At 36.0% G+C, this 144,179-nt stretch overlaps 1 protein-coding gene and 1 non-coding gene across 5 annotated transcripts; both read left to right on the top strand.

Moving 5' to 3' along the window:
- Positions 1-38,878: 38,878 nt before the first annotated feature.
- Positions 38,879-102,961, top strand: LOC105031965 (actin-related protein 9). 4 transcript variants are annotated; one of them, XM_010906269.4, is made up of 21 exons: positions 38,879-38,989; positions 39,133-39,205; positions 39,617-39,735; positions 39,903-39,962; positions 40,055-40,120; positions 45,196-45,298; positions 52,876-53,096; positions 61,406-61,526; positions 67,191-67,255; positions 69,609-69,698; positions 69,904-69,954; positions 74,406-74,537; positions 76,207-76,296; positions 82,437-82,507; positions 82,609-82,802; positions 82,899-82,942; positions 83,027-83,076; positions 84,766-84,811; positions 88,661-88,711; positions 92,093-92,239; positions 102,781-102,961. In XM_010906269.4, the coding sequence occupies exons 1-20, from the start codon at positions 38,987-38,989 to the stop codon at positions 92,234-92,236; spliced, it is 1,794 nt and encodes a 597-aa protein (XP_010904571.1). In that variant the 5' UTR covers positions 38,879-38,986; the 3' UTR covers positions 92,237-92,239; positions 102,781-102,961. The 4 variants fall into 4 exon arrangements, with proteins under 4 accessions (XP_010904571.1, XP_010904572.1, XP_073101498.1 ...); XM_010906270.4 differs by having other exon boundaries at positions 102,784-102,961; XM_073245397.1 differs by lacking the exon at positions 102,781-102,961 and adding an exon at positions 100,630-100,789.
- Positions 58,343-58,448, top strand: LOC140852775 (small nucleolar RNA R71). The gene has a single exon (XR_012135673.1). It is a non-coding gene; the product is annotated as a small nucleolar RNA R71 (small nucleolar RNA).
- Positions 102,962-144,179: the final 41,218 nt, after the last annotated feature.

Here is a 144,179-nt window from a genome sequence, read left to right on the forward strand (position 1 = left end):
TAATGGTCCAGTAGTAGTATTTCTTGTATTGTATGTGGATGACATTCTCTTAATCGGGAATGATGTCCCTGCATTACAGAGAATAAAGATTTGGCTATCGTCACAGTTCTCCATGAAGGATCTGGGAGAAGCTTCCTACATCCTAGGGATGAGGATCTACAGGGATAGATCCAAAAAGTTGCTTGGCTTATCCCAGTCCACGTACATTGATACTATGCTGAAAAGGTTCAGCATGAAAAATTTCAAGAAAGGCTATCTACCGATAGGCCATGAAATTTCTCTCTCGAAGAGAGATTGTTCGACAACACCTCAAGAGAGAGAGCGTATGGGTAGGATTCCATATGCTTCAGCAGTGGGATCTATCATATACGCCATGACATGTACACGACCAGATGTGGCATACTCACTAGGGGTAGTGAGTAGATACCAATCTGATCCAAGAGAGAATCACTGGAAGATTGTTAAAACCATCCTGAAGTATTTAAGAAATACTAAGGACCAGTGGCTTATATATGGTGAATCGGACTTGAGACTTATAGGGTTTACAGACTCTAGTTTCCAGTCTGATCGCGATGATAGCAAGAGTGTGTCAGGATTTATTTTTATCCTTAATGGTGGAGCTGTCTGCTGGAAGAGTTCCAAGCAGCACACTGTGGCTGATTCAGTATGCGAGGCGGAGTATATTGCTGCATCAGATGCTGCCAAAGAAGCGGTGTGGCTGAGAAAATTCATCACCGAGCTCGGAGTAGCACCCTCCCTTGTTGGTCCAGTTCTGCTCTACTGCGACAGCTCTGGAGCCATTGCTCAGGCGAAGGAACCAAAGGCACACCAGCAGACGAAGCATATTCTGCGCCGCTACCATCTCATCCGGGAGATCGTGGATCGAGGTGACATCGACCTTCAGAAGATCGACGGGAAGGAGAATCTGGCCGACCCATTCACTAAAGCCATTGCGGTGAAGGAGTTCAACGACTACAAGTCGAAGATGGATATTAGATACTGCACCGATAGGCTTTAGGCCAAGTGGAAGATTGTTGGGAATAGTGTCCCAAAGCCAATCGTCAGCCTGTTGACGGTTGTGCTCCTTTTGTATTAGTACATGAATTATAAATAAATAAAAATTATTTTGGTATTTTTTTTCATCACAAATATTTCATCTTCTAATGAACTCCTGTGTTATGGTGAAGTCCTTAGGACTATTTAGACTCGACAAAGGAGGATTTGTCGCTTAGTCCTTAAACATGTTCGTGACCAAATGATACGTTGTTACCAAGGACGATAACGTTTATCGAGCATAGGTCATTGTGTGTCATATGGGTTGGTTGTCCTCATAACCAAAGAGTGTGGAGACACTGGTATGGCATACAGGTGAGATGTAATGGTACATCTGCACTGAACGTGACCAACTTCGGAGCTATTTCTGCTGTCAAGATTTGCTCCGATGGGATATGGGTATAAATGTCCCTCCGACCTGAGACCGCCACGGTGACTTGCAAGCAACTCACTGCACTTAGACACCGGACTATCTGAATTTCTAATTCAATGACGGAAGGCTGCTGGGTGTAGTCAAGTACTTGACTTGTCGGTGCGTGTGTCAAGATGGGATTGACCACTCCAGTTTAGAAGCTGTGTACAGTCGTGTTTCAATTTAGCAAAACCTTGGCCAGGATAGTCCTAGTAAGGAGTCACAGGACTAATTGAGTTGAGCATGATTCGGATGATATCATCAGGGTTGACAGTTTAACCCTGAGTCGTCCTAAACACAGGGGTCAAAAGGGATGAATTATACGGTAACCATATTCACGTAGGTTCTGAATGTTGCGATTGCGATTATTCGATCTATCCGATCGTCGGGTACCATTGCTAGATGGTCACTTCGATTAGTACAGGAATTGGTTCCTGTGCTACCGGCTTAGGTTCGAACCTGCGGGGTCACACACATTAGTGGTTCCTTTCTGATCAGATGGCTGATTATGAGTCTTATGTGTCTGGAACTCTATGATTGAGAATTAGGATTCTCTGATCATGAGTTTCACATATTTTGGGTACCGGGGTCAAAATTTTGAATTTTAAATTTTGAATTTGAAATTTGAACTCTTTGATCAGGGTTTCATATCGATGGTCTCTGATGCCTGATTGCCCATCAAATTTGGACTCAATATTTATGAGAGGTTTAATTAGTGATTTGATCACTAATTAACTCAATTTGATTGAGTAATTATTTTTGGATCAAGTCCAATTGAATTGGATTCAGTTTGGATTGACCCGATTAGGTTAAATGTTGACCTAATCGCTAAGGTGGTTTAGTCTCTGATTTGATCAGGGGTTAGGTTTAGTTAATTCTTGATTTGATTAGGATTTTATTGAACCTAATTAAGCCTAATTAAGTTGGATTTAATTTATTCTAATTGTGCTTAACCTATTTAGATTAGGTTGGCTCAATTAGGTTCAAACCACCTTGACTTTTCTCCCTGCGCCACCTCACTTCTTCTATGCATATTTAAATTCACGAGAAGCAACTTCTCATGAATTTTCTCCACACAGAAGCCATCCCACGTCCACCCTTGTGTACCAAATATCTGGATAAAAATAAGTTGGTTGGCCATTCAAATTAAAAAGAAAGTTTGAATTTGAATGAGCAACCAACTAATCCATGCGTCATGATCTTATCTTGTGCGCCCCATATTTTACACAAGAAAATATTTCTCGTGTAAACTCTCCACGCACAAATCAACTCACGCCCCTTCTCTTCTCATGCACAAGTGGATAGGGATGAGTTGGTTTTGCATTTGAATTCAAATTTGATTTGAATTCAAATGTGCAACCACTTATCTTTATCCTCTCACACGGATAAGACACGTTCGACGTTGTTTTAAAAAGAGGAGAAAGGTGGGACATGCATAGAAATTTTAGGAGAAAAACTTTAGGGCATGAGGAAAGTTTGTGCACAAGGTGAAGGTCTAAAACCTTCCGAGAGAAAAAGAAAGAAAAGAAAGAAAATTGAGCGCAGGGTTTCTAGTGTGTACCCTAGGGTTTCTACCTAGGGTTTGGGAAGTGAGATTGGTGTGCCACGAGTATCGTGAGTCCACCAAATTTTAGAAAGAGATCCATCAGCCTCTCAAGCAATCGTGCAAATGATCTGGAGCATCCGAGGAGTCGGCACACATTGATCGAAGGAGTTCGATCAACATCTACCATCAAAAGGGTGAAATCACGAACTAGCATTCGTGAGGAGCTGATCAGATGGGAGCTTCGTGTGGACGATCCACAGAGGCCAGATATTTGTGTGACTGCGATGTGATAATCAGAGCCCTCCGACGGTGATCAGATTGTGGTGATCGACTACCCGCAAAAGGTGATGTGTTCTGAACACAGTACTGTAAAAGGTTTACTGATTCAAATTTGAATTTCAAATTTAAATGCATGCAGTTGTATCATATTTAGATCCTAGTGTAAGGTTAATTAGTACTAATTAATGAGATTAATTAATAATTCTACTGTAAAATAGTAATTTTAAAAATATTTTAAAATTATCATTTTGCCCCTGCACTAAATTTTTACTACAATAAGAGCATCCCATCGAATGAAAAGAGAGGGCTTTTAAACCCTTCTTGCTCCTATGACTGAATGGCTTGATGATTAATCCAATCTAAGTACTTGCTAATCGGATTATCTAATCTACTCACATATTATATATGTAAAAATTTAGATCTAATCTAAATCATATCAAATCTGATCACAATATTAGATCACATCTAAATCAAATTAAAAACATCACATACATCAAATAAAATTAGATTTTATCAAAAATCAGTACAAACTAGAATAACTTTTTACTGTAAGGGGTAAGCCTTAAGGCAGGAGATTAAAACAATTTTAATCTCAGTTTGTGTGATTAATCAATAAATCAATTTAGATCTAAGATATCTAATATCAGATCTAAATTAATTTAAATTTCTGATCTAATATGCACACATAATTATGTCATAACGAATCTGGCTCTGATACCACTAAAGAAAATCGTAGGCAATTTCATGCATGTATTTTAAAATTTTTTTAAAATAATTTATAGTGAAAAGAAACTAAATTAATCATATTAATTAAATATGCATATGATCTGATCATTAAATCAACATACTCTATGATCTATGATATGATATGTGACATATTAAAATCTAAAAATAAAATCTGCATGCATGGATGTAAGCAGTAGAATAAACTATATCTATCTAAATTCAGAACTCGATATCTGAGTGTGGATCGATGATCGCCGCTACTGATAAATATGGTAAAGAAGATCCTCACTAGTTGCTCGTAGCCACACAATATTTTCGACCTCTACGACAAGTCTACTTGAAGCCACGATCTGATCGGCCTTCTCAAGAGGCTAGCTCACGTGAAGACGATCTTGCTGACTGATCTTGCTGAAGACGATCTTGCTGACTGATCTGGATCCTTCCTTCAAATCTATTGAACTCTTCCAGAGATTGAAAAAGAATGCTCATGGAGGAATAAGAGGTTCTAAAAGAGGAGGTTTTAAGGAGAAGAGAAGGGAGAACTTTTTCTCTCTATTTTCTTCTCTCACAAAAATCTAGCACCATGGTAGAAACCCACCACCCCAAGAGGAGACCCCTCTCCTCAATTTTCTCTCTTTCTCATCTCTCTCATGTATTGGGCATCCAACTATTGGACCCCTGATTTATGAAAAAAGGGTTAGGATTTAGGAGATGGTGCCACAAGCAAAAATCCATGCCAACTAGAAGTCCACCCACAAGAGGAGACCATCTCCCCTTATTACACACCCATAGAAGGATGCGACACCCTTCTCTTTATTTCACGCCCTACCAAATTATTTCTCATGGTAAATTAGATCCTCATCTGATTTTTCATGTCCACATTCCTCCTTTTGTTGCACAAAAGAAGTCTCCAAGAAAGGTGGGCATCCAAGGTAGCTAGGTCCTATCTATCTTAGATGAAATCCAATCCTTATCAAATAAGGATTCAAACTTAAAAGGAAACCACCTAACCATTATCCAAATATGGCATTGAGAAAGAAGGGGCGACAAGGGGTCTCCGTGAAAGGTTTTCAGCATGAAAGATTTCACGCTAAAATAAAGAGGGTGCAGCTTCATATTGGCATGCGCACAAAGAGAGAAGAGATAGAGTCCATGACCACTGGGACTCTCATTTATTACTTTAATTGGATCCCAATCAAATCAGATTTGATTGCATCCAATAAGAGGAGAAGACCTAATTAAATTAGGAACTCAATCTCCTCAATAAAATTCTAATCCAATTAGAAATTAATTGAACTCAAGTCCTAATCAAATTAGAAACTAATCTTCCTTAACGATTAGATCATCTAATGACTTAATGGGTTCAAACCTAATTGAATCTAATTCAATTAGACTTGATTCAAATCTTATTGCTCAATCAAATTGAGCTAATCAATAATTTAATTACTAATTAATCCTTCAATAATTCACTAATCCTTAGCGAATTAATTCTTTGTAACTTTTACATAAGGTTAACCATCAATTGAATTGATGATTACACCCTTGAATGATTTTCAATTGTCGACCAGCCACATGATCAGTCAGAAACTTCTTTTAAGTGTGACCCCATAGGTTCAAACCTAAGTCAGTAACACAAGAATAAATTTTTGAACTAATCGATGTAACCATCTAGCAATAAAACCTGATGTTCAGATAGATCGAATGATTATAAAGCAATATTAAAGAATCTACTGACGTATGGTTACTGTATAATTTATCCCTTTGATCCTAATGCTCAAGGTGATCTAGGGTTTAACTGTCAATCCTGAAAAAACCATCTATATTATATTTCAATCTTTCAAATCCATCACATGGATTATCCGGGTCTAGATTTTACTAAATTAAAATACACTGATGCATTAACTCCTGAAATCGAAGGGATCAATTCCATCTTGACTCACACACTGATTACTACGAGTACTTGAGTGTGTCCAAAAATCTTTCATCACTGAAATAAAAATTCAAATAGCTCGATATCAAAGCACAGTGAATTGCTTGCAAGTCACCGTGGTGATTTTTGATCGGAGAGATACTTATACTCATACCCTTCGCGAGCTATTCTTAATAACAAAGTACTCTACAGTTGGTCACGTTCAATGAGTCATACTCTTACATCTCACTTATATGTCATATCAGTATCTCCACACCACTGATTTATGAGGATAACCAACACATATAACATACAACGACTTACACTTGATTATCGCTATCATCTTAGTAATAGCGTATCATTTGGTCATGAATAAATTTAAGGACCACATGATAAATCCTCCTTTATCGATCAAAAATGATCCTAAAGACTTCATCACAACACAGGAGTTCTAAAGAAAATATAGCCTTATGATGAATAAGCCAAATAATTTTCATTAATGATCAATTCATATACATTTATAATTAGCACAATCATCAAATGATTAACTTTAGGACATAATTCCCAACAAATTGATCGTGCAGCTGCAGATCTCGGAGAAGCTTCATGATTATATCACGGATGGCATCAAGAAAGCTCTGAGGTCACTGGCTCAGATGCCTCTACACGACCTCCTCCATGTGCGCATTGCTCCATGTCTGGGTCGTCGAGGCCTATGAAGATGCCAAAGGATATCGAGCCAGTGGAGGGTTGAAGCTGTGGTCGAATCCTAAGATCCAGCTCTTACTCACCCCCTCGATGGTGCTGAGCCATCCCTCAAGGTCAAGGGGGCTGAGAAGATGGGTCATCGTCGTACCTCTCAACAATGTACACTGCGTAATGCATCTGCATAGTTTAGAAATATGTTAGTTCTAATATAAAAATCAGATCCTGTAATAACTTAATTAGTAAATAAAATTTGAAGTTCTTATCGCGATCTATCATGATGTAAAATCTAAATAGTCACCAGTCCTCCTAAACTGGTGTGTGGCCCACCACAACTACAGCTGATCTGGTGGACAACCCAACTACCATGTCTACAATAAGTAAATAATAAAATTAAATTAATTAAAACATGCAAATAAGAGTTTTTATAATTTTAGTGAAGAGTTTTGGTATAGATTTCTTACCAATCTATCAGCCACAACATGTGTGCTGATCGAGCTGTCTGTTTGCCTGATCGAATCCTATTGGACGGTCCGATTCGATCGGGCCCTCTGCCACCTATTGAAGTACTCCTCACTGCTCTACTAGGTACAGAGGGCCTGTCATATGTCCATCCGTATCTAGTGATCCATGAAGGACCTCCAGTTCGATGGTGACTGAGAATCGATGTGTTGGATGGCAGACTACCTGAGGCTATATAGGCCATCTCGGAGCCTCCATGTAGCCACCTTCTCGAAGGTCCGATGGCCAGCCTCCTCATCATGGGGAGTCTTGGATCGATAGTACTCCTACAAGATAGAAGCAAGCATGTATTAATATGTAATTAAAATATCAATATATCAGAAATTTAAAAATTAAACTAGTTTTGACTTACCAAAAATATCTCTCAGGCTACATCACGAGCTCCTGACGGTCAACTCGAGAACTCGTTCATCAGTTTCTACATCAATCAGTATATGATCCTAATAATGACACAAGATGTAGAAGGCTCTCTGAATGTGCTGCAAAATTAATTTCAAAGGATAAATATTAACTCTAAAATTACTAAATTTTAAACATATTAATTGAGCATGTAGTACTTACGAGCGGCTCTAGATATGGATGATCTCTCTATCCCATGATCAAGTCAGAGGTGCTACGAGTCGGACAGGTCCTCAACCACAGTACTATGTTTAAGAGCTGGCGGTCGCTGCTGCATGCGACTGTGGGGTCACTAGTGACCCCCTATCCTCCGAACCTAAGCGCAAAATATCTAATACAAAGAATGTTATATTAGTTAACAAATGATAAAATAACATAAATGATAATATATAAAGTGTTAGAGCTTACCATCCAATGTGAGAGGTACAGAATCATGCGAGCTGGCTGCATGACCGCTCTCTCCTCGAGAGCTCTATCCTTGGCTGATGTGGCTCCAGCCCCAGAAAGACATGATGTATGCTTCCTGAAAATAAAAATAAATAGATTCACCAAATTAATTATACAATTATGAATGGCAATGCAAGATTTAAAATGATGCAAGATAAGTAATTAAAATGATCTAAAAATTATATACTTAGCACTACTCATCAATCTCTTCAGATGTTTGGTATCCTTTGGAATCTTCTTCCGATTCTTCCTCTTCTTCCACCTCTTTCTCTTCTTCTTCCTCTTCTTCTCCTTTTTGGGGATGATTGTCCTTTAAAACAATCTCAATTGGATCCACCTCCTCATGTTGGCCAACTTCACATAGGAGAATTCCTGGAGCATCCAATTCCACATCATCCAAAGATTGATGAACTCCTACTATCTCATCCTCTTAAAAGCATTTTGGTAATTGGATCTCTTCATCTTCTTCGAACACATAATGAATGGCTTGAGACTTAATTTTGCATACAGTCCACCAATCTTTTCTTCTTCTTTTCTTTGATGGAAAAGAAGTATAATATACTTGAGTAGCTTGTGTAGCTAGTACAAATGGACCATTGACATAAGCTTTTGATCCCTGTGTAGCTACTAGACAGCACTAGCTATCGCTAATGCCATCGCTAATACTCAAAATAGTAGGTGCACTGGTGTGGGGACGAGGCCGTGGGACAAAGACCGCAAGGTTGGGGCTACGGGCTGGGGGCAGCGAAGCAGGGGCCGCACAGTTAGGCTGATAGGGATGGGGCCATGGGGAGATTGGTGGGGCAGGGGCTGCAGGGTCCGACCAGTGGGGTCGGGGCGGCCGTGGGCGAGGCAAAGTCGGGGTGGCTGGGTCAATGCCATGGCATAAGAGGCACCGATGGGGTCGGGGTGGCCAAGGGCGAGGGAGGGCTGGGGTGGCGGGCTTGGGGCCGCAGCGTAGGAGGTGCGAGCGAGGCAGGGCCGGGGCTGCGGGTCGAGGTCGTGGTGTAGGAGGCACCGACGAGGTTGAGGTGACAGCAGGCGAGGTGGAGTCAGGATGGTGAGCTCGGGGTCGCAGCGTAGGAGGCACCAGTAGGGTCGGAACGTCAGGAAGGAGGATGCATGGGGAGTAGAGAATGTCAGGAAGGACGTGCCAAGGAGAGGGGTCGCCATGGATCAGGAGGAGGCACCGACGAGGTGGGAAAAAGCCTAAAATGAGGAGAATGAGAGGGGATTCAAGGGAAGAAGGAGAACGAGCATGAAATTTTTTTTTCTCCGATGGGCTAGGAGTATTTTTTGTCGGACAATTACCAACAGCAATGCAGCCGTCAGTAATACAGTTGATAAAATTTTGTTTTATATGCTAGGATATTAATGATAATAATTTTCATCACTAATACCCATCCACTATCGCTAATACTATTAATTTTTTAAATATTAAATTTTAATATTAATTTTTTAAAAAAATTAAAATAATATTTTTTTTAAAAATTATTAGTGATGGTAAATTATTCCATCACAAATGCAATCTCTAATACTCTTAAATTTTTTTAATATTAATTTAATATTAATTTTTTTCTTTTTTTGAGTGTTTAAAAATTATTATTGGGTTTTATTAAATTTTTTAGCTTAATTAATTTATGAATCAAGTCTTAATTGATTTAAATTAGATTTAATTTAATTAGATTTGACTTAATTTGAGGCTAATTGGATTTTGATATTTCAAGTAAAATTTGGATTCAAAATCTAATTAAATTAAGTTTGACAGGATTTCGAATTAAATTCGAATCGAATGCAAATTGAATCATGGATAAAGTTCTAATTGATTTAAAATAGATGTCACTTAATTAGACTTGACTTAATTTGAGACTAATTAGGTTTTACAATCAAAATAAAATTTAGATTCAAAATCTAATTAAATTAGGTTTGATAAGATTTTGAATTGAATTCGAATCAGGTTTGAATTAGATTTGAATTGAATTATAGATCAAGTCCTAATTGATTTAAATCAGATTTAATTTAATTTAATTTAACTTAATTTGAGGTTAATTGAATTTTATAATCCAAGTAGAATTTAGATTCAAAACATAATTGAATTAGGTTTGACAAGATTTTGAATTGGATTCGAATTGCATTCAAATTGGATTCAAATTGAAGATGGATTAAGTTCTAATTGACTTAAATCAGATTTAATTTAATTAAATTTAATTTAACTTAAGACTAATTAGATTTTATAATCCAAATAGGATTTAGATTTAAAATCTAATTGAATTAGGTTTGACAGAATTTCGAATTGGATTCAAATCAGATTGGAATTGGATTCGAATTGAATCATAGATTAAGTCTTAATTGATTTAAATTAGATTTAATTTAAGTATATTTAACTTAATTTAAAATTAATTAGGTTTTATAATTCAAGTAGGATTTGAATTCAAAGTCTAATTAAATTAAGTTTAACAGGATTTTGAATTGGATTCGAATCGGATTCAAATTAGATATGAATTGAATCCAAATTGAATATCCTTTTCTCCTAATTAATTTAAATCAGATTAAATTTAATCAGGTATGACTTAATTTAATGGTAATTAGATTTTATAATTCAATTAGGATTTAGATTCAAAGTCTAATTGAATTAGGTTTGACAGAATTTTGAATTAGATTCGAATCAGATTCAAATTGAACTCAAATTGAAAATTATTTTCTCCTAATTGATTTAAATTAAATTAAATTAAATTATATTTAACTTAATTTAAAAGTAATTAGATTTTATAATTTAAGTAAGACTTGAATTCAAATTCTAATTAAATTAGATTTAACAGAATTTTGAATTGGATTCGAATCGGATTCGAATTGGATTCGAATCGGATTCGAATTGGATTCGAATCGGATTCGAATTGAATCCAAATTATTTTCTAGATTATTAGCAGTAGAAAAGTATCACCATCACTAATTTCATCACTAATAATATTTTCAAAAAAAATATTTTTTCAAATCATTATTTGGATTTTTTAAAAAAATTATGAGCGACGATAAAATTTTCATCGCTAAAACTTCAATTCACCATCGCTAATAATTATTTTATGTTTATATATTATAAAAAAAATTAAAAAATTTAAACACTGTTAGCGATGATTTTTACAATCGCTAATAATTATCGTTGCTAATAATATTAGCGACGACAAAATTTTTGATCGATTTTTTTGATGGCTAAGAGGTGTTATTAGTGCTGGAATCTTTTTCCATCACTAATACCATAACTAATATGCAATATTCTTGTAGTGTTCTTCTTCTACTTCTTCATCTTCTTTCTTATCTTCTCCTTCTTGGATAGGATTGTTTTTTCAAACAAACTCAAAGTGATCTACCTCCTCATATTGGCCATCACATAAGAGAAAACCCAGAGCATCCAACTCTGCATCTATAAAAGACTGATGAACTCCAGATGTTTCATCCTTATAAAAGTATTCTGATAAATTGAACTCTTCTTCTTCTTCGAGTATGTATGAACGGTTCAAGATTTAATTTTGCATAGTCCACCATTATTTTCTTCCTCTCTTTCTTGATGGGAAAGGAGTATAATAAACTTGAACAGCTTGTTGAGCTAGCACAAATGGCTCATTGACATATACTTTTGATCCATATTTGATTTTAACAAGCCCGTGTCATGGATCAACCTCTATACCATGCTTGTTATTAAACCATTGGCACTTAAATAGAATGACACTATTACCTTTAAAATAGGTCAACTTGATCACTTCTTCAAGAATTCCATAATAGTCACACTTTGCCTCTTCCCACCAGCTATCCTTTATACATACACCGCTATTCATTGCACTCTTATGATATCCATATCATTGGATGTAAAATTTAAAACCATTTACATTATCGTTATTATAATATATAACATATTTTGTTGGCCCATAACCCAATGGTCTTAGCTTCTTAGATATGAATTCGCCTCCTTGCATGACCTGCATATTATAAAAAGAATAAATTAAAAAAAATTAAAACATATAAAATGACAATAGATGCTTACCAATTTGTAGAACTAATCTATAAATTTCTGTGAATGTTGTGCGAAAATTTTTTCCTCAATAAATACTATTAATTTAATATTAAATCTAATAAATATTAATTTAAATTTAATTTAACTAAATCTAATTAAATATTATTATTTTATTTTAAATATTAAATCTAATTTAATGAAATCTAAAAATATTAATTTAAATATTAAAAAATTAAAAATAATGGTATTTGGCGACGGCTATGGCGCCATCACCACTATCGTTGCTAATACTCACTAGACCAAACTATAGGCGGTAAAGGGATTGCGGGCTGGGGAAGAGCGGGGAGGCAAGGAAGAAGAGGGGGAGGAAGAAGGAGGGAGGAAGAAGGGGGGAAGCAGGAGATGCCAAATCTAGTGCGGGGTCAGCCGATCCGGCACTAGGATGGTGGTGAGGGAAGAAAGGGGGAGGCAGGGAAGAAGGGGGAGTCCTGGGCGAGGGAAAAATGGGGGAGGCAGGGATGGTAGGGGAAGGCAGGGGCATCGGGATGGGGTCTGGTGGTGCACTGGGGTAAGAAAGGGGGATGTTGGGGCTCAGGGAAGCCAAATCCGGTGCAGGGATGCCAGATCAAAGGTCAGATGCTCGAGGAAGCCAGTGGCATGGGGAGGCCAGGGGCTCGGGGATATCGGACGATGGGATGCCGGAGGCTCAGGGAAGTAGAACAGCAGGAAGCCGAGGGCTTAAGGAAGCTAGACGGTGGAAGGCCGAGGGCTCACGGAGGCCGGACGGTGGGAGGATGGGGGAAGAGGGGGACCGAAGGTGGGGAAAAAGGGGGGTGGCGGTGGAAATCTGAGATCCCAAACAGTATTTAAGGCATCGTATTAGCGACAGTGAAACCCCATCACTAATACTTATAGAAACGGCAAAGTCGTCACTAATGATAAAAAAAAGTCACCGCTAATAATTTTTATCTTTTGTCACATAAAAAAGATTGTTAGCGATGGCTATATTGTTGTTGCTAAAGCCATCGCTAATACTCTTTTATAGCGACAGCTACGCTGTCGTTAATTAAAAAATACCGTTGCAAATAATTTTTACCTTTTAATGATCAGTTTCTTTTTCATCGTCAAAAGCTATTGGTAAAAAGTATTATTAGTGATGGCAAATTAGCCATCGCTAATTATCATCGCTAATAGCCTATTTTCTTGTAGTGCTCTCATGTCTCTTCTTCTCCATTTCCATCCAAGTATCAATTCTTTCTTATTCTTTTGCTAATTTTTTTGGATCATTTTCTTCACTTTAGGGTTTCATTTGAAGCTTGGTTAATGTTTGATTTGTTTTTCTTTTTTTTTGATTTTTCACTAATATATTCAATTTATTTATTTTTTTTTGGGGTTTTGCTTTGGGGGAATAGTAGATATCAGCATTAAATTTTTTATGGCAAATTTATACTGATCTGGACTACTTGATTTTTGAGTTACTTTTCACTTTCTAATCTTTGTCGAAATAAAATTATATTTCTGTGGATTTGGATAATTAGGGTAAGGAAGGATTGGTCCATTTGCAATAGCTGGATCGAAATCAGAACACAGTTGAAGAAGCATCTGTTTTCATTTCATGTAATTTATATTTTTACATGTTCAGACTCTGCTTACTTCATGTTAAAAGGGCTTCATAGTGGTACTCTTTATGCTGTGACTTTTCTCTATCAGATCCTGGCTTGTTGGAATGATGCCAATCTTTCTCCACGAATCTTTGCTGCTGCTCATCACTTTTCTGGATTTCATGTGACCCTCGTTTATTGGTTGCTATTCATATGTGTTGTCTTATGCTTTTGGTTTCAGTGCACCTTTTAATTATGCATTCCTGATGCATCTTACTCTTTTTTTCCCTTTGTATTCAGGTGAAGCAATCTTCTGAAAGAGGCGTGGATGTTGCCCAATATTGTGTATTGCCCAATGATAGAATCTTTTGTTCTATCATTTACTCTTGTGTGTTACCCAATGTTGAATTATGTGTAATTGTCATGTGAAGACCTACATGCAGTTAATAATGCAATTGTCATATTATTGTCATGCAACTTTTGGATTGATTAGTAGAATATTATAACATTTTTAGCTGCAATACTGCAAGTCATAAGATTCAATATTATTATATTGGTTTTTCTTTGTTACTTTATTTTCTACTATATGCTTGACCTGAACTGCCACTAGAATCAGTCCATGCCACGGCTTTGTAGATCTTTTCAAATATTTCGATTTTTATTTTTTTTTACTATTTGATGTGTTAAATAGGTCAAGTTTGGCTGGGTCAGAGTTGGGCTAATAGATTCTATTTTAAACAGGTTAAACAAATTGGGTCGAATTGGATTGGATAGGGCAAATAGATTTTATTTTAAATAAATTAAATAGGTTGGATCAGATTGTGTTGGGTTGGGCTAATAGATTATATTTTAAATAGATTAAGTCGGATTGTGTTAACAGATTACCCATTTAATAAACAGGTTAAAAGAGTCTGGTCGAATTATCTGTTTATTAAACATGTCAAGTTTAAATTCTAATTTTTGATCTATTTAATAAATAGGTCAGGTTTAGTTTTAGGATTTTTTGATCCGATCTGCATCTGACCCAAGCTATTTATGACCGACCTGATCCGATTGCCACCCTTACATTTGAGGAGAGAAAAATTCCCATGCCCCACTTTCTTTCCATGAAAGCCACGATTCTGCATTGAAAAAAAGTTCTAAAAAAATTATCTTCTTCCCTAATACATCTTCAACCAAGAAGAGACTTCTTTTCCATCTTCTTTGAGTTCCAATTTCAATAAGGAGGCACAAGTGTCCACCATAATTCTTGAGAATTTGTAGATTTCAACTAGAAAACCAATTGCTTGATAGGTAAAAATCAATTAATAATTCCTTATAAACTTTAATCTTTTTTTCTTGATAAAAATTTTCTTTTTGATGTTTTAAATCTCATAAAATTTTTTCTTTGTAGGAGCACGAGGTTGCAACGCTATTGGTCTAGCTCTGCAAAATTTTCTATTATTTATGGGAGCAGGAGGTAAGCCTTCTTGTACATAAGAATTTAGTTGTATCTCTTATATAGATGTCCGCTTATTGGCTAACCATTGTAGCTTGTAACAATTGAATACTTCATTAACATAAATAATGATCAGGTAATCAGGAGAACTAGAAAAAAAATTACAAGATGAAAAACAAGGAAAATGGTTGGTTTGAGAAATTATATGCACAAGCATGAGACCAAGGACTCTAAATTGGTTCTGAAATTTTAGTCATTTCTACAAATCAAATAGTAAGGTAGGAAGCAGTAAGTCTAATCTCATCTTCAAACAAATTATAGGGAGTGTCTAATCTCATCTTCAAATCCCTCAAAACCAGCACCATTAGTTATAGGTCCGTCTTTTACCCCTCAAAACCAGCACCATTAGATGTTTCTTATAAGCTTATATTATTCCATTCTTAGTTTCATTAGTTGTTCAATTAGAATTTGTATCTTATTAAAGAACATGCAAATATATACTAATCTATCTAAGAATATTTTATATTTTTATCATATATTTGGTAACAATTTCAGATGGTAAGCACTAGAGGTTTAAAGGTACATAAGATCCAACGCCAGCAAGAACAGTCTTATGGGCAGTCTCAGCCAGACTCTCATACCCCAGATCATACAACCATGGAGTCCCAATGCCCCTTCCAACCTTAGGACTCATCACAACCTTCAGTACAATCATTCTCCTAGACTCAAAAGGATGTTGATATGACTATTACAGGTAATTCTTTTTCTAAAAATTTAGGATAATCTCTTTAAGTAATAATGTTTGAGATGAATATATGTAAGATTTTAATTTGATTTCAGATGATCAAATATTGTAGTTACATGTTCCATTTAATTCATTATTTCTTCATATGCTTTCTTTACATAAAAATTTGAATGAAAATCCAAACTTTTGTATGGATGCATAGTAGATGCCGGAGGCACTAGGAAAAGAAAGCGAGGTTGAACATGCATGTCTGAAGTATGGGACTTACCAGAAGGAGATAACATCATTGTTAGTTGGAACAAACTTAGTTAACCTATTGGTCATGAAGGAGCAGTGCTCACTCATTTTTTAGGTACTATAGCAAGGAAGCACAATTTGGCTCCACTAAATTATAAAAGTTGGCACATGGTGCCTCAATCAAATGAAGATCAAATGTGGGATTGTGCACACGTGATGGAAACCTTAACATAAACATATTTACTTTTTCTTGAACATATCATTTGCTGTAAAATTTCATGATATTTTCTATCTAAATTCAGAAATTTTTATTCATTAATCTTTTGGTTGCAGACTCGTTTTGAACATGAAGTTTCATTAGGCCTGGAATCTCATGTTCAAAATAGGCTTCTCGAAGGTATTAAACCATGGATTATGTCCTCAATTGGAGACAAATGGAGGAATTTCAAGAGTGAAATCAAATCAAAATTTTATGATGAGCATATGTCTATGGCATAAAATTTAGAGAATGTACCAGAGCAACTCACACCAGATCATGAATGGTCAGGCCTGGTTTATATGTGGAGCACAGAGGATGCAAAAGTATGAATAAACTCAACCATCTAACAATTTTAATTATTTACTATGATATATTTGTAAGCAATTATAGTTTCTTAATTTTAGAGAATTAGCAAGATAAACAAATAAAATCATTCCAGGATGAATTCTGCACATACTGCGGGAGCGAGCAATTATGCAATGGTAGCAGACAAGCTGGTATGTTCTTCTTTCCTATCACTATTAAAATTTATATCGATAGATACAACTTATATTGATCTAAAATTTTACTTAAGTAAATGCTCTATGTATCTAATGTTATTGTAGAAAAAAAAGAGGAGGTCCGATCACTTGAGGAGATGTCTACATAAAATCCAACAAGACAAGAATGGAAAATCTCTAAACGATGATGCTGCAAGAAAATTATATATTTATTAAATTAAAAATTTCTATGCTTATAATTCAAATATGAGTAGATAGAGCTACTTATTCAATGAGTAAGAAAACAATGTGTTTAATTTCTTATTTCAGGAAGAATTGATGAACCTTAGCAAAGAGCAACCTGAGAGCTTCAAGAACCTGCGAGTAAGCTTTTTGCAAATTGGAGAGGAGACCATGCATTACTTTAGAGTTATTATACCTAATGTTGACCCAAGGGATGATTTTGATAATTACATAACATTGAAGTATAAAATAGGACTAATAATTTTCAAGGTTGGTTAAGAATGTTTTTGTAGGAAGCTAATCCTAGTGATAAGCTTTGAAGTCTTTTAGATACACTTGAGAAGTTTTTGAATAAAAAAAAATCAAGTTTAGATGAAATCAAGTGAAAAAGACTGATTGAAGGAGTTTGAGTTGACTCCAGTAAATTTCGAGTTGACTCTGATATGTTTTAGATTTGGCACACAACACTGATATGCAGGTAAGTCGACTCCATTTCAATCCAAGCCGACTCTCTTAGAAAAAATAGAAAGATTATTTTCTAAATATAGGACTTGAGTTGACTTCATTTTTGTTTGAGTCGACTCCATTTCAATCCAAGTCGACTTCATTGGTTCTAACAGTAATAACAGTTTTTGCAGAATTTATTATAGAAATATCCAAAAGTAGTTTCAAACATCCAGATTCTATCCCCAACTTCTCAAAATGGCTAGTTTTCAAATGCAAATTACTTTAAATGATTTGAGAAGCATTTCAAATAAAAGGAGAACCTAATTGACTATCAAAAATAGCATATTCAAGAAAAAGAAGTCTATTTTCAACCAAGGGTACTTTCAAGAGAGTTTTTCACTTCTACATCAGAAAAAATCTTGATTTTTGAGAGGCTAATTATTAAGAGAAGAGTTCTTAATCTCATGTCAATCATCCAAGTAAACTTCAAGCAATATTCAAAGTATTTTATTTGCTCTTCAATGGGTTATTTGTGTTGTAAAAATTTTATATTGTTGAAACTTGCTGTAACAAGTTTCAAGAGATTGAAACTAGAGAAAAAGCTTAATCCAAGCTCGAAAATTGGATGGTGAGCCAGGGAGAGGCTTATAAAGATTGTAGTTAGTGATTTCGAAAAATCAACTGGGTTAGATCTTGAGTTCGGCTAAAATAATTGCATTGCAATCACAGATTATAGTGAAAATTTTCAAGTGAACCTTGAGAAGTAGATGTAGGTGCTTGGAGTGCACCGAACCACTATAAATCTCTTGTATTTGTATGGTGTGCTTGTGTTTACTTACTTTACATACTTGTTTAGTTTGTTATTGATTTATTTTCTGCTATTTACTATATTTACTATATATTCACTATATTTCACTTAGTTGTTTTGAAAAATAGCACATACTTACTCTAAGATTTTGAAAACCGAATTCATCCCCCCTACCCCTCTTAGGTTGTCTACCTGGGCAACACCTAAAGAAAAAAATGATTATGTGCATGGTTTGGGTAGAGGTCCTACACCATCAAAGTATTATAATAGCACATCTACTACTCAGGTTGTGACTACAAGCTCGGATGAAGATGGTCAAAGATCCAATGAAGAGTGGTAACAGATAAAGGAGCATATTGAAGCTCAAAAGAATTGCATATCAGGACTGCAAAATCAATTATCATCATTGTTGATGATCTTTTAGCACTTTTTTCTAGAGCAAAATATTGATGATATTCTACACGCAGCAAAACCAGTAGATGGTCAGCTTAGAGAGATAATATACCTTCCTTTGGATCATTTTTTGGGATAAATTTGATTATTAGTAACTACATTTATAGTCTTTTATATTTTTTATTAGAAATAATTATATTAGGATGAACTTTATTAAGGTATACTCATGTAATATAGTTTGTTGGATTTGTAAAAATAGGCACTAGATACCTCTAGCACCCCTAATGTTTCTCTACCTTTGGTTGGACTCTTCATCATCTAGCCATGACCCTCAACTTGGTAAGTATAAAATAATTTTATTATTTATAATAATATTTTTTAAATATTATTATTATATTAAGATAAGTTTCTTATAATCTTGATAATTCTTATCCTTTTTTGTAGGTAACCACACTACATGAGCCATATCATGATGAATTTTATCTTTCTTTTTATTGCTTAGAAATAAGAACACTTGTTTAGATTCTTTATATATATTTTAGCTTGACTGTTGGATATTAACTATGTGTCCAATTTGTATAAAAATTTTTAAATAGATTTTATCATGTTATTTGTATCTATTAGCTCTGTGCTTTTGTGGAATTTATGGATGCAATAACTTTCATACAGGAGCATGCCATCATACAAATATTTTATCAGCATAGGAGTAGGAAATTATGAGTACATCAATTCTTGATTATCAATATATTATATGGATTACTCTGTATGTATGAAAAAAATCAAAGTACAAGTAAAACATATATTTATATATATTTGCCAATCAATCATATTTGTTGATGGTTAAAACCATTGCGACAAGCCTAATTTATACCAATAATTCTAACCATCAGTGAATAAAAATAATACCAATGATTTCTATTCATCACTATAGGGTATAATTTTGTTTAGCTATAATTAATTAAAAATTGTAGCAACAATTAAAAATGTTTCTATAACCAATGCTTATAACGTTAGTTTGTAAATGTCATAATATAACAAAAATAGTAGGAATTTGTAACCATCACTATAGAATATAAATTTTGTTTAATTGATAATTTACAACTCATATATAGTGATGCTTAAAACTATTGCAACAAATCAAACTTATAGCGATGATTATAAATATCATGATATAAAAGCAATACTAGCGGTCATTTGAGCATTATTAAAAAAATTATCCATTATCATCACACTTTAATATGTATAAGCGACAATTGCAACCATTGCTACAAGTTATAGTGATGGTTACGAACCATCACTAGAAGATGATTTCCAACCATCGCTATAGGGTTGCTTAGCAAAATTGCGACAATAGCTTTTAGTGACACCACTTATTGCCATGATTGACCAATCATTGGTATAACTTTTATCTATGATTTTCTGTATTTATCATAATGGTTATGATCATTATTATAGACTATGTTTGTTATAGTCTCTCTAGATTTCTTTGCTCTCTTCATGGATTTCTTTCTCTACAAATCTTACGGACCAATGGAGGGTCCAAGTATCTAGATAATTTAAATCAATTGATTGACCCTAGGAGGGATCCTGGACTTATAATGTTTAGATATTCTTTCATAATTTTTTTATTCTTAATCACACATAATTTTTATATTTGATCATGATTATGTAGAGATGCAATTGTTTGTATAAGAAAGTATTAAGCGAAATATCTTAATTTTGAATTTATAGATTGAGAAGTTTATCGATTTTTATATTTGGATCAATCACCGATAGATCAATCACCGAAAGAGGTAAGAACTTCTGTACATAATCACCATTATATATACTATTTTCATTGTTGGATTTATATCGTTGGTTTTACATCGTTAAATTCATATTAATGAATTTGTTATGTTTGAGACACTATTAGTTCTGATATGATTTTTTAACATAAATATGTTATATGTTAGCTATATATGTGTATCAGTGATTGATGGTATGATTATATAGTATGATATGCTTATCTTGGTATATTGTAAACAAAAATTGATATGATAAAATCAACATATAATAATTGGATGAAAAAAATATGGTTTAGATTAGTCTCATCATATGGATAGTCTGTCAGAAGCTTATGCTTAGGACAGTCTGCTAGAAACTTATGCTTAAGACAGCCTCTAAAAGTTTATGTCTAAATAGTTCATTAGGAGCTTATGCCTGGGACAGTCCATCAGGAGCTTATGTCTGAGATAGCCTCTAAGAACTTATATCTGGGATAGTCCATCAGAAGCTTAGATCTGGGATAGTCTATCAGGAACTTATGCCTGGGACACCCTCCTCGGACTTATGCAGGGGATTTGGATCAGATAAAGATTGAGATATGATCTTAGTTAGTCCAGAGTCGGAAAAAAAAAAGGTTAAGAAATTTAGAATTGTGATAAGAGAAATGGATGACAAAACATAAAACTGATGATGAATAAAAGGCTTTCACTTGTTGACATATGATAAGACATCTCTTTTGACAAGATAGATATTTGACGCATATTTATAGATGTTTATGTTATTCTGAATATTGAATATGAGATTTCATGCTTTATTGCATATCATTGTTTTAAGATTATATTATTATATTGGTATGATATGCAGAGAATCTTACTAGGCTATAAAGCTCATCCTCTGATTTCTCTTTTCCTTTTAGAGTTACATGATACATGTAATTGGCTATGGTTTGGATTTACAAGTGAGCAGATAAATAAATAGAGCGTCATTAATATCTGATCAGATGATTGAAGAAATTGAATTGTAATTATGTAAGTTTCATTAATTATTATAAAAATTAAATCATTATAGATGATGAGATTGTAAGGAATTTTATAGACTTTGCATGTTCTTTAGGATTTGCCCTAGCGAGTGCGTGGCCATCATATATCTAACCCAGATGCTGGATTCGAGTATGATAGAGTGGCATCAGAGCTTAGGTTATGATCATCTAGAACTGTGACATAGGTGACTAGGATATGTGCAAGTGATATCGAAACTTATGATTAATAGGGATTGTGACGGAATGGTATCAGAGCCTAAGATTATAATCTCTAAAGATTGTGAGTTAAGGGATATTTGAGCATAAGATTATGATCATTAAGGATGTGATAGAATAATATAAGCTTAAGGCTATGATCTCTAAGGACCGTGAGTTAAGAGATATTTGAACATAAGGTTATGATCACTAAGAATGTCATAGAATAATATCAGAGCTTAGATTATGATTACTAGGGATTATGACTTAAGTAGTATTTGAAAATAAAGTTAGGATCACTAGGAACTATGACATAAGTGATATCGAAACTTAGGGTTATAATTAGTAAGGATGAGATGAAAGGTATCAATCTTAAGGTTATGATCACTAAGGATATGATAGAAGTAGTAGAAAAGATTTAAAGATTGAATTTTAAATCACTAAGTATAGTGATAAAATTTATGCATAAGTGACATACGATATATATAAAAGTAATGGATGGGTTATGTTTCAGATTTCAATAAATAGGATTTGACCTAAGTGTGAGAGGTGTTGATTTATGAACATAGGATGTTATACTAATCAATTGTAATTTAGATGATTTTGGAAGTTTAAACTTGATATGGGTAAAGATCTTGATGACTTTTTTAATTTTGATGTTAATTATTTGATCATTATAATTTTGAATTTATTAGAAGGGAATTAATTAGGATGTGGCCTAAGAAAGAACCACACTGTACAAGAGAGGAATATTTTTCGAGTGTTGAACCGATAAGAAGATTATGTCTAAAGCTCACATGTAAATTGATATATATATATATATATATATATATATATATATTTGATTATATTAATGGATTGTATTGTGAGAGTATGACATATATATCTTAGTGGAATCTTTAATAATCTATATCACTATCTTTGGATTGGATTATTTGATGTTTCTTATGTTTGTTAAAGATGGGAAGGTGTATTGATTATTTTAAGTAAAAGATTCAGTTGCGGAACTAATCTAAGGTATCTTGTGATTGTTAAATTTTTGAAAGACTTATATGAATTTTAACAAATGAGGGACAAGATTTTGTTGTGGTTTATTTGTGTGCTAAAGATTATGGTGAAGAAAGCTTTACGAGAAATAATCAAATTGATTATACTTATAGAAATGTTGACTTGAGGTCATCTAGTTTGTTGGAGGTTTGAGTTAATCATTTTATAAAGAAGTTGGTTTCGAATCGTCCTACTGATTGTTAGATAAATCTAGGGCTAACTCACTTCAAATTAATTCTAGATATGTTAAACTATAGATGAGTGATGAAGTTTATGCAATGATTTCAAGCATAAAAAATAGATCAATATTTAATTTTGATATAGTATGTTCGAGGCATAGTAAGGATAAAGAAACTTAAAGTTTTACTCAAATTCTATTTAAAAATTTGAAAGGTTGATTTTTTTTTAGATTCTGACGTCAAGTGATATTTTTATCAACATTCTTTTGATAAACCAATACAGAATTTGATAAATATAGATCAGAGTACGCAGCGAAAGCATGGTGGCTTGAATGAATTGAAAATATTATTTCTTTGATTCAAAAATATGATGATGGAAGACATTAGGTTCCAAGTAAGGAAGGGTTTCGTTGATAATGAAAGGGCAATGCCATTGATTATTGACCAAATCTAGACATAGCCATGCAATTTTTGCTAGTAAGTTATTCTATTGCAAATAATGCCAAGAAGAACCCCGGAGATATCAAGATTATTGTTAATGGATTGACGGTTCTTTGGTTAGGTTCGAACCAAGAATGCTTGGGCATAAATCTCATTTTTCTGATTTAACATTTGTACTCCATATGGTTGTAAGGGCTTGAGATTTTTTTAAAATAAAAACCTAATTGTTAGACATAGAAGGCTACCGATACTCAATTTTCTATTAAGGGTAGATTAGGCCAATAGTATTTTTCGAGTGAAATAAATCAAGACAATGAATTTAAGGGCAAGCAATTATGATATTTGAATCCAAGGTTGGGAGGCTAATGTTCTTTTGAAAGAGACTAAGAGAATTTAATAGATATGATAAAACAAAAAAAGTCAAGTTTTGGGATATCACAATTTTCTTTATATCGAGATCTTGTGAAGTAAGTATGATAAACGACTTGGAGGGTCAAGAATAATATGAGGATCATGCATTTTTAACATTCGAAACTTAGGTATGCTAATTTCGAGGATGAAATTATTTTAAGGGGGCATCTTCCTCTTCTCCAATTATGGCTGGGAAAAAGGGTCTTAGGAGCTTTAAAACATAGATTAAATCCTAGAAATTCCATCTATAAAGATGCTCCTCTTCTCCTCTAAGGATTTTATCACCAAACTCTTAAGAAATAGCTTCCAATTTTCAAGTGTTCTTTGAGTTCTTTCCTTGGGTTTCATCAGAATAGGTTTTTGAAACACCTTCTTGGCTTCGTCGGATTTAGACAAAGGACCTAAGCCCTTGATCCTCTCCCTTTCCTACTCTTATGCCTGTCGTCTCATCTCTTTTAGCATCGACAAGTCGCCGGATTTTCTTGAAATCAAGCCTCCCATATTTTTTTCTTTTTCTTTCCTCTCGTCAAATCGATAGCCATCGTCGGATTGTGGCCATGTTTTACTCAACGAGGGCCGGAGCTACCCCCTGTCAAAATCATCGAGGCACCGTCGAAGAAGGCCAAGGCCTCATAGAAGGTGGGTCAGTTAAGACCCCTCCCCTATTTTCCACAATAAAAAGGAAGAGGGAAAAAAGAAAAAAAAAGAGAAAATGAAAATGAAAATAAAAATAAAAATGAAAAGAAAGAAAAAAAAAGAGAGATTTTTTCTTCTCTTCCTCTCTCCTCTCTCAATTTTTTTTCTCTAAAATTTTCTCTCTCTAGATTTTTTTGCTCTCTTCATGGATTTCTCTCTCTAAGAATCTTATGAACCAGTGTAGGATCCAAGTACCTAGATAATTTAGATTAATTGATTGATCCTAGAAGCTCTCCTAGACTTATAATGTTTAGATATTTTTTTGTAATTTTTTCATCCTTAATCACACATAATTTTTATGTTTGATTATAGTTATGTAGAGATATAATTGTTTGAATAAGAAAGTAACGAGCAAAATACCTTAACTTCTAGTTCATAGATTAAGGAGTTCATCAATTTTTGTGTTTGATTTAATCATCGATAGAAGTAAGAATTTCTATACATAATCACCATTATATATACTATTTTTATCGTTAGATTTTTGTCATTGGTTTTATATCGTTGAATTCATATTGATAGATTTGTTATGTTTGAGACACAATTAGTTTTGATATAATTTTTTGGCATGAATATGTTATATGTTAACTACTTATGTATATCAATGATTGATGGTATGATTATATGGATATGATATGCTTATCTTAATTTATTATAAACTAGAATTGATATGATGAAATCAACATATAATAATTGGAAGATAAAGATAAGGTTTGGACTAGTCTCGTCATGTGGATAGTGATTAAGAGCTTATACTTCAGACAATCTACAAGAAACTTATGTCTAAGATAGCTTCTAGGAACTTATGTCTAAAATAGTCCACTACGAGCTTATATCCGGGATAGTCTATCAGGAGCTTATGCCTAAAACAGTCTCTAGGAGCTTATGCCTATGATAGCCCGCTAGAAGCTTATGCTTAAGACTGTTCGTCAGGAGCTTATACTTGGGACCGCCTCCACGGGCTTATGCATAGGATTTTGATCAGACAAAGATTAAGACATGATCTTATATATATATATATATATATATATATATATATATATATATATATATATGTATATGTATATGTATGTATGTATGTATGTGTGTGTGTGTGTGTGTGTGTGTGTATATATATATGTGTGTGTGTGTGTGTGTATACACACACACACACACACATATATATATATATATATATATATGTACGTGTATATGTATATATATATGTATGTGTGTGTGTGTGTGTGTGTGTGTATATATATATATATATGTGTGTGTGTGTGTGTGTGTACGTGTATATGTATATATATATGTATGTGTGTATATATATATATATATATATATATATATATATATATATATATATATATATGTATGTATGTATGTATGTATGTATGTACGTATGTGTGTGTGTGTGTATATACATACGTACATATAGATATAGATATAGATATACATATACATACATACATATATATATATATATATATGTATATGTTGGGAATAGTGTCCCAAAGCCAATCGTCAACCTGTTGACGGTTGTGCTCCTTTTGCATTAGTACATGAATTATAAATAAATAAAAGTTATTTTGATATTTTTTCATCACAAATGTTTCATCTTCTAATGAACTCCTGTGTTGTGGTGAAGTCCTTAGGACTATTTAGACTCGACAAAGGAGGATTTGTCGCTTAGTCCTTAAACATGTTCGCGACCAAATGATACGTTGTTACCAAGGACGACAACGTTTATCGAGCATAGGTCGTTGTGTGCTATATGGGTTGGTTGTCTTCATAACCAAAGAGTGTGGAGACACTCCTATGGCATACAGGTGAGATGTAATGGTACATCTGCACTGAACGTGACCAACTCCGGAGCTATTTCTGCTGTCAAGATTTGCTCCGATGGGATATGGATATAAATGTCCCTCCGACCTGAGACCGCCACGGTGACTTGCAAGCAACTCACTGCACTTAGGCACTGGACTACCTGAATTTCTAATTCAATGACAGAAGGCTGCTGGGTGTAGTCAAGTACTTGACTTGTCGGTGCGTGTGTCAAGATGGGATTGACCACTCCAGTTTACGAGCTGTGTACAATCATGTTTCAATTTAGCAAAACCTTGGCCAGGGTAGTCCTAGTGAGGAGTCACAGGACTAATTAAGTTGAGCACGATTCGGATGATATCATCAGGGTTGACAGTTTAACCCTGAGTCATCCTAAACACAGGGGTCAAAAGGGATGAATTATACGGTAACCATATTCACGTAGGTTCTGAATATTGCGATTGCGATTATTCGACCTATCCGGTCATCGGATATCATTGCTAGATGGTCACTTCGATTAGTACAGGAATTGATTCCTGTGCTACCGACTTAGGTTCGAACCTGTGGGGTCACACACATTAGTAGTTCCTTTCTGATCAGATGGCTGATTATGAGTCTTATGTGTCTGGGACTCTATGATTGAGAATTAGGATTCTCTGATCATGAGTTCCACACATTTTGGGTACCGGGATCAAAATTTTGAATTTTAAATTTTGAATTTGAAATTTGAACTCTTTGATCAGGGTTTCATATCGATGGTCTCTGATGCCTGATTGCCCATCGGATTTGGACTCAATATTTATGAGAGATTTAATTAGTGATTTGATCGCTAATTAACTCAATTTGATTGAGTAATTATTTTTGGATCAAGTCCAATTAAATTGGATTCAGTTTGGATTGACCCGATTAGGTTAAATGTTGACCTAATCGCTAAGGTGGTTTAGTCTCTGATTTGATCAGGGGTTAGGTTTAGTTAATTCCTGATTTGATTAAGATTTTATTGAGCCTAATTAAGCCTAATTAAGTTAGATTTAATTTATTCTAATTGTGCTTAGATTAGGTTGGCTCAATTAGGTTCAAACCACCTTGACTTTTCTCCCTGCGCCACCTCACTTCTTCTGTGCATATTTAAATTCACGAGAAGCAACTTCTCGTGAATTTTCTCCATGCAGAAGCCATCCCACGCCTACCCTTGTGTGCCAAATATCTGGATAAAAATAAGTTGGTTGGCCATTCAAATTCAAAAGAAAGTTTGAATTTGAATGAGCAACCAACTAATCCATGCGCCATGGTCTTATCTTGTGCGCCCCATATTTTACATGAGAAAATGTTTCTCGTGTAAACTCTCCATGCAAAAATCAACTCACGCCCCTTCTCTTCTCATGCACAAGTGGATAGGGATGAGTTGGATTTGCATTTGAATTCAAATTTGATTTGAATTCAAATGTGCAACCACTTATCTTTATCCTCTCACGCGGATGAGACACGTTCGACATTGTTTTAAAAAGAGGAGAAAGGTGGGACGTGCGTAAAAATTTTAGGAGAAAAACTTTGGGGCATGAAGAAAGTTTGTGCGCAAGGTGAAGGTCCAAAACCTTCCGAGAGAAAAAAAAGAAAGAAAGAAAATTGAGCGCAGGGTTTCTAGTGTGTACCCTAGGGTTTCTACCTAGGGTTTGGGAAGTGAGATTGGTGTGCCATGAGTGTCGTGAGTCCACCAAATTTTAGGGAGAGATCCATCAGCCTCTCAAGCAACCGTACAAATGATCCGGAGCATCCGAGGAGTCAGCACACAATGATCGAAGGAGTTCGATCAATATCTGCCATCAAAAGGGTGAAATTATGAACTAGCATTCGTGAGGAGCTGATCAGACGGGAGCTTCGTGTGGACGATCCGTAGAGGCCAGATATTTGTGTGGCTATGATGTAATGATCAGAACCCCCCGACGGTGATCAGATTGCGGTGATCGACTACCCGCAAAAGGTGATGTGTTCTGAACACAGTACTGTAAAAGGTTTACTGATTCAAATTTGAATTTCAAATTTAAATGCATGCTGTTGTATCATATTTAGATCCTAGTGTAGGGTTAATTAGTATTAATTAATGAGATTAATTAATAATTCAGCTGTAAAATAGTAATTTTGAAAAAATTTTAAAATTACCATTTTGCCCCTGCACAAAATTTTCGCTACAAATGGTATCAGAGCATGGTTCTAGAATATGATATACATATGCATGCATAGATTAAGGTGTAATCTATAAGTTTAAATTTAAAATTCAAAATTCAAAATTTGAAATTCAAAAAATTTGAAATTTGAAATTTGAAATTTGTTAGAAGTTTCAAATTTGAAATTTGAAATTTGTTTGAAATCTCAAATTTGAAATTTGAAATTTAAAATTTGAAATTTAAAATTCAAAATTTAAAATTCAAAGATTGGAAATTCGAAATTTGAAATTTGGTTGAAATCTCAAATTTGAAATTTAAAATTTGAAATTTGAAATTTAAAATTTAAAATTTAAAATTCAAAATTTAAATTTTGAAATTGATATATTTAGATATACTTGATCCAAGTAGCAAGTAATCTAATTGGGTTGGTTGCCATGGCCGTCCGGTCATAGGAGAAAAGTAGGGTTTAAAGGCCCTCTCTTTCCATTCGATGGGGTCTCCTATGGCGGTAGGGGTGCCGATGTAATTATATCCCATGCTGATGAAGCAGCAAAAGAACTTAATTATAAAATTTATCATGAATGTGTTAGATTAGATCTAAAAAAAAATTTATGATTTATTTTGAGTTATTTTCTGTTATGAAATGAGCAATAGGATTGCTGTTTATGAATGGTGCTGATCCGTTTGTGAAATGAGTCAACACATTTGGTGAACAAAAATAAAATCTTTCAAAATTTAAAAATTATTTTCGAAATACCAAACCCTGACCCATCAGCCCAAGTACTTAATTAAAAGAATTAAGTATTGTCTAGTAGGTCTAGAATTGTAAATTAAGACCTAAGACAATTGCATAAACTTGTGGGTCAATGGGTTAGATGAATTAGGTCCATAATTGGGTTAGACCTAAGGTTAGCTTAAAAAATGGATTAAATGGAGTAATTGGTCAAATCTAATCAAAACTTGAATTAGATTAGGTCAAGGATACTCTAGACTCAACTTCAATAGTTGTAGTTGAATGGGTCCATGTCTTTAACTAGACCAAGATGGACTTAATTCATGGCTACGCGGTGGAGCCCTATTTACTAAGTTGATCAAAATTAAAACTAATGAACCGGTTGATGTCTAAGGTAAGTTCAGCAGTTTTGACCAGTGGTTCTTAAGCGGGAGCTACTCGCATTGATTCGATCATTGACGAGTTAATGGCAAATCCCCACCACTGATCTCACTTACCTGGCCAATCTGGTAAGTTAGATTTTGATTAGATCACTTGGTGATTAGAGCTCACCCATGTCATTAGATAAATCAGTGTGATCGATTTAGGTGCTCCTAATGCCAGCTTTAATTAAATCTTTTTTTAATCTGACTTGGTGAAGTCAGTGGGAGGATTGAAATTGGCTGGATGATTTCTTCTCTACTATTCTTTAATAAAATCCTCAAAATTATTAGGTCTCTAAAATGATTAAGTTATAATGATAACTAAGTCATAGCCTCCCATTAAGTGAGTGATAATGAGTCCATTAGTTCAATGATCATTGGAGGCCCAAAGGCCTGGTGCTCATTGGCTAATGAAATTATTATTCATAATATGATAATTTGATTGAGTCTTTCTGATGGTGGTTAGGTTGGCCGGCCAAAGTCGGGCCTGATCATTTATTGGCCCGATTCACTAAATTAAGTCATGTTAATGGTTGGACCTAACCAGATCTTTTCAGTGGAGGCCAAAGCCTACTGATTAGGTTCTGGAGCAAAATCAATTACTAGAAGTTGTTTAGAGAAACAACTGGTTAAGAACCTACCCATAGATGCACATGGGTTGACCAACCAAAGTTGGGCTCGTGTGTAGTCTGTGTGGATTCTAGTATCCATTAAGGAATTAAAGTAATTCTTCGAATTGGAGGATGAGGCTACCAGTTCGTAAAAATATTAGAAAAAATTTTAGACTAAAGTCCAAGTCTTTAGTATTAATTTATGTACTAATAGAGGTCTCATTTTTCTTTATGCAGCTATGGCCACTACCCTGTCGCTCCGGTCATTATTAGATAATGACAAGCTCATGGGACCCAATTTCGATAGCTGGTATCGAAAATTAAAAATCGTCCTTGAGCATGAGCGGATCCTTTATGTAGTAACGGATCCAGCACCTGAGGAGCCAGCTCCGAACGCTAGTAAGGCGATCCGAGACACTTATTTGAAGTGGCTCAATGACCGCACCACCGTTCGATGTATTATGCTGGCAGTAATGAATGACGAGTTCAGTCGAAGGTTTGAGAACGCCCAGCCACAGGAGATGCTTCAAATGTTGAATGACTCCTTTGGCACGCCTGACGACGTTGAAAGGCACAAAACTAGTTATGCCATTTTCAATGCTCGGATGAGGGATGGGGCCTCAGTCACTGATCATATACTGTACATGATCGAGATGATTGAGCGCCTAAGCAAATTGGGCTTTCCTCTGCACGAGCAGCTCGGTAAGGATGCGATCCTTAATTCCTTGCCCAAGTCCTTCCTCCCATTCCTTACTCATTTTTGAATGACAAAGCCTGCAGTAAACTACCACAGATTGTTGGGGTTGCTGCAGAACTTTGAGAAGGATCACCAACTCCATAAGGAGTCGGTGAATGTAGTGGGAGGGTCTTCTTCTCGTCGTCAACCCTTTGGAAAGGGGAAGAAGAACAAGAAGAAGAAAAATAAGAAGGTGCAATCTCATGCTGAGACAGCAGCACAGGGTCAGACCAAGAAGCGCAAGCACGACCAGAGCCAAGCGGAGTGCTTCTTTTGCAAGAAGCACGGGCATTGGAAGAGGAACTGTCCTCAATACATTGCCTCCCTGGACCCGAACAGGCCAAAGAAGAAGCAAGGTAATTATATGATAACTCCTTGCAACTTTTCGATTTGTGATACTACTGCCTGGGTATTGGATACCGGAAGCCCTTATCATATTTGTAATTCGATGCAGGGTCTGCAGGTCAGTAGGAGATTTGATGAAGGCGAGAGGTTCCTGAACGTTGGAGATGGAAGCAAAGTTCCAGTTCTAGCTTTAGGAATCATGTGTCTTGTAATCAATTCTCGTAATGTAATTTTGAGTGAATGTCACTATTGTCCAAGTTTTTTATTAAATATTATTTCTGTAGGCCTTTTGGCCATGTACGGTTATGATTTTTTAATAAAAAAAATATTTGCAATATCATTTTGAATGGTATTACAATATTTGTTGGATAATTAAATAATAGAATTTACTTACTATCACAGCCTGTTAATGTGGTTCAAAACTTCGGTAAACGCTCTAGAATAGATAATATGTCAGAAGTCTACCTTTGGCACTGTAGGCTAGGTCATATCAATAAGAACAGGATAAACAGGTTGGCTCAAGAAGGAATTCTTGAAGTTAGTGATTGTGAATCACTTCCAACCTGTGAGTCTTGTCTTCTTGGGAAGATGACCAAGTCACCTTTTACTGGAAAAGGTGAGCGAGCCAGTGAACTCTTAGGTCTGGTACATTCTGATGTATGTGGACCCATGAGCTCAAGTGCAAGAGGTAGATTTTTCTACTTCATAACCTTCACAGACGACCTATCTAGGTATGGGTATGTCTATTTAATGAAGCATAAGTCGGAATCATTTAAAATGTTCAAACTATTCCGAAATGAGGTAGAAAAACAAACTGAAAAGTGTATTAAAACTCTTCGATCTGATCGAGGAGGTGAATACCTTTCCAATGAGTTTCTGACGTATCTAGGGGAGAATGGGATTCTCTCTCAATGAACTCCTCCTGGAACACCACAGCATAATGGTGTGTCTGAAAGGAAGAATCGGACCCTGTTAGACATGGTTCGATCCATGATGGAGTTTGCTGGTCTGCCGATCTCCCTTTGGGGATATGCGCTCGAATCGGCTTGTTACCTTCTAAATAGAGTTTCGAGTAAGTCTGTAGCCAAAATGCCATATGAGATATGGATAGGACGTAAGCCAGTACTCTCGCACCTTAGGGTTTGGGGGTGTCCGGCTTATGTTAAATGTTTAATTACAGACAAGCTTGGACCTAGGTCTGACAAGTGTAATTTTATAGGGTACCCAAAAGAGACCAAAGGGTATTTTTTCTACCTTGCTGATGAGCAAAAGGTGTTTGTCAGCCTTAAGGCAATCTTTTTAGAAAATGAGTTCCTTAGTGAAGGAACTGTTGCCTCTAAAGTCGAACTTGACGAAGTTCGACAAGTGGAAAAACCGACACATGTTACTGAACCTGAACCGGATTTGATTAGATCAGATCCGGAGCCCATTGATTATGCACCCTTAAGGCGGTCTGGTAGAGTACCACATCAACCGGACAGATACTATGGTTTCTTGGTCCGGGATGGTGATCCTGTCGAACTTGATGAAAACGATGAGGATCCGATCACCTACATGGATGCAATGCAGAGACCTGACTCTGAGAAATGGCTAGAGGCCATGAAATCCGAAATAGAGTCCATGAAGGTCAACGATGTGTGGACATTGGTTGACCCACCCGAAGGAGTAAAATCCATAGGGTGTAAATGGATCTTCAAAAGGAAGAGGGGCACAGACGGAAAGGTGGAGACCTATAAAGCCCATCTGGTTGCCAAGGGATATCGTCAACGTTATGGTATAGACTATGACGAGACGTTTTCTCCTATGGCAATGCTCAAATCCATTCGAATTATGCTTGCGATAGCTGCCCATCTGGACTATGAAATCTGGCAGATGGATGTGAAGACAGCTTTCCTAAACGGAGAGCTGGACGAAGAGGTGTATATGATACAACCTGAAGGGTTCACATCCACAGATGAGTCTAAGGTGTGCAAGCTACAGAGGTCCATTTATGGACTTAAGCAGGCATCTCGGAGTTGGAACATACGTTTTGATAGGACGATCAAAACGTATGGCTTCGTTAAGAATGGAGAAGAGCCCTGCATTTATAAGTGGGCTAATGGTCTAGTAGTAGTATTCCTTGTATTGTATGTGGATGACATTCTCTTAATCGGAAATGATGTCCTTGCATTATAGGGAATAAAGATTTGGCTATCGTCACAGTTCTTCATAAAGGATCTGGGAGAAGCTTCCTACATCTTAGGGATGAGGATCTATAGGGATAGATCCAAAAAGTTGCTTGGCTTATCCCAGTCCACGTACATTGATACTATGCTGAAAAGGTTCAGCATGAAAAATTTCAAGAAAGGCTATCTACCGATAGGCCATGGAATTTCTCTCTCGAAGAGGGATTGTCCGACAACACCTCAAGAGAGAGAGCGTATGGGTAGGATTCCATATACTTCGACAGTGGAATCTATCATGTACGCCATGACATGTACACGACCAGATGCGGCATACTCACTAGGGGTAGTGAGTAGATACCAATCTGATCCAGGAGAGAATCACTGGAAGGTTGTTAAAACCATCCTGAAGTATTTAAGAAATACTAAGGACCAGAGGCTTATATATGGTGAATCGGACTTGAGACTTATAGGGTTTACAGACTCTAGTTTCCAGTCTGATCGCGATGATAGTAAGAGTGTGTCAGGATTTATTTTTACCCTTAATGGTGGGGCTGTCTGCTGGAAGAGTTCCAAGCAGCACACTGAGGCTGATTCAGTATGCGAGGCGGAGTATATTGCTGCATCAGATGCTACCAAAGAAGCGGTGTGGCTGAGAAAATTCATCACCGAGCTCGGAGTAGCACCCTCCCTTGTTGGTCCAGTTCTGCTCTACTGCGACAGCTCTGGAGCCATTGCTCAGGCGAAGGAACCAAAGACACACCAGCGGACGAAGCATATTCTGCACCGCTACCATCTCATCCGGAAGATCGTGGATCGAGGTGACGTCGACCTTCAGAAGATCGACGGGAAGGAGAACCTGGCTGACCCATTCACTAAAGCCATTGCAGTGAAGGAGTTCAACGACTACAAGTCGAAGATGGGTATTAGATACTGCACCGATAGGCTTTAGGCCAAGTGGGAGATTGTTGGGAATAGTGTCCCAAAGCCAATCATCAGCCTGTTGACGGTTGTGCTCCTTTTGTATTAGTACATGAATTATAAATAAATAAAAATTATTTTGATATTTTTTCATCACAAATGTTTCATCTTCTAATGAACTCCTGTGTTGTGGTGAAGTCCTTAAGACTATTTAGACACGACAAAGGAGGATTTGTCGCTTAGTCCTTAAACATGTTCGCGACCAAATGATACGTTGTTACCAAGGACGACAACGTTTATCGAGCATAGGTCGTTGTGTGCCATATGGGTTGGTTGTCCTCATAACCAAAGAGTGTGGAGACACTCCTATGGCATACAGGTGAGATGTAATGGTACATCTGCACTGAACGTGACCAACTCCGGAGCTATTTCTACTGTTAAGATTTGCTCCGATGGGATATGGGTATAAATATTCCTTTGACCTGAGACTGCCACGGTGACTTGCAAGCAACTCACTGCACTTAGGCACTGGACTACCTGAATTTCTAATTCAATGACGGAAGGCTACTAGGTGTAGTCAAGTACTTGACTTGTCGGTGCGTGTGTCAAGATGGGATTGACCACTCCAGTTTACGAGCTGTGTACAATCGTGTTTCAATTTAGCAAAACCTTGGCCAGGGTAGTCCTAGTGAGGAGTCACAGGACTAATTGAGTTGAGCACGATTCGGATGATATCATCAGGGTTGACAGTTTAACCCTGAGTCATTCTAAACACAGGGGTCAAAAGGGATGAATTATACGGTAACCATATTCACGTAGGTTTTAAATATTGCGATTGCGATTATTCGACCTATCCGATCGTCGGGTACCATTGCTAGATGGTCACTTCGATTAGTACAGGAATTGGTTCCTGTGCTACCGGCTTAGGTTCGAACCTGCGGGGTCACACACATTAGTGGTTCCTTTCTGATCAGATGGCTGATTATGAGTCTTATGTGTCTGGGACTCTATGATTGAGAATTAGGATTCTTTGATCATGAGTTCCACACATTTTGGGTATCGGGGTCAAAATTTTGAATTTTAAATTTTGAATTTGAAATTTGAACTCTTTGATCAGGGTTTCATATCGATGGTCTCTGATGCCTGATTGCCCATCAGATTTGGACTCAATATTTATGAGAGGTTTAATTAGTGATTTGATCGCTAATTAACTCAATTTGATTGAGTAATTATTTTTGGATCAAGTCCAATTGAATTGGATTCAGTTTGGATTGACCCGATTAGGTTAAATGTTGACCTAATCGCTAAGGTGGTTTAGTCCCTGATTTGATCAGGGGTTAGGTTTAGTTAATTCCTGATTTGATTAGAATTTTATTGAGTCTAATTAATCCTAATTAAGTTGGATTTAATTTATTCTAATTGTGCTTAGATTAGGTTGGCTCAATTAGGTTCAAACCACCTTGACTTTTCTCCTGCGCCACCTCACTTCTTCTGTGCATATTTAAATTCACGAGAAGCAACTTCTCGTGAATTTTCTCCACGCAGAAGCCATCCCATGCTTACCCTTGTGCGCCAAATATCTGGATAAAAATAAATTGGTTGGCCATTCAAATTCAAAAGAAAGTTTGAATTTGAATGAGCAACCAACTAATTCATGCGCCATGGTCTTATCTTGTGCGCCCCATATTTTACACGAGAAAATGTTTCTCGTGTAAACTCTCCATGCACAAATCAACTCACGCCCCTTCTCTTCTCACGCACAAGTGGATAGGGATGAGTTGGTTTTGCATTTGAATTCAAATTTGATTTGAATTCAAATGTGCAACCACTTATCTTTATCCTCTCATGCGGATGAGACACGTTCGACATTGTTTTAAAAAGAGGAGAAAGGTGGGTCGTGCGTAAAATTTTAGGAGAGAAACTTTGGGGCGTGAGGAAAGTTTGTACGTAAGGTGAAGGTCCAAAACCTTCCGAGAGAAAAAAAAAGAAAGAAAATTAAGCGCAGGATTTCTAGTGTGTACCCTAGGGTTTCTACCTAGGGTTTGGGAAGTGAGATTGGTGTGCCACGAGTGTCATGAGTCCACCAAATTTCAAGAAGAGATTCATCAGCCTCTCAAGCAACCGTGCAAATGATCCGAAGCATCTGAAGAGTCGGCACACATTGATCGAAGGAGTTTGATCAACATCTGCCATCAAAAGGGTGAAATCACGAACTAGCATTCGTGAGGAGCTGATCAGACGGGAGCTTCGTGTGGATGATCTGCAGAGGTCAGACATTTGTGTGGCTGCGACGTGACGATTAGAGCCCTCCGACGGTGATCAGATTGCGGTGATCGACTACCCGCAAAAGGTAATGTGTTCTGAACACAGTACAGTAAAAGGTTTACTGATTCAAATTTGAATTTCAAATTTAAATGCATGCTGTTGTATCATATTTAGATCCTAGTGTAGGGTTAATTAGTATTAATTAATGAGATTAATTAATAATTCTACTGTAAAATAGTAATTTTGAAAAAAATTTTAAAATTACCATTTTGCCCCTGCACAAAATTTTCGCTACAATATATATATATATATGTATGTATGTATGTATGTATGTATGTATGTACGTATGTATGTATGTATATATATATATGTATATGTATATGTATATATATATGTACGTATGTATGTATGTATACACACACACACACACACATACATACATACATATATATATGTATACATACATATGTATATATGTATATTCATATACATATACATACATACATATACATACACACACACAGAGATATATATATATATATATATATATATATATATATATATATATATATATATATATATATATATATGTGTGTGTGTGTGTGTGTGTGTGTGTGTGTGTGTGTGTGTGTAGACACACACACATATGTATGTATATATATGTATATATATATATGTATGTATGTATATAAAGTATTTAGGTTCGATATAGCTGACATCATTATTTTATTTGTAGTTTAATTGATGATATAATGTAAAAGTCTCGACGTATTGAGGAAGATGAAAGGAATTGTACCTTGTTGTTTGACCTTAAGTTTTATCCTATTAGAAAATTGATTTATAATTTTAATAATTATCCCCTTGGATGAAAGTTAAATGCAATGATAAAATGTGATATATTTCATTTATAACATGCAAGATCTTATAAATCATTTTAGCAAGAATAATCTAATGTATATGTTAATGTAAAATGCGATATTACCTTAGAAAGGAAGGAATAAGTAAATATAGAACACTTCTTATATTACTATATCTACTTAACATTTATTTATTCTTCCTATTAAATTAATCTGATTATGATTAGGTTTTGTTCCTTAATTCTATAGTCCTATTAGATTTAATTTAAAGACATGTTTGCTTATTCTCCTTCCTAAGAAATTTATGGAATTCTAACTTTTCAACATGTTGATTGATTATCTATCAAGATAGGAAGTGGAATGATTAGATCAACAGATCTAACTATAGTTATATAAAATAATTATAAAGAAAGATCTTTTTTTTTTTTCATTTTTATGTTTTTATAGCCACAGAAGTCTAAGTGAATCGAATATTAAATCATTTGATCAAAATGATTTTTGGAATGTTTATTAAATATATTATGTTTAGATACATGCACATAAATCTTATTGTTTTATTAATAGCTATACTTAAACTGAACCAAATTCCAGTCAAGGATCTATTTTTTATAGGTTCATATGTTTCTCATCATAAAGAAGTTAGATGGAGATTCTTCATTATTTTCTTTGACGTATATTTTTTTAATCTTGCATTTAGACTAGAATAGTTGTCTAACATGAGAAGGTAATGATTATCTAAAGAAAAAATTACAAATAGAAATCACAAGCAACATATGTATTATATATTCATTTAATTTTTTGCCTTTTTTTTTTTGCTTTGACAATACTATCTTTTTTCGTTAGTACGGGCATTTATGGATATGTTAGACCTCTATTTCATATTATGCTAACATTGCTAAGTTTAGACATTGACTTACTTATATTTTAAATATATGTCTGAATATTTGTTTTCCTTATACATATTATTTGCATAAAGAAAAAATCTATGAAAAAATCATCTTTACAAAAGGTTATGAAAGGTTTTTGATGGTCACCATGTAAAGCATAATTTTATATATCTTAGTTTACAAGAAATGCTATATATCAACTAAAAACATGTAATTAGAGATTGGTGATTATGATCGGAAACCATGCTCATCTACTAATAATCAATACATGCTTTATTTGTACCATTTTATTTTATTTTATTTTTTGAGTAGGCTCTTTTTGCTAGATGAAATTTTTGAGTGAAGCTATTTATATAAAACTAATTTAGTTAAAAAACATAATAGTTCAAAATATGTTCGGGGATTTTACTTCTTTCACGTTAGTGCTTTAAAATAAGAAATCAAGTCTATCTATTGGGATGGAATGATTGGAATCACAGCCATCTCTCAGGTGGGCCTCCTGTTTCAATAAGACAGCGAAGTTGTTATGCAGTGCCCGCATAGTACTTTTCTGCTCGTGTCGGTTGGGAAAGAAGGAATCGCGACACGGAGGCTATAAAACCCTCCAAATTGCGCGCTTGCTCGCTCTGCAACACTCTCGTTCAGCCATCGCTGCCATGGTGAAGCCTTGCATCTCTATCAAATCCTCCTCCTCTCCTTCTCCGTCTCAACATCCCTATTCTCTCCCTTCTCTTCTTCTCTAAACATAAACCCTAGCTCTCTGATCTCTTTAACTCGCCTTTTCTCTCTGTTCTTTTTTCAGGATTACCTCAAGACCGTCGTTCCTTCGCAGCTCATCGCCGAGCGGGGCTCCAATCTAGTCGTCATCAATCCAGGTGCAAAACCGTAACCCAAATTTTCTTGTCCGATGATCTTGCTGCTTAAAAAGAATGACGAAACGACGGAACCTTTCCGTTGCTTTGATGGCATTTTGAGTGGGTTCGCCCCCTCCTTTCTCACAAAAACAAAAGATACGGAATCTTTTGTGTATATTTTTGATTTATCCTAAATTTCTCGTTGATATTATGTTTTCTTGGCGAAAATCTGCCCACATGTTCTCTTTCTTGGTCTGCCTATTAATTTTTTCCTCATTGTGATTCGATATTTTGAACCCCCCGCCCTCCCCCTTTACAAGTCAGAATTAATAACTTCTTGTGTTATCTACCCTTTTCTTGACTGCTGATTTTTGGTTATACGATGTTGTTTATTTACTAATTGATTGAACAATCTTTGTGTTTTATATGAAGGCTCGTCAAATGTTAGAATAGGCTTTGCTCATCAACAAGTACCCTTTAACATTCCTCACTGCATTGCTCGGCATGTGAAGGAACAGAATGAGGGGCCAAAGAAAACTGTGCAGGATCAGGTAATGGAGATAAGAAGTTAAAATTGTTGTGCAAGTGGATCTGGTTAGTAAGAGTGCTTTCTATGATATGATGACATCTAATTTCTTGCTTCCACTCTCTCTCTCTCTCTCTCTCTCTCTCTCTCTCTCTCTACTTTTCCTTCTTTTTTTTTTTTTTTCGGTTTCAGCTGCTTAACTCTGAAGCAATACCAGCACAACAATTGGAGCGTGAGAAGGCTTATGACATCGTATGGAAGAATAAACTATCTTGCATTTTGTGTTGCTCTTTTAAACAATTACACCTTGTCTGCACATAGTAAGGGTTGCCTTCCAATTTCAGATTGCATCTTTACTAAAGATTCCATTTCTTGATGAAGAAGCTGCACATAATTCATATCCGCTTAAGGTATGTCCACATCTTGATCTAAGCAAGATTGTTTTATTGTAAATATGCAATTGATGGTTGCAAACCCCACCTAGGAATCTTGAAGTTGATATCAACATTAAGGGAATTCATTGACTGTGTCCAGGGTAGGGCTGAGCAAATAACCAAAATCCGAAGAAACCCACCCAATCCGACCCAATAAACATCGGCTTTGGTCGGTTGAAAGACATAAATAGGGTGGAATCGGGTTGGGATTTGTAAAAAATCAGTTATTTACGATCGGATTCGATTTTTACACTTTTAAACCATATGAAACCGAACTAAACCGATGTAGTATTTCACAAACTCATTTTTATTTTGGGACGGCATCGTTTAGACTTCAATACTTCATTCTAAAAAACATCGCTTCATCTATTTGGACTCACGAGAATATTAATGTTGAATTGTTGATGGAAGTACATCAATTTGAGATAATTTTAAAATGAAAGTTTTCCGATGTAGTTGCTTTCAGATGAGTAAATCTTTCATTTTTCTATTTTATTTTATAGAGGTTCAAAAATAAGCTCAAAATTTATAACTTATAAGGTTTAGATCATTTTTGCATTAAATTAACAAAAAAAAAAACAAATAAGCTTAAGTGGGCCAACATTGGATTTAAAATCAATATTGGGTCAATATTGAAGTCCAAATCGACACAACCCACCCGAATCCGCTACAAACCGTTCACTTCGGTTTCAAACGATTTATACATGATAAGCGATTGGCAGCGGGTTGAATTTTGTTCAATCTGATTGGGTTCGATCGGATGAAATTTTTCTCTCAACCTGACCGAACTCGCCCCATGCTCAACCCTAGTCCAAGGCAGAACCAAAATCATGCAATTGGGTGGTGGGTGAAAGAAACTTAGCCGCGCCTATCTATTCTCTTGAAGACGCCCTTTCATAATTTCAGACACTTTTAAATTCATGATTTCGTACATTCTTTTATGCTTAATGATCCTACCAACATTTTTTTTACTTCTTTTTTTTTTTGGTCCTTTGGGTTCTGGAGGGAAACCCCACAAGAGAAGAGGAAGTACCTGGGCTAGACATGAACCCAGGAATTGGACCAGGAAAATATCTAGAGTGAGGTAGTCGGTGTTGGAATCTAGGATAACACTACTCAAGACTTGAACCCTTGATCCCTTGCTTGTTAGCATGGGGGAGGGGGGGTTGTGAAAGCATAATGACCACTGAGTTGATCAAAGATTGTGACGATCAAGCTTTAGGTCAAATCAGTTATTTGATTACTAGTGTCCTATTGACTGCTAAGATCAAACACTAGTTTGGATGAGTTATTGGATTGTGTTCTACTCAAAGATGGAATCCAGAAACTTAGGCAACACTTTTGGTGGATCATTGTCATCCCAATCCATTTGAGATTTTAGATATGCATTACATGATTAGTATCTGTGAATCTAAGTAGTAGTACATATATATGATTCCTCTGAAAAAAGGAGCCTCAATAAATAAGCTAAGTTGGGGCTATAAATCTGAAAAGAAAATCCTACAATCCTTTTTTCCCCACTTAAAGAGTTTCACAATGCAGATAACCAATCTCATAAGTAACTTATTTACATAAAATAATCTTGTATTGTGTCATGGGAATTCAATGAAATTAAATGTTGGTTGGTGATCATTCAGCATGAGCATTCGTAGTATACATGCATGTTTTGTATACAAAGATGACTCGTGCTAGTAAAAGAGATGGTAGAGGCTTTATATAACAAAACAAGAAATAATAAGGTCTTGAAAAGATGGCTAGAAAAGGTATTGGGAGGATAGTAGAGAAGAAATAATGTTTAGATGAAATAGATCGCCGCTTACTATTGGAGAAGAGATGAGACAATCATGTAAATCACTGGGGAGGCACATAGAGGGAGGTAGGCATGAGGGCAAAGAAAGTGATGGGTAAGAGCAAAGTTCTCAATTTCTGCTGAGATCAATTAGATCAAGCTGAGATCAATCCAAAATTGACCAAGCTTTTTGGTTTTGTGAGTTTTTTGCTTGCCTTTGGCTAGTTTTGTTGATTTTGATGATTTCAGCTGGTTTAGCAGTTTTGGTTACTTCCTGCTTGGTTTAGCTATTTCGATGGAAACTGCATTTTTCTTGTTTAAAAAGTAAACATTTACATTTTTTTGATTCTCTCTCTCTCTCTCTACTTTGTTTGTTGATTAGAAAGCATTATGTATTGGCACAGATTTTTTTTTCCTTAATTAGAAGTTTTTTTCTCTTCATAAAGAATTAAATGGAACAGTAAATGAAATAATTAAATAAAATGGATTTTATTTCGATTGGTTTTTTCTTACTTAGGTATGGTACTAAAATCAAATAGAATGAAAAAAAATACTTAGATTGTCTTTTCTTGCATAGGTGTGGAATTATATGAAATATGCTGAAATATGCTTAAAAGGGTTTTCCTTGCTTAGATGGTTACTAGTGTTATATTCTTGGGGTACTAAATAGATATATTTAATTAATTCTTACCATTGTGTACTTGTAATTTTGTGCTCGGTTGAATGATGTTTGATCTTTATACTTAATAATTTAGTACAATCTTTTTATGTTTTTAATGCATGAAACTTCAATATAGACATATATTCCTGGTGCAGCCTAAAACTACCCAAACTGCTGAATATGGTCTTACACTCTTACATAACTCAAAAAAACAAAAAATGATGTGAATAAATTTCTCTTGGTCTCTTTCATTTTTTCTTGATTTTCTTTTCTTTTCTTTTTTTTTTTTTTTTTTTTTTTGATGTTCCGAGTGAAGCTTTGAATCAGAGCAATACTCTTGAAATCGCTAAAACCAAACCTCTACCAAGGGAGTGAAATTGAAACTCAGTTTCAAAACCTTGGTTAAGGGGATGTCCTTCTTTGGTTGAAGTACAAATCACATGGGTTTCCATGGTTGGTAATAAAGACATTTATTATAATTTAAATTAGCTAATTTAGGTATTCCATATTTTGGTAGGATTCCATTTAAAGTCCAAAATTGTTTGGAGAGATCAAAGTTTGTTTATTAAGAAAGTAGATTGAGTTCCATGGAAAGGGGAGAAGGGCATAACCAGATTGCATGTAAGCCGCAAAGGGAATTTATGAAATCTATTGGGAACTATAGAAGCTGATAGTATCATATTTAGTTTAGGCTAGGCACTTTAATGTAATAAATCACATCTATTGTACATATGCATTATTAAAGGTGAGGACTCAACACAATGCTAAAATTGATTTATATTCAAAAGGATCACTAGTGAATGCTGAAGGAATTTTTAGAATTCTAGATATTTTGTTGATGTAAATTAATGGCAATGTTCAGTGTGAGAGCATTGCATATTTCTTGTGATAAGCTGTTGCAAACCAATCAATCAATAACTCATATTTTTGATTGTTAGATGTATGGATTATATATAATATACCTCAACTGGGTATATATGTCTTAGACTTTTGTGTAGGATTGTCATATGTGATGGGTCATAGGGTAGCCTAGGGGTTGTATTGATTATTGCCTCACATTTTCGGACCCATAAAATTGTAGCATCATGCCAGCATTTTCGCATTAAATTACATGGTACTGAGGTTTTTTGGATTGCCATGCCTCTTCAACAACTTTGGAATCATGCGATGGACACTCAAACTTTTTATTCCATAGCCTTTGCTGGATTGGTAAGTTGAGTGCACTCTTTGGGATTCTTTGCTAAGATGCCCATAAAATCTATTTTTTGAAAATTATGTAAATGCTTCCTAGCCATGGGAACTATTTTGATTCTACTGGAAACATGACATTTTGACCCATTTCAATGACAAGGTCACACATAACATTATGATAATTGAAGCCATTTGAGAACTTGGGTTACAGGTATAATAGACTATAGCTTCTTCTTCTTGATCCATGCTGACACCACTTATTTGGTTATCCTTGGTGAGTTCTGGTGGCTAACGGTAAGATTAATTTCAGCTGGCAAATCTAGGCTTATCTCACCTGCTATAACACTTAATATTGATACTTAAGCAACACCCTTCTGCTTTCTATCAAGTTGACAGAGAAATTTGTCATTTTCTTTCAAACAGCCAAAAAGAACTGATATTGCTTTTTTCATCATTTTTAGTGCTCCTTGTCTCACCCCCTTGCTTTATCTATTACTAGAGCACGTCACTTTTTTTTTTAGAAAAAAAAATTAAATAAGAAAGAGAAAGGATGAGATCCCACCAAATAAACAATAAGGGCTGGGCTAGAAACTTCAACCTTATAGTTCGCATGTACATGTTTAACCAATTGGGTGATCCTATGCGTGTGGTCTTGAAAAATATGGAGACGCAGGGCAGGAAAATGTGCACGAACTACTCTAGCATGCATGGTTTGGTAGATGCTGCGGGGAGAGGAAGCACAGATGGGCAGCATGCCCGCACAAACAGGAACTGGAAGAGTTGGTCTTAAGTATTAGAATAGATTTTCATCCTCTATTCTCGGTATTCTTCTTGGAATTAGCTTGATATCTAGCTGTTCATTTGTGGGCAGTGTAGGAGAGAAGGTCAAATTTCCCTCTTCATAAAATTAGAAATGTCAGTTTATGAATAAATTTGCAGGTGGCAAGATTCTTTTTTCTCCTACAAAACTTTTCTACAAGATTTATACATCTGAAGAAAGAATATAGATTTACTTAAACTGTGAGATTTATGAGTTCTTACCAAATGGCTCAAAATGCAAAAATGAAATCTTCATCTTGTATTACTCCAGACCAGTTGATATGGGCATACTTGTAATAAACTTTATAATATTATAAAATATGGGTTCAATACATGTTCCTTTGGTTGTGTCTCGTTGTTACACCACTTTCTGCTATAGTATTAATGGGCAATTCTGATGCATGTTGACATATGCCAAAATTTGAATGCATGTTTGAACCTTTTATGACTCTTCCATTGTTCATGGAATATTGTCTGTATTCTGTTTGAACCTTTTTCTTTAAGAACTCAGTTAAGTATTCATGCAAATACAAATGTTTGACAGATTAGTTATACTCTTATGCATATGAGATTGTGTACATTGCCTTGCAGATGGGTAGGGTTGATGCTTATCCTCCACATCAAGGTAAAAGCGATACTACTTTCACTTGGACAGATGTTAGGGAGAAAACACCCAGCTCAACTTTGGCTGCAGGTAGTTTTAAAATCTACATTTTCTGGTTATACATGTTTAATTTTATAATTCATTTTTGATTTCATCTTTGATTTATGAAATTCGTAAACTTTCCACTATAAAGTTGTTTGACATTTGAATTTTTTTGATTATCTTGAATTTTTTTTAATGTCTGTCTTCATTAATTAGCTTTCCTTCTAAAGGATCTCCATTTTCTCTCTCTTTGCCCCCACTCTCCCCCCCCCCCCCCCCCCCGGGTCAACCCCCAAATTATTTGCCTTTCCCCTCCCCCCCCCCGGGTCAACCCCCAAATTATTTGCCTTTCATACTTCCATGATGAAAATTTTGTTTGATATTACCTCTGTGCATGAGGAGCTCCTAAAATTTAGGGACTTAAGAAACTTATGCTATTGCTAGTAGTATTGGTAAGATCTAGATTAATTAAATATTGTAGCTATTTCTTAGTAACATTTTCTGGCCAATCTAGTAAAATATCATTAAATCAAAATCAAGAATATTGGATATTTCTTCCATGTCTTTGATATATAGATTTGTATATGGTTTCAAATCCCAGTGGGATGTTAGGATGCCAGGTTAGGTACAATCCCAAGTGTCGTGGTGGGACTGTCTCGCCATCATCCCAACATCTTGATTGGCGTGTCTTGGGACATTTTCTGTCCCAAGTATCGGGATGGGGCTGGATGGTGGTATATCTCATTCCACGGAAAAATCAGGATGGTCTTGTTCCATGAGATTTAGAACTTTGCATATGTATATATATACATATATATGCATATGTGCGTATATACATACATACATATATATGCACATGTATACACAGATACACACATATATGTATATATACATATACATACATATGTAATGCACATATACATATACATTCATATATAATACACATATACATATATATACATATATAATGCACATCTATACATACATATAATGTCTTTTTCTGATGTGAATGTATATATAATTCTGTATATTCAGCATTTGAAATATACAATTACATATCCATGTGAATGTATTTTCTTCATCATCAATGTCATGAAATAGAAAAAGGGATAGTCCGGTGCATGATGCTCCCACCATTGCGCGGTTTGGGAAGGATCAGATATATGTACCCTTGCCTCCGCATCAAGAGAGGTTGTTTTCGTGTTTCGAACTTATGACCTCTAGGTCACAATGGAGCAACCATATTACTGCTCCAAGGTTCAACGGTAAGATTGCTCTACTGTGACCTAAGTGTCATGGATTCGAATTATGGAAACAACCTCTCCGCATGTAGAGGTAAAGCTGCTTATAGTGGACCCTTCCCAAACCCTGCAATGATAAGAGCCTTGTGCATTCGAATGCCCTTTTTGTAATTGTTGTCATGAAATATCAAGTTTGTCAAAGAGCAATTCTTAATTATGGCTTTGCCCGTTGCATAGAGATTGAGATTATCTTGCCAAAGCGGAAGAATGTCATTATTGCAAAATATTGAATGGATTTTTTAGCACTTTTGTCACTGCATGAAGTTTGATCCTTGCATTAGAAATAGGTTCTAGTCCAACCAATCTCCTTGATTTGTAAGCATTGTGATTCTAGTCATCTTTTGTGAGTGAAAACCTACCATTTGGCCTTGGCTTTTTTCCAACAGTTTGCATGACAAGCACCCCATCACATCACCCTTCTTTTAGATGAACTTATTGTCACATCCTTTTTCCTATTTTTTCTCTCTTCCTATCATCATCCGATAATTTTGTTGAGGCTATTATGAGAAGTCTGCTCCTACCTTTTCTTTTATTATGGCCACTGACTTGCAATCTTGTTGGTGAAGAATGGAGCCTATGGAGTTGCTTCATGCAATCTTGTGATCTTCTCCTAAGTATTGGGATTTGGTTTAGGGTTAGCATTTGGATTGACATTTTCATTAACCAAGATTTTAAATCCTGTGGGTTGGCTGTCCCAATTTTTTCCAGAGAACATGATGCACTGCTATCTTGCCCTATGCCAACACCTGGGACAAAGGTTGTCTCAAGATGTGCCAATCTGGATGTTGGGACAATAACCTAACCTTTATTTTATATCAGTACATTAGAGATTTCTGTTTAAAACATTACTTGAGCATTGCTCTTCATCATTATTTTTTGGCTTGTGAATAATTCTTATTGGGGATGATACCTTAAAAACAAGCTTAAGATGGCATAGCTACTATATCGTATAGTGATATGCAAATCCTAAACCAAAATCCTAATATTTAAGGTTCATAATCTCGGTATTGGTACCATGTTGGTATAGAGTTGGCACACCTAGTATGGGGGTTTGCTTGGTGTATCGAGACTGGATATGCCTCTTGTACCAAGTCTTTGTTTGGTGCCGCTATGATATGGTACACTTGGTGGTGAGTGGTACACTTTGGTATGGTGTACCCTCTTTTGAGTTTTGCACTAAGTTGATCCAAAACTAGGGTGGAATTTAGAATTTCAGCAAAACTAACTCACAGGGATGTTTTTGTTATAATTGAGCAATGTTTGCCCATTTTTGGTCATTTCTTTAGTTCTTTTAATCACAGCATCATTTTTTTATCTAGATTAGATTGATTATGGGGCTGTAAGAAGATTTAAAACATTGTAGCATTATGTTCTATTAGTATTCGAAACAGGATTTGCCATACCGGGCCGAATTACCTGGTATGGGGCATGCCGAACCGTCCCGGCAGGGAACCGAGATGGTTTCGGCATGCAAAATGGTACATGCCGTTGCCGGAAGAAAAAGAGAGGAAGAGAGAGAAATAGAGAGAGAGGAGGAAGGAAGAAAAAGAAGGAAGGGGATCCGCCGGAGGGGCCGTCGGAGGCCCCTCCGGCGGGCAGCCGTGGCCGTCGGGCGGCGGAACGGCCTCCCGTGGCTCCGCGAGGGGAACAGGGGCGGATCGCCCCTGTTTCTCGAATTTTTTTTTTTTAAAAGCTTTTCAAAACAAAGTCGGCAAGTGGTTTGCTGACTTCACTTAATTAAGTCGGCAAACCACTTGCCGACTTCATTTTGAAAAAGTTTTTTAAAAAAAAATCGAGAAACAGGGGCGGATCGCTCCTGTTCCCCGTGCGGAGCCGCTGGAGGCCGTTCTGCCGCCCGACGGCCATGGCTGTCCGCCGGAGGGCCTCCGGCGGCCCCTCCGGCGGATCCCCTTAGTTCTTTTTCTTCCTTCCTCCCTCTCTCTCTCTATTTCTCTCTCTTTCTCTCTTTTTTTTTTCCGATTTCCTTCGTCGGTTCGCCTCGGTTTGGAACGGAACAGAGGCGTGCCGTATTGTACCGCTGGCCGGCCGATCCGGCCATCGGTACCGGTACAGAAAACCTTGATTCGAAATAAAGTTTTTGACATGGGTTTGTCTATCTAATCTCATAGAATATAGATTGTCTTATATTGGACTAATTACAAATAATAAAGTAATATATTGTGATCTACATAATTTTTTTAAACATCATGTGCACTAGAAAATAATGTAGTTCAAACCCAACAAAATAGTATGTCTAAATATTTGGAACAATTTAACATTATTTAAAGTGATACCTAGTTTATTTCTTCCTACTTTATTTTCTTTGTTTAAATTTAATTGATTTTTCTTTTTATATTGTTAACCAAAACCGTTTAGAACTAGCCGAAATCATCCAAACTATGGAAACTGCCTAAATCAAAACTTATCTATACGGGCTGATTTTATAACTAAAACCAACCTTTTAAAGCTTGATTAAAACTACGAACCAAGGTTTGTAATCTCTTATAGTACCGGACAATATGGGAGTGCCTTATTGTATTGGTAGGGTATAGAGACTTGGTACATCCTCCATATCAAGTGTTGGTACCAAGTTATGTACTATTTCAACATTTGGTGAACCAAGATATGCCATACTGTACCGAACTGGGTGATACAGGACATATACCATATCGTACCAATTCGGTATCAGTATGTGGTTTGGGGGGGCATATGGACACTTGGTATGCCTAATCGGATATGTATCAAGTGTACCGACATAGTAATAGGATGGGTTGCGGTAATGAGACGGCATATCTTGTTTTGTACTAGTTAGGTACTAGTACAAAGCCACTACCAATATTGCAAACCTTGCTACAACCCCATATTATTGACATACATGTCTTTTTCTTCCTCTAGCTTTAATCTTTTCAATTTATTTTGACAATGAATCTTTTTATCGAAGGATCAGAAAAAAATCGGTCCGGATCTATTGCGGGAATGATTTGGAAATTGGAAGTAAGAATATGATTGAGAGTCTAAAATTTTTGGTTTTGACTTGATTGTCTATTGCACTCTAGAGATGACTTATGTCACTTAGTGTATGAGGTCAAGTAATGAGCAAAATTAAATGGAGAGCTCCAAGGAGATGGGAGAAGGGGGAGAAAAAGGAAAGAGGAAAAGCAAGGGATGGGGAAATATTTCACTTTAGTACTCAAACTTTATTCTATATTTGTCTTTCAATTTTCAAGTGTCCACAAAGTCATACTGAAGAATCCTGAACTTCATTAATTAACTTCAAAGACTAATTCTGACACAAAAGGTACCACAATAAGACTTAAAACATGACTAGACTCAAATCTGACATCAGTGGCAAAACTGTGATTTCAGAAGTTTCAACAACCCATCAATGAAAAAGCAAAATTCCTCCATCTGAGCAAAACATGACTAGACTCAAATCCGGCATCAGTGGCAAAACTGTGATTTTAGAAATTTCAACAACCCATCAGTGAAAAGGCATAATTCCTCCTGAGCTCCATTGTCCATGATTTTTGAGCTATGAAAGGCTTATCTAGTGCCGGATCCTTTAGTTTCTGCCTGAGCTTCAAAGCCTTCATGGCTTGACATTGTTAAGACCCATTCTCACTTGCAGCAGATTTAGAATAACAACTTCGCAGTTTATAGGACTTGGTTTTCTAAGTGTGATCAGATTACGGTTTAGGTTTCTTCTAAGGATATTTTTGGGTTGCATTGTGTTTAGAATCTTTGTTTGCATCACTAATCTTGTTCTTCTTTCATCATTTGCATTTCATGTTTGTGACTATCATGATTCACCCGCCATGTTCGTAGCTTTTCTTGGTTTTACGTATTTTTTGTTCCCCACTTGTTTCACATGTTCACTATCTGTTGCATTGTTGTCCCATTCTCTGTTAGTGCTTTAGTCTGGTACTTCGTTGTTTTCTAGATTGTCCTAGTTCTGTGGCAGGCAATGTCGCTTAGACCTTATGTTTTCATGGTACCTTATGGCCATGGAGTGCACTTGCTGCTGCTTTGTACGTGTTGTATTTCAAGTTCATGTTAGTACAGTGCATTTTCCAGACATCCTTTGTAGTCTGTCTCTGGTCTTGTGTCATGGCTGTAGATTGAGCCTAACTTGCAATTCTGTGTCTAAGATTGCTCCATCTCAGTTTCCAACTTGCATCATTTTCTTTAGGTGCCCCTAGTAAGACAACTTCTTGATTACCAGGCATTTGTTGATGGCTCAGTTTTTTTTTGCTGTGTTTGGTGAAAAATTTTCTTCTCATTACTGAACCACATGTGAAATTCTACTGTTCTAGGCTTCTAGCATCTTTTGCTTGTGATGTTGCATTATTTTACCATGCCAGTTTATGCCAGTGTAAGTTGACTTTGCCAACCAACCAACCATGTTCAAATTCATCAACCAACAGACCTGCTACTAGGATCTACCTTTTCTCTGCACTTATTATCATGGGGATTTCAATCTAGGCAGATTTATTGGCCAATAAAACTGTAATTTTAGATCTTGTGCTTTGGTTCGCTAGCTATTGCACTTATGGACATAGTATTGTTCTGCCTTTAGCAATTGGCATCTTGGCACTTGTCTGTGTACTTTACCACTAAATTCTATTACTATCACATTGACCATCAGTTATATTCTGTGCACTTATTGAAATAATCTATGCTGTTAATGCTTTTTTCTTTTTTTAATGTATTCATTGTATAAGGATGTACACAAGTTTAGACATATACGTCCCCAGTCCTTTTGCGGTCACGTATTCACCATGTGGTGTGCATGTGCATGTGTAGGTGCTTGTGTGCGCTCGTGGGGTGGTGCATGAGCATGGTGGCCTAAATTGGCTTGCATGTGCTGACATGTGTGTTTATCTTTGTGTATATATGGTAGCTCATGTGCTTGCTTTGATGCTTATGCCTAGCTTAAGGATTTTATCATCGTTTTTTCATCCCTAGACCCGTATTCATTACTTTTCCACAAATTAGCATATTATATTTATATTTTTTCACATATTACCATATTACAGTTGCAATCTTTCCATGATTTTTTCCTTCCTTTAATTCTGTTTATGGTGCTTTTGTATTTATTGCACAATCATGATATTTCATGGCTTTTCATGTTTTTGAAAGTACTAATCAAGATTTTGTTAAGTGGGCTGTTTGGTTATGAAATAGAAAGGGTCCTAAAATCTTGAGATAAAAAATGTCTACTTTGACTAGTTTTTTCCAAATTCACATTTTTCTCTCTTTGTTACCTTTAGTTTTCTCCATTTTTGAACTTTCACCTTTTAACAACTCAACACTTCCTAAAGATTCTTAACTTTTGAAATTCAAAAAATTCAAATTCATTAAAGGGATAAAATCATGATTTTGAAATTTAAGAAACAAAAAAAAAAACTCCAGCCTTAGATACAACTTATATTGCAAATATAGTATAAGGTGCAAATTAACCATGATTCATTTTGGTAGGTCTTGGTTTTGCAGGAATTTTAAGTGATACTGTCATAGCGTCATTTACTCTATTCCTCTACCTTTCTTAGGTTTTGCAGGCTCTTTAAATGGTGCTGTCACTTACTCTTTTCCTCTCCCTTTACCAAGCAGTGGTGGTAACTGTTCAGAATGTTTCTTTCCTAATACCTTGTATGCGAAGTTTCTGAAACTCCTTTCCTCTTGTCTATCACATCTGAGCAAATTTTCTCCTATTTCTTTCTTATTTACCAGGCAATCACATCCAGGCAATTGCATCATTGACTAACTTATCTTTTAGCAATAACGCCTTACTAATTTGACTTCAATGTTTATCTTCTCAAGATGTTTTGTTCTTATAATGGATGCTTAAAAATAATTATGGATTCTTAAAATGATTCTAAATAAAATTTCATAAATGCTACTTTTAGCATCTAATTTATGTCCAGCATTGTGCTTGTGTCCTGATTCAACTACTTTTTTCACTGTTCCTAAAAGTTGTTTGTATGTTCCTTTATGATGCTAAAGATAATCATTGCTTTCATCTATAGGGGACAATGTACCAGTGTTCCTGAAACTATGAGTTTGTAAATTAGTAATCAGCATCTGAAATCCAATATGATTTGTGTGTTTCTTATTTCCAGCTTATTAGTGGAAAATTGGAAAATTTTTTTTCAATTGTCAGAATTTTAGTATATTATCTTGTAGTCCTGAACTGATGACTGCGTCATTTTTTTTTTCATGAATATCACTGTTGAGCAGCTGCTCGCATAAAAAACTTTAGTTATGGTTTTTGAATCATAATTTATTGGGTTGAATTTGTTTTTGTGTGGCTGTGATGCAAACTAGTTGGTGATTCTGCTGAAAAGTTGGAGAACAAGGGTGCTGAAGAGGAATCCTTGGTCTGTAAAACTGATAATGTTAGGGAGGCCAGTTCTGAGGAGTACACATTCAAGGAATTTGTATGTGGAGAGGAAGCGCTGAGGATTTCCTCTTCTGAGCCATACTGTTTAAGCCGTCCTATTAGGCGAGGCCACTTTAATGTTTCTGAACATTATCCTCTACAGCAGGTACTATTCACACCACAGGATGCTTTATACAGACAATGTAGCTGGTGTATAAATGTTTTGTCTATGGAAATGACACTCACTCCATGCCTTCACTACCTATCTGATTAAGCTGCAAAATAAACTTTATTTTTGAGAACTTGCATGGAATGCAAGAGGCCAAACATCAAATAACTTGGTACACTTTATGAGAACCAAGGTGTGAAATATCACAAGGTTTGGTGTGTACCTCTTAGTACATATTGTACTGGGGCCCTATACCACCTTCTTGGTATAGGGAAGCTCAATGTGATAGCGAGACTCGATTTGGAAAAAACCATCGAACACAGTCCCAAACCGCTCGAACTGAGGTCAAACGAGTGGTTTGAGGGTGGATCCAGTTTTTTTTTTCCTTGAACTGCTCCCAACCGAGCATTATGCTTGGGTACTGCTGAAGAAGTGGGTTAAAGCATGATTCTCTCTTCTTTTGACTATTTGAATTACTGCAACAAAAGAATATTGTAAATCCAACACCATAAAAAAACTTGAAAACTTAAAAACTGATAAAAAACATTGGTATGTAAGCTAGTGTTTAGTGCATGATCATTGATGATGTTAGTGATCACTTGAATGATTTTTGGATTGCAAGCACTATGATAGTTAAATTATGCTTTTCTTTATTATTTGCATTTCAGTTGCTAATTTAACTCACTGTTAAATGTATCTCAGGTTGCAATTTGTATGATGTGTGATATTTATGCATGTTAATGACTTAAGCATACATGGAAAACCTTGACTAGGTTATTTAACTTGATACTCCCACCTTGTTTTTGGCCAAAAAAAAAAAAAAAAGACAAGCAAACACCCAAATCAAGGTTTGAATGCCAACAAAGACCATAATGAGGGTGTCTGAGGCTTATTTATGCATATCCATCGATATCCTTTGTTTGCATGATCCTTGAAATGGTGCATGTCCTCTGGCTGAGTAAGGCAATATTGCTTCTTGGTATGTTGAATGATGTGTAGTCGTTGATAGCACAAAAAATAACTCTACTCACTACATAGGTAGGATGAGTCGAGATCGTATCCTCAGGGACCTTGGGCTAAGTTGAGATTGCAAAATAAAAAAAAAGAAGCGTTGTTTTGATTTAGAAAATAAATTATCTTAAAATTGATGTAATTAGAAAATAAAGAGCTCGGGAGTTTTGAATTAATCTTGCACTAGCAGAGTTGTATCTCTTTTCTTTTAATTAAATAGATGCGATTAATCTTAGGAAAAATACCTATCTTTCCTTGGCACGCCCCGTATCCGTAGATCACGGCGCGTCTCCGAAAAGTACTAGGTAAACAACTCTTCTTTCCTCGGCACGTCCCGTATCCGTAGATCACGGTGCGTCTCCGGAAAGTAAAAGTTGTTCCTAATATTAATCTAACAAGAAAGCATAAATAAAAGCATATGAAACAGAGCAAATAAAGAACTCATGATGATTTAAATAAAAAGCATAATCTTTATTGCATATAAAGAAATACAAGAAAGTTTAGAATAATAAACCATCTCTGTGTTGTTACAAAATTTCTTCTCCACTCCCGAGACTGCTAGCCTAGCTGCTCATGAAGTAGTCCCTTTCTATCCCTCTATGCAAAGCTCTAGAAGAATTTCTGGGCTCCTCCAATGGGAGTACAAAAGTCTTTTTATAGGTGTTAGGAGGGAGGAGTTTTACATGATTTTTCGATGTGGGACTAAAAAAAATGCTAAAGACTAAAAGATGGATAGATGAGATGGAAAGATCACAAATAAATAAAGAAAATATCAATCTTTCCTCTCAAAGTATTTTTAAATATTAATTTTTTTCCTTTAATAAGCATCTGTTCGTCCGCCAGCAAAAACTCCCTGCGAACCCGCCTGCCGCGCGCCCACTCGCCGCGCCCCCACGATGCCGCGTCCGCTGCCGCTGCTTCCGCGTGAACCCACCGCGTGAACGCTCTTTTTTTTTTTTATTTCAAAAGAAACTTTTGTTTTTTCACAATGACGTCTATATCTTTTTGGATTCCTTGCATAGTATCTTCATTTTCTATAATATCGTATGCATTCTTCTTTTATTTTAATTTTATTTTAAGTCCAATTTTCTTCAAACTTGAGTCTTTTTGATCTATGAATCGGATTCTTTGTATCGGCGATCATCTTTCCTGTAAAACATAAAAAGAAGCATCAAATTCTTAATAAATAAAATAAATTAAATATGATTTTTTACTTTAAATGACTTAAATTAAGTGTTTATCACACCTCCCAACTTGAATTTTGCTCGTCCTCGAGTAAAATAGATATATCAGTATTGTGTACCGACTCGATCTTGAATAAAAAGTTAGGTTAGGCATCCCAAAAGGTAGATGATACCTGGTCAGACCATTAAAGAGATACTTCATTGGATTATCAATTTGACCCAATTAGTGGCTGAGTATTAACTAAAAAAATTTCAAGTGCTTTTCTTTCACCAACTTCCCATTTTACTCTTTAAATCCTCTAACTTAATGTGAGAGGGGTTTATTATCTTCTTGCAATTTAGTCCCCTTATTATCCACTTTTTTTTTTTTTTAACATTGTCCACCTTTTTACGCGAACCACAACACTTACTTAGGCGAAAGGGCCCAGTTACTCAGTAGGAAACCAATGTTTTTTTTTAAATAAAAAGCATAATCTAAGGAGAATTTTTGCATACCTCAACCTTTCCACCCAATCTCTCATGAAGCAGATTCTTTATTGAGATCAGTAAGAAGAGGGTTGTAGAATCACTCCTAAAATTTGGTCTAGTCTAAACCCTACCATTCATTGGTTTTTTTAATAATTTATTCCTCAGTATCTCTAAAATTATCTTGACCGTTAATCATTCATTTATTAGGATGCCTAATTGACTCTTAATCAAAATAAAATTCGGATACACAAAACTAATTATTTCTGACCATACTCGAGGATTTGATTAATTTTCATTTCCTTCCCCCCCCAACTTAGTCTACATTGTCCTCAATGGAGTAGGAAAGCAAAGAAAATAAAAGGAGAGAGTGCACCTGGGATAATTTTGCTTCGAAAGTTGAAGATAGCTTCATTGATTAATAGGCTCTTGTTCTAAATTCCTGTAGTTGCAGTAAAGTGAAAAAATATGAAATCGTTGGGTTGCCTCCCAACAAGCGCTAAGTTTTACGTCTTCAGCCAAACGTCAAGTTTATTGACAGATTCTTCCATACAGAGCGGTCCTTTATTCTTAAAAAAAATGAAGATCAGTTAAAACAAAATAAAAAAAATTTGGGTTGCCTCCCAAAAAGCGCTAAGTTTAACGTCTTCAGCCAGACGTCATATGCAATAAAACCAACAAGAGGTGGGCAATGGCTTATACTTGATTGTCCACGGAGGAGTGGTTTTATCGTGTGGTGTATCCAACAAGGTGTTAACTTCTTTCCTATATCCCTCAAAGTCATATACTCCAAAGTGAGCCAAACAAGTATCTAAGGGGTCTGGTGCTAGAATTGTAGGTGTTGCATCTTCTATAATGTCTTCTAGTGTATCTACTTCGAAGCAACTATCCATTGATGGTCCTTGGGAAGCACCAAACACATTCAGTCTCAGTTTCTTATTCCCAAACGATACATCCATGACTCCTGTCCTACAATTAATGCATGCATTTGCTGTAGCTAGGAAGGGTCGTCCTAAGATAATGGGAATTTATCTTGGGTTGCCACTTAGTTCCATGTCGAGAACCAGAAAATCAACTGGAAAGTAAAACTCATCTACCTTGACCAAGACATCCTCAAGCATTCCACGTGGTTCCTTAATTGATCGGTCGGCTAACTGCAGTATGACTGATGTGGGTTTCAGTTCTCCGAATCCAAAAAGTTCATACATCGAACTAGGTAAAAGATTCACACTTGCCCCTAAGTCCAGAAGAGCTTTTTCAATGTGATAATCTCCTATAACACAGGAAATGATGGGGGCTCCTGGGTCCTTAAGCTTTGGAGGAGTGGCATGCTGGAAGACAGAACTAGCCTGTTCAGTGAGGCGTACTTTCTTTGGGATTTGTGATCTAGATTTACGTTTTTGGGTGCACAAGTCCTTCAAAAATTTGGCATAAGCAGGGACCTGTTTGATTGCGTCTAGAAGGGAAGATTAATTTGGACTTGCTTAAACAATTCCAACATCTCGTCGAGTTTTCTTTCCTTCTTATCTGCAGGAATAGGAGCTTTCAGGGTATCCGAAAATGGGGCTTTAGGCAAGTAAGATGATTCCGATGCAGTTGGTTCCTTCTCTATTTTTAGGTCCTCTTGTTCTTGAGTGATTTGGCTTCGGTTAGAGGTTTAGGGTCGGTCTCATTGGTTTTACTAGTATGTTCAATGACCTTCCCACTTCTCAGAGTCATGATTGATTTGGCATGTTCAGAAAAAACTTCTGGGGTATTAGAGCTTTCAATCACAAATTGCCCTCTTGGGTTGCTCTCGGGTTGGCTAGGTAATTTTCCTCCTTCCCTCCTACTGAATGCAGTCGCTAGTTGACCTATTTGGGTCTCTAGCTTAGCAATGGATTGTGTGTGGGAGTTAAGGATCTGAGTGTTGACTTCTAATCGTTCTAGTGCTTTCAGAATTTTTTCCTCAAAAGTTGAGCTGTGACCAGTAGTAGACGGTTGAGGAGCATTTTGAAATTGATGGTATGGTCCATGTCTATATGTTGGGTCCTGATATTGAGGTCGAGGTGCAGCAGGGTCAACCATTGGTTGTGGTCTCCAGGAAAATTTGGATGGTTTCTCCATCCGGGGTTATAAGTGTTCAAATAAGGATCGTTTCCTGGTCTGCGAGCTTGTTGGACTTGAGCTTGCTGAACCTGCTCGTGCATAAACTCAGAAAATTGAGGTGCGGCTGGGCATTCACTAACAAAATGGTTCGGACTTGCACACAATGCACAAACTTCTTGGATTGGGTTAGGTGGAATTGGGGATTGTCCAGTACTTAGAAGACGGTCTAATTTTTGGGACAGTTCATCTACCTTACTGTGGATATCCATGACGTTTCCAATCTGATAAATTCCACTTCTTTTTTGTTGAAGCATGGGTTGTTCTCTAGAAGTGGCAGACATATGATGTAGGGAATTCTCACTATGTGTTTCAAAGAGCTGTCAGGCTTCATCCTCACTCTTTAGCATGAATGTCCCACCACATGATGCATCAACCATTTGTCGGTGTTTCTCCGATAGACCATCATAAAAACACTGACAAAGTTGCTATTTAGGGACAGCATGGTGTGGACATTTACGAATGAGGTCCCTTAACCTTTCCCATGTCTCATGAAAAAGTTCACCCTCCAATTGGGAAAAACTGGTGATAGCTTTTCTAATTTGATTTGTTTTTCCGATTGGAAAGTATTTTTTTAGAAATTCTCTCTGAAGCTGATCCCAAGTTGAAATGGTTATAGAGTCTAAGGAGTTTAACCAATGTTTGGCTTTGTCCTTAAGTGAGAAAGGGAACAGTTTCATCCTAAGGGCATCATCTGAGAAGTTTTGGATTTTTACTGTGGTACAAATTTCAAGAAATTCATCTAAGTGTTTGTATGGGTCCTCGTTACTAAGTCCATAGAACGATGGCAATATTTGAATAATGCTAGACTTAATCTCATATTGGGTAGCTTCTACTGGAGGTGCTTGAATGCATGGAGAGTAGGTATACGAGGATGGAGTGAAGTATTCTCTCAATGAGCATGGAGGATTAGCCTCACCAGGTGCAGCCATGTTTCTAACTCAGATAGTCCTAAGAGTCTTTTCTAATTCTTCGTCTAATGGTTGCAAGTCGGGTTTTAGTGATCATCGACCTAAAAGGTCTATGTAGGACTATGCTAGTCTGTTAAGGATTTTTTTTTTTTATTTATTAAGAGGAGAAGAGAGGAGAGAAAAGAGTTCTAAAGAAGAGATCCTAAGAAGTCCTAAAACTAATAGAAGAATTAGTTGTGGTTAGATTTTAATTACAATCAAGTTAGCACGCAGTGGACTCTCTATCCTAAAGTTACCCTAGTTCTAGATAGCTCCTAACTGTAGTTAGCCTTCAAGCCCTCCAAGTCAGAGCTTGACCAACCAACTGGCCAGGTAAGTGTAAGGTTGGTGGGAGTCCCCCCGTTGCTTTTCTTAGACACCAATTAAATTGGCCAGGTCAGCGAACGGAACCAATTAAAAACCACCTTCCTTCGGGCCCAGTCGTCCCGCAAACCACTTGCCTAGACACCAGCTAGCTGACCAAGTCTAATCCGGTTCAACTCTCAGGGTCACTTGTCCTAATGAGCTCGAAATCCTTAGGGGTCAACGTCTAATTAATTTTAGATTAAGGTCTAGGTTATGCAAATGCAAGAGAGTGATTTGTGGGCCAAGGAAGGGTGATCAAATCCCCACCTTATCTGATTAATGGGTTATTGCCCTTAAGATTAATTATGGTGATAAGATGCAAAGAAACAAGGTATCTAATCAAGTTAGAAATTTTTATATTTGAGGTTACGCTATTTTAGTTAAGTGTTATGAAATGTCAGTGATTTTTTTTTTTTAAATTCAACCGTGCCAAGGTCCTCGGCAACGGCGCCAAAATTTGATGCGTAGTCGTTGATAGTACCAAAAATAACTCTACTCACTAAGTAGGTAGGATGAGTCGAGATCGTATCCTCAGAGACTTTGGACTAAGTTGAGATTGTAAAATAAAAAAAAAGAAGCGTTGTTTTGATTTAGAAAATAAATTATCTTAAAATTGATGTAATTAGAAAATAAAGAGCTCGGGAGTTTTGAATTAATCTTGCATTAGCAGAGTTGTATCTCTTTTCTTTTAATTAAATAGATGCGATTAATCTTAGAAAAAATACCTATCTTTCCTCGGCACGCACCGTATCCGTAGATTACGGCGCGTCTCCGGAAAGTACTAGGTAAACAACTCTTCTTTTCTCGGCACGTCCCGTATCCGTAGATCACGGTGCGTCTCCGGAAAGTAAAAGTTGTTCCTAATATTAATCTAACAAGAAAGCATAAATAAAAGCATATGAAAGAGAGCAAATAAAGAACTCATGATGATTTAAATAAAAAGCATAATCTTTATTGCATATAAAGAAATACAAGAAAGTTTAGAACAATAAACCATCTCTGTGTTGTTACAAAATTTCTTCTCCACTCCCGAGACTGCTAGCCTAGCTGCTCATGAAGTAGTCCCTTTTTATCCCTCTATGCAAGGCTCTAGAAGAATTTCTGGGCTCCCCTTCCAATGGGAGTACAAAAGTTTTTTTATAGGTGTTAGGAGGGAGGAGTTTTACATGATTTTCCGATGTGGGACTAAAAAAAATGCTAAAGACTAAAAGATGGATGGATGAGATGGAAAGATCACAAATAAATAAAGAAAATACAAATCTTTCCTCTCAAAGTATTTCTAAATATTAATTTTTTTTCTTTAATAAGCATCTGTTCGTCCGCCAGCAAAAACTCCCCGCGAACCCGCCTGCCGCGCGCCTGCTCGCCGCGCCCTCGCGATGCCGCGTCCGCTGCCACGCCCGCGCGTCCGCCCGCGTGCTCGCTCGCGCCCGCGCTTCCGCCCGCACGCTCGCCCGCGCGCCCGCGTGACCGCGCGCTGCTTCCGCGTGAACCCACCGCGTAAACACTTTTTTTTTTATTTCAAAAAGAAACTTTTGTTTCTTCACAATGACGTCTATATCCTTTTGGATTCCTTGCATAGTATCTTCATTTTCTATAATACCGTATGCATCCTTCTTTTATTTTAATTTTATTTTAAGTCCAATTTTCTTCAAACTTGAGTCTTTTTGATCTATGAATCGGACTTTTTGTATCGGCGATCATCTTTCCTGTAAAACATCAAAAGAAGCATCAAATTCTTAATAAATAAAATAAATTAAATATGATTTTTTGCTTTAAATAACTTAAATTAAGTGTTTATCATTGAACCTTGATGAGAAATATTTGTGCCTTTGTGGAAAGGTGTGGAATACCACAAGAATTTGTTAGTGAGTACAATAAGATGGTATAAGGAATTGGTATCTGGTTACAAGGCCAAAACTGAAACTTATCGATTCAAAGATTGAAAACTGAAGACCGGACCTAAGTTTCCTGTCTCAGAACAAAGGTGGCACAAACTGAAAGCTTGAATTGTCAAACAACTAGAGAAAAACCACTTGGATGCCCTGATCCCTAAGACCTTCAGCTGTGGAGATTTAACTTTTAGATATTTTATTTTTTCAAAAGATCCATGATTTTATAAAATTCATATTTTTCAAATTTTTTATGGCATTCTGTGACACATGCTGTTCTTCATTTGTTACAGGTTTTTGAAGATTTATATACTATCTGGAGCTGGCTATTGATTGAAAAGTTGCATATTCCTCCAGCAGATAGAAATCTATATTCTGCTATCCTTGTTGTGCCTGAAACATTTGATAATCGCGGTACATTTTCTGGTTTTATTACACTGGTGCTATACATATAAACTTTCTGCACACCATTTGTTTAACATTGCTATGTTTCACAAGTGTTTCTTGAACATTAATGCCAGTAGAAATGCAATAATTAAAGGTCCATAACATGTGTATCTTTCACATGTGAAGTTAATCGCTTCCTGTAATTTGATATATCACATTTTTGCGAAAGCTAGTCTTCATCAGATAAGAATAAGATTAGTACTATCATGTGGTGATAGGTTTATATAACCGAAGGGCCTTTCAGCTTCTGCCCCTTGATATCCTGCAAAATTGTTAAACTTGGTCTCCCATAGATAAGAGGTGAAGTAAAAAAGTAATGGTAGATTTTGACAATAATTTCCTTTTTCTTCAAGATGTGGAAACTTTTCATTTCATTAATTCATAAGGCTATATGTTTACTTCAAAGTTTCAAATTTCTCATGCCACTTTTCAGTTGCCATTTTTAGGCCGTAAAGTGATATACCTAGATTACATAATTTGTTTCAGCTTTTTACTATAAGACCTTGAGGATATTGTGTAAATCTTTTCATCAAAATCTCCATGTAAGTAAGCAGTTTTTAAATCCATATGGTGAATTATTACTGTATGGATAAAGACTAATGCTAATAATACATTTGTGGTTGCGATGTGGATGCCCTCCTTTTTTATTGCACCTTTTTGCAACTAACCTTGCTTTATTTTTCACTATAATTTTATCAGCTCTTAAAATCTTAACTATCTATTTTCATGCTATGGTTTTGTTCCCATTATGTCAGATCAGTTAATGTCCAATTGTTCTTAAGTATGACCTTCAATTTCACTATTAATTGCTTGGTTCCTAAAAAGGGTGGTGCTATAAAGTTCATACTGTACTAGAATGAGGATAGTATATTGTCGATTAAGAATGTATCGAATTCAGATTTTTCTCTAGTCTATTGCTTTATTTTCTATAGTAGGTTCTAATAATACATGTCTTGTACTTCTAGAAGGTATAATTGAAAGTGTGCTAGAACTACTAGGATGTCTTTTCTTCTTGGTTAGAGATTGTTGATTGAAAAGGAAAACCTTATTGCTATAATATTGTTGTCGGATATTTCATTAACTTTTGAACTAATCTAAAAAACCTATTTACATTGCTAACTAACGCATAACCTACTAATACAACATGCATAGATTTTAGCCTCTTCTTTTTGATTATTGGTATCTCTACTCTGGTTAAACTCCCACACACTTTAATGTAATTAAATCTAGGTTTTCTTTTCTTTTGAAGTTTGGTGGAATTTTCATCAGTGTCATTATAAGGTATTTAGATTAATATGTAATGTGTGGATAGGGGGGACTCCCCTTAGAACTTCTTGAGGAACCTTGAACTAGTCAACATAAAACTAAACATGTCCAAAAGGATTCTGTTTTTCATTTTGCTATCGTGTTGAATTGAGGCTACAGTATTGGAGTGAGGCGAATAGTGAAAAGCAAGTTCATGTGTTATCCCATGTTCTCGTCAAAATATGAGTATCTCATTAGAGATGTATTCCCCACCTGAATTAGTCCTAGGTTTCCTGTTTAAGGGTAGACATTGATTCAGCAGATTATGCATCGCATAGTAGGATGTAAGGCTTGTAGCAATTAAATCAAATTAATAAAATATCCAAAAATACCATTGCAAAAGCTAAGGTTGCAATCAAGGACTACTGAACCGGAACAGGATGCCGTGCTGGTCGACTGGCGATATGGTTCCATACTAGTCCGTGCAGGGCCGAACCGATAGGGCAAAGAAAGGGAGAGGGAGAGGAAAGAGAGGAAGAGAGAGGGAGGGGGGAGAAGGAGAGGAGGCCGTCGGAGGCCATCTAAGCTCTTGCCCAGATTGGTAAGGACGAAGGGAGGAAACGATCGAAGGAGAGAGAGGGAGAATCCTCCTTATCTGGTGTTCGGAGGCTGTTGGAGGTCTCTGGACAAACGGTGCTACCACCGCGACATCTCCTATGGCCGGTGAGTGAGTGGCAATGGAGGGCAAGGCCGAAGGAGCCGAGGAGGGCCTTCGCTGCGGAATATAGGTTCACCTTTGTTTCATATTTTTTTTGGTTTTATCGTGCGAAGTCGGCAACTACATTGCCGATCTTTCTGCATTTTATTTTATTTTTATAATTTCGGTTGAAGTCGGTAACCACGGAACATGGTCGAACCCTTGTACCACAACGGAGGAGGGCGGAGGCCCTCCTTGGCTTCTCCAGCCTCGGCCACCCTCGCCACTCACGTGCTGGCTGTCAGAGATGTCGCGACGGCGTCGCCGTTTGTTCGGAGACCTTCAATGACCTTCCGACATCTGGTAAGGAGGATCTTCACCTCTCTCTCTCCTTCAGTCCTTCCCTCCCTTCGCCCTTATCGAGCTCGGTAAGAGCTCGGATGGCCGTCAGAGGCCTTCTCTTTCTCTCTCTCCTTCTCCCCCCTCTCTTCCTCTCTTTCTTCTCCCTACCTTTGAGACGGCCGTTGTGCCATTTTTTATGTTGGAACCAGATCGGTTTCCTATTAGTACGGTTCGGCATAGCCTGAATCAATGTCCGTGGATTTGGTATCGAAATCCGTGCTAGCCGACTGGCGGTACGAATCGGTACAGGTGCGTACCATATCAGATCGGACCGGCGAGAACCGACACAAACGAAGGAAGCAAACCGAGAGGAGGAAGAGAGAGAGAGAGTGATAGAGAGAGAGGAGGGAACAATGAAAAGGAGGGAGGGAGATATGTATATGTATGTACATGTATATACATATGGATATGTATGTACATATCCATATGTATACACACACACGCGCACACGCGCGCGCACACACACACATATATATGCACACACAAATATATATATATGTGTGTATATGTATGTATGTATATATATATACACACACACACACATATACATATATGTGTATATATATATACACATATATGTGTATATATATATATATACACGCATATATATATACATACACATATATGTGTATGTATATATATACATACACATATATGTGTATATATATATACACATATACACATATATGTGTATATATATATACACATATACACATATATGTGTATATATATATATATACACACACACACACATATACACACATATATATATATATATTTGTGTGTGTGTGTATATGTGTGTGTGTGTGTGTGTGTGTGTACATACATTTACATACATATATGTATATACATACATACACATACATCTATGTATATACATACATACACATATATATATATGTATATGTATGTATGTATACCTAGATACATACATACGTATGTACGTATATATCTTCTAACATTTTTCTTTTTAAACTTGAAAGATGTTGTGGATTCTTTTGGAAGGACAATCCCATGTTAATTCACAATTTTAACGATTTTTGTTTACTAACATGTCATTGCATAAGAGAGCATGGGATATGTGATCTCTGCTTTGTCTCTTCTTTGCTATTTAACTTTGCCTCTAATAATGACCCTCTTTATTCTAGCATGACTGCTTACTAGGTGACCTGATACCAGCCACAAAAGAAAATCTGTGATCATCTCCCCCCCTTTTTTCTCGAATTTTTTCATTGGTATCAATTGTCAGGTCTGTGTTTGTGCTCTTTGTGGATCAGTAGTCGGTTTATTGCATCTTGGGACTGATCAATCTTGGACCGTATGGTCCAATCTTGCCTCAAACCACCGTCCATTCTATTATTGTATCTAATTTTTATTTTCATGCCATTTGATCAAAGTTGGTATAAAAGGAAAATACTATTTTCATGGTTTTGGTATTATATTACATCCATTTTGTGTCCTTGTATGTTGGAGCATAATCACTGTTATTGCAGACCTATATACAACGAGGACATTGGTACTGAGAGTACTGCCCTAATACCAACCAATATAGACCTGAACTGTACATATCATGCTGGATCAGGCCCTGAACTGTACATATCATGCCGGATCAGGCCCAAGCCAAGGGTGAATAGCTTGGTACTAAATGAAGACCTTAAAACATGAGTTTTCTTTTTCTGCCATTTGAAGGTAGGAGAAGGATGGGACACCCCTGTATATTGAGATTTTAGTCTTGCTATACAGGACCAATGTTAAGAGCCCGTAGAAGTCCGTTATGTTTTGGCCAACCATTGACTACTGGATTTAGAGGGTCCATATACTGTATCATGGTTTGCCGTACTGCCAGGTATACAGCATACTATACCTTATCGATATGATTTCTCATACTGTACTGATACTCGATACGCTATCTCGTGTTATACCGAACCGTATACAGGCACTATAATAGGATAGTACTGGTACAGAGTCTGGTACTAAGATAGCGAATTATGCTCTATATCAACATGGGCACAATTTGAGTTCTCTCAGCATGGTGTTCAGATTAGTTTGACTCTATGAATTCATATAATTTAGTAATTTTTACCTTAGTGTATATGCATTGCAGAAATAGGGGAGGGGCATTTGTGGTTAAAAAGTGGACAAATGGAAACATGAAGGGAATATTCCAAAATTCAAACTCCCTTCTTAGTAGTATAGTTTGTCATTCTGAACCAAATTTTACATAAAGCTACCAGAAAATGAAAATAGATAAGCTTTTGTCCTTCTATATGCTTTTATTTTAATTTTTTTTAAAAATATTTTCATTATTTTGTATGTGGGCCCTTAGCCTGGTTTTACAAAGGTGCTGCTTCCACATACACACCTCTTGGGATCTGCTCACACTCCTTCCATGTTCATGCTTCAAATAAAGTATTGGGGCTTACCTCTAATGCTTCAGTGCATTAGTTTATAGCTGATTGTAATGAGCACTGCACATGCATGTAAACTTGATTGACATTGTGAAGGTGTTTAGGTAATCGAGTAATTCTGTTCATCTTATTATGATATCAGACCAGCAAGCATGACACATACTAGTCCTTTAAATATAACGATATCAACCTCTTTTGATGTACTGATGATATGGTAAGAGTTTTGATTTTATTTTTATTAACTCCAATTATTAACTTCTAAGATATAGCATTCTTGTGGCAGTTTTTCATCTTATTCTTTCCTGCTTGATGAAAACGCCTGCCATAAGAAAGCAGATTCTAGGAATTCAGAAGCTCTTTGACATTTTATTTCATTTTTATGTTTCATTACTAACAAACCTTAGCCATTGATTTGAGGGTGGACTTTTTTCATCCATTTAAGTTATGGATATTAAAGTTCATGTTTATGATCAGCACTGCAAATAATAATTATATCTCTATAAATTTCACCTCTATTTCATCCTTGTGTGCTCTATATTAAACAGATTTCATATCATGCTTGCTCATTATAATCTGCATCAGCCTGTTCTTACTTGTGATTTCTCAATGTATGCTGCCAGGAAATTTTTGATTTAACTGCATATGTGTCATGTTCGAACCCAATAAACTCAACAATCTCAACTTATACATCTGTGAAACTTCTGATATTTATATATGGGATAACCCCATTATTCCATTTTGTAATGGATGCTGAAGCAAGAATAGCCTTTTCTTCTTATTTCCCTTTTGTTTTTACCCCCTTAATAATTTGTTTATATTGGAAAAGCAGGACGTTATTTTGAATAATCTGGAGTTTCTTTTTTTCTTTTTTTCCTGCAGAAATCAAAGAAATGCTTTCTATTGTGCTGCGGGATTTAAGATTTAGCTCGGCAGTGGTACATCAGGTCCGCAGGAGGAATATATTTATGAGCCACTAGTCTAAACTTTGTTATCCATGCAAGCATTTATGACAAATTATTTGATATGAAACCCTTTTATGTATTTATAATTGATTTGAAATGTGCGAAAAGGGACCATTCTAACTAATCCATTTACCAATAATTTATATAACACTAAATAGCAAGGTTTTAAATACTGCGGGATGGGGCCATCTCGATTTTTCTGTGGAATGGAATGCCTGCATATCAGCAAGGCCGTCCTGCCCATCCCAGTTATTTCCTGACTCATCTTGTCCTGACACTTGGGAGTTGGGATGCTGCCCTGTTTTGACACTTGGGGTAGTGGGATGCCCCCGCCATCTCACCGGTATTTAAAACCTTGCCATATAGGTTCCAGAATCATTCTAAAATAAGTTGTTAGTTTTACAAAGTTGCAACTTGAAATGGGTCCTAATTTATTGTAATAAATATTTTGACCTAAATTAACCAATATGATGCTTGCAAGTTAATTTAACCTAAAATAAATTTTGGTGAAGAATTTAAAATTCAAATATCTTTTCCAATGTTACATGTCCTAAGTTTTGAATCAGAAGTAGAATATTGACAACTTAACAACACATGAATTTTAGGCTAAATATCTACTCGACTAGCTGTAATGTAGGAGTTTAATTTTGTCTGCCTGATAGTTGATGAAAAGGTTTGGCATCTTGGTACCTTACCCCAAACTGGTACCATCTAGGTATGGTGTCGGCATGCCCAGTATGGTGGTTGATTTGGCATACCAAGACTTGGCATGCCTCCTGTACCGAAACTTGGTTCAGTACTATATGGTACCGGTATGCTAGTGTGGGATGTTATGCGTGGTCCGACGAACCTTGGTTGATGATATCAGAAAATAATCCTACCCATTCTTTCTTTTTTTGATTGACTTCTAGGAAATGATAGAACAATAATGCCAGACATGGAAATACATTGACTGGGCTTAGGAAAGATGTAAAAAGTAACAGAGCAAGCGATACAGTGTGATGGCAAGCATTATTCTATTTGGTTAAGGCATGATATATTAGGGTTTGAGAATATTTTATTATCGGCTGTCAACCTGGCATCTAACTTGCCTACTGGTGCTGAATTCCTGAGTAAGACACCTTTAGATGATAGAGAATTTTGCCATAGAATTGCTTCAAATTTGTATTGATATTCAGCAAGGTTTTAAATGTTGGCACTGGTTCTGTACCAGTGTGCGACTGACATGGCTATATGGATTGTTGGTACATTACAGCAGCCTGGTTCTTAGCATCAGTAAGGGGGTTGTACCTTTACCGATTCCCTACCGGTCCAATATGGTACAGACTACAGACCAATACAGTCTGTGTTGTATGGTTCAGACTGCCAAACAAACAAAATCTATACTATTCAAGGAAGCGCAGGCCTAATTTGTGAAGCTATAATTGACACATACTCCAATGCAATGAATTGCTGGTACTGTGCACTTCATTTTTGTGTGAAAAGAAAATATAATATTTCCATATAATGCATTGTTCAAATCAAGATTTTAAATCCCGTAGGACAAGGATGTCTCAATTTCTCAACATAATAGGATGCCCTGCTGTCCCGTCCTATCGCGTCCCGACAGCAGTTGCGGTTATGCATCCTAGTGGATATCTTTCTCCCCTCTCCTTTCTTTCTTTCATTTTTTTCATTTTTTCTTTCTTCATTCCTTTCTTTCTTCTTCTACCTTCCTTTCTTTCCTTTCCTTTTTCTTTCTTTTTTCTTCTTCATTCCTTTCTTGTTTTTATTTTTCTTCTTCTTTCCTTTCATTTTTCCCTTTTCTTCATCTTTCCTTCCTTTCCTTCCTCTTTCTTCTCCTCTCCCTATGTGGATGGGGTTCAAAGTCTCGAGCCCGTCTCGGTCCTGTTTTCTCAAAGGAATGGGACGAGACGGCGGGACGCCCCCCCTTCTACCGGGACGTAAAACCTTGGTTCAAATGACACCGCAAAAGCTCCTCTGCATTTCATTCATCCAGCTCTAATTCTATTGCATATGTATTCATCTATGCCTCCATTTTTTTATAAAAGAGATCCTAGATAAGTAAATCAATCACTCAATAATATCTCTTATCCATCAGTCTTATTGGTGTTTCATCTGCATTTCTACTTTTGCTGAATTTCATCTGATATACTTCATTTTTGTGTTTTTTGCTGATCTTTGTAACTGTGTTCTTTAATTCTTACCCTGTAATAAGAGTTCCATTTTTTTTTCTTTATTGTTATGCAAGCAAACAATGTAGGTTTTGAGCGATACTAATTCTACATTCTACTTCCTATAATATATCATTTGTGTTTCTTTTGTTATGTTTCAGGAAGGACTTGCTGCAGCCTTTGGGAATGGACTATCCACAGCATGCGTTGTAAACATGGGTGCTCAAGTGACATCTGTAATTTGTATTGAGGCAAGGAAACTGTATTTTTATCTATAGTTCTAACTAATGTGCAAGATATTGCTGCCTTGATTCTTCATTACTATTTCAGTAGTGATAGATAGATTTCTGTTGTTTGCATGTAATTTTGGAATAACTGTTTGAACACTAACTTTTATTGATAGATTGAAATTTCCACTTGATCAATTTTTTCATCAAATGTTGTTGCTGTGTTCAGGATGGAGTAGCTTTACCTTCTACATGTGTGACATTGCCTTATGGTGGGGAGGTATGTCATGACTGTTGTACTTGTATGTTATATGTACAAATTACCTATTTTGTATTACTTTTACTCTCTCTTATGAGAGGTGTGTGAATAACTTACTACACTTTTTTTCTTAGCTTGGTCCTACTATAAGAATTATTTGTAAGAAAGTTTTCTAGGTTATTTCTTAAAGCATTGCAACTATTATGTGATATGCCATTCTTTTGGATGCTCATCTTTGCTTGATTGAATATCTGTATGTCAAAAATCAGCTAAAGTTTAGCTAAACCTCAATAACAAGAGGGAGCATAACAAAGTTAAAAATAGTATAGGGTGTGTAATCTTTTACCAACATAAAAAGGGAAAGTGAAATAAGGTGCTGCAACAAAATGTTTTGGGTATGTCCATGGAAAAACATGGCCAAGGAGTTGAGCGTGTTAGATGAGAAAAGGAGATTTTGGATGTAGCTATGTTCCATTACTGGTTTTGACAGATTCATAGGAGTATCAAAACAATGTTGAGGATATTCACATGGTATATGATTGCCAATATAACTAGGTCTGTTCTTTGAAAGAAACCTTAGGTTGCAGTCAAGATTCACCGAACAGGTACCAGAGGGGGGTAGTGGCCAGATCACCGATTTGGCATTGTACGGGTCCATACTGTGCTGTTTTGGGGCGTAACAACATAGGTAGAGCTAGATACGAAGGGGAGAGGGAGAAGGAAAGAGAAAGAGAGAGAGAGAGAGAGGGATTGAAAGCCCTCATTGAATCTGGGGATCCCTTGTTTCATTTCAAGTGAATTAAAGTTGGCAAACCGTTTGTTGATTTCAATCCGACATCGGCAAAATTAGGGATCCTATATTCCAAAAAGAAATTGGGGATTCCCTACTTTGATGAGGGCTTTCAAGCCCTCTCTCTATCTCACCCTCCCTCCTCCCTCTCCCTTTGTAGGCATAGTAAGGCTTATGTTTCATGCCAATGGAATAAACTGTGCCGGTAACCAACCTGTCTAGTTCGGTATGCCTCAAATTGGCCGATTCGGTGTCATTCAATAGACCTTGGTTGTAGTGAGAAGGAACCCTAGAGCTAATGGGTGACAACCAAGTAAATTGAAGATCTGATGATTTTGATGAAAAGAATTGCTATTAGGTGAAAATGGTGATAGGTTATTCAAGGTTTTAAATCCCGTGGGATGGAGGTGTCCTAGTATCTCTATGGAACTAGATGCCTCATTGTCCCGTCCCGACAGCAGTCACGGTTATGCATCCTGATAAATATCCTTTGTCTCTCTCCCCTTCTTTTTCTTTTCTTGTCTTTTTTTTGTTTCAAATGGTGAGATTATAAGAAAGCATAGAAGAGTGTTAGTGTTGGGGAAGGATGCAGCCAAATGCAGGTATTACAAAAAAATGAATGGCAAAGGTTGAGCCTCAAGGTCAGTAGACACATCAAAGCAAGATTGATTTAAGTGATGACTCCAAACATGAATACTAAGTGTAATGTTGATGTAATATTCTGAAATAGAATAAACCAAATATTTGGCTGAGATGTGGGACAAAGGCAATATCAAGATGGTTTAGTGATCCATAAAATGAAATCAGTTGTGTAGGCAAGTACTGGAAGATAGATCAATATTTGAAAATAAATCGCCCATACTGAAACCTATAGACTGAAAATGTTATGGGTCTCAGTTAAGCTATTCTGATTTTATTGCTGAAATGAGAAGTATGCGAGATGATGAGATACATCTAGGTGAATCTTGGAGTAGAAAAGAAGATTCACTTGTGAAAGGAGATAAATATTAGACTATTATGTGTTTGAGAAGCAAAATAAAAAAAAATGACTTACATAAAGGTAAGTGTTTCATCATGAGTTAGTGAATTTTAACTTTTAAGAAGTCCAAGCTACCTACTTTGGGCGAAAGTTGAGGATGGGTAATCCAAACAATCAGCTTGCTATTAGAACTCAAAGAGGGACCTTTTTGACTAGAGAAAGAATATTCCAAAATCCAAATAGGGCAAGTATGACATTCTTGAAAGTTGGAACTTCTAAAATGGAAAAGAAGGCTCAAACTCTGAGAGTGGTGATGAGCAAACATTAGATGTCAAAAGTATGAATAGATGTTATATTCTTCTAGAAGGTCGACAAGGATGACCAACTTAAAATTTTGCAAAGATTTCCAAGATTTCATGCATAGAAACAAAATCTCATACTTTCCCATTTGGTGCATGGCTGTGCCTAGGGTGGGGTTCGGAACTTTCTATTCAAAGGGGGCAACATTGTCCAAGGTTTTACGTCTTAGCGAAATGGGGGGCATCCCGACCTTCCCATCTCACTCCTATGAGAAAACGGGATCAGGACAGGATCGGGATTTCGATATCCATCCGTGCGGGGAGAGAAGAAGAAAGAGAAAAGAAAGAAAGAAAGATGAAGAAAGGAAAAAAGTAAAAGGAAAGAAGAAAAATGAAGAAGAAAAAGAAAGCAAAGAAGGAAGAAAGGAAAGAGAAAGAATAAGAAAGAAAAAAAGAAAGGAAGGGATAAGAAAATGAAACAAAAAGAAAAGAAAAGAAAGGAAGATAGAAGAACAAGAAAGAAAAGAAGGAAGAAAATAAAAAAAAAAAGGAAAGAAATGAAAGAAGGGGAGAGAAAAGAAGGATATCTATCGGGATGCATCATCAGGACAACTGTCGGGATAGGATGGGACAGCGGGGCATCCGGTTTCATGGAGATACCGAGACACCTCCATTCCACGAGATTTAAAACCTTGCCATTGTCAAAATTCATAATTCATATTAATATATATATAACATGCAAATTATTATGATATATATTTTTAAGCAAATTATGTTAATGATATATATTTTTAAAATTTAAAAATATGTTGGTATTATTAGTAATCATAATTTTATACTCTAAACACATGCACATAAAGAGCAATTAGGAACATAAGAGACGGAGTGCTCGTTTGGGAGTGGTTGCACCAATTTTCATGCCATCTTAATGACCTTTTTTTGTTAAATAGGTAGTGAGAGTTGGTGGGTTTTGTCAGTGGATGGAGAACTAGAGCAAAACTGGTAGTGACAGAGGTCGGGCCCAAGGGGTTCATGAGGAGGGGGCCGGACTTGGGCGGGGGTGGTCCAGTGTGCTCCTCGACAGACACTGTGGACCTCCTATAATCTTGGATGTTGAGGTGGAGGTAGGGTTAAGAGAAGAGAGAGGAAGAGGGAAAGGGAGGAAGGAGGGAGGTCAAGGCTTGAAACCCAACCCTAACCCTAGTGGAGCAGAGAGAGAGAGAGAGAGAGGATGGGAGCCCGAGGGAAACCCTAACCTTAACTCTAGCAGAACGAGTGAGCAAGTGATAGAGAGAGAGAGAGAGAGAGAGAGAGAGTTGCTTCCTAGTGATGGGGCTTTTTATCGAGCCATGTGGTGGGTGCTTAATTGAACCGGGCTTCTTTCAAATTGAGGTGGGGGGTTTCATCGAATTGTGAAGGTTTTGGCCTATTTACTGAGTTGATGGGGTGAACCATCCCAGTTCCCCGTCGGTTCGGTTCAATACGCCTTGAACCAGGTGATTTGGGGTGGTATGGACTACCATGCTTATAGTATTTTAAGGCATTCTTAATGCCATGATGGTTAGGCCAAGAAATAGTATATGCCATATAAGACCTATAGAATGCGTAGGTACTTTGATCATGATACTGTAAATTATCTTCATTAGAAGTCTAGAACCAAATGGCAATACTAGAGCCACAAAAATCATTAAGAATCTGAAATGATGAATTCATTTGATTGAACATTGATTTTACAATATACAATAAGAAGTGTAAAGAACAATGTAAATTAGGACTTGGTAATCTGGTTAATCCCTGATGAGTCAAGGGTTCAGTTATGTTCCAGATGTCGACAAGGTCAGGCGGTGGCTCTCATTTTTGAAAAGTGGTTTCTCTCAAATGATGAATTTTTGGTGCTTGATAATCTACATGTTGTCTCCATGTACAGTGTTTCTGATTTTATTTTAGTGAGGGCAGTGAACAGATAGGAGAAGTTTCACCACCGTTCTTAAAACAGATGGTGTAAGTGCATAAACTTCATTTGCTTGATGTATGTTGTATGTAACATGAATCAGATTTCAAATGTTTTTCCTTGAAGGAATTTATGATAACTCTTCACGACATGAGGAGTCTTTTGTTGATAATGTTGGAAACAAAATTCTTTGCTTAAGAAAGTTTGGATTTTGGAATCATATGCTAGCACATTCTTAAGGTTTATGTCTTGGTGAGTGTGTATAAATTCCATTAAAGAAATTCATTTGTGGCTACAAGTTAAACTTGAAAGAACAACAATTGAGCACTTCCTTCCAGTTATAAAGTTAAAAACTTTCCTTAGTTAATACTTAAATATCTGATTCGAAGTTCCTTTTTCCATCTCATTCAGTGAATGGTAAAACTTAGTTATTCATTTATTCGTTTATTGTAGGATATCTCAAGATGCCTCCTGTGGGTTCAACGTCACCATCAGACATGGCCACCGATTCATACTAATCCTTTGGTGAAGCCTATTGACATGTTAATGCTTAACAAAATAAAAGAGTCATACTGTCAGATTAGAGTGAGTTTTGTATCTCAGCTTAAGATTTCTTGTAATGTCAATTTTATAAGAATATACTTCCTTTTTTTTAATTGCCCCTCTTTGTTTCTTTGGTGAAAGTTGCTGCATGGCACTAAATTTTGTCATCCTTTGGAGGCTATTTTTCAAGAAAATTTGTTATAATTAGAATTTTACATTTTGTAAGTTTAAGTCACTAGGATTTTCTATCTTCTTTTCATTTGCTTATGGCTTTATATCAAATTATATCTAATATCATGCAAATTATATATCATGTGCCAAGCTCTTGCTTAAATTTGCATGTCATTTGTATTTTTATTCATTTCGTCAATGGTTAATGGCTAATTTAGTCTCCTCCTGCGTCCAAGCAGGAGAGAGGCTTTAATTTTACCAGTGTCAAAACTGAATATGTACACCACCATCAAACATGATTTACAACATCTGAAATGCCTGGAGGCCAAGAATTACAAGTTTGGAGTTTTTTATACTTATGCATCAAATTATCCCAGAATAGATGATTTAGAAGCATGACATGATATTTTCATTTGATTTATGGATCACAGGTATTAACTTTAGTTGAAATTTGGTTTATATGCATTTTATGATGTTTAGATCAAGACCAGTTATTTGGATTTTCAATTTTTGTTAGCTGCAATAATTATAGCACAAGCACTATTGCTGCCATCCATTTTATGTCTCATGCACAGAGTTATAGATCTCAAAAACATATAATTTTCTGTTTCTAGGTATTTTTTATTTGCACATCATGATTAATTGTGTGGATCCTCAAGTTGATACACCCAATTTTGTCCCGGAGGCTTGTCTAAAATATTCTAAATAATTGGCATCCCAATTTTGTCAATATGTGTCACTAATTAGCAGGAATGCTTTGCTTCACGAAGTTGATTGGATAAGAAAAAGATGAAGGGCAAAGCAATTTCACAGGAAAATGGTGAACGAAGATATTGGGTATGGCTATATGATTTGTTACTACAAAAAAGTGGGGAAAACAGAATGAAGGTGGACCACGTAGTGAACCAGGAAGATGAACACCTCCAGTACCATATGAATTGTGAAGCTCCAAAGTAACCATCACAGACAAGGTTAAAAAAAAAAAAAGGGAAGAGATAAATATTGTATGCATAAACCTGTTGCCTCTTAATCAAGCATAGTTGGATGGATGGCATTAACTATGCATGTGTGGTTCCATAACTAGTGACTGCTCCTGTGTAGTCAGACTCATTAATTTGTTTGATCATAGATTCTGTAAAATCAATAAATCTATGTATTCTGTTCTCTCTCCAGTATAGTAGCTTGCAGATGAAGCATAATGGTTGCTTAAATCATCATGCAAAATGCCTTATTTTTGTGCTAGCTTAAGTTAAAGTCTTCTTTTTGGTATTTCAGGTTGCTCTCCCCTGCTAAACATGTCTGTCATTAACTTGTGCGTAGTAGAATATTGGTCTTTCTGTTTCTTTATATTAGTTATAGTGTTGCTACATTTGCTTCATAAGTTCGCTTTCATCTTTTTTTTTTTTTTTTTAAATAAATGCTATTAGAATCTGTAGCTGTTTATGTGTCCAAAGAGTCTATAGCTGGAAAGTTTTAGGATTTTTTCTTTATTTTTTTTTTAAAATTCAACCTTCTTGTCTGTTTTTTATATGTTGTAAAGGAGGGAGAATTTGATGCTGTGGCTGCTGTTCATTCATATGAGGAAGACAGACCTGTTGGCTCACACAAGACTAGGTTATCAGCTCTCAACGTAAGATTCCTTGATTTGAAAACTATAGTGCATATGTTAATATGTTATCCGGATTCTTATAGATGCTTTTCTCTAAAAGCTTATTCTATTTGGTGGCTTTCTGATTTTGGATAGCAAGGATGTGGATTCTTCCATATTACTGAAAAATCTAGAGCTAGACTTTTAAATATCCATAGTTTCTAAAATAATATAGCAATACAGTGTAAATTTATAAATTTTAGTTCTGCAAGTTATGTCTTTACATGTGTTGGTAAAAATCATGTAGTGTATTCTCCTACTAGATCTTGTCTTGTTTGTATTTGGAACAGCATGAGATCAAAATTATTTTCAACATGATTCTACTTTGAAACACAGATTTGTTGTTTTCCCTCTTATAAGGAGACAGGCTAAGGTTTGATAAACCTTTAATCAATTACTTGATTGATTGAAGGTTTAGTAAATATACAGAAAAATGAATTGATTTGTTAAGAACTACATATATGATCCATCAAACCTAAATATCCATGACTGCTTTGCTTTTAGCTGCTATACAACTGGAGTAAATTCATGTGATTTCTATTGTCAATTTAAATTTAATAATCATTTCTGTTATTACTTGGAAGATGGTAGCTTGATTCTCCTTCGACACATGAAGTGCAAGTCCTGTAGCAAGTAGTCAAAGTTCTTGCATCTTCAAAGTGGGAGTAACTAACATTAACATCCAATCAATCATTAAATGTATTCTATTAGGTCGAAAATGTTTACCCAACAAACAGCTAGCACTTTACCACAAAGATAGGTTGGCTATCAATCATTTTATCACAAAAAAATATGATGTCAAGAAGGTATGGAATTTGGGCCAAAACCATCTTGATTAAAAATTCCTTAATTTCCAGCTGTTTTGGTGTCTCAACCAAGATTCTCCAATTTGGGCACTTTTTCAGAAATATAAAGCTAATAGCCTTATTTTGGGGTTTTTATGGATATTTTGGGTTATGTTTGCTTATGGGTGATAGATTATTATGAATGATCGCTGGGAGATTAAACTCACATTTTGTGAATTTTAACACTTGGTAAATGGTAGCTTGAAATGTGAATGCACACATTGCTTACATTTTCTTGTAGTATTACAAAATGCCTCATATTCAGAAATTACAATATATGGAAAATTATGAATTTTTGATATTTTGAGTGCATATATTTGTTTGGTAACCTTCACCAAATAACATAATATAACTTCAACATTGTGTTTAGTCTATTTTTCTCACTGTTTTTGACTTCTTTAATTTTTAGTTTTGATTTTATATTTAAAAAAGGTTTCTGACCACCAAAACCATATATAGTACAAGCAATGATTCCAAATAGTATATTACAGTCTTTGATGATATCTACTAATTTGTTTTTTAAAAGCTGCTCGTTGAGAATTTTTCTATTTTTTAATAATTAATTTTTTTATTTTTAACTGAGACTTCAAACCTCAACTTGAAACTTGCTCAAACTGAAACTCTTTTTGCTAGCTAAATCCAAATTCAAACTGACTAGTGGCTCACACATGTGATGCATGTGACAGGATGTATGAATGGTTATCATCTTTCCGTTTGTTATAGAAAGACTTATGGAACTAAGATGGCGGTAATTTTTCTGGTTGGAGATAAAGATAAAATGGAAGTGGACTAATGACTCTTGGACTTCTGCTTATTTGTTTTGTGAGTCTTAAGAAACAAGGATTTATTGAGACTTATTTATTTCGTCTGTCTTTCGCTTCATTGTATTACCATTCTGGCATAATTAACTGTAACCTTTCAATTAAAAAAGTCCAGCTATATCAGGGTATTCGGCTTACAAAAGAAAGGCTGGTCACAAAACTTCTCTCATTATAATAGCAGAGATGTTGGGGAGCTTTGTTTTTGCTTCTTGTGACAGTGCCAATACCAGTATAATCAGTCTTTTAGTATTCATCTATTTGCTGCCTGATTTGTCAAGGTTGCACATTGCATGGCCAAAACAGCCATGCTTTCATGGACAAATGAGCGGTTGGAGACTCCCCGTGTTTCCCTTTTTCAACCTTCTTTCATCTTGCAATTCTTTCCCTCCATTGGCCTCCCTCTTTTCTACTCTTTTCCCTTTTGTCTTCCTCTTGCTTTCTGGTCTCTTCTATCTCTTATCCACACCTGTGTTGTTGATCACTCCTCCAATCTTCCTCTTAAGTCTAAAATGCCCAGTGTACAAAGTTGGGCAGCATGGTTGGCCCCTCTGTATGACCATGTTCTCTGGTTCAACTTATTTTTTGATTCCTTTTTCCTTGGATGCCACCCACCAACTTTCCCCTTTTGATTGTTTCTTCTTCCTCTTAGAATTAGACTTTGATCCTTTCATGGTTCCATGATTGAGATGATGTAAATCCTTCACGCCATGATACCTTTAATTTGAATCCACTGGTCTGTCCTTTCTTGATTCATAAATAAATGATCTCTTTCAATCTTGAACTTGTATTTTTGGTGTGGATGTCTTAGGCTGTTTTAAGGATGTGCTGTGCTTTTCGGAATAAGATTAAATGCCAACCTTTGCCATGAATTTGTTAAATTTTTTAACATTATCAACTATTCTGTACATTTACTAATGTATTTGGCTGCTTATGATATTATTATTGCTGCTGCTGCTGCTGTTGTTACTATTATTATTATTATTTTGATGGAAGGCTGATAATGATGTGTTGATACATGGGTCATGTAGTTTTGTTGCACTTTACACCACAAGTTCTCTATGAATTTGTAATTTGTACTGGAAACCACACACCACACCATCTCTCTCCACCTCTTTGCACCTTTCCCTCCTCCCAAGCTCTCTGTCCATATCCTGGCCTGCATACCAATCCATCCGGCCTTGCTCATATCAATCGATGACTATCCTCTACTAACTTATTCCCTTTGCTAGTCCTTTCATTCCCTTCTTTGTCTTGGCCCTTTGTTTAATACCATGCTCTCACCAACCTTAAATTGCTTGCATTTTTCTGCCTTCACTATCCACTCTAGCATGCTCTCCTCATCCAAACTTTGCCCATGACTTACTTCCTTGCCCTTACTTTTCTTCCAGCCCCTACTCTTGGCCACCCTACCCATTTGGCCATCTCTTATATCCAGCTACCCCTCCACTGCATACCTGTCATGTTCATGCTCCATTATACCAGTGTATTCTGTTAGCCCCTACCTTATTTCTTCCTCGCTTTGCCTTGTACTTAAGCGGTACCGGAAACATCATAGTATGTGCTTTGATATAAAATAACCATGATATATATATTCTTTTTCCAGATAACGTACTAACCCATTATATTCTTCCAAAACTATGCGTAGATCTTTAGTGATTCACATGCAATCCATTGTTATCCTCAAGGTTTGTTGAACTGCCTGGTTCAGGTGTGCCCAAACATACCAGCAGCCAATTGGGACAATTCTGGCATTAAAAACGAAACACCGGTGAGGATGAGGAAGGGAGAATGAGAGAGAGGAAAAGAGAGAGGGAGGGGCGAGGAAAGGAGAGAGAAAGGCAGGGGAGGCCGTCGGAGGGCTGCCAAGATCATTGGAGGGCTGTCAAAGCCGTCAGAGGGTCACCAAGGCCTTTGAAGCTCCACCCTCCTCCAAAAAGAGAGAGAGAGAGAGAGAGGGTGGCCGGTGATGGCCGCCGGAGGGCCATGAAGGCCCCTGGATGGTTGGATTTTCCTCTATGGCCTCCATTGGATCCCTTATTTTGATTCAATGGAGATTGGAGAGGAAAATCTAGCCATTCGAGGGCCTTTGCGGCCCTCCAACGGACACTACAAGCCTCCCCACCCTCTCCAACTCCTTCCCTTTCTCTCCCTCCTCCCCCTTCTCTCTCTATCTCTCACTCTCTCCTCTCTCAGTTCTTCCTCTTACCCTCTCCTTTAGTCATTTGAGGGCCTCTACAGCCCTCCGGCAACTATTGCTGGCCTCTTCGCTGTCTCTCTCTCCCTCTCTCCCCCTCAGCTCTTTTTCTTTCTCCAATTCTCCCTCTCCCCCACTCTTTCTGTTGTGTTGGTTTGGGCCCAACACAAAACAGCATGGGGACGTATAGAACCATGCTGCCGGCCAGTCGGTATGGGTCTTGGTATTGGCATGGTGAATCTTGGTTCTCCTGGTGACAAATTAATTTTTTAGACAATGCTTTCAGAACAAGTTAAAATAAGATGGGGTTGATCATCTTGTTCATTAAAATTTTTATCTGGAGTATCTCCAAATCTCTTGGATGGCCTGATTTATTTTCACTAATAAAATTGCATGACCATTAAAGGCAAAAAATACCACACTACAAATGTCTTAAATGATCTGATTTTCTAACCCTTTAACAATAATAGGAGCTTTTTTCTTTTTAGTTTCAAGAGTTCTTCAATCTTCCAATTCCAAATATACATCTGCATCCTAGCGATTGATTGACTATGACTAACATATCTCTACAGCCTTCAGGTCCTTTGTTCTGCAATTGCCATGCAAATATTAGATTCATATAAGTACAACCAGTAACATGTCGTCCTCCAGTTTTTGATTTACAAGAGCAAAGTACATTGATGTCACCATCAGTCTTTATTTCATTCTGTTGCATCTGTTATTTCTACATTTCTATTTCATATCAGTATGTGCTTTTCAAAGTTTTTTCTTAGTTACTACCTGATATATGTTTGCTGGGTATTGTTGGACATATATTATAAAGGATAATTGCATTTTGGTGGCTTTTATATGTATAGGTATAAAACATTAGGATCTCTTGGTTTCATGTTGACATGTACAAAATCATATTAGAAAATTTTGTACTGTTGTTTGTGCAATCTTCCGTTTTTCCTGTATGGTTGAATTTCTCAAGGAGCTTATTTTTCTCTATAGAATATTATTCTATTTAATTGTCTTGCCTATTGAGAAGCACGTAAACCTCTGAAGTCACTTACGATTTCTTTACAAGTGTGAGGCTATGAGTGGTTATTGATTTATGTTCAAGTTTTGCTCCATCGTTAACTTTATTTCTAATGCTTTCCATTTTTTTCCCTTTCCCATTAATTTATGACCCATGGCTGGTGGAACCGTTCCTAACTACCCGTTTTGGGGCATGATGAACTGTATCAGTTGCTGATCGGGATGGTTCTGGCATTCGAAATGAGACACCGGTGAGGATGGGGGCGAGGGAGAAGGAAAGAGAGGAAAGGAGAGTGAGAGGGGGACAGGGAAAGGCCGGGGAGGCTATCGAAAGCTGCCAAAGCCACTGGAGCTCTGCTGTGCTCTGGAGAGAGGAACAGAGAGAGATGGGGGGAGGGAGGGAAGGAGAGGGAGAGGGCAAGGAGGCCGACGGTGGCTGTCGAAGGGCCGCGGAGGCTCTTGGATGACTGGAGGAGGGGCCTGTTGTTATCAGTTGTGTCATATCTAGTCCTCTCTGCCTTGTATGAAGACATCTAAGAAAATATTGCAGTCATTTTCATTTTATTGGAAAGTATTATGGACAACAGAACGTATTCAACACCTTTCCCTGTTTACTAGCTTATTGGTTGTCTTAGGTCTACCATCAGCATGGCAAGCGATGATGCAACTTTAAAGTGCAAATTACAAAATGCAGATATATTATTAGTTTCTTATCCGTTTATTGTTATATTGTTGTTGCAGCCTTTGCAAATATCGGTTCTGAGAACTAGGTATCAGTTGTGTAAAGCTAAAACAAAGAAACCTTAAACTCATCAGCCAAAAGATAATGGTCTTATGATGAAAGTTCTATCTTCTAAATAATTTTTTTTTGTAAGAGAAGGATCAGGAAGGTTTCTTTCTGTAAAAGCCTGGATGTGATTGATGCTGATTTAAGGGGAATTTAGCAAGCCTATATGTGCAAGATCTACAAAAATTCCTTATCTAGCATTCACAAAGCAAGACTAGTTCATTTATTGTTGTCAGCAACTATATGAGCTAGCAGATGATATCATTGGTTACAATATTTGGTTCTAGATATCTATCTATATCCATATCTATATCTGCACACACAGACACACACATGTAATAGACAGAGCCATTTCATGTCCATTTATAAAAATTGTGGTGAAATTATTGACTGTTGATATATTCATTGCTAGTGAAATGACCATTTTGTGACATTCATAATAAGTTCATTTTCAGGTTCCTCCTATGGGTCTTTTCTATCCAACCCTTTTTGTTCCAGAGGAGTACCCACCACCTCCCCGCTCATGGTGAGAAACACGATTGGTCATCCTATTAGTCTTTGGCATTTTGGATACTAAATATAGTAATTTGCAAATTTTGTATTTTATATATGTTGCATTAATGCCAGGTTCCATGACTATGAGGATATGCTGGAAGATTCTTTGGAGTTCCCTAGAAGGCCTGACATGTCAGATGGCCTTTATCTGGGTGTTAATGGTGGACTAAACATGTGGGACAGTTATCCAGTATTTCCTACTAGACTCAAGAAAGATGAAAAACTTGGTCTTGCGGAGGCAATTACCAGTAGTATTCTTTCGACAGGTTGTATTCTGCCATGTCAAGTTCTTTACTAGTTTTGGCCTATAGTTACTAACTTACTATAGTTAATATTTAATACCGAGTTCTCGTACTTGACAGGGCGCTTAGACCTTCAAAGGAAGTTGTTTTGTAGCATACAGCTGGTGAGGTTTATTTATTTATTTATTGATAAACGGTGTCGATTTTATGATTTTGCACTTATATTTTATGATGTTTCAATGTTCCAGATAGGTGGAGTAGCTATGACTTCTGGTCTTGTTGCGGCAGTGGAAGAGAGGTTTTACTTTTTCCCTTTTGATGGAAATAAACTGTGACATGCTTCATATTTCTGGTCAGCATTCAAGAATGTCCATTGTCAAGAACAGGGATTTTTCAAAGAAACAGATGCCCCAGACTCTACATGAGGCTTACTCATTATTTAAATTATGCCACCAAGATTTACCATATTGAATTCTGCTACATTCATTATCTTATGGTTCTGCTTTACAAAAAGCATGCAGAAAGTCCAGAGACATGTGTCCAAGATATAATTTTATATAAATTCTGTTAGCTAGATCACTCGTTATAATCAAGGCATAGGCCAAAGTATTATAGTTTTATGCCTGAAGGCCCTGAACAATGTCATTCAGTCCTTTGACGAAGATTTTTATTAATCCATCCCACTGCGCACATTTCAGATTATTGATTCCTAAAGAAATTTCTTCTATATAGTACCGTAACGACCATAAACAACGTATGGGTGGTGCAATGTATAGAAATTTATCTATGTTAATCACATAATTGATAATACTGGACTTGGATGATATTTTTTTCTTAAGAAATCTACAGGTAAGCATGTCATGTCCCCTTTGGAATTGTGTCGATTGCTGAAAGCACAAATGAACCCTTACAGTAACTGATTGAAAAAGAAATGCCCGTGGCACAGTGCCAGTGTTTTATGATACAAGCAGGACTTAGACAGTTGATTATGTTTCAAAATAATTGTGGATACATGGTACCTCAGGACTACTATCTGGCTAGCAAGTGACTGTGCATGTAACAATGAGTAAATCTGGGGAAGATTAAAGAGTAAACAATATGGGTTATAAATTAATAGAACATTTTTTGAGATGATTCAGTTATGTTTAATGCTTTCTTCGAGGGCAATTGTAATGAAAGATGCTGCTTTGGATATACTTTAACAATAGAAAATAATCACTCAAGTTGCAATTACTGATTGAGTTTTGTTGTTTATATATTCATGTTTTCTATGATCTTCGATTGTTAAGCATCAGATAAAGTAACTTAGTACTACATTGCCACTGACTTCATTGATGTTTATTTCCTTGATATTATGTCCCAATGATGAGTTTGGTAGCTGAATATGAGACTAATCTAGATATTTATGAGTTATGGTGACATGAAGATTCCTCACTAGTCCTCCAATATATGTTGGCTATATTCTTATTGAACTTTTATTACAATATGCAAATTCCATATTTACAAATGAACTATCTAATCAATGTGTAATGTGCTGGATTGATGCAAAATGAAGATGAAAATTTGATTGGCTCTGTAGTGTGAGCTCTATTTTATAGAGGATCCGTAACTAGGCTACTTCAGTACGGGTGCTCATTCCAAACTCATTGGCAACTAAGCATAAGGGTTGTACTCGTGGTGGGACTTAACCGAACACCTTATTGTTAAGATTAGATATTTAGTTTTTTTGTCGATGCTTTTAGGGATCCCATTTAACCCAATTTCCTATGCTTTGCACACTTTGAATTGCAGACAACTTAGACACCACCATGTCCATTTCCTCCGTATATATTTTATCCACAGATGACCATGCTTGTCATGCAAATTGTTTGTTTTAGTGTCCATTACATTTAATTGGGTCTCTCAAGCATGTCGGCTTTTTTCTTTTCTCTGAATATTGAAGAAATAATTCAATGTAATCACTTCATTTTCTTGTATCTCATTTCAGGGTTTTGCATGCTATTCCTTCAAATGAAGCCATTGATACTGTAGAGGTTAGTCTATCTGTAAGCTATGTCTGCTGAGAACATATCCATATCCACAAAGCTTTTCCATCTCTCTGAGTGTAGCTTTAGTTTCTGCTTCCACTTTGCTACATGTAATTGTAATTTGGAAATCTAATTTTCCTTTTCTGTAATTTGAAATACAGTTGTAAGAAAATACTCATTATTATACATAACTAATCAGCTCAAATAAAAATTTGCTGCAGGGCAATGTTGGAAGCAGAGTTAACTTAAATCTTGCTTAAAGTATAGAAATATTTTGAGCATGATATTCCGTACCGGTTGGTACACCCTGTACCATACCGTACCAGTGGGGAACCGGTTCGGTTCAGGTCAATTTTTCGGAAAATGGTCTGAACCAGATCGAACTAGTGAGTTCGGTACGGTATCGGCCCAAACCGTTTGATATTGTACCAGTTCGGCTTGGTTTTCTTTCTTTCTTTTTTTTCTTTTGCTGTTGGATGGCCGGTACGGGTTCCGATACCGAGTCTGCGAACCTTGATTTTGAGAGTCTACTGTATTGCTTTAGTATATTTGAAACATGTATACTTTGAAATTTGGAGTAGCTGCTATTATTATGTGCTATATATGCAAATCTTCTATTTTTTGGAAGGTTGGCTTATGGTTATTACTCAAGATGGATTAATGGTTGTTTTCTATTGGTAATGTTACTTCTATTGTGGGTGGATCTATTAAATGCGTTGCATGCATTGCTAATTGTGATATGAATAGGCTAAGATTAAACCTGTTAATATTTATAACCATAAAGTTGTTACGTCATACAATATTAAATGCCGTCATAAGATGGCTATCTTTCATGTTATCACTTCACTGATTGTTCAAATTTGACTATTGTTTCCGAATCGAGGCTTCAATTTTAAATGGCTCTTGATAATTCGATAGTCATTATATGCTCTTTATTTTACAGGAGTCTCTACCCTCTTCTTTCTGTAATAAAAACCCATGAACTAATTTTTTATAGGAACATTATCTCATATTTTAAGATGTGACATTCATAGTACTTAGAATTTCAAATAGTTTATCAGCATGAATACTGTTCTGCTAACTGATCACATGCTTCATATGTTCCTTTTCCAATGCATTATCCTAATTCCATTTATTTCATCATTTTCCTTCTGTTACATTGTTCTGCAAACACTAACTATTGATCATTCTGCAATTATGTATTTTACTAATTCGTGGTCTAACATCACAATGATTTCATTTGTCTTTTGGGACTATTATTCCATGCCCATTGTTTTATTGCCATTTAATTAGGCTGGCAATTTTTTTGTTTAAAATGTAGTCCCTGGTTTGATTTTGTATGCATGTGATGTTACCCACTTAAGCCTGTTCTGCACACAATTGGGCAACACCCAATTTTCTTTTTCACAAATGGGACAGGGACAAAAAACTAAATAGTCATTGAAACAAGGGAGCGAATGCTATCCTTTTTTTCTTTGGCCTGTGATGGTTAAATGGCCAGCAAACTTGTGCCAGAAGTTGCCTTTAGCTTTTTCTCTCTTATTCTTGAAATTCTCATGATTATTAAATAGGTTATTTTTATAGCTGCAAGTATTAATCTGGATGAGAGTTTGATTGTTATTATATTAACATATATCAAGTAATACTTATCACATACCATATCTGCAAATGACTCTGGTTGTGTGTGTGAATATTTATTTCCTTTTTTCAACAGCTTCTATATCACTGAGATATTTCTTTATATACAATAGATGAAAGTAATAGAGTTTTTGGGATTATTCATTTTCTGTTTTTTCACCATTCATTCGGAGCTAAAATTTTGTCGAAATGGCATTTCCAAATTCATCCTCATTCCTCACAATTTTCATATTACAAGTATAAGCACACACACACACACAACTTCCATATTTACAAATATGAATACCAACTCCACTAGAGCAAAGATGCTACACTGTATGCTAAGTAGGTTAGCTACTTTATTCTTCTTCACATGACCTTTTAGTGTGATTACAATGATTGACTGAAGTTAGAACTTCTCACATGTCGTATCAAGATCAACCTGTCTGTTTCTTCTGAACTGAGTCCTAGCAGCCCACCTTCCTGATATGAAATATATCCATCCTTCCACACCCCACCACTCCCCGATATCAAATCCACCCAACTTCTTCCTTTAGTTACTTTTGTTGCACAAGGATAGACTGAACCTCTTCCTTTCTAGACATGTTCTTATTAACTTTTAATATTTACTATCACAAAATGAATGAAATTATGTAGCTACACAGTTTTATATGCATTCATGTTTGTCTTGTGTACGTATGCACCAATATACAAGTGTAAATTTACAAACGTACATTTAATAATAAAAATAAAATATTTATTATTGCCCTAATAAAAAGAGAGAGAAAAAAAAATAAAAGATTATTGATAAACAGGGAAAAGGTCAGAATAATAATTAACATCTTTTTTCTTATAATAAAAGTTAACTGAAAAATTATGCAGTGGTTAAAAAAGCATGCTTGTGGGTCTTAATAGTAAAATTAAGTGACATCTGCTGGGAGTGAAGGTGAAATTGTAGAATAAAATTTGTCAAATATTACTATGCAACCAAAATTTAGCACCTAAGTGAAGAAAAGTACTTATCAACTCAGAGTTCTTTAAACCTCCAAGTTCACATCTTTTCAACAACACCTGAATGATGTTTGTACCATGCCATTCCTTTCATGCCTGGTCACATGCAGAGGTTATAACCAAAAAAATAGCAAAGGAAAAAGAAAGACGTTATGCTGATCAGCAAGCTTGAGAGTAGTGGTGCATACCACCCCTTATCAGGCATATTGTACCAGTATCGGACCACTACTCCATACAGAGGTTGTACTGAGTTTTGATACGCCAAACTGGCCCTTGTAGTGGGTGTATCAACATTATACCAATATGGAACTGGTACAGGGTCTGATATTGAGATTGCAAACCTTGTTAGTATGAACCAGTTTTCGTTATACCTCTGTAAGTACCAGTTGTATTTTAGGTATGCCTGACCAGCATTATATATGATGATATTGTACGGCTCCTAAATGTTGCACGTCATTCTTACCTCATGTGGTTCCCACATCATGAGGGTGTAATCTGTATTTGGGATGGACCTTGTTCTAGTGACCAATTCAAGGTTATTTAATATGACAATTTTAGTGCCAATGCTGGTGAGCATGCTGATCACCAGTCGATATGGTACATTTTGTGCCATGCCATGCCAGAACACATGCCACACTATGTCAGATAATAATATGAGGGGTACTAAATGCATAACACTAAAGTACGCATGTATCAAAAAGAAACTTAGTCTAACAAATTAATTATGGTGCCAGATAGACATAGTAGGTTATTGGAGAAAGAAGAGGTTGCAGGAGCTGGGGCAGGTTGCTCCAATAAAATCAATACCTTTGTGCACCGTTTGAGGCTTTAAGCCATCAATGATTAAGCTTACTTTAGTGAAATTGTATAGACTTGATTCTCAATTATTTCGTCATACTTATCATATTGATAGAAGAAACAAGAAAAAGACAAATAGGTCACTATTGGGAGTTGTTTGGTGTTGGAATTGCTTATGTTCTTACCATTACCAAAAGAAGAGTTTTAAGGAACTATAGATGCACATGATATCTGAGATCGAAAACTGAGTGGTAACTAGATGTGTCAATTTGCAACAAGGTTGCTTTTATCATCCCTGAATTTCTTGCCACTACTTATGTCCAATGTTTTATTCTGAGATGCATGTTGCATTGTATGTAATAAGTATGATTTCTTAGATTTGACATTTTTGAAGGGAAATATAGTTATTTTTTTATGTAATCTAAACAGGTATTGCAATCTAGAAGTGACCCATTGTTTGTGTCATGGAAAGGGGGAGCGGTAAGTTACATCCATCCTTCTTGGTGACTTTCCCATAGTATTGTTAATTCCTTGATCAATTACTATGCTTGTAAATTTTGAGTTTAAAATGAACTTTTTTTTCCCCATCAACAGAAATATCCAGAATAATGTCACATCGTCATTAGCACATATCTCATATATTCTTAGTTGTGAATGTTTATTTTCCTTATCTCAAGAGGAAGGCATGTGAGACATTTTAGCATATTGCTTGTAATCCAACTAGATCACCAAAGAACTTCAACTTTTTGTGAATTCTAATGTGCCAATATTTTTGGATACCTGAAAGCAAAAGGGCATGGCCCTGTACATCTTGGCACTAGAAAAATTTGTGTGACCTGCTTATATCGTTCAGACATTTCAACAGGTTGTAAGATTTAGTATTCTTTAAAAGACACTAGGGCAACAGTGTTGCTTTATCTCTCAAAATTTCCATGTGCCAACAAATGATTGTAACAAAGCGTCACGGCTTTTCTTCTATTCTAGTAGTATAAAATAATGCGATCTGTGTTTAGTTTATTTTGAGACTTTCACTTGAACCAACATATTTGTCCTCTTGTTTATGAGCAAGTTGGATGATAATGACATTTTTATTTTTGTAAAATCTAAATTCAGGGACCCTTAATTTGGGTGCTGGAAATGTTTTGGAAGCTGAATCCACTTTTGCATACAAACTCTGATGAGCTTTCTAATGCTTATGCCACTAGCTATTACCACCTCAAGGTTGAAACCAGTTTAGCTTAACTGGCAAAAAGCTTACTCTGTTTGCACATCTCTTATGAATTAATCTTTTTAGATGATTTATGAGGTATATTAATACTTGATGGTTATGCTTCTTAGGCACCCTAGCCAATTATAGTAGGATCCTTGTTGTTTCAACAAAGATGACTCATGTACCATAAGAGCACTAGATCAAGCTTGTGCTATTTTTTGGCATTTTTTTTGAATGATAAAATGTTAAAGTTTGGATTTTTTTTTTTTTTTTGAAAGTTCTATTAAATGATATCAAGTACCAAAATAACTTCATTTGGCCCCTTGTGCCATTTTGTCTCAAGATCAGCCCCTCTGCTGTGACCAAGGTGGGCCAACTTGTCATGGCAACCACTGTTATTGACATCTTGGACCAACGTATCCTAGGGGACTGGCCCAAGGTGGGCCACACCCCATAATGGGAGGACCAATAAGCCCATCTTGGGAACAGAATTGTGTATATAAATGGGTCGAATTGTCTACCAAGGAGTACAATGTCTATCCACGTATCAAAAGTGGGGGTCTGTAGCGTGATTTTAAATTCCCAAAGCCCATGCTAAAGGGGATCACCTTGACTTTGGATGAATTAGATGGTCGACTTTCCTGTCACAGGTACTGCTAATATTACCTATATGACCCCATTAAAGGCTAATGCATGGAATTGTGAAGTGGGACAATGATATCTTTGAATGTGCCCTGTTGTTGTTCAAGACATGGAGCTCAATTAAGGCTAGCATGAATGGTTAAGCATGACAACATTCCATGAGTTTTGCATACTTAGATCTAAATATAATACCATTCAAAGTTTTCAAAGTGGTATAAATAGGCAGTGACTTATGTTGTACCCTCTTATAGTCTTGTATGTTAACTGAACTAGGTAGGTTGTCTGAGCATGTGGTTGTTAATGAACAAACACTTGATCAAAGTGTTATTCTTCCTCTCATATTTATCATGAAAGTACTAAACCTTTATAATTGGATTCACATCTTTATATTCTAGTCATTTCAAGAATAATAAGAAACACAAAAACACATTGCCACTTAACTTTGATAATCGTCACCATAAACTACTAGGGATAATAACATTTTGAACATAACATATATCCTTATTCTACTGAATGAATGAGACAAGTGGCAAAGTCCTCTATTTTATGAAAGTTTCAAGAATTGTATATAGTAACACAACTTCACAACCACATAATAATGTAAGTTACAGTGGTACATAGCTATGCAAATTATTACAAATATGCAATGAGGTGACATTATTAAAAGATTTAATAGATCCGATATTTGAAAATTAGTAGGAAAAGTGTATATGCTTGATTTGGTGATTTTTAAGATCATTTTGACATTCTTTGTTCAAGAAAAATTGATTTTAACATGAAGAGGTTAGAAATATTATTTGATTAGAAAGGAAGAACATGACATGAGAGAAATTTTTTGATTCACCAAATCATCTTAATTATGATAGACTTGAAATTATTTGCTATTTTTGAAAAATGACTTAGCTGAGTCATGAGTCAACTTCCCAATTTGATATTATTCTTGCATTTTCTTTTCCATTAATATGATATGAAATGACACACAATATACAGATACATACGAGTTAGCCAACATGCATATGCCTTTGAAGCATAGATTTATGGCCCAACTTGTTGTCCTTTCTGTAATATAAACTATGCCAAGTTTAACACCACAATTTTGTCGCCATGAAGAACCATTTCTTTGTCAATCGTAATATAAAGAAATTAAAACTTTTCCATTAAAACCACTTTGTGTTTTGGTTCAGCTGGCAAAATGAGTATCAGATGTGGATTGATTTTGCTAAGCTATCAGGCTTATATAAGTTGATAGGCAGGAGAATTCTGTGAGTGTTATATTAAGATAGACTTTGTGATTACTAAAATTTTAAGCAAGAGAAAGCTTGTTAAAAGTATAGGGTTCTTTAGGGTGTTTAAGTATTGATTTCAGATGTCCAGAAGGTTATTGGAAGGAGATAAAGTGACGAGAAAACAGGGAGACTTTAGTATGAGGGGTTTGTTGATCAATATGAGGAAAAGAAGAAGATAATCCTTGGTTGTGTTGATTCTCAAAGAGGATCTAGAGTTTTTCAAAACTCTTTAGGGATTTTTCTGTGTAAACCTGTGATTGTATGGCTATAGATAACTTATCAAATAATCATAATAGAAACAGGAAATTATTTAGAGTAACATTTTGTCACAACTCACAGTCACGAGGATACATAATATATGTTTCCAATCGCTTTGAATGAAATAGCAATTCCACTGACCTACTTGTGAAACAAAACATTGATATTTGTTTATTTACTTTTTTGGTGTTTACTCCAGATAATTATCTAAATTTGAAATTTATTTGCTGTGCATTATTTCTCCACCTGTAGATGATTCGGATCAGGGTTTGGTTGCAAATGCAATGCACATACAACTAGCTTATGCATGCTGAACTAATCCGAGAAGTGTTTTTCCATATCTTTGTCATGTGGCTTATCTTGTTTATGTTGATCTTGTATTTGTTCTTCCTGAATACAGCTGAATATATCTGTTGTGGAAATGTTTGCCCTTCAGGAACTAATGAACCTATCTTGCACTGTTAGATTCTTGCCATCCTTGATTTTGCCCGTGACGCTTGGATTCACAGAGAGGACTGGATACGAAATGGAATTCACGTAGGAAGTGGGAGAAAATACAAGGATTCCTATTTTCTGCAGGCGCAAGCAATGTGTTATATTAATTCTTAACAGGTAATATGCTTTCTTTTCCAAATGATTCTCTTCTGATTATTCTTTTTAATTGGTACCAGCTTTTTGCATTCCAATGAAATGCATGTTTTGAGTCACAGGAAATTTAATCTGATCACTCTTTTCTGTCTTCTATATAAGAGATCATTTCCAAAGTTTGATTTCTTATTGGGTTATGTACTGATATAACATTACTTTTAACTCATGGCAATGAGTTTATGGAACTAAACCCTTTTGTATGAGAGATAGAAGATTGTTAAATGCTTGACAAGTCATAAAGGTGCCCTATTTAGATTTGCATGTTTGGTAAGTGTCATGGCCCGGCCCATGTAAAGAATTCCAGCCCACAAAGCCCAAACAAAAAAAAAAAAAAAGAGAAAAACAGAGGAGAAGAACTTCCGAAGGGAGTCTTCTTCCTCCTCTCGCCGGTTCCCAATCGGAGTCGGAAAAAAGCTCCCTCCGGCTCTATTTAAGGAGGAGATCCCTCCTCTCTCCCTTCCACCAAAGATCTGAGATCCAGTCAGCGGCAATCGCCGGAAAACCATCGCGGAGACCCGTCCCTGTGCCCATCCAATTGCTCGCCGGAAAAGCCTCGCCGGCGTCGGAAGTAAGCCTCCTCCCTTTCCTCTCTTCTCCCCCTTCCTTCCCGTGTCAGTATGCATGTTCACCGGCGACCAGAGTCGTCGGATTTTCATGAAAAAGGGGTTCGGTTTTCTTTTGATTTTTTTGGGTGCCGGTGGTCGTCGCCGGCCACCGGTTTGGGCTCATTCGGGCGGCGAGTCACCCCCCTCCTACCGACGGCCGCCCCACGCCGGCTGTGCTGCCGGTCGGAACTCCAAGGAGGGGACTTGCCGGTCCCCTATTTCGGCCAGGGAAGAGCTCGAAGAAGAAAGAAGAAGGAAAAGAAAAGAAAAGAAAAGAAAAAGAAGGAAAAGAAAAGAAAAAGAAAAAGAAAAGAAAAAGGAAAAAGAAAAAAAAGAAAAAGAAAAAGAAGAAGAAAAAATAATACAATAATAATATAATAATAATAAATAGGATTTTCTCCTCTCTCTTCCGTGAAGAAAAAGAAAAAAAAAGAAAGAAAAGAAGAAAGAAAAATAAAATAAATTAATAAATAATGATATAAATAATAAAATATAAGAAAGAGAGTTTCTCTCTCTTCCCTCTCTTTCTTCAGCCTGAATTAGTATTTTCTCTCTCTAGAATTGAATTTTCTATCTCTATTTTCTCTCTAGAATCCTCTCTCTAGATTATTTCTCTCTCCAAAGATTTCTAGAATTTTGAGAAGAATGATGATGAATTTAAATGATCCTCGTGATAGATTTTTGATCTGTAATCGTCGGACGGTACACCGACACCCACTTTGATCAGATTAGGTATTTTTAAGATTCTATTTTTCATAATTTTATTGAATTATCCACATGATAATCTTAGCATGATTTGATCTGATCGATCTAATTTGTTGAATCATATCGTCTGAGGAGTCCAAGATGAATTTTCTCTCTAAAATTTTTTTTCTCTAAAGTCATTTCTCTCTCTTGATCGATTTATCAATGAGAAAATTCTTTTAATATTTTTGATCTGATGAAGAATCTTGATCCATGACTGTTGGGTAGTGTATTGGCACCAACCTTAATCAGACCATGAATTTTTAGATTTGATCATCCATTATCCCGATCTAGTCATGACTTGATTTGATCACGTTGATTTCACCAATCGAGATATTGGACCAATCGTACTGTTGGATTGTGTCACCTGATCAATTCGAATTGTACCTCATGAATTCTCTCTCTAATTTTCTCTCTCCACTTGATTTTATGAAATCGATGAAGAAATCTCGATCCTATCACTTCGAATCCGATTTGATCTGATAGTCAAACTTTGGATCGTTTAGGTCTTAATTAGATTTTGATTAGATGAAATTAGATGATCGGACCCAATCTAAATCGTTGAAATATGGTATTCGTATTCTTTCTAATTATTGAAATTGATTCTGTATAAGATTATGGATGTTTGATCATGGGATATCGCAATATGATCTACGAACAGAATTTTTGGAAGAAAATTTATAGAATTATGTGGATTTATTGGAATGCATTCGAGATAAGTAATGTTTCACTTTTTCTAGATTTATCGGTAAATTATAATGTATTTTTCTGACATGATTTGTGAAACGATGCATGAATTGGATGAATGGTATTTTATTATGAAAATATCTTATTTGAAATGTTATGATGAAGCATGCTTGAACATATTGATTCTATGATGCATTATATTGATTTATTTCGATACTACATGATTATATTTTTATTATCGAAATTAGAATATGAAATATGATTTATGAAGAATTTTGATATAAGAACAATATGAATTGACAACCTGACTATGTAAAGGATCCCGTCAAAAGGGGCATATACATTGGCAATTGATTTGTCCTGAGGATTCATATCGCCAGAGAGACCAGCGACAAATCGCCAGAGAGACTAGCGGTTTCGAAGGACTTGCTGCCAGATGATTTGCAGCTCACCGCAAGAAGATATGCGGTGTTATGACCCTGCCACAGGAAAAATGTGGTCATAACTCATGGTTGACGAAAAGAATTTAAGAACGAAAGAAATTGAAATCTGGAAAGAAACTTGAATTTTCGAAAAAAAATGAATTTGGTATGAATTATGTTGCATAATTGAAATTGATTTCGAATTGATGAACTCTATATGCTTATTTTTTATAAATGATTATTTACTTAAATGCCTGATGAAATCTGTTGAAAAGTGATCATTGCTTACTGGGCTGTCTAGCTCATTACCTCCTATTTTACTGTTTTTACAGATGTTGAGGAATTAAGATGATGCAAGATATGAATGGAAGAGTGATCAGAAGCAGAATTTCTATACTTTTATTTTCGGTTGAAAGTCTTATTGAATTTGATGTAAGGACTATGAATCATTGTTGAATTTATTGAGATATTAAAGAAAAAATTAGGTCGTTATCTTTTGGATTTAAATTATTGACTAATTATTCCGCTGTTGTTTTAGGATAGTATGATAAGATGCCTTGCATGCTTATGGGAAGAGTTTTCTATGAGTATGCGGCGGTTGCCATGATCCTTGATTCACAATCTCGGATCGGGGGCGTGATAATTAAAGTGGTATCAGAGCATAAGTGGATAAATTATGAAACATAGAATCAGATATAGAATGGGTGTAAGTGGATAGACACTAAGGACATTATGGTGTAGATCTTTGATGATTGTAGTGAGAGAAATCTTTATGAACTTTTGATTAAATATTGAAATTATGTATGAAAGGATCACAAGAGATTATGACATATAGAATTTGAAATATGATAGATGATCTATTGATCATTATATGATTAGTTAGATTTTGATTGAAAGTAATTACAAAAGGATTGACATAAAATTTTATTGTGCATTGTGGTTATTAATTTGATCATTGGTTATTCAAGTGAATCGTAAGTTCAAATTCGATGTGAGAATAATACTATGATATTACTTTTAATTGAGAAGTTGACTATTATTGACAAGATAAATATTTGATGATAAAATATTGTTCCAGGATGGACTAAGAAAAATCTTTTATGATGCCTGATTGGAATATTTATCGAAATTGAATTTGGTATGTGGATTATATATAAAGTGGCATATTAGGATGAATGCATATTTAAGGATATTGCAAAGAAACCTATTTCTTATTGATGAAATCGATTATGAGGTTGTAGAATATTCATCGTACTGGAATCTTTAATCATCATTCTTAGATCTAGATAATATATCTTATTATGTCTCTTGGAGACTACATGATGTGTATGAAATTTTAATTTAAAGATTTCGTATCTAAGTTGATCAAGAGATTTTTTTATATTAATGTTGAGGTTGTTAATGAAAAATTGATTTCTTCAGATTAAGATAAAAGATCTGATTTATATTTATTTCAAACTAAGAGATCCATATGAATTTACAATTTAGAAATTTTGGATTTAGGAATTGATATGGAGTTCCTTTGCTTTTGTTAACGAGGTCCTTAATTGAATCTACTATTAAATGGAGATTTGATGATAGATATTGAAGATCCTGATGATAGAAATTTTAGAAAAAAAAATAATGATTTGAAATTCTTATATATTCAGATTATGTCCAAATTTGGTGGAGCATCGAAGGATTTTTTTCATTGATTTGACTTATAAGGATTTTTGGTTTGAAAATTATCGAATTGAATTGATATGAGAATTAAGATTTGATTCATATTGATTATAGTAAATCTATATGATGGTTTAAATATGATATTGGACTCAAGGGTTAATCAAGATTATTGTACACCAGTAAAGGTATGAATGAGAATCGAAAGTTAATATTTGACTTCAATTGAAATTTTAAATTTTAATTTTTTTTTCTATTGATAAGATAAAGAAATAATTTGATCAAAATTTTTTGGTGAACCTAAGAAATTTTGATTGTTAGATCAGAGTGCGCAGTGGAAGCATGGTAATCTGGATTACTTTGAGTAAGTCAGGAATGTTGACTCTTTGAGTTAAAGAATTATGATAGATGATATTATTTGATACAATAAATTCATTGATATTGAAAAAAATAATTTTTGGATATCCCTAATGTGATTTTCAAAAGTAGCACTTCCGTCTACTATGCTAAAAAAAAGATATTTAGCATCCTAATTCTAGAATGAGTGGACCCTTGATTTTTGATTTTAGATTTAGAATATTTAGAGAAAATTTTTTTCTATCCTAGAATTGAATTTTATAATTCTCTATTTATTAGGAAGAATTTGAGATTGTTTATCGAATAATGATTTTGATCTTAGATTATTATACTCAAATATTTATCTCCAGGGTATAATAAAATTTGAAATTTGGACTCTTTTGATCATTATTATTTCTCTGATTGAATAGAAAAGATTGAGGTTATCTATTGATATTGATGATTATTCTACAAAAGATGGATTGGAGTTGTTTATAATTTAATTTGATAATGAATCGATTAATTAAGAGTTGTTAATGTTTAGATAAAGAAAATTGATATACTTAGAATAGAGACATTAATTTTGATTATAAGAAAAATATAGTTTTGATTTAGATCAATTTTTGAGTTATTGATTTTTATTATGGAATGACTTAATGATAAAATTTGCTTCAAGAATTAGAATATTTAAGAGTTTGAGGGTTTGAGTAAGAAAATTTCGATGACTAGAAATAGTGATATTGATTCAATCAATAATGGTGATATTGATCTTTATAAAATGACTTAATGATGAAGTTGCATCGAGAAATAAAATATCAAAAGTTCGAGAATGAGATTGAAATGATGAATCTTTAACCTTTGAAAGTACGAATAAGAGAAAATATTTTTGAATTTTGATTGATTGGGATGTCATCATATGATTCATATAAGTATGTTTTTCTATCTTATGATGGGTTGAAATTAAGAGTAGTTAATATTTAAAAAAAATAAAAAAATGAATGATGATGATGAATGAAGTTCTTATGCAAGAATAGAGACATTGACCTTCTTCTATTCACAAGAGATAGATTTGATTTTAATTTGAGTCATGAGATATTGAATATTAATTTTTACAAGAAATGAGATCATAATTTCGAAATCTTGAAACATTAAAAATCTTTGAGATGTTGATCTTGATAAATAAAAAAATGAATGGTTCCGTTCTAGATCAATATTTGATGTATTGACTTTTTCTTATAAAATGATTTAAGAATGAATTTTATATCAAGAATTAGAATATTGAAATATTTGTGGATGAGATTCAAGTAAGAAACTATGAAGACTCAAGCAAGAAAAAAAAATTTCGAGGACGAAATTTCTTTTAAAGGGGAAGAATGTTATGGCCCGGCCCATGTAAAGAATTCCAGCCCACAAAGCCCAAACAAAAAAAAAAAAAGAGAAAAACAGAGGAGAAGAACTTCCGAAGGGAGTCTTCTTCCTCCTCTCGCCGGCTCCCAATCGGAGTCGGAAAAGAGCTCCCTCCGGCTCTATTTAAGGAGGAGATCCCTCCTCTCTCCCTTCCATCAAAGATCTGAGATCCAGTCGGCGGCAATCGTCGGAAAACCATCGCGAAGACCCATCCCTGTGCCCATCCAATTGCTCGTCGGAAAAGCCTCACCGACGTCGGAATTAAGCCTCCTCTCCTTCCTCTCTTCTCCCCCTTCCTTCCCGTGTCAGTATGCATGTTCACCGGCGACCAGAGTCGTCGGATTTTCATGAAAAAGGGGTTCGATTTTCTTTGATTTTTTTGGGTGCCGGTGGTCGTCGCCGGCCACTGGTTTGGGCTCATTCGGGTGGTGAGTCGCCCCCCTCCTGCCGACGGCCGCCCCACGCCGGCTGCGCCGCCGGTCGGAACTCCAAGGAAGGGACTTGCCGGTCCCTTGTTTCGGCCAGAGAAGAGCCCGAAGAAGAAGAAGGAAAAGAAAAGAAAAAGAAAAGAAAAAGAAGAAAAATAAAAGAAAAAGAAAAAGAAAAGAAAAAGGAAAAAGAAAAAAAAGAAGAAGAAAAAATAATACAATAATAATATAATAATAATAAATAGGATTTTCTCCTCTCTCTTCCGTGAAGAAAAAGGAAAAAAAAGAAGAAAGAAAAGAAGAAAGAAAAATAAAATAAATTAATAAATAATGATATAAATAATAAAATATGAGAAAGAGAGTTTCTCTTTCTTTCCTCTCTTTCTTCAGCCTGAACTAGTATTTTCTCTCTAGAATTGGACTCTCTCTACTTTCTCTCTCTAGAATCCTCTCTCTAGATTATTTCTCTCCTAAGATTTCTAAAATTTTGAGAAGAATGATGATGAATTTAAATGATCCTCGTGATGGATTTTTGATCTATGATCGTCGGACGGTACACCGACACCCACTTTGATCAGATTAGGTATTTTTAAGATTCTATTTTTCATAATTTTATTGAATTATCTACATGATAATCTTAGCATGATTTGATCTGATCGATCTAATTTGTTGAATCATATCGTCTGAGAAGTCCAAGATGAATTTTCTCTCTCTAAAATTTTCTCTCTAGAATTTTCTCTCTAAAGTCATTTCTCTCTCGATCGATTTCTCTCTTGATCAATTTATCAATGAGAAAATTTTTTTAATATTTCTGATTTGATGAAGAATCTTGATTCATGACTGTTGGGTAGTGTATTGGCACCCACCTTAATCAGACCATGAATTTTTAGATTTGATCATCCATGATCTCGATCTAGTCATGACTTGATTTGATCATGTTGATTTCACCAATTGAGATATTGGACCAATCGTAATGTTGGATTGTGTCATCTGATCAATTCGAATTGTACCTCATGAATTCTCTCTCCTATGATTTTCTCTCTCCACTTGATTTTATGAAATCGATGAAGAAACCTCAGTCCTATCATTTCGAATCCGATTTGATCTGGTAGTCAAACTTTGGATCGTTTAGGTCCTAATTAGATTTTGATTAGATGAAATTAGATGATCGGATCCAATCTAAATCGTTGAAATATAGTATTCGTATTCTTTCTAATTATTGAAATTGATTCTGTATATGATTGTGGATATTTGATCATGGGATATCGCAATATGATCTACGAACAGAATTTTTGAAAAAAAATTTATAGAATTATGTGGATTTATTGGAATGCGTTCGAGGTAAGTAATGTTTCACTTTTTCTAGATTTATCGGCAAATTATAATGTATTTTTCTGACATGATTTGTGAAATGATGCATAAATTGGATGAATGATATTTTGTTATGAAAATATCTTATTTGAAATGTTATGATGAAGCATGATTGAACATATTGATTCCATGATGCATTATATTGATTTATTTCGATACTACATGATTATATATTTTATTATCGAAATTAGAATATGAATTATGATTTATGAAGAATTCTGATATAAGAACAATATGAATTGACAACCTGACTATGTAAAGGACCCCACCAATGGGGGCATATACGTTGGCAATTAATTTATCCTGAGGGTTCATGTCGCCAGAGAGACCAGCGACAAACCGCTAGAGAGACCAGCGGTTCCGAAGGACTTGCTGCCAGATGATTTGTAGCTCACCACAAGAAATGCGGTGTTATGATCCTGCCACAGGAAAAATATGGTCATAGCTCATGGTTGACGACAAGAATTTAAGAACGAGAGAAATTGAAATCTGGAAAGAAACTTGAATTTTCGAAAAAGAAATGAATTTGGCATGAATTATGTTGCATAATTGAAATTGATTTCGAATTGATGAACTCTATATGCTTATTTTCTATAAATGATTATTTATTTAAATACCTGATGAAATCTGTTGAAAAGTGATCATTGCTTACTGGGCTGTCTAGCTCATTACCTCCTATTTTACTGTTTTTACAGATGTTGAGGAATTAAGATGATACAAGATATGAATGGAAGAGTGATCAGAAGCAGAATTTTTATACTTTTATTTTCGGTTGAAAGTCTTATTGAATTTGATGTAAGGACTATGAATCATTGTTGAATTTATTGAGGCATTAAAAAAAAAATTAGGTCGTTATATTTTGGATTTAAATTATTGATTAATTATTCCGCTGTTGTTTTAGGATAGTAGGATAAGATGCCTTGCATGCTTATGGGAAGAGTTTTCTATGAGTATGCGGCGGTTGCCATGACCCTCGATTCACAATCTCGGGTCGGAGGCGTGACAGTAAGTTATGCAGATATCGATACCTCACAAACACAAAAGACAGCACCTTAATAAATCATGTGATTATAAATACCTCGTGTGAGAATAAGTATGGAAAAAAGGAAGAAAAGATTTCTACCTTAATAGCACTGAATTGATTATACTGCATCAACCAAAATGATTACACTCGTGTAACATTCTTTTCCTGCATCTTTCTAGGAAACCTAGCCAAGAACTTATTTGTCTTCAATTCTAAGTAGTTTTTGTGTATGATGCCCACCAACAGTCTAGTGAATGTACGATTTGGTGAACCTGATATATGATATAGAGGTACTCTTCCCAACTTTTTGATCATGGAAATAATTGAGTGGACGGTTGACTATGGAGTATCCAGTCTATCATGGTTGCATACATTTTAGGTGGAGCCAAGTCCCTCATGCAAAGGGCCAAGGTTTTATGTTCCAGTCACAAACAACTCATTTCATTTGAAATGGATTGATTTTGGCTAAGACTGAATTGAAACTGACCCCCATCTTTCAATTGATTTCAACCAGAGTAACCAATTCTGGTGGTTTCAGCAAGCTTCAATGAAATTGACCTAAATTAGCCATAGGTTTTTTAAGTTTCGTTTTGGTGTTATCTATCATTTTTGGATCACTTCTTTATTTCTTTTTAGGTGCATAGCTATAATTTTAGTTTTAGGTTTTTTTTCCCCTCAAGTTCAAAGTGGGGTAGATTGTAAACATGACCTTTGATGGGCTAAGGACTCCAAGAAGGCCTTTATAGCAAAATACGTTGTAAGGACTAAGTGCAGACAACTAAGTAGAAGAGACCACTATTCCCAAATATGACATAATTCCTTATATAAAATAACTATATCATTCTATGCTACATTCATTTAATTAGTATCTAACCTTAAGAATATGAGAGAAAAAAAGATAACCAAATTCAGAATATACATGTGTTCTACTTAAAACTAATGATGGAAAAAATGAATGAATTAGGCACATAAAATCTTTTCATTTGCTAAATATTATGAATTTTTAAGCAATTTAATTTTAAGATGTATACGAAAAATAGGTCATGGTTCAGAAAACTAGTGTAATTCATGAATTTTACTTGTATGAAAATAACAACTGAAGCCTAATGCTATTCAAACTGTACAAATAAGAGCCCATATTTGACAGAAACCCTGAATGTTGTCCAATGACTTTTTGGCTTCTTTTGACTTGCTTCAATCTTTGCTTTTTTTCTTTTGTGTTTTTCCTTATTTTTATGGTCAAATTCTGAAACTTGTAGGGAAACTACTGAAATCACTGAAAGTACTATAACAAAACTCCACAAATCCAAACAAAACCTAAGCTGAAACCAAGTTTTCAAATTCTGTAGGACTATCGTCAAAGATTATTATGTGGACATTCGGAGGTCAAAGTATAGTGTAGGTTGTGAATATTGTATCCTTGAGAAAAATTTAGTATTTAGAGCGAATCTGGGTTTCATCAGTACTCAAGGATCGAGAGGCATTGTTATTGATGGCGATGTGTAGTGGATACCTTTCCTGCAAATAATGTTTACTCTATAGATCTTCTTGACTCCTTATGATTGATGTAGGTTTGTAGGATTCACTTCTGCTCTTTGATGGACAGAACCAAAACACAATCTAACAATTTGATTGTCTGCATTATCCTTCACAAATTGAGTATTTTCATGTCTTTGGACTGGGAACGAAGCATAAAGTTATTTGAAGTTTTGGCATGTGAGCATCATTGTTACCTTGTGGTTGCATAGCTTGAAGAAACTCAGTTGTTTTTGATGTACCAAACAGATATGGTCTTTATTCTTGCTTCATTTTGCTCATGCAGAAGGCTGGTAGCAGTCGATGCATTTAATGTCACGATGCAAATTGCTGTAATGTTTTGAAGTCGTGCTTTCACCAAGAATGAAGCAAATTTGTTCTATTCTACTCGCCAAGCTTTTGTCACTCTTACCATTGAATTTCTGTCATTTTCATAAATATATGTAGCCTCTTTTTACCTTGACTAATTTCCCCATCCAAACGTATGAAAACCGGACGTGAGTAACTACAGGTACTCGTTGAGGCTTCAGTCTACTGATGCTGGTAAAGGAGGGTGCCCATCACCCATCCCAGGCCAGTTGGGCCTGTACCTTCTCGGAGCCCTACTATTCACAAGTTTTTGTTTGGCCATGAGGGCTACCCAAGTAAAAACATATGAAAGAGAATGTGGAGAAAGAAAGGTCTGAGTGCAGGACGTATCAACTGGCAAGTATGAGGTGGGTCTGTTTTCTTCAGCTCGAGCAACCCTCTGTCCACTGTATTCAATGGCGATAATTTATCGTGGCGATATCCTTGCTGTCTGTAGCAGAATGGCATGGCGTTGTTAGATGGTTGTCTAGGGTTTGAATGCCGCTGCAAGGGTGTTGGACTTGCGCCATGCACATGAAAAGTTATGGCCTACGAAAATTATGTTGTCGCAAATGTTGGGGCATGGCAGATCGAAGGGTGGTCCTAGAATAAAGATGATGGTAATTGTTGAGGGTGGTAGAGTTGCACCCTTGGGTGTCTTCATTATTATATACGAAGAAGATAATGATTTATCTTGTCCATCATGAATCACAAATTTGCTGTTAGTATTTGATATCCATAGGTAAATTTTAAATTGGATCGTAGGATTTCAGATTGATAAATTGTTGTTAGTCGAGGGCAACTTTGGTTTCCCGTAAGTTGAGGGGAGGAAACTAGCTAAGCTAAAGGGACTTCAACTGCCGACTAATTGATTTGAACCCAATTCATGTAGTGATGAGCACTCACTTGTCCACGTTAGAATAATCAAATGCCTAAAGTGTTCGCATATGACTTCATGTGCCTATTTAGAAGCGACCAGACATGCCAAGCCTTAGGTCAAGCAAAAAGATGAAAACTTGCATCTGTTTTTGTTTAAGAAAGAATGGGAAAGTCAAGCCAAACTTGGACGGGTCCTGGTCGTTGTTATGAAATGTCTAATGTCCTTGTTAACTCAAGAATTTTAACAGTTGTTGGATATTGTCATGGGAGGAAAAAATGATGGGTTAAAATGCTAGAGAAAAGACTTCATAAAAGGATTCAAGTTGATGAGTTGCCTTGTTCCAACCAGCCAAGCTTCCTGCATGATCCAATCTACATTCGGTCAGGACTGCTGCTACTTTTTCTTTTTCCTTTTTTTTTTAGTTGGAAGAAGATAAAGTGAATCCATCTATTTCGCAGATAATTCCTTGCTTATTGGTGGGACCTCAGTCTGAAACACGAGATGCTTCACATCTTTTGTTGAGACCTATTGTTGGGCAATTGGCTAGCTCATGAATTTGCAGAAGTCTATTATTATTTTTAGCTCTAAGACGAAGGTCTAGGTGAAGCAAGCAATTTGAGATAAGCTGAGGATTCCTAAGTATACTGAGATCTTTATTTATCTTGGAATTCCTATCATGGGGTGGAGACTTCAAAAGGTTGATCATAGGCCTATGGAGCAGTGGGTTCAGGATCGCCTCAACGACTAGCAAGCCAACGTCCTCTCCATGATGGAGAGGACTACTCTTACAATATTTGTCCCATTTTCTATTTTGATTTATCTCCTGGCGAATATTGTTGTACCGTGCTCGTGTCTTAGAAGTCTATAGCGGTAGTTCCAAAACTTTCTCAGGGGTTCCAAACAAGGCGGTCATGGGCTTCATCTGATTCTTTGTGAGGTAGCCCGCTAGTTTATATAGAACAGGAGCTGGGGATCTAATCCTTGCTGGTTAGAAGGAAGGCTATAATTATCAGACATACTATTAGATTCCTCATCCAGCTTCACTGCTTGTAGAGCAGGATGATGGGGACTCGATATGGGGTTTGGAGTCAGAGATTTCAGATCCATATTGATTGCAGTTGCTCCATCTAAAGGGAGATTTGTATCTACGCCCCTATAGTAATTGTCCAGATCAGGTGGTTGATTGGTGATGGGACTTAGTTGATGTAAGCCAAGATGCTTAGATCTCCAGCGTCCTCCTCACATTGGCTGACCTACATTAGCATAGAGATGGATGATGACCTACAGATTCGTGAGTTAATCAATGATGACGATGGAGGTTGGAGGGTTCAGGATGTCATCTATCTCTTTGATGGTCAGCTTGCTAACAAGATTTTTGTTATCGCTATCCCTATCTATCAGAGCCATTATTTGAGGGTGTGGGGTCAGTCATGCTGCCCCAAGGTTCTTGTCAGAAATCTTGTTGCGGTCTGCAGGCTAGTGCCAGAGAGAACGATCGAGACTGCTTGGATTTTAGAGATTGGTTGTCCATCCTAAGGTCAGACTCTTTCTCTGAAAAATTGTTTGGGATCGATTGCTGACTTGGACACTTCTTAAGGACAGAAGAATAGAGCTGCTGGTTGCTTGTTCAATCTGTGAGCTAGAGGATGAGACAGCAAAGCATGCCCTACTTCATTGTTTGAGGGCGTGTTTGATTTAAAGGATGGCAGGTGGCTAATCTTGGAGAGCAACTATGGCTCTTGGCTCTCCTTCTTGGATGCAATCCATCAGAGTATGATAGTGGGTCAGCCAACGAATGGTAGGATGGCGTACATCGCTTATCAAATTTGATTGTCGAGAAATAGCTTGATCTTTGATATCGAGGTGGTGCCTGCGTATCAGATGCTGGAGAGAGCATATTATCTTGCTGAGGAGTACAGTCGATTCGATGTTGCTGACCAATCCCTTATCACTTCAAGTTTTTGAGACTCCCTTATTGCGTTGCAGCAATCTGTAGGATTCTTTTGATTTTTTAGGAGTCCTCTTCGGGGTTTGTTAAGATCAATTTCGATAGCAGTGTTAGGGATGGAAGAGATGCTACAGACCACGTCATCCAAGACCCAGATGTCAGGCTGTTAGCTGTTAGGAGCTTACCCCTTTTTGAGCCATCGATCTTTGGACCAGAGCTCCATGCCACTTGAGAGGGCAATATCTACGTAGATAGGAGCTGCGGATGGAGAGGATCTTCATGGAGGGTGACTCAGCCACAATCATTGGTTGGATCCATGATGAGACAAAGCAACTAGGAGTTCATCCGCTGCTCCAAGATATTTGCGAGTCCCTTTGTTATTCCTCTATGATGGCTATTCGACACATCTTTTGGGAGACGAACAGTGCTATGGATTAGGTTGCTTTCTTTGTTGTCGATCACATTGAAGACTGGACCTAGCGTCAACATGATAAATGTCAGAGGCATTGAGTGATATTTTGCATTCTGACTTCTTGGGCTGCACTCACACTAGAATGGCATGATCACCTGCTTGTACCAAAAAAAAAGAAGAAGAAACATACTTTTAATCTATTCTTCCAATTTTTAGTGTAACTAGTAAAGTGTCTAGATCTGACACATCTACTTTAGAAACATGGACTAGAAAAAAAAGGGGTGGGAGAGAATGGGAGAGGGCAAACTCAAAAAATAGCTACAAAAAAGAAATCATTTCAATCCTACCGTTGGATGTCGACATCATATAACGACATATATTCATGCAGAAATTTCAAAAATTTTAATCTACATAGAGATTGCAGCAGAATAAAAATTTCAGATCTAAATTCTCAACATCGTTCTAGGACAACCATTTAGCATAACTTTTAACCATTACGCCAGGACAACCTCATATCAGAATGATTTAAAAATTCAGATTAAATATTAGATCTAATCTAACAAGCATGCATAGAAATCAAATCTCAAAATAAATCAGGCATCATCATTAATTACAAATTTAAAGATTTAAAAGAGAATCTGAATTTTATACCTTTGCATGGATAGATCTTCATCGTGATTTGATGGTCTGTGGATGTCTTCGAGGTTCCATCATAGCCGCATATATATCCGACCTCTACAGCTATCCACCGAGGCTGATCTGATCAGGAGGACTCGATCTCACCGGGATGCTAGCTTCCTTGCAGAAATCACTCTCTGGATTATCGAATCAGTTTGATTTTTTTATCATCTTCTCAAGAGAATCAAATAGATCTGCAAAAGGACGATGAAATCAGATCACATCTATTTTTTTTTTTTTCACTTTTCTCTTCTCAAGAAAAAATTAAGATCTACAGAAGAAGACAAGAGATCAAATCTCTTTCTTCTTCCTTCTTATCCAACCCTTGGACTAAATTTAGAAAAGGTAGAGGAGAATTTTGTATCATGTCATGGATCAATAGGAAGAAGAAAAAATCAGATTAAATCTAATTTTAATGTCTAACTGTTGAACATATTTGGGAGAGAAAAAAAAGAGATATGTCCAACCTTTGGACAAAGGAGAGAGAGAGGGAGTTATCTTCAACAACCAACTGTTGGTTGTAAGAAAGAAGAGATTAAAGGGAGAAGGGGCGTCCCATGCAAAACCAACACCCACCATCACGCATGCCCTCCTTGATCTTATGCATATCCTCTTGGGGCGTCCCCTAGTTTTTCTCATCTCTAGGAGGAGGTGCCCCCTTATCACCTTATTTAAATCCCAAGGGTGGTTAGGATTTGTTGGAGATAGACTTGGAGTCTATCTCCTTGTTGCCGCCCACCTTTCCTCCCCTAAATTTTCTCCACACCTAAACTCCCATGCCCACTCTTATTTTTAGTGTGAAAATATTATGGGGCATCCCATGTTTCATAGGTGGGGCGTTGGGGCTCATGTGGACTCTCTTTTGGATGTGATCAAAGTTGGTTGGAAACCAAATCAAATTTGGAGTCCAACTTAGTTTGGGTTTCGTCATAAATCAAGTTCAATCCTATTAGAGTAATAAAACCCAATCCAAGTCAAATTAAAATTATATCTAATCAAATTAAATATGATTTAATTTGACTAAGTCCCAATCCAAATTAAACATTGTTAAAGATTAGGTCAAACCTAATCTAGATAGGTTTGGATCTAGTATCCATTAAATCTAATCTCATTAAATTAATAAAATCTAGTTTGAGTCAAACTCCAACTAAATCTAATCAAATTAAATCTGATTTAATTTGATTAGAACTAAATCTTAATATTTAATCAAATCAAATAATATGTAATAATTATAATTTGATCCTCTAATTTACTAACTCTTAACAAGTCCTCAATGTAATTTTATATTTAAGTCCAATCATCAGTCAAATTGATAATTAAGGCCACTTACGATTTATAATTCGAAATCGCTATTCGACAGTCCGATCAGTTAAGACTTCTTTTATGTGTGATCCCATAGATTCTATTCTATCTGATAGTGAAAAATATTTTGATCTCCATCAAAATATCATTGAAACTCTTTTTAATAGATTGGAACAATTCTAACTCACCAATCTAGAATTATTGACCATCAAAATGATTCTCATTGATCCTATAATCCACTAGTGATGCCTAGCAGCATGTAGTGGTAATCCAGCAAAACAGAAGAATGAATCTTTAGGTGTAGTTACCATATGATTCAGTTCTTCTATCGTGAGTCCTGACAAGACGAAGATTATGAAAAACTCGTCAAACCCCATCATTTGTCATATGTAAAATTTATTTAATTTGAGTTCATATATGAAATCTGATGAATTTTTTTTTTATTATTCACACTGTCCTGACCAAGGTCTTCCGAACTCAATCTTATAAATTATATAAAACTACTTTTTAACTACTAAGATTGATAGATTCTATCTAGATGTATATCCTATTTCTACAATAAACCTACTGCAACCAATATATACCTCAAGGCTCTGTATGGCTAGGAGATCGAGTTATGGCGCAGTCAAACTACAGCAATCTTATTATGCACAACCGAGATACTGTAGGTTTAAGAACTAGTCACACCACTACAGCATCGAGAATGTCACTGATGAGTGAGTAGACATCTAAGTGATTTTTCATGTTGGTCATGCTTGGTATCATTGTTCTCTAATAACCACCTGCACTCTTGTTTCAATATCCCTATACTATAGACTCGAGACTCATCTACCCTGAGGGAAGCAATCCATGCACCAATCTTACTAAATCAATCATCATCTCCATGATGATCCTTCGATCGGGAGCAATTTGAGAATTAATCATCAATGGCATATGTCTCAAATTCTTAATTCTTGAAAATATGTATCATCATCTTATTAATTCTCTGGATAATTCATGGACATATACACTATATGAATAAAATTAACTGTCCTAATTAATTTGATCAAGTACAAAATTATGTCTTAGAAAGAATTAATATATCTATCTGATTAACTTCTAAGACATATATCTAACAGATATCCGTGTAGTCATTATATTTATTATGATCAATGTATGGTTCTTTTAACTCTATGATCAATTCTCTAATCAACCAAAATTTGATAAGATGTTGCAATTCAAAACCTTTAAAACTGGATACATAGGTAGATACGTAGGTTGGTATCATTTTTTTAGGTAAAGATATCGGTTGGTTTCATTATTAGCAAAGTGAGTTCAGCATCTCCATTCCTAAATTATTAGCTAAGATCTCAGGATATTTCTAAATTTTCCATCTAGGTGGAATAGGAACAAGATCAGTCACGGCTACCCACCTAGAAGGTGATCTTTGGTTGTTTTGGAAACCTTATTCCACGTTTAGCTATTTGTGATTCATATCACCTAAGGGTGGCAAACGGTTGGGTTGGTCATAAACGGATCAGGTCATAAACGGGTCGGATAAAAAAATGATCAATCTAAATCTGATCTGTTTATTAAATGGGTCAAAAATTTAAATCTGAATCTAACTTGTTTATTAAATAGATAATCCGATCCGACCCATTTAATCTATTTATTAAATAGGTCAAATTAAGTTAAACGGGTTAAACATGTTAAACGGGTCAAGTTAAATAGATCAAAAATAGGTTAAACAGATTTTAAACAGATTAAACGGATCTTAAATGGGTTAAACAGGTTAAACAGGTCGGGTTAAATGGATCAGAAATAGGTTAAACAGATTAAACATGTTAAATGGATTATCTGACTCAACCCAACCTAAATATTAAATGGGTTAAACGGGTTAAATGGGTCAGATATCTAAAATTCATATCCGACCTAATTATTAAAGGGGTTAAATGGCTCGATCCGTTTATGATTCGAACTCGTTTAGCTTAAACCCAAACCTGTTTATGACGGATCGAATACGAATCGGATTGGCGGATCGGATCATATTTTGCCAGCCCTAATATCACCCTAATAAATCAGCCTCCATCTATATCAAACATCTGTTCAATGGTGAATCAGAGCTTTTAGCCTGTCAACGTTTACCAACCTGCAATGCTTCCATCATATCTACCAACCTGAAACGAACCCAACAGCAAAGTTGGCTGTCACCCATGGAAGATTCGACTAATCCAAACTATGCAAAGCCCCTCATGGTTAGCATATAACATCTCCCTAGTCCCCCACCAATGCCAAAGTGGACTGTCCAAATGCCCTACTATCTTAGTAGTGCTACAACCATACAAAAATTTCACAAGAAAATTTTCGGCAATAGGTTTGTGTAACTCTTGAATTAGATTTTCCAATAAAAGCCAATACAATCAGGTGAGGTCTAGCACATGAAAGATCATCGTTGCCTTTCACATGCACCTTATCGCTTGATCACACTTTGACATCTGCAATCATGCAAAATCATGCACAATCATGCATGATTATGCATCTCAAAATAGCCCCCTAGACATGATTAGGCAGCCAAAGGCTATGATAGTTGATACTGAATGTGAACTTACCTAGAGTATGATCGACATTTATCATGCCTCGGTTAGCCACCAATATACTTGCTTGTTGCATGTTGAGCTAAAGTATTTGATCGAGATTCTTGATGGCCGTTACACACTGGGTTATTGCTATATTCAGCTCATATTTGGGATACATCTCAGATCCATTGGGTGACAGCTCACCCCGACTAGATATGGCAGAATAGCATGATTTTCTTAACCGCTTCTTCCTCCTTTATAGAGATGGCTAGCCACTCCTATCTATAAATAGGAGACAATAGGAACCCCCAGATATGCTCTAAAGCCCCTCTCTTCTTTCTTTTCATTGTTCTTTGGTGACTGATTTAAGTATCGAAGGATCTCCATCGAAAATAATTTTGATGAGAGGCTTGACTTGTAAGTTCAGCCATCCACTTTTGATTGGTTCGACGCAGGCGTTCAGCTCCCTTAGAGTTATTGACCTAAATGCTAGATTGAGCTTCAATAGCAACAGGTTGATAGTAGATGAAGGACCCTAGGCTTGATTTTTGGAAGGAGTAGAGAAGTCTGGCCATCATGAGATCTCGAATAATGGGGTCGAATGCTTTGCACCACTCCAACGGGACAGCACCTAGGCTAGCTGAGGTGCAGCTCCAGCCAGTCGAGGTCCCTCTTTAGGTCGAAACACCACTCCCTTATTCCGAGGAGCCTCCACCACCCCAACGTGCTCTTGGAGTGGCCCCCAAATAGTTCCAACTTGCTCGTCCAACAGGTATAGACCTTAACCACAGCCATCTAGGTGATCCAACAGGCGAGTATGGCCCCACGAGAAGTCCCTCAGCAAGCACCTTCATCGCAACAACCTACTCAGTCACTTCTTTGCAATCCAGATCGGATATAGGAAAGTCGACATAGCTGACCAAAGAGTCCAAAGCATGGTTGTCAAAGATATTTCTTGAATCCATAGTTGGGAAAAGATTCCATCCCAAGATGTTCTTCACCTTGACATTTAGAATAATACACTGCCCAAGATGTTAATGTAGATCGGAGGCTCTAAAAGATGAACCAACAAATCGAAGCACGGCCTGATCAAATCTCGACACAAAATGGTGAGGTCGGCTTCAATGCTGATCCCATCCTTTAGCAAGAAAATCATGGACGAGCTGATCCTGAATCGATTCAAAATGTTGTAGCTAGAGGCGTACGATGGGAAAACCAATCCTGGACCATCTGAAAAGTTTCAAAATTCTCATGTAATAATTACTACTAACATTTCAACGGAAACATCAATTTATAGATTAATTCATTTTTTATTTTTTAAAAATTAATATTTTTTTTATCTTTTATAGAAAAGATACCTATCAATGCAAAGAATCCAATTTACAGATTAAAAAAATTTAAATTAAAAATAGATTAGACTCAAAATAGAGCATAAAGCCAAGCCAAGTTAAAGCCCAGGGGGAAGTCGGAAACGAGACAGGAAAAAAAAAACAAACAAAAAAAAGGCCGCGCGGTCCACGCGCGGCGCGCCAAAACCAACCGTGCGGTCTACACGCGGCTCACAGGGGGGCGGACGCGAGGTTTTGTCGCGGCGTATGGGGCTTCAACGCGGATTCAGGCGCGTGAGTCCGCCTGGGTGCGGTCGCGAGCGGATCTGCGGGCGCGGCTTCACGCGGGAGCGCGCGCGATTTAAACGCGCCTGGGTGCGGTTGGGGAGCAGCAATCTGTCCGAACGCGCGAGTGGGCGAGGTTCTCGAGCGAGGCAGTCTTCTCACGCGAGGCTGGGACGCAAACTGCACGCGGCGGTCATGCGGATGCTGATCAGGCGAGCAAATCTTCGCGCACGGGATTAAAAGAGGAAAAAAATTCCTTCTAAAAAATTTTATTTTACTCTAACTGTTTTTTAGTCCCATATGGTTAAAGCAATAAATTATCAAGCCTCCTAATCTTTATAAAAAGCCTTCAAAATTTCAACCTAGAGATATCTCTCTTCACACCATAGCTGTTGTAGAGGCCCGTATGACAAATTCTTTAACCATCTTGTTTTCACTTTCTTCTATCCTTCCAACATATGAGAAGGAGAATCATCCAGGTAGAGATATCCTAGTTTAGTTGTGAAGAGAGAAAGCTCTGCAGAGAAAGACTCTTAGAAGAGATCCTAGTTTAGTTTATTTATTTTTTATTATTTTTTATTTTTAATTCCAAACTTTGTTAATGGCTTAGGAGTTAGGAGTAGATTGTAGTACAAAATTTAAATTCCAGTAATGAAATCTTATTTTAATTTTTTAATCGCTTATGCTAATTAATTTTTACAAGTTTAATTTCAGTACATAGGATAGTTTAATTTTCTTGCTCTTTTTCTTCTCATTAAATTTCTGCATACCTTTAATTTTCTGCAACTTTAAATTTCAGCAAATAGTGTAAGGTTTCTTTCATTTTTTTTAATCAATTTTATAGCTTCTAAACGTATCATGTTTGGTTAAGCAATTTCTCTGAGATTTACGATGAAGCTAGACCATGGTTAGAAGTCGATTTTCTTTGATTTTTTTTTTATATTTTTGATATCTAGAATATTTCTCATTTTCTTATTTCTTGCCAAGAGACTTAATGAATTATAGTTGGATTAAAATTTCTTCATAGTTTATGCTTAATGAATTATAGTTGGGTTCACAACTTCTTCAAACCCTCTTTTCCTCTCTGTTGTGGAAAAGCTTGATGGGTTATAGTTAGGTTAGAGCCCCTTCATAGCCCATACTTGGGTAACACAAGAGAAGAAATAAAGAAAGATCAAAATCCTCAATCTTTTCTTGTTGTAAAATCTTGATAGGTCATAGTTGGGTTAAAGTCCCTTCATGGCCTATGTTTGGATCAATACAAGAAAGAAGAGTTTTTTATCTAGGATAAAGCGAAATACTTGATGGATTATAGTTCAATTAAGTCTCTTCATAGTTCATATTTGTTCATGCTTTGTACTCTGATTAGAAGACCTTAAGGACATTCTATGAGAAACCATGAGAATGGCTATCTAAATCATTGGGCTAGTGGATTCACAAGCCCTAGATCCTTTAGTTGATATATTTTTGCAATTATTTCTTTCACTACTTTATTAGTAGTTAACAATCAAGCTCCATATCTTCTTCAAAGCTCGTCTGCGCAAGAGTTAAACACACTTCAAATACCCAATTCCTTATGAGATCGATTCGTACTCGTCTGAAGTACTACATTGAATACCGTGCACTTGCGGTTAATTTACTATATAGATAGGGTGAGTTGGGATCATATCCTCAGAGATCTAGGGTTGTGTTATGATTGTAAAAGGATGGAAAGAAAAGTAAACAGAAAATAAGCTATTCTAAAAGTTAGATAAAATAAAAAAATAAATATCTTGGAGGTTATGAGTTAATCTTGTACTAATCAGAATTATATTTCTTTAATGATGTTAGATACCTGTAATTAGGCCTTGGCCATAGTTTATCTCCGCTTGAGCACGACCCATACCCTTAGAGTATAGCTCGTCCTTTCGGGCATAAACTATTCTAGGACTTTATCTCACAAGTAAAGAAGAAATAATAAAAATAATAGATCAAAACTAGAAAGCACCTATCTTTTCTTTCTACGTCCCGTATCTGTAGATCACGGTGCGTCTTCGAAAAGTATGAGATATGCAACTCTTCTTTCCTCGACACACCCTGAATTCGTAGATCATGACATATCTCTGGAAGGTAAGGGTTGTCCGAGTCTTAATCTAGTATGTAAGCATAAAATAAAATAAATAAAGAACTTATGACACTTTAATAACCAAAGGCATAATCTTTATTGCTATATATCATAAAAAAAAAATACAAAGAAAGTTTAGAACATGCTTCTGCACAAAGCCACCGATGGGATTCTTTGTTGAGCATTCTTTTCCACCTTGCAAAGGCAGTTCGATATTGGTATTTGAGTCTCCAACTGAGCTCGATCTATTCCTTTGAGCAGCTTAGTCAGTCATTTGTAGCTCACTTTATCAATAGTAGGAGGCAAAGCCATAGATCTAACTTCCTAGTAAACATCAAGCAAAGAGGAAAAGAATTCCTTATGGATTATGTGAGCCATTTCAATGTAGCTACACTTGAAGTATATGATCTTGATCGGTTGGTTTCCATATCTACTCTGAAGGGCGGTTTTCTGACATACTAGTTCCTCTTCTCCCTGAAGAAGAGGTACCTGAAGGATTTCGTCTAGATCTTAGCCTAGGAGGAAAAGTAGGGATGGCAAAATTAACCCGACCCGATGGGTATACACCCTACCCGAACCCGGTCAAACCCGAAAAATAGGGTTTGACTGGGTTTGGGTTCGGGTTTGGGTAAAACCCGAAAACTATAGTACGGGTATGGGTAGGGTATGGGTAGTGCTATTTTCTATCCGAACCCGACCCGAACCTATGGATATGGGTAATATCCGAACCCATATCCGAATATATATACATATATATATATATATATATATATATATATATATATATATATATATATATATATATATATATATATATATACATATATATATACATATACATATATACATATCCGAATATATATATACATATACATATACATATATACATATCCGAATATATATATATATATATACATATACATATATATATATATATATATATATATATATATATATATATACACACACACATATATACACACACACATATACACACACACATATATATGATCTCTCTCTCTTTCTCTCTCTCTCTCTATATATATATATAATTATATATATGTATGTATGTATATGTATGCATGCATATATGTATGCATGTATGTATGTGTGTGTGTTAGAAGTGTGTATGTGCGTATGTATGGATGTATGTATATATAATTGGTAATTCTATTTTTGATTGATAGTATGCATAAAATTATTTTACTTTTTTTTTTGGTATAGAATGGATGGGTATGGGTTGGGTATGGGGCGGGTATGGATTGGGTATGGGAAAATGGGTTACCCACGGGTATCCCCGAACCCGTTGGGTATGGGGATGGGTATCTCTTTTCTTACCCGATTGGGTATCGGGTAGGGTTTGGGTATAGGGTATTAAGTTCGGGTTTGGGGATGGATAGTATACTACCCGACCCAAACCCTACCCATTGCCATCCCTAAGGAAAAGTATACCAATGCCAAGGAAGCTATGGAGTTGCATGAAGATTCGCTTGAGAGGAAGCCCAAGGAAAAGAAAGAAGAAAACAAAGGGAACAAGAGCGGGCCAAGACATGATGACAAATGTGGGAGGAGCTCGTGCCAATACTGAACTCCTCCTTAAACATACCGATCTTGAACTCCTTAGATATGCTGATCTATGACTCCACCTCAGGGTCGATGGTCATGCTCCCCACCAAGCAGTTTTGCTACTTGCACTCTCTTAAATGCCCCAAGGATGTAGATCTTGATAGAGATCAAGGACAATAGACAATTGCCGATGCTAAGGAAGATGCGAGCTCTATCGAACCAATGTGATTTGAACAAATACTATTTATTCCATTGTGACCACAACTATGACACCGACGAATGCATCTAGCTTAAGGATGAGATCGAGGAGCTCATTAGGTAAGGATAGCTCGACAAGTACCTCAGCAATTGATAGGAACAAAATAAAGTCTGACCTGAACCACCCCAGCTCGAAGGGAATTTGGATAGTTGACCCACTGCTAGTCTTTAACACTATAACTGAGGGATAGTTTAATGGCCTGGATGATGCTCATGAACAAATGAGTGAAGCATCATTGGCCAAGAAGCAAAAAATCAAGGACATCATCACCTTCTCTGAGGTAGATTCTTAGGGAATCCAATCCCCATACAATGATGTGGGTCATTGTATCTTCAAATATATACAATTATGATGTATATCATATCTTGATTGATAATGGAAGCTCTATCAATATATTATTTTATGATGCTTTTTGTAGGATGGGTTTCATTTTGGATCGGCTAGCAAAGCTCGACTCTCTATTCATCGGGTTTTTGGGAGATGTAGTTCCTGTCGAGAGGGTTACTACATTACTAGTCATAGCTAGCCGACCACCCTAGTAGTTGATAGTGCAGCTTGATTTCTTGGTCATCAGGGTCCTATCAGCATATAATGCCATCCTCAATCAGGATAAAATTCACTCTAAGTTGTTGTCTCAACCTACCACTTGTTGGCGAGATTCTTGACAAAGCAAAGGATCAGTGAAATCTGAGGAGATCAAGCCCCGGTGTAGTGATACTACATGATAATTCTTTAGCAAGCAAAATTATTCAAGGCTCTCCCTATTGAAAGATTAGATGCAAGAGATGCACTGAATGAGCAATATAGTGAACCGGCCAAAAATCTCATCTCAATATCACTCAAGGAGGAAAAAACCACCAAAGTGGTTCAAATCAGCTCAAAACTAGACAAGATAATCAAACATTGACTCATTTCTTTTTTATAGGAGAATACAGATGCCTTTGCTTGGTCTGCCTCGGACATACCCAGCATTGATCCTGAAGTTATAGTGCACTAACTAAATATGGACCTCAAACATTGGCCAACTAAACAAAAGAAAAGGAGTAGCACCCTAAAGAGCCAAAGGATGATTATTAACAAGGTTCATAAGCTCGTCAAGATGAGGTTCGTCAGGGAGGTCATCTACCTAGGTTGGCTAGCACACATGATCCTCATCAAAGAGGTAAATGAAAAGTGATGTCTGTATTGACTTCATCGATCTCAATAAAGCATATCTAAATGATAGCTATTCTTTTTCTTGAATCAATCAACTAGTAGATACTATGTTAGATCATGAGCTCCTTACCTTTATAAATGCTTTCTCAGGTTGCATCCAAATCTAGATAGTACCTGAAGATGAGGAAAAAATTATTTTTACTACTGACTGTGGTCTTTTCTATTATAGGATTATTCCTTTTGGTTTAAAAAATACAAGAGTGATTTACCAAAGGTTGGCAAACAAAATTTTTAAGGATTAGATTGAGAGGAACATGAAAGTCTATGTAGATGATACATTAGTCAAGAGCCAAAGTAGGAGCAGCCACATTGATGACCCTAGGAAAGCTTTTACCACCCTCCGCAAGTTTTGGATGAGACTGAACCCTACCAAGTATACTTTTAGAGTCATGTTCGAGAAGTTTCTTAGCTTCATGGTCTTGCGACAAGAAATCAAAGCAAACTCCAAGAAGATCCGAGTTGTATGGGAGATGAGCTCATTGAAGTCAATAAAGGAGGTTCAGCATCTCATAGAGAAGATAGCAACTTTGAACTGATTTGTCTCCAAATCAACAGAACAATATCTTTCCTTCTTCAAGATTTTGAAACAAGTAAAGAATTTTCAGTGGACTGACAAATATCAAGTAGCATTCAACGAACTAGAAAGTTACCTCGGCACACCACCACTCCTTAGTAAATTCGAGCCAGATGAAGAGCCCCACTTGTACCTGATAGTTTTCCATATCGAATTAAGCTCGATTTTGGTATGAGAGGAAGGGAGGCTCCATAAATTGATCAACTACATCAATAAAGTCCTTGTGATGCCAAGGTGAGGTATATGAGGCTTGAAAAGGTGATTTATGCTCTTGTTATATCAGTAAGGAAGTTGCTCCCATACTTCCAAGCTCACATAATGGTACTCCTATTAGACCAGCCTATGAAAATAATATTCTACCGACTAGATATCTCGAATTAGATAGCTAAGTGGACAATAAAACTCTTAGAATTTGATATAAAATATCAACCCCAGTCATCTATCAAGGCATAGGTATTTGCCGACTTCATCTTAGAATGTACCATCCTCTAGGTACTGAGCCTAAACTGAGGAAGGAAGAGGCCACAGAACCATGGATGCTTCATATAGATGGATCATCAAGCTTAGAGGGGTCAAGAGCTAGGTTGGTCCTCACCAACCCAAAGGGAGTGGTCGTCGAATATACCTGATGGTTCGAGTTTAAGACCTCAAATAATTAAATTAAGTACAAAGCTCTCATGATTGGCCTCACGATTGCCAAAGAGTTGGGCGTGCAACAACTGAAGGTTTGTAGTGACTTGCAGCTCATTGTCAGTCAAGTACGAGAAGAATACGAAGGTTAGGAATCCAATATGATGAAGTATCTACAGAAGTTCAAATATGTTGCTTTTGCTTTTGCTAGCCTAGACGTTCAGTTAGCCCCCAGGTTAGAAAATGCCAGAGCAAACCTATAATCGAAGCTCGCCACCTTAGGATTGGCTAATCTCCAGAAGAATTCTTTCTTTGAAGTTTTGGAAAAGCCAAACTTCGAGGAGCTAAACACTAGTAATGCAAGTGACGGTAGAGTCAAGTTGGATGGACCTAAGGGCATATCTCTAAGATGGGACACTCCCAATCGATTTTAAAGAAGCTCGAAAGTTGAGGCACTAGACACCTCATTTGTTCTCTATAAAGATAAGCTATATAAAAGATCCTTTTCTTTACCTCTCCTTAAATGTTTGTATCCAATTGAAGTAGATTATGCACTTTGGGAGGTGCATAAAAAGATATGTGAAAATTACTTGCAGCACTGGTCCTTACCCTATAAAGTACTTCAGCATCATTATTGTTGGCCAACCTTACAACAAGATGTGGCTGAGCTCGTGAGGAGGTGTGATCGATGCCAACAAAACATCCACATCCAGTGCCAACCTGCAACTACATTGACATCCATCGGCATGCCTTGGTCCTTCACATAATGGTCATTCCCTCAAGCATTAGGTCAGTGAAAGTTTCTGCTCATTATGGAGAAGCCAAGCCATTGACACGTATTATGGAAGCTAGAATATGAGAATTCATATGAAAGGTCATCATTTCCCAATTTTGCTTGCCTTGGGTCATTATCACAATAATAGCCAATAATTTAATGCTCGATCCAGCAACTGTTGTAGAGAGTTTGGCATCACATATCACCTAACCTTGATTGGCCACCCTTAAATCAATAGGAAAGCTAAGGTGACTAGTCGAACTCTTCTACAAGGCTTGAAGACAAGGCTAGATTAAGCCAAAGGATCATAGGCAGAAGAACTTTATCATGTGCTATGGACATACCGAAGCATTTAATGGATTCTCACTGGAAAGACACCTTTCAACCTCGCCTTTAGAATAAAAGCCATTATCCCACTCGAGGTCAGCATTCTTTCATCTTAGGTAGAGATCTTTAATGAGTAGAACAATTTAGAACACTTTTGAGCTAATTTGGACCTACTCGAAAAAACTAGAGAGCGAGCTCAGGTATTGATGGTGGTGCACCAATGCAGGGTGGCTCGATACTATAATTCTTGGGTTGAAGGGAAGGTGTTTTGAGTGGGTGATCTATTTCTACAGAGAGATGAGGTGTCTCAATCAAGCGAGCAAGAAAAATTAGTCCCAAATTAGGAAGAACCACAACAGATCGACAAAGTCATGCAGCCTGGGACCTACCAACACAAATGCTTGCATGGAAGCTTGTTACCTTAGAATTGAAATTCGCCAAACTAACGAATGTAATACCTATTCTCTATAATTCAATTACTAAAGAAAAAGCCTTTTGTTACATTCAAGTCTTCCAAATCAAAATGACATAGGAATCTATTGTTAGAAAATTCGATAGCATGCAACATTAAAATTTTAAGATGCAATGGAAAGAAAATAGATTAAAACTATTTTAATCATACATGCATGCATGAGATCTCATCTCAAAACATCAAGATCCCATATAGATTTATGATTAAGATAAAATAAAATTAAGAAGATTTGATCTTCACCTTGCATAGGTAGATCTTCACCGTGAATCGATAATCGTGGATGTCTTCACGGGTTCTTTTGAAACCACATATGCATCCGGCTTCTATAGATATCCACACGAGACTGATCTAATCAGAAGATCTCGATTTCATCGGAGTGCTATCTCCCTTGTAGAGATTGCTCCTTAAATGTTGAAATTTTTGATTCTTTTCTCTTCTCAAGAGAACATCAGAAATCAAGAGAAAGGAGGAGATAGGAGATGAGTGTCCAACTCTTGGACGTGGGCTCATGCAAGGATGAAGGCTTAGGAATGTCCAACTCTTAGACATAGCATTGAAGAAGGAAGAGAGGTTTGAGAATGTCCAACTCTTGGACATCCATGTAAGAAAGAAAGAGGCATCAAGATCAATTAGTAGCACCCCACAGTCTTCTCTTTTTATTTTTAGTGCCAACCAACCTCACGCCACACCACTTCACGGCATTCCTCCTTTTATTTCCATGCTAATTTTTGATTTCACATAAGGAGGCATGCCCATATTAAATCCCATGCCTTAGGGTTTCAAGGGATAAGAGTTCTTGGGTGTTGGGACTCTATAGGATAGAGTCCCACCCCATATTAAATCCTTGCACTCACCCTTCTCCATGCAAAACCAAATTCCACGTGAAGTGATGGGCATGGTCCCATACGAGGCACCATCTCTCAAAGGAAGAGTCCTTTGATAACTAAATCACTTTTGCAGATAGAGTCTAATGTGGTTTGGGTTCTTACACTCTAAAAATTCTGACTATTAACGATGGCTATTTACCATCGCTAATAGTCCAGCTATCATCGCTAATAACTCACCGTCGTAATAGTCAATCTGAAAAAATCTTATCGCTAAATATCCTTATTAGTGATGGTAAATACCGTCGTTACTGTTATGACTATTAGGGACAACGTTAGTGATGTAATAACTCTATCGCTAATTATTTTTTTAATTTTTAAATTAAATTTTAAAAAATTTAAAAAATATTAACGATAGTATTTTCATGGCTAATACCATCGTTAATAATTATTAGCGACAAAAAATGCTATCACTAATGTCGTCTCCAATTTTTTTAATTTTTTAAATAAAATAATTTTTTTTAAAAAAATATTAGAGATGGCGGTATCATCGCTAATATTGTCGCTAAAAAGTATTAGTGATGGTATTTTTCATCACTAATACCATCGCTAATAATTAATTTTATTTTTTTAAAAAAATAATAAAAATATTTTTTAAAAATTTATTTTAATTAATTATAATGAATTATAGTTTTTAATACCTGTTATAATTAAAATCCAAAGATAATATAACAACAAAAATTAATTATATTATATTAAAAATATAAATTATATAATTTTTTTTACAATCAGTATCAAAAAAATATAATATATCAAAAAAAAATTAGGTTCGATCCTCATCATCATCCACCTCCTCCTTTCGCTCCTTTCCAGCAGTTGGTGGATGAAAGTCGGATGTCCCAGCATCCTGTAATAAAAAAAATAAGATAATATTAGTAAGTTTCGATATGGAGGCATATCTTTCGATACGGAGATGTATCTTTCGATACATTCTTCTGATTCTAGAACAGATTATTTTTATATATTTTATTCGATGATACGGAGCTATAGACACCTCTGACCCATTAATTAGATGGTTAGATTAAATTTTTAGCTCTTAGATCTCCTTTCTGGACTCAAATCTAAATATATGAAGCTTCTAAATATGAAAACTTAAAATAAATAAAAAAATTTAGTAACATAATTATCTGATGTGATGGTTGAGACGACAAGCCCAGTCGATCGTGCAGCTGTGGATCGCAGAGGAGCCTTACGATCGTATCACAGATGGCATCCAAGAGGCTCTGAGGTCACTGGCTTAAAAGCCTGTGCACAACCTCCTCCATGTGTGCATTGCTCTAGGTCTGGGATGTCAAGGTCTGTGAGGATGTCGAAGGATATCAGTTGATGGAGGGTCGAAGCTGTGGCTGAACCCTATGATTCAGCTCCTACTCACCTCCCCCCCGATGGCACTGAGCCATCCCTTAAGGTCAAGGAGGGTTGAGAAGATGGGTTATCACCGTACCTCTCAGCAACGTACTCTGCATAATGCATCTGCACAGTTCAGAAATGCATTAGTTCTAAAATAAAAATTAGATCCTGTAACAACTTAATTAGTAAATAAAATTTGAAGTTCTTACCACGATCTGTCGTGAGGTAGAATCTAAATAGTCACCAATCCTCCTAGGCTGATGTGTGGCCTTCCACAACTACAACTGGTCTGGTGGATGACCCAACTACCATATCTATAATAAATAAATAATAAAATTATATTAATTAAAGCATGAATATAAGAGTTTTTATAGTTCTAGTGAAGAGTTTTGGTATAGATTTCTTACCAGTCTGTCGGTCATAACATGTATGCCGATCGAGCCGTCCATGTGCTTGATCAGATCCTACTGGATGGTCTGATACTGTCAGATCCTCTGTCACCTATTAGAGTATTCCTCGCTACTCCACTAGACGTAGAGGGCCTACCATATGTCTGCTCACATCTAGTGATCTATGAAGGACCTCTAGTCTGATGATGATTGAGAATTGGTGTGCTGGATGGTGGACTGCCTAAGGCTGCATAGGCCATCTCGAAACCTCCGTATGGCCACCTCTTCGAAGGTTTGACGGTCAGCTTCCTCATTCTAGAAAGTCTCGAATTGATAGTACTCCTGTAAGATAGAAGTAAGTATGTATTAATATGTAATTAAAATAACAACATACAGAAATAAAAAATTAAACTAGTTTTGATTTATCAGAAATATCTCCTAGCCTACATCACGAGCTCTTGACGGCCAACTCGAGAACTCGTTCACCAGTCCTGGCATCAATCAGCGTATGATCCCGATAATGATACGAGATATAGAAGGCTCTCTGAATGTACTGTAAAATTAATTTTGAAGAATAAATGTTAACTCTAAAATTACTAAATTCTAAACATATTAATTGAGCATGTAGTACTTACAAGCGGCTCTGGATATGGATGATCTCTCTATCCTTCTATTGAGTCGAAGGTGCCGTGAGCCTGGTGGATCCTCGACCATGGTGCTATATCTGAGAACCGATGATCGCTACTGCATACAACTGTGGGTTCACTGGTTATCTTTTATCCTTCGAACCTGAGCGCAAAATATCTAATACAAAGAATATTATATTAGCTAACAAATGATAAAATAACATAAACAAAAATATATAAATCAAGTGTTAGAGCTTACCACCCAATGAGAGAGGTGCAGAACCATGTGAGCTAGCCGCATGATCGCTCTCTCCTTAAGAGCTCTGTCCTCGGCTGGTGCAGCTCCGACCTCTAAAAGACATGATGTATGCTCTCTGAAAATAAAAATAAATAGATTCATAAATTAATTATATAATTATGGATGACAATGTAAGATTTAAAATGATGCAAGATAATTAATTAAAATGATCTAGAAATTATATACTTAGCACTACTCATCGGCCTCTTCAGATATTTGGTATCCTTCGAAATCTTCTTCCGATTCTTCTTCTTCCTCTTCTTCATCTTCTTGGGGACGATTGTCTTTTAAAACAATCTCAGTTGGATCTATCTCCTCATGTTGGCCATCTTCGCATAGGAGAATTTTTGAAGCATCCAATTCTACATCATCGAATGATTGATGAACTACTACTGTCTCATCCTCTTAAAAGTATTTCGATAATTGGGGCTCTTCTTCTTCGAGCACATAATGAACGACTCGAGACTTAATTTTGTATATAGCCCATCAATCTTTCTTTCTTCTTTTTCTTGATAGAAAAAGAGTATAATACACTTGAGCAACTTGTGCAGTTAGTACAAATGGCTCGTTGACATAAGCTTTTGATCCATATTTGATTTCAATAAACCTGTGTCGTGGATCAATTTTCATACTATTATCGATATCGAACCATTGGCACTTAAATAGAATGACACTATTACCTCCAATATAGCTCATCTTAATCACTTCTTCGAGGATTCCATAGTAGTCACTCTCCACCTTATCTTTCCACTAGCTGCCTTTTATACATACACCACTGTTCATTGTGCTTTTATAATTTCTATATTGCTAGGTGTGAAATTTAAAATCATTTACGTTACAGCCATTATAGCATGTCATATATTTTTCAGGTCCGTAACCTAATGGTCTCAGCTTTGTTGGTATGGACTCATTCCCTTGAATGACCTACATATTATAAAAAGAATAAATTAGAAAAATTAAACATATAAAATGACAATGAATGTTTACTAATTGACAGAACCAACATGCAAAGTTCTCTGAATACTATATTGATATTGCTTCACACTTATGCTTGGGTTTTCTCCTTCCAGCATCTCATCATATTGCCTAAATATATATGAGATAAGTATACTGAAATAAGTGATTAAAGAGTTGAGATTGTGATGGATACTTACAAGATATATAGGTCGACCTCCACACAGTTTAGCAAAATATATGTTTCTGCCTGTCAAAGTTTAGTATGAAAAAAAATCCAACGAACCTCATGCTCAAATTCTCGAGCAGAATAGGCAAATATTGAGATCTCCTGCTTTGATCCCTCAATACTACCATCATCATTTCAGCCCACTTGAGTCAGCTTGGTCTGCATACTGGGGTTAAAGTAGTGTTGGCTGAAATTTGAAATCTCTTCTATTATATAAGCCTCCACAATAGAACATTCGACTTGGATCTTATTTTTTATTTTTTTTTTGAGACTGTGCACGTATCTTTCAAATAGATACATCCACCTATACTGCACTGGACCCCCCATCTTAGCTTCATATGCCAAATGAATCATGAGGAGCTCCATGGAATCAAAGAAGCTGGAAGAGAATATCTTCTCCAACTTGCATATGGTCTTTAGCCTCAAGACTAGAGATGTGATCGGTGGATAGTTTGCTAGCACAAATATCTCTGAATAGAAGGTTAGGCTCGTCAAAGAACTCCATATGTAGTTGGAAAGGAGATCACGCCAAGCCAATAGGAGTAATCGTTGCATGAATACATTGCAGTCATGGCTCTTATAGTTGGGTATAAATCCACTCTTATACAAATAGATAGTTATTGTATCTTTATCAAATATTTCTCTATTACCATATTTATTACAAAGGCAACGAGCCCATCCTTGATGTAAGAGTGCTGCATTCTCAAAAACAAAATCGCAGAAATACTCTACACCCTCCTTATATTTAGTAGAAATCTCTCCGTCGACTACTCGACGGTCCATCCAACTACGATCCATGACAAACTATTTAAGAATTCTGTATATACATAAATACAAGATAATTGTTAAATACTATTTTATCATTCAAAATAGCTTACATAGTAAATGCATCCTATCATCAACTAATAGGTAAAGATAGGTCCTATCCCATTCAAAAAATGCATTAATTCTATAGATCCCTTACAGTAATCAAACGATACACAATAGGGGTCGAAAAAATTTTGACAGTATTTTTTATCAGTTCTCCCATATAGAGAGAACAAAAAGAAAATACTGTCCAAAATTTTTTTTGAACCTTCAGCATACCGTTTGATTATTGTAATGACCTATAGAATTACTTGTATTTTTCAAACTATTCATAGTGGACAATCAATTGACTAATGTATATAATTTTTTAATCTATACAAAAATAAATAAATGTATGGATACATTAGAATATATACATCAATCAACTAATGGGTCTATCGCTCTATACAATGTAAATTTTATTAAAATTAACATATGATTAATACTATCTGACACCTTCCATCAGTCTGAGTGCACTGGGTGCACGAGAGCTAGATGCCTTGGATGCCAGCTGTGATCCGAGATCCAGACCGTAGGACATATCCAGACCCCATGTTTGCAAAGCTGCCCAGCACCTTTCCTCGATCCGAGCACTTTGCATGCCCAGACCTAAGTCCCATGCATCTAATTATTAATTAATTAATTATCTAATAAATTAATTAAATTACTATTTAATTAACTTTTAGTGACGATACTTTAGTTGTCACTAATACCGTCACTAATAGTAGATAATAATAGCCATCGCTAATGCCGTCGCTAATACTCACAGCACTGATGTGGGGACGGATTACAGGGCAGGAGTGGTGGGGCAGGGCCGAGGTGGCTGGCTCGGGGCCGCGGGCTGGGGGTGGTGGGGCCGGGGCAAGGGTCTCGGGGTTGTGGGCTGGGGGCAACAGGGCCAGGGCGAGGGCCGCGGGGTCAGGGCCGGGGTGGGGGGCTTGGGGGCCGGCACAGTTTGGCCGCAGGCTAGGGGCGGTGGGGCCGCAAGGGGTGGCACGATTGAGGTGAGGCCATAGGGTCGACGAGGTCGGCTTGGGGTCGGGCCAACTTGGGGACGGGGCCGGTGAGGTCGCAGCGACTGTAGGACACTGGAGAGGGGGGTTCGGGGGGTGAGGACATCGAAGAGGAGGGTTGGGGGGTGGGAATGGTAGAGAATGAGCTGGGAGGGAGAAATATTTTGATTTTATAAAAATTTATTAGTTACAGCAAACTTACTATCGCTAATACCATCGGTGATGGTATTAGAGACAAAAAATTTTATTGCTAAAAATAAAAATCCATCGTTAATATATTTATCAAAATTTTAAAATATTTTTTTTAAAATTATTAGTGATGGCATGACTTCTGTTGCTAATACCATCGCTAATAACTTAACCGTCACTGATACTGTCACTGACACCATCCCTAATAATACTTTTTGTTAGCGATAGGATCAGCCATCGGTAAAAAGATTTTTAATTGCTAATAGATATATTAGCGATGGCAAAATTACCGTCGCTAATAACCTCTCCACACCTTCACAAACATCCGAATATGATATAATTTAAGAATTTAAAGTTCATCTTCATCATTCATTATCTAAATAATTATCATTAGAGTATCGTCACAAAAAATTGTCTCGATCCGATAGTCCTAGCTATATCGATCAATAAAATTCAATTTTGACAGTCATAAATGATCGCATGATGATCTAATAGATAAAGACCACCGATGGGTCTAAAAACTTGCAACAATAATCTCGATGATATTTATAGTATACTATCAAAATTTTATTTCAATCAGACATTATTATCAAGATCAATTTAATATGGGATGATTTCGATCATTAAATAAAAATAAATGATCAAAAAGCCAAACGGCATCCTATTAGATAATTTTTTATATAAATAATCTTTGTTACTATTTTAATCATTTATACAATGATGATCATAAAATCTAAATCACACGTATATGAACCATCTTTGTTAAGCAGATCTTACAAAAACACAAATATAATTACTTAAGGATTATAAGAATGAGTATCAAAAAATGCATACTTTTGGATCGTTCATATATGTGCATTTTGAATTTTATGATCACCACCATACAAACGATCAAAGTAGTAGTAAAGATCATTTATCTAAAAAATTACCTTATAATCGGATGTTGTTTGGCCTTTTGATCATTCATTTTTTATTTAATAGTCCAAATCATTCCGTACTAAATTAATAATGATAATGATATCCGATTGAAATAAAATTTTGATAGTATGCTACAAATATCATCTAGATCATCATCATAAGTTTTCGAACCCATCAGTTGTCACTATCTATCAGATCATCACACGATCGTTCATGACCATTGAAATTAAATTTTATTGATCGACATAGCTAGGGCTATCAGATCGAGACAGTTTTTTATGATAATACTCTAACGATAATTATTTACATGATGAATGATAAGATAGACTTTAAATTCTAAAATTATATCATATTTTAAAAAAATAAAAAAAAAATATATTCTGTATTGAGTGTTAGCAATGGTAGTTGCCGTCGCTAATACTCTTTCTATCATCGTTCATAATTTTAATAATAATTTTTTTTTATTTTTTATAATAACGAATATCATTGCAAATAGTGCCATAGCTAATGATTATTAGAGATGACAGTTGTTGTCGCTAATATTCTTTTCGTTATCGCTAATAATTTTAATAAATAATTTTTTTTTACGATGGCAAATGTAGTCGCTAATAGTGCTATTGTGAATGATTATTAGAGATGGCAATTGCTATCGCTAGTACTCTTTTTTTCATCCCTAATAATTTTAATAAATAATTTTTTTTATTTTTTATGACGGTGAATGCCGTCTTTAATAGTGTCGTCGCTAATGATTATTAGCGACGATGATGCCGTCGCTAATGCCATTTACGCCATTGATAAAACTAATATTAATGATTATGAAATGCTATCTCTAATAGCCATTAGTAAAATAATTATTAGCGATGGAATCATTGCTGTCGGTAATGCCATCGCTCATAGACATATTAGCAATGATAAAAATACCGTCACTAATGATCGTCGCTAATACCTTAATTTTTGATTGTGTTAATAAGTCAACTACTTATTGAGTCTAAATCTTTTAGACTTATAAAACTCAATCTGACTCAAGCTCAAACTATGTCCAATCAAATTAAGTCTCAATTTAATTAAACTAAGACTCAACCTCAATTATTTGATCAAATCAAATAATATAGCAATAATTATAAATAAATCTTCCTTTAACTCATTAACTGTTAGTAAGTCTACTCTTTTAATTTTTATAAATCAGTCCAATCATAAATTATATTGATAATCAAATCCTTTTATAATTCAAAATCATAATTCAACTATCCAATCAGTTAAGACTCTTATATGTGTGATCCCATAGGTTCTATTCTATCTAATAGTGAGATATATTGTGATCTCCATCAAAAATATTATTGAAACTTCTTGTAATAGATTGAAACAATTCTAACTCATCAAATGAAAATTATTGACTATCAAAATAATTCTTATTGGTCTCATAGTCCATCAGTGACGTTTAGCAGCATATAGTGGTAATCCAGTAGAATGAAAAGTATTGAATCTCTTAAGTATAGTAACCGTATGATATAGTTCTTCTATCGTGAGTCTCGATAAGATAAAAATTATCGAAAACTCATCAAATCTCATCATCTGTCATATGTAAGATTTATTCGACTCAAGTTCATTATGTCAAATTTTACGAAAATTCTTTTTCATTATTCACACTGCCATGGCCATGGTCTTCAAAACTCAGTCTTATAAATCACATAGGACTACTTATCTATCAAGACAATAGATCCCATTAAGATGCACACCCTACTCCTACAACGAACCTACTACAGTCAATCTGCACCATAAGGATCTGAATGACTAGAGATCAAGTGTATGTACAATCAATCTACAGCAATCTCATTGTGAGTAGCTGAGGTACCATAAGTCAAAGAACCAGTCACACTACTATAGCATCGAGAAAGTCACTAATGAGTGAGTATACATTCAAGTGACTTCTCATATTGATCATGCTCGGTACTCTTATTCTCTAACAACCACCGTATTCTCACTTCAGTATCTCCGCACTATAGACTTGAGACTTGTTTATCCAAAAGAAAATGATCCATACATCAATCTTATCGGATCAATCACCATCCTCATGATGATCCATCAATCGAGAATAATTTAAAAATTAATCATCATGACACACATCTCAAATTCTCAACTCTTAAGAATATGTATCATCATCTTATTAATTCATCGAACAATTCATAGACACATACACAATCTAAATGAAAATAAACTATCCATTTTATTAATAAATGCTAAGGTCAAATATAAAATTATGTCTTAAAAAGAATAAATATGTCAGTCTGATTGGCTTTTAGGATATACATCTAACAATCTCTCACTTGCATGAAAGCCAATATGCCATATACCTAAGCTTCATCTTCTCAAGATGTGCTTTGGTCCTCTACTGGTTAGGAGGTTTAGTCAGTGGGTTTACCATATTATCGTGGGTCTACTCTTTGTACCTTAAAGTATTTCTCTTCAAGATAGTCACGTATAATGTAAAATCACCTTTTTATGCGCTAGGACTTCTAGTGAGACCTAGGCTCCTTAGCTAGAGCCATGGCATCATTATTGTCGCAATACAGTATTATGGCTTTCAATGACATTACATTCAATTTTGCAATGAACTTCTTAAACTAGAAGACTTCTTTAGCAGCCTTAGAGGGAATGATATACTCAGCTTTCATGGTGAATCTATAATGATCAGTTGTTTGGAACTCTTTCAATCACCGAACCTTCATTACATAAAGAAATACACCCTGATGTAGACTCTTTACTATCAACATCAGATATAAAGTCTGAACTATGAATCTTTATACCCTCAACTCTTCTCCTCCAAAGACTATGAATATATCCTAAGTCTTTCTTAAGTACTTAATAATATTCTTCATAACTATCTAGTACTCTTAGCTTGGATTCGACTAATATCTGCTCATGACACTCACAATAAAGGTTATATCAGGTTGTGTATACTTCATGGCAAATATGGGGCTCTCTATAGCTGAAGCATAAGGGATCTAGTTTATGTGCTGAATCTCTTTAGATATTTTGGGGCATATCTTCTTGGAGAGATCAATCCCATACCTAAGGGATAGAAACTCCTCTTGGAGTTTTTCATAATGAACCTTTTAAGCACCTCCTCTATGTACATCTTCTGTGAGAGACCCACTATTCTTTTAGATCTATCTCTATAGACCTTTATTCCTAAAATATAGGATGCTTCCCTGATGTCTTTCATAAAAAAATTTTTAGACAACCATATTTTCATCGAATCAGCATGAGAACATCATTCTCAATCAAGAGGATATTATCCACATACAATATAAGAAATATGAGAACACTCCTACTGACCTTCTTATAAATACATAGTTCCTTTTCATTCTTGATAAAATCAAATAATTTGATCACATTGTTGAAACGAGTGTTCCAACTCCAAGATGCTTGCTTTAATCCATTACAGCTTATACATCCAACTATCAGATCTCATCATAGAATGTTGCAGTAGCAAGCAATATCCGGATGATTTTGGCATAGCCATATGTGACAAAATTTTTTGATAGTCAATATCTTCACGTTGACTACAATCCTTCGTCATAAGTCTTGCCTTATAGGTCTTTACCTATCCATCCAAATCTATCTTTCTTTTATGGATCTATTTACATCCAATAGGCACTATATCTACTGGTAGATCCATTAAGATCCAGATTTGATTGGAATGCATAGAGTCAACTTTTGACTTCATAACTTTCAACCACTTCTTGAAATTAATATCTGATATCATCTCGTTGTAGTCTTTGGGATCATCTCTATGTTTCTTATCTCTGATTAGAAATATTTTTTCTATGTCTTCTATCAAAAAATCTAAGTATGTTTCAGTAAGATGAGAAATTCCATTAAATCTATGAGGCGGAGGAGGTATTACATGTACTGGCTCAATATGAATAGGTTCTATAGATTTTATAACTCGTTGCTCTTTAGAGATTCTCTCTTCGAATTCAATTTTCTTCTTATTACCTCCATCCTAGATAAACTGTTTGTTTAAGAATATAGCATGTTGGCTCACAATCACATTATGATCTTCTGAAAAGTAAAAATAGTATCTCAAAATTCTTTAAGATATCTAATAAAATAAGCTCTCATAGATCTAGCCTTTAACTTGTCCACCTATTATCGCTTGATATGGGTCAAACATCTTCAAATTTTGAGATGATCAAGACTCAATTTCTAATCATGCCACATCTCATAGGCATGATAGGAACAGACTTAGAGAGAACTCTTTTTAGTATGTAAATTACAGAAAGTAAAGTATATCCCCAAAGAAATAAGGAAAGATTAGTGAAGCTCATCATAGATCGGACCATATCCAATAGAGTCTTATTCTCTCTTTTCGACACGCTGTTGAGTTGAGATGTATCAGGAGGAGTCCATTGTGAGACTATACTATTTTTTTCGAGATAGTTTGAAACTCTCACTAAGATATACACCTCCTCGATCTGATCGAAGAATCTTAAGAGATTTCAAATTTATTTTTTTTTCTCATATTTAAATTTTTTGAACTTTTTAAAGACTTCAGATTTATGTCTCATACATTTATCTATACCGTGAAAGGTCATCGATAAGAGTAATGAAATAAAGATAACCATCTTTGGCTTGCACATCAAATCGACCATACACATTAGTGTGTACTAGAGTAAGTATCTCAGTGGTCCTCTCTTCATATCCTACAAAAAGTAGATTGGCCATTTTTTCTTGAAGGCAAGATTCACAAACTAGATACGACTCAAGAGACGATGAGCCTAGGAGCCCATGCTTTTCTAATTTATTTATTTTGTCCTCTCCAATATGATCAAGTCTGAGGTGCCACATATACTTATGATTTATATCATCTCTGGATCTCTTAGATCCAACAGCATTCACTATCTACTCAAATATATTCACACATAAATCTATATATAAGTGATAGGGACTGTCAATTATAAAACTATGTGTCATCAATTTATTTTTAAAATAAATCATATAGTAGTCTTTATCAAATATCATCATCCTGCACCAATGATAAAATAGAAATCAAATTTTTGCTAGCAGCAGATATATTATAACAGTCTTTAAATATCAAACTAAATTTTGATGGTAATCATAGAGAATAGGTACCCATGGCTATGATAGCAACTCTTGCTCCATTGCCAATCCGAAGGTTATATCACCTTTCCCTCAGTCCTTTACTTTTTTTAAAATTCCATATTAAAGTACACAAATGAGCACTCAAATTAGACTCGATAATCCAACTAGAAGTAGAGAAAATTGTAAGGTTAGTTTTAATAACGAGCAGATCTGACATACCTTCTGAAGGTTTGTCTTTTTTTCTTTTCTTCAGGCCAAGTATATAGGATAGTTCCTTTTAATGGCCATCAACATTATAGTGGAAACATTTTCTCTTGTCAACAGCATTCTTAGGAGCTTCCTTCTTTGGCTTGCTCTCGTATTTATATTTCTTCATAGATTTCTTCTTCTTCCAAATAGACTTTTTTTTTAAAGCAAAAGCCCACTCCACTGCAAAAATCATGTTCTTTGAACTCTTCAAGGTCTTTTCAGTAGTCACCAATATGTTCACCAATTCAGTCAAGATGCAATCAATCTTATTCATATGGTAGCTTACTATAAACTATCCATATGAACTAGTAAGGGATTGTAGGATCAAATCCACTTCTATTTCCTTGTGCATGATCATACTGAGCTTCTCAAGCTTCTCCAAGTCCTTAATCATTGTCAAATAATGATCATGAACAGACTGCCCTTTGGTCAATCGTCGGACGGTTTGATAATATAGGGATATCTTGGTCAAGTACATAGCTAAGCTTCTCGAAGCTTATAACTATTTTAGGTTCCTAAATCAGTCTTTATAATATATTCAGTTAGATAATTGGTTTTAAGTATGTGAGCTAAAGGGTTGGAAGCTGATATTTTATTCTTGCAGAGAGTACAGATTCTAGTTAGATATTCGTACTTAATTTTAAATTTATTTTAAAATTTTTTAAAATAAATATGCTTCTCACTATTTTTTCGAATATCTTACACTCCTTAAGTAGAGAGACAAAAATCCTTCGTGACTAGGATTTTAAGTGGGTATTACGATCCCACTGATCTACGTGTACCTCATCTAATAGTTATTAGTGACACATAAATCAATGAGTGGATAACTCTATCCAATGCTTCTCAAGTATATTGCAGCAGTAATCGATTTTTAAGTTATATAGGCCCCATCAGACAGTTATTGGCTCTATTTCTTAGTTAAGATAGATCCACTATTCAACATAGAAGCAAAGTCATCGTTGGATCCCTCACCTGATGGTTATTAGGCCCAACACCATCTTTACTGTACAGCATCTCATGCTAATAGAGTGGTTGCATCTTATCGATCCAACTGAACTACTGTGACCAGCCGAGAACAATCAATACTAGTAGGATGTCCGTACATCTACAATAGTGGAAGATCGCTCAAGTTAATATATGTGAGAAGATTTAATTTAGATCTCATTTAATCTTAATTATCTACATCTCATGCAAATAACTAATCAGTAATAATAATTATTTACATCTCATGTAAATAATTAATCAATCAAAATATTTAATTGGTGATGATCATGGATTTATGATTCATGCTCGAGCCATTGAGCCGAAATCTGGTCTTAGGATCACTATTACAAGTACATGCATATTCAATCGATTTGATCATCTTCAACTCTTTGATCCTATCCCAAGCACCCTAGATCTGATTACAATCAATTCCTTGATTCGACATCGATCAATCGCCCGTCTCGATCGATGTCCATCATGTGCGATAGGCTTGCAATTCAATCAACCATTGATATGCAACCACATCACAGAATACAACACAAAGATCAAAAATAATAACAATTATGACAATCCCTTTTAATGAGACTCACAGATCTCCAAATACATGAATCATATGATGCGCATAGGCACCCAATATATATTCATTAGATCTAATCTAATGAGACACGCAGGTCTCTAAATAATCAATATAATGGTGCTTGCAGACATCATGATCCCATCACAGAACATCACAGGTCTAAAAAGATCTTTCCATGATCATCACCTCATGCATCTCATACATGAAAAATAAAATTCAGATATGAATATAATTTATCCAATTGCTGTTAAATGATCTGTTGATTGTTGCGATCATGATTCTAATTGCTTGTGATCAACCATCACAGCATCAGACCATGAAAATTAGCAATCATTATCAATATTTTCATATTTAAGATCCTAATCTTAATCATATGAGGGTGGCTCTAGTGCCACTATTAGAAAATTCGATAGTATGCAATATTAAAATTTTAAAATATAGTAGAAAAAATAGATTAAAACTATTTTAATCATATATGCATGCATAAGATCACATCTCAAAATACCAAGATCCCTTATAGATTTAAGATTAAGATAAAATAAAATTAGGAAGATCTTATTTTCACCTTGCATGGATAGATCTTCACCATGATTCGATGATCATGGATGTCTTCACGGATTTTTTTGAAACCACATATGTTCGATCTTTGTAGGTATCCACACGAGGCCGATCTGATCAGAAGATCTTGATCTCCCTGGGATGCTAGCTCTCTTGCAAAGATCGCTTCTGGATGCTGAAATTTTTTATCCTTTTCTCTTCTCAAGAGAACATCAGAAATCAAGAGGGAGGAGATAGGAGATGAGTGTCCAACTCTTGGATGTGAGCTTGTGGAAGGTTAAAGGCTAGGGGATGTCCAACTCTTGGACACAGCATTGAAGAAGGAAGAGAGGCTTGAGAATGTCCAACTCTTGGACATCCATGTAAGAAAGAAAGAGGCATCAAGATTAATTAGCTAGTGCCCCCCTCTCTTCTCTTTTTATTTTTAGTGCCAACCAACCTCATGCCATACCCCTTCATGCCATTCCCCCTTTTATTTCCATGCTAATTTTTGATTTCACATGAGGAGGTGCACCCATATTAAATCCCATGCCTTAGGGTTTCAAGGGATAAGAGTTCTTATGTGTTGGGACTCTATAGGATAGAGTTGCACCCTATATTAAATCCTTGTGCTCACCCTTCTCCATGCAAAACCAAATTCTATGTGAAGAGATGGGTGTGGTCCTATGTGAGGTGCCATCTCTCAAAGCAAGTGTCCTTCTACAACTAAATCACTTTTGTAGATATAGTCCAATGTGGTTTGGGTTTTTAATAAGTTAACTACTTATTGAGTCTAAACATTTTAGATTTATGAAACCAATCTGACTCAAGCTCAAATCATATCCAATCAAATTAAATCTTAATTTAATTTGACTAGAATTCAATTTTAATTATTTGATCAAATCAAATAATGTAATAATAATTATAAATAAGTCCTCTTTTAACTCACTAACTATTAGTAAGTCTTCTCTTGTAACTTTTATAAATCAGTTCAATCATCAATCATATTGACAATCGAATTCTTCTACGATTTGAAATCATAATTCAACTATTCAATCAGTCAAGATTTTTTATGTGTGTGATCTCATAGATTCTATTCTATTTGATAGTGAGATATATTATGATTTCTATCATAAATATCATTGAAACGTCTTTTAATAGATTGAAATAATTTTAACTCACCAAATAAAAATTATTGACCATCAAAATGATTCTCATTGGTCTCACAATCTATCAGTGATGCATAACAACTTGTAGTGACGATCCAATAGAATGAAAAGTATTGAACCTCATAAGTACAGTTATCATGTGATATAATTCTTCTATAGTGAGTCTCGATAAGATGGAGATTATAGAAAATTCACCAAATCTTATCATCTATTATATATAAGATTTATTCAACTCGAGTTTATTATGTGAAATCTCATAAAAAAAAATTTCATTATTCACGCTGCCATGACCATAGTCTTAAGAACTCAATCTCATAAATCACATAGGATTAGTCGTTATCTATTAAGATCGATAGATCCTATCTAGGTACACATCCTACTCCTACAATGAATCTACTACAGCCAATCTATACCATAAGGATCTGAATGGTTAGCGACCAAATATATGTACAATCAAACTACAGCAATCTCATTGTAAATAGCTGAGGTATCGTAGGTCAAAGAACCAGTCACACCATTACAACATCGAGAAAGTCACTGATAAATAAATAGATATTCAAGTGACTTCTCATATTGGTCATGCTTAGTCTCCTTGTTCTCTAATAACTACCTGTACTCTCGCTCTAGTATCTCCAGAATATAGACTTGAGACTTGTCTATCCGAAAGAAAGCAATCTATGTATCAATCTTATCAGATAAATCACCATCTCCATGATAATTTATCGATTGAGAGCAATTCAAAAATTAATTATCAATGACACATGCCTTAAATTTTTAATTCTTGAGAATATGTGTCATCATGTTATTAATTCTTTGGATAATTCATAGACATATATATAATCTGAATAAAAATAAATTATCTATTTTATTAATAAGTAATAAGATCAAGTATAAAACTATATCATAGAAAGAATAAATATGCTGGTCTGATTGACTTTTAGGATATACATCTAACATCCATGCCATGAGTAGACAAGCTTAAAACCTTGGCTGATCAAAAAGTGAGGGATAACCCCTTAGAAAGATCTTTGGAAGCACAGTTTTTCATACCCAAATGAGTTGAGTTTAAAACCTTAGCCAACTGAGAAGCAAAGCATAACCCCATAAGAGGATCTTCGAAAGTGCAGGTTGTATCAAAATAAGCTGAGCTTAAAATCTTGGTCAATGGAGAAGCAAGGGGTAACTCCTTAAGAGGACCCTCGAAAATATGGCTCCTCATACCAAAATGAGCCGCTCAAGATCTCGGCTAACTGAGAAGTAAGGGGTAACCTCTTACGAGGACCCTCGGAAGGGCAACTCCTCGTATCAAAATGAGCGAGCCGAAAACTTTAGCTGATTGAGAAGCGATGGGTAACCCCTTAAAAGGTAGGGGTTCAAATGAGTTGGGTTGGACCAGATCATGAGTGACTCCGACCCGACCTCTTTGATCAGGTCTAAATATTGGATCCAAACCTAGCTCAATAGAAGATCAAATCGAGTTGGGTCAGGTGCATGATCAAATTTTTTGACCAATGGATCCTTCAAATTAGGTTGGGTCCATGTATAATCCGATACCAACCTATGAAATATGGGTTCGATTTGGATCCGATCAATCCAAATCAAGTTCGGGTCAACATAGAGTTGTCTTAATAGTGTCAATAATTTTTTAGCTTAGTATAAGTCTCAATCATTTCTTTTTGATAAGGATGTTAGCTCGATAGTTAAAATAGGATTTTGGCATAAGGAAGAATTTAGGAATAGAAGATATGATTTTCTTCATCGATTAACACTATAGGATCATCAAATTGGATGATTGCTAGCTTCGTTAAGATCTGTCTTTTTCAAGAAAAAGAAATATGAGGCTAACATTATGGTAGCAATTTATATATCAAAAGCAACGAATCCTGTATATTACAAAAACAAGTGGAGACTTAAGAGTCAGTTGAAAATGGTGATGACTCATGGTGGTGTGAATAGAAAGGGTTGAAGTGAATTGAATAAGTTTTCTTGAAGTTTGGATGGTATGACTATGAAATGCGTAATGTCAAAACTTAGTTGCCTTACAAAGTTAGGTTGGGATGGCTGAGTACAAGTATCTTAAGGATATAATTATTTTGAGCAATCATGAGGGCTTCTTTGAAGTGGCAATTATAGGCATATAAATTAATAAATACAGGTAGAAATAAACAAGAGTGTTACAAACTCATTGTGTGCAGCTGGTCATTATGTTCGTAATTATACCTTTAGATTATTCATTTTTTTATCTAAAATTTTTAAAAAATTATTTGACTCTAATGGTTCAAGGTCAAGTATTATGTATTGAAGCTATACTTGTAGTTTTTAGGATAGTGCTTGATATGCTAGTATATATAAACAGCTAGTGATGCTATTATTTTATTTATATTGTTCATACTTCAACAGTAAAATACAAAATTATAAGAGCTCCAAAGAGACTTAGGCTAAGTTAGGAGATGCCATAGTTCAGATTAGTGTTCAGATCTCATATCAAATTCAAATGGGGTCAGATTGGATTAGGTCATTTATCTTAAAATTCAAATCAACCTGAAAGTCTCCATAGATCGTGGTGGGTTGGACTGAGTCAGATCAGAGTTCAGTAAATCTAGACCCAATCTGAAAAATGAAATGGATCCAATTTTAGAATCCGATCCGACTCCATGGATCCTTTAAAATGGTTCGAATTAGATCTACACAAGCTAGGTTGGGTCATGGATCAACCTGACCCATTTGCACCCCTATTAAAAGAAATCTTAGAAGCATAATTTACCGTACCAAAATGAGCCGAGCCTAAAATCCCAATCGATCAAGAAGTGAGGGGTGACCCCTTAAGTGGATCCTCGAGAGTACAACTCTTTATGCCAAAATGAGCCAAGCCCAAAACCTTGTCTGACCAAAAGGTAAATGGGTAACTCCTTAAGAGGACCCTCAAAAGTACAGCTTTTTGTACCAAAATGAGTCAAGTTCAAAACCTCAACCACCCAAAAAGTGAGGGGTGACCTCTTAAGAGGATCTTCGAAAGAATAGCTTTTTATACCAAAATGAGTCATTCAAAATCTTAACCAACCAAGAAGCGAGGGGTAACCCCTTAAGAGGACTCTCGAAAGTGTAGGTTTTCATACCAAAATGAGCCAAGTCCAAAATCTTGCCGACTAAGAAGTGAGAAGTAATTTGTTAAGAGGATCCTCGGAAGTGCAGCTCCTCTTACCAAAATGAGTCGAGCCTAATAATTTGACCTATCGAGAAACAAGGGTTAACCCCTTAAGAGGTTCCTTAGAAGCATTACTCCTTATAACAACATGAGCCGAGCCTAAAATCTCGATTGATCGAGAAGTGAGGGGTAACCCCTAAAGAAGACTCTCGAAAGTGTAGTCCCTCATGCCAAAATAAGCCTACAGTCTTGATAAGCTAAAGGAAAGCCTCCAATGAAACTCGATATAGCTTGGGTCGGTGATGAAAATTTACCCTCCTTCTGATCGCCTTAGTTGTCTATCAACAAAAATTGAGATTAAAAACTTGGTAAGTGGCCAAGCATCACACAAGTGATAGGAGAAATGAGGAAAAACAATACACGAGGCTGAGGTCAAGGACTTATAAGAAATCGCATCTTAACAAGTTAGCTCGGTATCCCACACGAGGATGTTGAAAAGGAAAATTTTGTTTCATCAAAGCCATGAATATGTACATAAGAGGTTGATCTAGTCGACTACAAAATCAATTCATTGCTACTAAATTATGGTTACAAAAGCCAAAAAAAAAAGGAAAAAAATGAAAAGCCTAAGTCTAGACCTCGCCTGGAGTATGGGTTCTCCACTCTGAGCTGTGACTTTTTCGATGGCGGTGGCATCTAACTTGGTAGTGCAGAAAGCACCGAGCTCTTTGGGGTCAGGTTCGGGAGCATGCATAAGGGATCCTTCTCGCCTAAGAAGAAGAGGCCAAGGTCAAGATAATGCTCTATGACCTTAGCTCTACACTCCTGGAGTTAGAGGTTGTAGGACTCCACTGCGAACTCAGTCTTCTTATGGTTAAGCTCTACTGAAGCTTGAAAGTCCTCACGGCCTTATGAACTTGCTTGGTCCCCTTGACCTCTACCTTGGTAGCCCTTTCCTCGGCCACTCGAGCCTTCTCCTCAACTGACACCAACTTTTTCTTGGCTGATTTTAGTGCCTCTTTCAAGCACCTAATCTCCATCCCGACCTCAGTCCAAACAACTTGAGTCTTCTTCTCAGCCCTCTCCACTTTAAGGCCCTTGCCTTGGCTTCATCCACCCTTTAATGGATCTTAGCCATCTTTGACCTTCTGGCCTTGTTGGACTTCATCAAGTGGACCATATAGTGCACAAGCTAAAAGAAAGAAACCAAGTTAGCTGACCCGACCAGTGTGAAAAAAAAGAATAGGGGAGTTCAGTGCTCCTTATATGGATGAAAGAGTCAAATGCATTGGTGTGGTGGAAGTTGGAGCCTGACTTTTCCAACTTCTTCACATCGGCTAGTAGCAGGATCTCCTGAATAAGGTCTTATGCTACTCGCCAGCTCCCCCCAGCATGGAGTTTGACGAGGGCCAAACTTTGACTGTACACAATTCCTATTCGGCCTTGATAGGGGTTGGGGTAGGTGCCGAGCTAGGCATATCGACTTGGTAAGGAGATTGCTAAGAGGCCCCCTTATTTCAATGGGCCAGTGCTAGAGTAGAATAGGATGATAATGCTGCTTTTAGGGAGGGAATCTAGATGGGGCTGACCTCGATGATGTCAAGGTCAGTTGATGAGCTCTTGGAGGTAGGTTGCTAAAGGGGGCCCCTAGTCAAGCTCGAGATGGCCTAACTTGTCAGAGCCTTAGGACGAGGGTGCTTGGATGGATCTTTGATGGCATCCGATGCTTTTCTCTTCTTCTGCACTGCCCTTGAAGTCTTTCTTATTTGTCTATCTCCATCTCTGCAAAAACTGAGGCAAAAAAGTTAGAAAAAAGAAGAATACCCAAAAAAAAATCGAATAAGATGGTGAACGCCATGATGCTCACCTTATGGGTCGACCAAGTTGAGGTCAATGTTGAACAAGATCTGTTGGGACAATAGCTCCTTCAAAGGAGGAACCATATGCCCAAGCAAGATCTTTAAGGCTTGGTAATCGACATCGCCCAGTGATGGAGCTCGGGTCATCGATCGTGGAGGTCGGCCCTATGAGATGAAGTCTTTGTCATCTCCATTAGTAGAAGAAATAAAGAAAAATCTAACTTTCCACCCATATATAGAGGAAGGATTATCTCAGATTAGGCTATGCCCTCTCCAGGGAGAAACATACTACTAATCCTGCTATGTAGGTTGTCTCTGGAAGGAAAAGTAGGTTTAGAAGAGCGGGATGGAAGGTTGGATACCGACCAAGAAATAGAGGGTAGTAAAGCCCATAATGAACTGCCATAAGTTCAGAATTATCAAACTCAAGGCTATGTCCAAGAAACAAAATGGGCGAATGAAGAACATATGTAGAAATCTTAAGATGGCTTTTAGGGGCTCTTCATAGAGTCTAAGCTGACCTCTCGATGGATCACAGATCCAACCATTTGGGCCTAGAGCTTCCAAGCGATACTCAAGTGGGACCTGGCACGAAGATAGATCAGCTTTATGTCCTCTAGGTCGAGGATCGATTGGAAGCATTTGAGGCTGAAGGCTTCTTCAACCCCAATCTTCGACTTTGTGGATTTGTACCTTAAGGAAGATGTGGTCCCATGACTCCAAGATGGGTCCTGATCGATTGATCAGCTTTCGACTGAGTCATCGGTACCACTCATCCCAAGATTAAATATTGAAAAAAGAAGAAAAAAAAGAGGAGTTAAAAACTAAAACAATGGGAGACTGGGAGCCGAGCTTAAGTGAACCAACCTTCGAAGAGCTGGCGATTACCAGAGCTTGATCGTTGAAGGAGCATCGGAATGATCGTTAGAAGAGCTTTAGAGCTGCTATACCTATAGCTGTCAAAATGGGCTTGGCCCATAGGACTGGCCCGGCCCGGCCCAACCCTGAAAATGGGGTGGGTTGGGCTATCATGTTGTTGGAAAATATGTCCCAAAAGCCAATCGTCAGTCTGTTGACGGTTGAGCAACCTTGTATTGTAATTGATTTGTTAATAAATAAAATATATTTTTGATATTTTTATCATCAGTTTTCATCTTCTAATGAACTCCGTTGTTGTGATGAAGTCCTTAGGACTATTTAGGTTCAATAAAGAGAGGATTTATCGATTAGTCCTTAAAACTGTTCACGATCAAATGATAGGCTGTTAATAAGGATGACAACTTCTATCGAGCATAGGTCGCTGTAGGCCATATGGGTTGGTTGTCCTCTTAACCAAGGAGTGTGAAGATACTGGTATGGTATACAGATGAGATATAAGGGTACATCATCATTGAACATGACCAACTTCAGAGTATTCTGCTGTCGAGAATATCTCTGATAGGATATAGGTATAAGTGTCCCTTAGACCTAAGATCGTCTCAATGACTTGCAAGCAATTCACTATGCTTTGGTACTGGACTAACTGAATTTTTAATTCAGTGATGGAAGGCTTCTGGGCACAGTCAAGTACTTTCAAAGTCAAAGTATGATCAAGATGGGATTGACCACTCCAAGAGTTGGAGAAGAATGAGTCGCTATATTTCAATTTAGCAAAACCTTGACCAGGATAATCCATTAGATGGATTTGATATTTTGAAATACAAAGTGGACAACCTGATCAGAGTTGATAGTTGAACTCTGAGGTGTCCTATGAGCATTTTGGTCAAGGAGATGAATTATATGAAAACTATATCTGTATGGGTTCTAAGGATGTTGTTCTACACATTCGACCTATCCGACCATCGGGTACCATTACTAGATGGTCACTTCGATTGGTATAAAAATTTATTTTTATACTATCGACTTAGATTCGGATCTATGAGATCACACACATTAGAGTTCATGATCCGATCGGATGGTTGATCAATGATTAAGAATCATTCTAGGGTTAAATGATCAATACGATTGACATTTAACCTAGTGCATGTGTTGTAGGAGGATCGATTAGTAATTTAATTGCTAATTAGCTTAATTTGATTAAACCAATGTGTTGAGATTAAGTATAATTGAATATAATTTAATTAAATTTGGTTTGAGCTTGATTAGATCAAGTTCAATTGGTTTATTGGATAAGCCAAGTGCAAGAAAAAACTAGTCCTAGTTCAATTAGGACTTGGATCAACCTAATTTTTAATTTGATTAAAAATTAAATTAGATTTAAATTTAATTTAATTTGATTAAATTAGATTTTTAATTAGGTTAAGATCTATTTTAATTGGGTTGATTTGGTTTTGGTTTGATTTGATTTGAGAAATCAAATTTGAACAAGTCATAGATTGAACCCTAGTAAGACTAGGATTCCACTTTGCGCCACCTTAGCCCCCCACGCCCGCTCTCTCTTATTTTGTGTGACAAAACCTTCTCTCCCAGGCCTTCATGCATGCCCAAAGCTTTTTACTCTTTCTCTCTTACATGGAATGTAGTTGTGGACCAAGTCAAAGTAGAAATTAGTTTGGATTTTAAATTCTATGAGATAGAATTTTAGGAAACCAAAACTCTTTCCTTATGGTACTGATTTTACCCAAATTTTTTTTAAGATTTTTGTGGATTTTATGGCACATATTGTACACTCTTTTCTGGTGGTCCATGGTAGAAAAAGAAGGAGG

Source organism: Elaeis guineensis, chromosome 11 (genome assembly GCF_000442705.2).
Source record: "Elaeis guineensis isolate ETL-2024a chromosome 11, EG11, whole genome shotgun sequence".
In the NCBI taxonomy this organism is placed as follows: domain Eukaryota; kingdom Viridiplantae; phylum Streptophyta; class Magnoliopsida; order Arecales; family Arecaceae; genus Elaeis; species Elaeis guineensis.

Excerpts from the sequence above, each read along its gene's own strand:
- LOC105031965 (XM_010906269.4), top strand. Across the intron at positions 69,955-74,405 it reads CATTGCCTTATGGTGGGGAG|GATATCTCAAGATGCCTCCT; the intron begins GTATGTCATGAC and ends CGTTTATTGTAG. Across the intron at positions 76,297-82,436 it reads CTAGGTTATCAGCTCTCAAC|GTTCCTCCTATGGGTCTTTT; the intron begins GTAAGATTCCTT and ends GTTCATTTTCAG.